Source organism: Rissa tridactyla, chromosome 1 (assembly GCF_028500815.1).
Source record: "Rissa tridactyla isolate bRisTri1 chromosome 1, bRisTri1.patW.cur.20221130, whole genome shotgun sequence".
NCBI classification, from domain to species: domain Eukaryota; kingdom Metazoa; phylum Chordata; class Aves; order Charadriiformes; family Laridae; genus Rissa; species Rissa tridactyla.
The window spans coordinates 71,057,062-71,186,403 of NC_071466.1; the positions used below are offsets into that span (position 1 = coordinate 71,057,062).

At 41.8% G+C, this 129,342-nt stretch overlaps 3 protein-coding genes across 8 annotated transcripts; 2 read left to right on the forward strand and 1 right to left on the reverse strand.

Moving 5' to 3' along the window:
* The first annotated feature begins 4,132 nt into the window (after positions 1–4,132).
* Positions 4,133–47,414, forward strand: FHL2 (four and a half LIM domains 2). Of its 2 annotated transcripts, none has more exons than XM_054200484.1 (6): positions 4,133–4,335; positions 32,183–32,362; positions 40,715–40,889; positions 43,795–43,964; positions 45,157–45,343; positions 46,850–47,414. In XM_054200484.1, the coding sequence occupies exons 2-6, from the start codon at positions 32,207–32,209 to the stop codon at positions 46,999–47,001; spliced, it is 840 nt and encodes a 279-aa protein (XP_054056459.1). In that variant the 5' UTR covers positions 4,133–4,335; positions 32,183–32,206; the 3' UTR covers positions 47,002–47,414. The 2 variants fall into 2 exon arrangements, with proteins under 2 accessions (XP_054056459.1, XP_054056469.1); XM_054200494.1 differs by lacking the exon at positions 4,133–4,335 and adding an exon at positions 20,704–20,854.
* On the reverse strand, positions 40,096–62,987 carry C1H2orf49 (chromosome 1 C2orf49 homolog). Of its 2 annotated transcripts, none has more exons than XR_008466268.1 (5): positions 62,702–62,983; positions 60,689–60,855; positions 54,641–55,013; positions 40,567–50,933; positions 40,096–40,206 (listed from the first exon to the last, which is right to left on the reverse strand). XR_008466268.1 is itself a non-coding variant. In XM_054200511.1 (5 exons), exons 1-4 carry the CDS (start codon positions 62,840–62,842, stop codon positions 50,877–50,879), a joined length of 738 nt encoding a protein of 245 aa, XP_054056486.1. In that variant the 5' UTR covers positions 62,843–62,987; the 3' UTR covers positions 47,593–50,533; positions 50,866–50,876. The 2 variants fall into 2 exon arrangements, 1 of the variants encoding a protein (XP_054056486.1); XM_054200511.1 differs by lacking the exon at positions 40,096–40,206 and having other exon boundaries at positions 47,593–50,533; positions 50,866–50,933; positions 62,702–62,987.
* A 1,619-nt stretch (positions 62,988–64,606) lies between these two features.
* On the forward strand, positions 64,607–107,706 carry TGFBRAP1 (transforming growth factor beta receptor associated protein 1). 4 transcript variants are annotated; one of them, XR_008465220.1, is made up of 13 exons: positions 64,608–64,765; positions 67,695–68,396; positions 76,987–77,181; positions 78,197–78,351; positions 84,007–84,089; positions 90,240–90,581; positions 91,550–91,607; positions 92,961–93,104; positions 94,140–94,286; positions 95,845–96,004; positions 97,085–97,518; positions 98,380–98,652; positions 101,221–107,706. XR_008465220.1 is itself a non-coding variant. In XM_054193923.1 (12 exons), the coding sequence occupies exons 2-12, from the start codon at positions 67,712–67,714 to the stop codon at positions 98,566–98,568; spliced, it is 2,592 nt and encodes an 863-aa protein (XP_054049898.1). In that variant the 5' UTR covers positions 64,607–64,749; positions 67,695–67,711; the 3' UTR covers positions 98,569–107,706. The 4 variants fall into 4 exon arrangements, 3 of the variants coding, with proteins under 3 accessions (XP_054049898.1, XP_054049893.1, XP_054049908.1); XM_054193923.1 differs by having other exon boundaries at positions 64,607–64,749; positions 98,380–107,706; XM_054193918.1 differs by having other exon boundaries at positions 98,380–107,706.
* The last annotated feature ends 21,636 nt before the right edge of the window (positions 107,707–129,342 follow it).

Genomic DNA, 129,342 nt, shown 5'->3' on the forward strand with positions numbered 1-129,342 from the left:
ACCAAAACCTGTGGGAATTCAGGAAATTGTTCCAGGGAATATATGAACTACTGGCCATCTCTGGGGGCAAGAAAATGGACTAAGCTAACCTATATCTGGCCCAAGACAGGCATTTTTGCCGCATGCTACACACAGCAAGGGCATCTCAGCTCAGTGAGGCACATTTCCCATAACTTCAGTCAGCAGAAGTTGGCTGTCTGGGGTGAGTCATCTCCTCTCCCCCTGCAGTCCGCAGCGGGAGATAGGCACCACCACTCACTAAAGAAAGCACGCCGATAACCGGCTTACACTAGATGCCAGCTTTCGATGGCAAAAAGTAGGTGAGGTGAACTGCTGATGACAGTGCCTGTGGAAAACAGAGAGGTCACAGAGCTCCGAGCGTTTCAGCCTGCCCTCAAGCCTGCACCTAGCTTTGCAGCGATGACATCTTCTTGGAACCTCGGCTCAAAACACAGGGCAGGAGGGGAAGACGAGCAGAAATGAAGCCCTTGGAAATCACGCATGCTTTGCTGCTTCATATGAAGCAGCCTCCACCTCATTGGTGCTCCAGAGCCTGGGCACGGTGGTGGCAGCGAGGACAGCTGCCCACCAGGAGGGAGCTGGGGTTGGGGTCCTCCAGGTGCTTCATCCCCAGGGACCTGAATGTCACTGGTGTCCCTAAGGCCACCGCAGATGGAGCCCAAACACTGCCTTCCACAAGCATTTTCACAGGCGTGGGAAGGCCTTAAGATGTGCACTGCTCCTGTGCCTCCTGGCAAAAGGCTGTGGGCCCCTGGCTTTGAATGGGGGTCAGCGTTTGTGCATGCTCTTCCTCCAAGTGTCGGGTAGATAGGTTTGGGGTTTTATGTGCAAATGTCTAATTTGGGACGTACTGGTGTGATCTATGGCTGTGAAGGGTGAGAAGAAGCCGGCAGGATGATGGCTTGCTGGCACTGCCGAATCCCGGGTTCATAGCAGCAAATGCTAATCCCATCTTCTTCACCGCGAGGGCCTGAGTGTAAAGTGTTTGCAAAATATTGACTACCAGCAAAATCTCCACAGGCTCCCTCTTACCCCCTGGCTCTGCTGCTAAGTCTCTGACAGTCAATATCATATGTACAGAACCTGCCTCTAAATCCCCCAAATTAGATTAAAGGCTCAACAATATCATAACGCTGTTTTAATCCCTATGCTACCTACCGTGAACACAAATGTCAGGACAGCAAGGTCAGATTCCCGTGAATATCTGTCGGTAGAGCTCTTCCTTTAGAAAAGGCAGTACCGTTGCAAGCTGGTGAGATTTTGTTTGTTAAAGCTAACCTTCTTGGATGCCCACACCCTGGAATCTTCTGTGACTTGCAGACACCAGTGGGGAGAATCCTGATTGTGGGGGATCAATGGTAAAACTTCTAACCTCAGTGTAACAAATGGGTACAAGGACCTTGGTATGGTTTCCACAGGGGGCTGTGCTTTAAAGCTTGCAGCATTTCCTTTGCTTTTCAAAAGCACAGTTGGACTCAATGATCTTAAAGGCCTTTTCCAACCTAAATGATTCTATGACTCTAACACAACTCTTCTAGCACACGCGCCTCCCATCAGCTTGGAGTAGAGAATTGGCTGAAATTCTTGCTTTGCTTCCTCTCTGTGCCTTAGTCGTGGGAACAGCAGGGCTGGCTCTGGTGCCGCAGACCCATGGACATGGCAAAGGGCCCCACCATGCCACTGCTGCTTTGAGCCACAGAGCTTCAGCCCCTGACCCACTTTTTAAAGGGCTAAATTCCAATGCCACTATAAAGCTGAGAAGCCTGGACATGTCTCTGCTCCCAGACAACATCCACAGGAGTACCTCTCCTCCATCATTAGCCTGCCACCCTTCTGTATCTCAGAAGTGCTGGTACCCTGAGCACGAGGACTTTTCCCTGCCTGTCTCAGGGGAGCAGCTCAGATCGTACCTGCTGCAGGGAGGTCAGGATCAGGCCCAGCAGCTTGACTTGTCAGGGATGCTGTAGCCTTCTGACAGGGTCCTTTTTCAAGAAGGCATCCTTTCCCCAGTGAGCCTCATCAAAGAGTAAAGCAATACCCAAAACGAGAGCAGGACAGTTTAGTTAAAGAGGTAGTGTGGGGCAGCTAGCCTTACATTTGCTTTTTTCAGAGAGAAAAGCAGTAATGTTTGTTTTAACCGATCTGTAATCCACCTTCTCAAGTAGTTAGATGAAGTGTGTCGGGAGGCCACATTTACCCCAAGCTGGTTCCCAGTTGTTCGATGTTTACACCCGATCCAAACGTGCTCCATAATCAGGCTGACACCTGGGGATTAAACATGTTATCGGCACCCAGTATAGCCTGGAGTGAGGGTGGGGATGGCCATCTTTTATCAAGGTTGTTTCTACAACATCACCGGGACCTTTGAGTCATGCAAACAAAAACATTGGCTAACATGAAAAGGTTGAGGCTTTCCAGAGCTGTCCAAATATATGTCCTAACTACCACATTTTTGCTGCTTATACAGGTTTTCATAACTGTTTATTGTTCTGGGAAATGAGAAAGGGCTGTTTACATGGTAGCTGAAGGAACATGTGGCAAAAGGCCTCTAACTTTAGGATGAAAAATATTTTCATCAGGAATCTGCGGGACATTTCTTTTATCTCCCTAATCTAAGTCTCCAGGCCATGTTCCTCCTGCACAGCACTTGGAAGTTGGGCATTTCTGCACGGACAAAGGAGAGATGTGTGAAAGCCATTTGTTCTAAGAGACTTGACTCTGGCTTTCAAATCCTGTTGCTTGGCAGGGACTGAGGACATGCTGTTATGAGCTTTCTTTGTGTTAGGATGAACCCTTCAGATGCTAACTTCTCATTGGATTGGAGTTAAAACCATAAAACCTGACTGGGCTCCATGTCAAACCATAAATCGGTTTGTCATGTCAGAAAGCCTGGCACATGATTTGTGTTAGTATCCAGTCTCCACAGCTTGACCCATGCTTGCTATCCAAACGGACTACCCAGAGACAAGCTGGGAGGTGACACTATCTCCTAAAGACTACTCCTTGACCAGCACTCCAAAGAGAAGAGAAAGAAGAGGGAGATGAAGGGAATGGGGGGTTTCTTCACGACTGTGGAAGTAATAAATCCAGCAAAGAAATTGAATCCCTCAGCAAATTCTCCTGCTTCAGCCAGGAAGAAGAAACAACAGGCGATCTCCGTGCAACAGCACAGTACTTCTTCAGAGAAGTATGCTGCTGTGTAAAGGAGAGAAGTCTGCCTCTCATGGAGGCTACCCGATGCTATTTCTTCACCTCCCTGTCTTAAAGAGAAGTTTTCCTTTTCTCCCCTTGAAAAACACCCACCTTAAAATAGTTCCAACTTCATATCAGGGGCCACATCTCTGCTGCAACTTTCTCTGCAGAAGTACACTGAAATGCAGGGCTGGACGCAGCATTGGCAAGGAGGTAGGGAGGTTGTGACCCCACCTCTGCACTGAACCTTGCTCGGACAGGTTTTCCTCTGGAGCCAGCAAGACGCTGCCCACGGGAGCTGCTGGAAGAGGTTCTTTTCACCTCTAATCTCTCACCCCTTCTATGTACGAGTGTCCTCCTCACCCAGCATCAAACCTGCGAGGCAGCGGGAAGGGAGCCCTGAGCAGAAAGCTTGCTCCTGACCTATGGCCTGACAGCCCACATGGATTTATTTCATGACCTCAGGCTAGTCTCTGTCTTTTTTGCTGTGAAACGGTAGCACTGGCACTACCTCCCCCCCCCACGAGGCGGTGCAGGGGTAAAACAAGGCAGGGCACGAGGCACAGACTCCCCTGCAACAAGGCTTCACCCCTGGGATGGACGGACAGACAGACAGACAGACAGACGGAGTGTATTACATCCACAGAGCAGTCGGCATTCCCTGGGGTGTTTCTGTCAGTCCCGGAGCCCTGACAGATAATCTGATTGAGAAATTCGACTTGCTTCTAGCTCGGCCAAAATGTCACACCCTGAAACAACGCCGGCTCCTTGGGGTCCCCCGCAGGACCTCCCTGCAGCAGGCGAGTGTGTTTTAAGACCAGGCACTGCCAAACGGAGCAGAGCGAAGGGCCGGGGCTGCTCGGGAACGTGGCACCCCTTTCCATCGTGCCGCTCTAGCTATGATGCCTTAAAAGGCTGGTGGCACAGAGGTGCTGCGGTCCTTATCTCCTGACGATGGCTGGTACTTTGGCGATATTATATTTATAGCTCATCTGAAGCACGAATGCCTAGCTGTCTAATTACTAAACACACAGTTCGGGCAATCCAATAAAGCAGCGAGTCTGTCCCTGTCCTCTCTCGTTCGCAGACTCACAAGCAGAGGCAGCACCGAGCTGCAGCAAGGTAAGACCGTGACTTATTTTGGTTTTCACTGTCCTTTTGGGCCCTTTTCTCCTTTTCACCTTCCCTTTGCAAAGGGCTCCGGCAATTTCTCAGGGCTCTGTGCAGACATCCTGAAGGGAGCGCTTGTTTCTCAGGGGAAGAGCGGATTTTAACATGTTTGTTCCCTTCTTGCTGCCAGGGCACATGCAGAGCGCCCCTTTTTGTATTTCCAGTCTGCCGTTGGGAACCAGGTGCTAACTAACAGCTGCTCTTTAGTTTCTGCGCTAATAATACGCTGTCATGTTTTCGTGTTCTCAAGGAACACAACCATGTCTAACTATAGACACTTTCCTGGTTTGAATAGCAAACTGAATGACTTCAGGCAGAAAGATTTTGATTAGGTTGTGGTTTTTTTCCCCTCTATCAGCATTTTCTTCTTTATGATGAATATTTGGAAAATGAATAGATAGTGAAAAAAAAAAGAGGACAGAAGGAACATTTTACTTTTTTTCTTCTCTTTCAGACCATTTCCTAATGGCCATGAAAGAAAGAAAGGCAAATTACAAGCGATGCTTGCTGATTTAATGTTTAAACAATTACTTGTTATGGATTACAGCAGCTGTGGGGAAAACGAAAAGAAAGTAAAGCACTGAAACATAACTGGGTGTCAAAGCAGGAATTCGTCAGAACCAGCCTGTAAAATAGCATAAGCAATAACTGCCAAATGCCAATTATCAGGCTATTGTTACATTAAATTACTTTTAACCTCGTCTCATGAGAGCGTTAATTTTCAAATGAATCCAATAAAAGAAGACCTATTTGGAAAAATAAGATTGTTTGTGCATATGTGTACATTTGTTTGGATGCATTTACACATGCATTTTTAATATAAATATAACGAAAGGCTTTTGAATCCGAGGATCACAAAGTATGACACAAAGGTAAGGAATATTAATGTCCTTATAGCCTGAGACCAAAAGATATCACATTTTGCACCAGAGTTTGTTTACTATTCCATTATTTAGGAAATTAAATGAAAGAAGACTTATTTTCAAAATGCTGAGAAAACATTGCTCCATGGGCTTTGGCAGGATCCTGGGTCCCTGGAACCCTTGGGGAGCAGGACTCCTTAGACCTGACCAAACCCAAGGCTTGTAGGAATGGTCATCCCACTTCAAAGTGGTTGGGACTGGGCTCAGTCCCTAAGTGAGGATTTCAAAGGCAAAAGGGTAGGTCCTCAGTTGCTCCAAAGCTGCTGGAGATCCACTGACCTTACCTGAGAGGTGGTTGTTTACTTCAGGTGCTGATCGGGCTGGTGGACGTGGAGAAGTTGGGTCTGGTCCCAGGGTGGTCTCTCCAGCTCTATCATGGCAATACATGCAATACACTCAGCAATTAGCAGGAGATGTGGCCCTGGGGGCTATGCCTGGGCCATTATACACTCCTGGCCTCTGAAACCAAGTGGCCACATCCAAAACATGTCCTAGGGACAGGATTTGCTCCCAAGCCATGCCCAGGCGGGATAGCCCTAGCCAGCATCTGTACAACCAACCAGGGTGGTTAACTGAGTCTCAGCACCTGGGGGCATCCTGTAGTTCTGCTCAATATATGAGCACAGACGCAGGCTCGGCTGGTGCCCTGACATGTTCAACCTCACCTGGGATGGGGACCCACTCCTGTGGTGGATGTCCTCAGTTAACATGTCTCATCCAGCTGAGCTCCCCAGGCTTAAGCTGGCAGGAGCCCACAACTGTCAGTGCAGATGGCGTCGAGACAGTGCGCTAAGGAACAAGCTTGCTCCACCTTTTATGTGAAGACCAGCACATAACGTAAGTGGAAGAAAATAGGAATGTAAAATACCAAACCGTCTGCACACATGCATATCTTATCTCCAGGCTTAGTATCCCTCCACGGATGCCTTGGAAGGCTTAACTGCAGCTGGTGTCTCTGCACATCTCTCTGTTCTCCAGCAGTAATGGTTCACCGCTAGACCGTGGTCTGCCCTGTTCACATCTGCACAGAGCTCTGATGTTCTGCTCCCCAGCACTGGCAAGATGAGTTTTGTAAGGTGGCTGGAGCCCAAAGGTAGTGCGCCCCACCGGAGCGTGCAGCATTGACCCTTAACAGGCCACCAGCGGGAGCTGGCAGCTGCTTTAGCTGGACGCGCTGCTCCACTTGGTCTGATTTTTCCGAGATCTTGCTATTAATCTAAACTGATGTGCCTCTGCAGTGAGTTGTGCAATAAAGAAATCATGTTCAAAACTATTATGTTTTTATAGAGTAGTCTCACTTTTCCCATACTAGAAATTTTCTCATGTCCTCAAATTCTTTGTCTGTCATCCAAGCCTCAAGATAAAACAGTAAAAAATAACAAAATCGTTCTCGTTGGGCACTTAGCATTAAAGTATCGCCACTGGTGTATTGACAGTATTCCCTCTTAAAAACAAGAAGCAGAAGCAGCATTCCAATCACATGCAACAAAACATTAGTTTGGTTTTTTTAAAAAAATATGTTGGCCAAAGATCTTTAGCTTGAAAAAATGCAGGAACGTACATACTAATGCAGTGATTTTTCACTGGATTTTAATTTAAAAGTGAAATAAAACAAAAAGACCCAAAGCCTGTTCCCAAAGTGAGCCCATTCTAAAGGCAGCCTTTCCAACAATAATACTTTATTCTTACCTAGCATTTGAAAATATGATTAATGGATGAATAACTTTACTTTTTCCCTTCCAAACAGCAAGCCATCAGAACAAGGCAGACCTTTGATTGCAGCTGGCAAGAGGCTGGGAGGGGGCAGACTCATTCAAACACTTCTTTAATACAGAAAATGTAAAAGGCCATTTTACAAGGAAGAAAATCAGGGAAGGAAAGGAATGCAAAGACTGGCTTGGGGGTGAAATCCGGGCCCCACTGAAATCAATGGGAGTTTTCTCAGAAACATCCACTGATTTTAGTAAAACCCAGATCTCCTTCTTTTCCTTTTAATTTTGATAGTGACAAACTTGTGCAGATTTGCACCACCAAAGCACATTTTCACATTTTTCCTTACCAGTTTTCCTTTTTTGCAGCTGTGTATTGTCTAACCAGAGCACAGGCACTCTGACACTGTTGTTTTTCAGTGAGATGAATTATTACCGGCTGCAATATTTTATCTTTGGCGTTATATCACGGCGAGTACAGTTTCATGCTGATAAATCTCAGGCTGTTTCAACACTGTTCATCATCTAACACTGATTAGCTTTGAGAAGCGTAGGTCATATTACACAGTTTTTCTGAAAGCAGTTGGAGCAATTCTGCCTGGTTTTGCTCAGCTCGCTCTGACACAAACATGGAAGGAGCACTACCATACACATTTTAAAGGGATCCATCAACTTCATAAAACCCCAAGTATTTCTGCAGCAGGTTGATTTACTGGCTACCGTTACACGTGCCACCAAGAAGTAATGAAACTGAAGGAGCTAGAAGAAAAAATATTTTCCCCCAATTTCATTTTATATTTTCAGTAACATTTTGTGTGAAGCCAGTTGTACAGGTTCTCTTTTATAATATTTTTTTCCTGCTGTCTCTGTGAAACTTCCGTATCACAATGAATGAGAGGAAAACTCTCCTTAAAAAAAAAGAAAATAAGTACATTTTCAAACCACATTCTCTTGGGAGTAGAATGGGCATAGACGTGAGGACAGAAATTATTTCACACGCTTCATACACAAAGCCAGTGGGCTTTCAGCTCAGCATATTCCCTGTCACGCTTCACAGATTTCCACCAAAGTCTCACTAGAAATTTGCATGCTGGAGGGAAGTAGGTAACATTGACTAGTGCTCCTTTTTGGTAGTCTGCAGCAAAGCCCTGTATGCCTAGAGATTACCATACGAAAACAGGAATACCTGCAGTCCAGAGATGCCAGCACACAGAAGCCCATTATTCTATTATTTATCCCATTTTTTAGATGCTGAGAATCTTAATTTCCTATGCAGGAAGGCCATTGACTGCAACATGCCCCACAGCCTCCAGTGTTGGGTGCAGAAGGCAACAGGACTCTCAAGGGGTTAGGACACCACTTATAATGCAAGAAAGGCGTGCTAACACCGTATATAGCATGGCATTCCTGATACAGAACAATAAAACAGAGGAAGCTATCAGAATAAACTCTATTTGTGGTAGCTTTCAACTTCTGGGTGTAAGCCCCAGCTCAGGAATTCACATGAGGACAGGTCAAACACATTGTGTGTTACATACTCATACGGCCCGTATTTCATATCGTTGAGTATTTCTTCTCTCAACATCCTTTTAGGGGAGAAAAGTAGCACTTTTTCCTAATTCAGAAAGGAGAGTAAGGGCCAGATCTGAGGGCAGACTCAAGTGCCGAAGTGCAGCAAGGATTGGCAGAGGCTGTGAGACCCATCTCAGGGCCGCAGTGACCCAGAGATCCAAGAACTAAGTCTTGGAGAGAGACCTTCCCCTCTCTTCCTTTCATCTGCCTTAAAAATCCTCCAGCCAACACGTGGGACGTTGTGCCCAGCTCTGCTCAATTAAGCAGGGGGGAATATAGCGTCTGAATTCAGGTGTGTGAATTCTGACAGGACGTATCTGCCCCATTTTAGCTACCCAAGGTCAGGTGTCTGTCTGAACTAGACAGCTGGATTTCCTCTAGATGCAATGTGGAGAGAAAAACGCATCTATAGGGAAGTTCATTTCACTCAATAGGTGTGTAACGAATCACCCCTCCCAAATGCCTCTCTTTCTCCACCCACTAGAGTGGGATCATGGATGGCTTGTTTGGGTCAGCTAACATTTTGTCAGTTAAAATGAGGTGAGATGGATGCCACTAGAGTTTTTTTGCCCCAATTACACAAAGCATTTTGTTGATTGAGAACACGGTGTTACCACAAGTCCTACCTGCAAACTCTCCTTTCTACTGTTATGAACCAGGGTGTTTTAGTAGTGTAGACTCTCTGTAGTAAGAACGGGGTTGTGCTTACTTCTCATCTTTCTCCTTGGTAATTTTGACGTCTTGTATTGGTTTTCCTGTATATCGATGCATTCTGGGGCGTTCTCTGGAGATTCGTGTGGTGAACCAAGGCTATTCTGGTGCTGTAGGAACGCTTGAAAGTCTGCTTCCAGGTGCAAAGTGGGACCAAAGTGGGACCCAGAGCACAGAAGGAGCATGTCAGATGAACGGGAAGCGCTTCTGGCGGAAACAAGAATCTGTGTAGGAAGCGGAAATATTTTGTTAGGAATTTTTCCTCGCTTGATGGGGCTGTAACAGAGAGCAATAGTCTGCAGGAATGGTGTTGACTCTCAAAACAAAAGGGTGTGAAAGAGTTTATTCGGGAATGAAGGGTTATGAAAGAGCATAGAGATTTAGGAGGAGAGACTGAACAGTGATTATTTTCTAAACCATCCATTCTCATCTGCAGGGAGAAAATGACACAAACCTATTTGAAAATTTGTAATGGCAACAGTCTTTGCAGCCAACATTGCCTAAAAAAGTTTCAATCCAATGCACCTTTTGGTGTCTGAAAAATTGGAGATTGCAATGGAAACATTAACAGTCCTTTGTAGAAAACTTGAATGGAAAGAAGACGTTTTGCGTGAGATTGGTACTTTCCTGATCTGATGCTATGAGTTAGACTTGTATTCCTAATTATCTTTACTGAACTACTTCCAAAAAACATCGGTGTGACTGTGGTAACGATGACAATCAGACAGCTAGGACACTGGTGTCATTCATTTTACATGGACTATTTAAAATAAGAAAAAGAACAGAGCTTTTCCTAATAGTGGAAGGTGCTTATGTAAGTTTGTTAGTTAGGCAACCAATGGGAAAATATTCAATCATTATAAATAACCTATTATAAAAGACAATTGTAACTACTTATCAAAACTGATACCAAGGTCATTCATTTGTAAATTGTTTCGCCCTCCATCTCATCAAATGCAGTAAGAGTTTTATTTTGAGGTCTCCAAGACTGGCTGCAGAAACATTTCTGAGCTTCGTGGTAATAATATTCCCATTTCTTTGTAGACCACAACCTTAAATAAAGCCATGGTGATAAAGCCATCTTACTTAAATTTTACATTTCAATAACTTGCAGATTCATAACCTAAGGAGGATATGGATTTATTAGCGCAACTAGTGTCTTAGGATACAATTATTGGTTGCTGTGGAATACTGGTGGCTAAGCAGAGGGTATAATTATATGGATACTCGGTTTGATTACACAGAGTATATGATGTGCACAGTAAGAAGACATATTGTGCTCCTTAAGAAGATCTTTAGCAGACAGAAGTGAGGAAGACACTGTCTGCAGATGTTGGCACTTCAGCACACAATTGAAAAGCAACCAGCAAAGCTGTCTGCTTCAAGGGTCTTACATCCACACTCCACCAGGTCTGAAGACCAAGGGACCACAGAACTGTAAGCAGCAAAGGATTCAAGAAAGAGGAACTAGAGAAGGCCAAAAAGGCTTTCTCCTGACCCTGAGGAACAAATGGTGCATGAGATAGAGGAACAGACAACATCAATCAAACCATAGAAATCTCAGGAATGGGTTTTCTAAGGATATCCTTGTCGAAAATTGGGAAAATTGGTAGATTTGATTTACTGTCATGTCAACTAGCATGGCACAGCTGGTGTCCATACAGTTATACTGTCTTACCAGGCAAAAAGAGACAGACACATCCACCCTCCTCTTTGAAGCAGTCCTTTGAGCAGGCCAGCCCTTGGGCCATGCCAGAGACCCCTTGGGAGAGTGATGGAGGCTTTGGCTCAGCCAGGCCAGGGGCCGCACTCACAGTTGAGCAGCGTGGACCATTCTCTGCTGTGTTTGGGCCAACACAAGCTACGGGTATAGACGCAGACAGGGAAGGCAGTGAGGCCAGAGGAATGAGTGACGTGGTCACCCTGAAAAGGTCTTCCTGTAATTGGCACAGGGAGGTTGCAGTATGTGAGGGCAGTTTGTTTGTCCATCCTTTTCTCCTCATCAGCCCTCGCTTTGATTCCAGTGGCAAAATGCACGCACAGGGGTGGAATGGCTGGGCCACCCTCGCCCACCATCGCAAGCAGGAGCACCCAGCTGGCATGCTGGGGATCATCTGGGTCCATGCATGGTCTTCTCCATTCCTCCCCCTGTTATCATTGCTTCCTACTGGAGTCTGACACTCTCCTGGTTGACTGGTTTTGGTAATGGTTTCCTCATTTGTTGAATGAGGTGGCTGGGTTAGCAGAAACTTGAAGGGCACGGGCACTTCCATCTCATCGTGCCTGGGAATGGGTTAGGGTTCATTTACGCAGGTGGTTGTGCTGGCTGCTGGGAGAGGATTTGTGACCAGACTCTCAGCCTGGATTCCTGCCCAAGTACCTACAGCCATGCCTCCTTTCTACCTTTTCCCCTTGTGCTTACAAATGCAAATGCAGGGTGGATATGCAGCTTACTAAAGGAAATAGCAAACAGTTCTGGGTCCAAGGCATGCTCTCATTGAAAGACCACAGGAGAAACAGTGTGGGCATGGCTGTAGAAAAGCTGTGAGTGCCCAAGCAGAGCAGCCTGCCTTCCTACCACGTCTTCCTCTGCCCTCTCCTGCAAGTGAAGTTTCTGCTGCCTGCCAGTGTTGTGTCTGCCGCCAGACAAGCCAGCCTCTTCCCCGCATGTTTTTCTGGATATCCCAACATTAGGGACTCTTCCTTGCAAATGAGGAGTTTGGATTCCTGGAAATCCTTATGGATATAAGGATGAGTCATCATCCCTGTGGACCGTCTCTTTGGGGAGCAGCTAAGGCATTGGTATTGTAGCAACCCAGCAAGGACGCGCTAGACTTTATGGTTAGCCATTAGGGATATACGCAAGGACTAGCACTACTTCATAATGGGTTTTCTGAGTCTTCTCTAATGATTAAAAAAAATTACTTATCTTCCAGCATGAGACACATTATCTTCAAGACAAGCTATTGTTACAAGTCTTTATTTAATTTTACTCACAACATTTGAATTTCATTCACATTAAGACAGCAACTCCACTAGACAGCCATGTGAATATAAACTTGGCAAAGGCAAACACAACCCATATGTCTATCAGGCTGACAATGGATGGTATATTTTTTCAGGTCTATGTGAAGTGTTAGACGTGAAGTTCACATCAGCAACTAAATGATTACTTTAATCCCATTATTTAAAGGGCCTGAGCACTTACAGAGTTCAAAGCAAGCACAGGCCTAAGAGGATCAGCAGCAAGGTCTCTACTTCAAAGTGCACAATCTAAGCTCATATTTTCAATCATAATATACGTCGGAGCCTACATCTCTGACCCTCTCAGTTTATCTGTAGTATATAGAAACAGTAGTTGAGCAGAAAAATAACTGTTGCCATACAGAAGGATCTTTCGGCAAAACAGGATGTGCCCAATCATATTCAGATCACAGACGGTGACTGTTTCTACTTACATCAAAATATCAGGAGTCTGAAGTAATCTGGGAAGTGATTTACAACTTTATGCTTCTTTTGAATACTAGGCAAGTTGAACGGTTTGGGGAACGGTAGGGCCAATAGGGTACAAAAAGAGTCCTCAGGGAAGAGACGGCTGTAACAGAAAAAGCTACATGAATTTTTTTTTGCTGCTGTGTTCACTGTGAGGAACTTGGAGAGCTTCCCACAGCAGAACACTTCCTTATGGGGATCATCAGAGGATCTATTTCAAGACGAAGTGTCTGTAGAAGAGGTATGGAACAAATAAACAAAATGAATAGGAAGAAAATGTTAGAACCAGATGGTGTTCACCCAAGAGATCTAAAGGGATTCAAGGATGAATTAGCTGAAATAATAATAGTGCACGGCCTCTTATTTAAAACAGGCTTAGAACTGAGCACCTGAAAGTAGCTCATACGCTGCCAACCTTTTTAAATGGTTCCAAGAGAAACTGGGAGAATTACATCCTGGTAAGTTTGATAAATTTAGTAGAAATTACTAAGCAGGGTAGAGAAAATGGATAAATATGATACACTGGGAGAAATTCAATACAGCTTTGTAAAGAGAAATCATGCCTTACAAATACATTGGGTTCCTGCAAGATGATAAGAAGCGTGCAGATACAGGAGATCTTTGGTTGGCAGCATCTGCTTATTTGTACTTTTCCACATGTTCAACATCAAACACCCTTAAAAACACATAAGCAGCCACAGGATAAGAGGGAAGATCTTTGCATGTATTGCATAAAATCGGTTGAAAGATAAACAAGCAGTCCTTACAGTGAAGGGAGATTAATAGGAGATTATTAGCGGAAATTCTACTAAGACTGAGAAACAGAAGGATTTTAGTCAACAGGATGAGTGGGCCCTGGAACAGCATCTTAAACTGGGTGTAGATAAGCACAAAGCAGTGCACATGAGGGAAAATGTAACTTTGGCTTTGAAGTAATGGTTCTGAGCTAACCAGCTGGATGTGAAATTTGGGGGTTATATAGGTCTACAAAAAAACCCAAACTGCTCAGTGGTCAAAAAAAGCCAAAAAGCAAATTGAATGTTAAAGTTCTGGCCACTTCTGATGAAAAAATAAACTGTCATATTGGAAAAAGTTTGGGAAAGGATGACAAAACATGGGGAGTAGCTTTCGTACAGAGTGGCTAAGTAGGCTGAGACTCTCCAGCCTGGGAGAGAGATGATAAAGATTGAAAAAGACATGAAAAGCCTGTAGCATATGAATAAAGATCAGTTGCTCATTATCTCTCCAAACGTAAGACCTCGGAGGCATCAGATGAAGCTAGTGGGTAATATGTTCAAAATTAACACAAGGAGATGGTTCTTCAACAACACAGAGTAGAGCTACCCGTTACAGGAAACTGTGAATTTCCTTTCAAGGGATCAGGAGGGAACTGTGCAAGTTCACGGAAGTGATATTCAGTATACATACTGCCTCCAGGTTGAGAAATCCCTGAGCCAAAAGTTGTTGGAGGCTGGGAGAGTATTATGAGGAGATATCATTACAGGTTATTCACACTTTCTTCCCAAGACACTTCTTAGCCCCCAAGAACAGGATCACAAGTTGGAGGAACCCTTCTGCTCAAGGATTCTCATACTACTGTGGCACGATCCGAATACCTGCAAATTACAGGTTCTGCCTGACACTAGTCATCCTTTACAGGCATGAATGTTAGACTGAAAACTCTAGTCCAAATGTCTTTTTCCTTCTTTCTGCCTTTTTAAGTGTGTGTTGGACTGACAAAACTTATGCTCATTTGACTTTGGAGGTTGTGGAGTCCTAACATTAATTTTTAAGGGCAAATTAGACAAAGATCTGCCAGGAATGAGTTAGATATTGTCATTCCTGTCTTGGGAATGACTTAGATAAGTTCCTGAGGTGTCTGCCAACTGCTCAGTTTTACAAATCTCTCTTTGCTCAGAAGCTCCCAGGGCCTCTGGCTGGCTGATAAGGCAAAATGGCAGTTACAAATGTTGCTGTTGGCTATTTCTAGAGGGTCATAAGAGATGTCAGGGATGCAGGCAGACAAAGCGTTAAAGGGAGCAGAAGGAAATTATTCACACAGAAGTAACATTTTGGAGAAGAAGCCATGAACAGCGGGGCAGTGGCAGGGGGAGGAATCTGGAAAGGGGACTTTGCCTAAAAACAGTGGAGCATGCTGGGAACACTGTGGGGAATACTAGGTATGTGAGCTATTTTGTACAGAATTGCACGTCTCGTGTGCTATCAGAAACACACAGTGATTAGTTTTTTGGAACAATCACAGTGTGCTTGTTTCATGTGTCTGAAACAGGGAACAATAAATCATGATTATACTAAAATGAATAAATCCTAAATTAAGGGGTAGTATTTGCCAATTCAGAAGACCAGCAATTACTGCAAACTCTGTAGTAATTTGACATCCCAGGTTCCACCCGCAGGGGTAGGAAACCCAAAAGCCTCTTCCCATCTGTCATACTCAGGGCCCCACACAGGAATCAAGCTGAATCCGCAGGAAAGAAAAGAAGCAACAGCTCTTCCATATAGGTCTCTGCACTATCATCGTTTAGAGTCAGCGTTTCTAAAGACAACTCACCTCTTGTCAGAGGTTACCTCTGGATCCCAAAGCATGTCCCAAGACGTGTCACCAGGCTCCCTATCTTTGTTTACAGATGAACAGACTATGGAGCCGAGGGGTTTAGGGAATGCTTGGAGCCCAAAGAGGTGTGAGAATGGCAAAGATCAAAATGTGTCACTCTGGTTTCTCTAAAAGTAGAGGCACCATCTGTTCCTTAGTGAGGGGAAAGAAGCAGAAAGAATGGTAGGGAAAGCGAGGAAGGAGAAGACCATATTCAACAAGAATTGTTGCTTTCTACTCACTTCATTACAACTCTTCTCCACTTGGTTAGCATCCTGGTAAGGGCTCTCCAGGGTAGTTGGCCCACACGGCCCAGATACCTGCAGCTTGGGGTACTGTTTGGTGAGCTTCCTTTATCTGCAATGGTTTTTATAGTTTCTTTTAATCCATGAGGACCTGTGATGGCTCTTCTGACGATGCTGCTTGTACAGTGAAAGACTTGTTAGTCCTGTAACATGGTGTCGCAGCTTTCCAAAATGTTGAAAATTCAACTCAAGAGGGCTTTTCCTTAGCAGATAACAGTTCCTTAAAACCCTGGCTTGCTCCTTGAAGCTTGCTCTCATGTGCTGTCTGCTCCTTCCTCGAGCACCACTACCCTTCTCCCCTGTGATCCCTTCAATTCATGCTCCACTGCTCATCAGTGTCAGGAGCTGTTTGTCTGCTCAGCTGAGATAGAGGAAAGCAGCAACAGAAGGGACATAGCTGTCTTTCTGTCTGGGTCATCCATTGAAAACTGTCTCTACATCTCAATTGTCCATGGAGAAAGGGGCATAGGAGCAATTACATAGAGAGTGGCAAACCATATGTTGACCAGTTGACCACTGCCACGTTCACTTTGAGATCTCTTTTTCAGGAGACACATTTCTCTGAATGAAACTGGGGCTAACAGGATAGTAAAGGATGTCCTGGCTAACTTTAAAAACTGAATGAAATCTTTAACCAAACTGACCATAATGGTCTAAACTGCTTTTAACTCCATCCCAGACCGTGCTATCACGGAAACAGCCTTCAACTTGAGTCAGTATCGTCTATCCTATCAAATAGAAATATATCATCCTTCTGAAGATAACTTTTCTTATACAAAACCAGAAGTTCTTCAGTGCTACTGATCCATGGCACTTTTCTCTAAATTCTCTGAAGAAAATTGTTTAAGACTGTATGTGAAAACTATCCAAACACATTAAGAAAGCAAACAAGGAGACATTTTTTTCCCGGATTAGATTGGAGTTTCTAAAACACCAGCTTTTCACACTAACTTAGGCTAAACACCTTCCCCAAAATCGAAGAAGTCTTGCATCAGCCCAAACCAGATAGAATTTCACATCATGTTAAGTTCCCCATCTGCCTTGGCTGCAGTGGTTTTAATGGATAGTCCAAAGGTATCTGTGATTCCTTCATCAGGATCTGTGAAAATCTGGTATTTCTTACTTGCTGAGTATTTCTACCTGAGGATCGAGTCACCTAGGGGAAGAAAGGGAGATCAGAATTTTGCAAAAAGCCTTGTGACCGGAAGACAGAATGGGGAGAGAAGACACACATTAAAAAATATCTATTTACACTTTGCATATTCCTCATATGCTTGGGGAAAGCTACATAATAGAGACCATCTTATGAGAATGAAATTTCAGGAAGATTTAATATTGCCTGGCTGTTATTTTAGGTTTAATGAACTAAAGTGCAACGTCTGCATGAGTCTATACTACTTCCAAAAGAGTAACACCAAAAACATCAGTTGTCCTAAATGCACCCTCTCGTATTTGATGGAAGTTTGCATTAAACAGGTTCCAGCATCGGAAAGGGATTTGTTGAATTCTGATAACGTAACTTAACAGTTTCCAGGATAAAATAGCGGTGGAAGGAATCAGTCATTAGATTAGCCATTTTCAAACCAAAAAGTGTAGCTTTCCACCTCCCCTGACCTCTCAGAGACATTAAATTTCTCTGTAACTCAAACTAGGGGAAATAGAAGTATTCCACTTCCAGCTGTCTCTTTCTACTGTTTTTCTTTGTTCATTCTTTTCATCCAGCAAAGGAGGTAAGTGCTGAAATGGTAGTTATTCCGGCATCAACCCAGTAGCTGAAGTGAGATTTCTGAAGGATTAGTTAAATCATTGAGAAGTCCTGCTATGAAAATGATACTTTTTCCATCTTATTTCCCATACGTGAGGTATGGCCTTCTCCACATAGAATCAAACCCATTAAAGCACACAGACCACTGAAGAACAAGCAATATATGCTACGTAAATGATACATATATGAGGAATACATAAACCATAGGGTATGTTTCTAAATCACAGGAAGGCACTGAATGGTACTTGTATTTTCAACCTTAAATTTAGGCACCCGATTAGAAACGTCGCCCCCTGTTTTCATTGCATTGTCTCCTCTGGAGCCTTGAAGATGGCTGATCTATACTGGGCTAATCTGAGAACCAATGAAGTAAAAATAAAATAAAATAATGCAAAGTGAGTCACTTAAACATCACATTTGCCAGTGAAAAAAGCCCCTGCTTTTTCCTCTCCATCTCCCTTTCCTTAATTACCATTAAGGAAAATTGGTTTTCTTCCCCTCGGTGGATTTGATGGTGGTGGGAAAGAGGGTGTGGGGGTTTTTGCCAATTACTTGATTGATGAATATTTATTCATCAGACAAAAAGTTGAAGTGAGCAGGGGTGGGCCAACTGAAGGAGGATAAGAGGTCAGAGGATCCCCCTGCCATGCCTTACAGCGTTTGATGGAGTGCATGCACCACATCCTGGCATGAGGGAAGGAGCTGCCCCTTAACGCTCCCTCATCCCTTTCGCAGCTCCGTGCAGTCTTGATGAGGCTGCTGAGCATCAAGTCCCACAGTGAGCCCACAGATCGTCGGGCTTTAAATTGGCAGAGGCTCTTCTGCCTTCAAGGAGCCAGAGATGTTAGATTAAATCGGTCAAAAATGAACTTATCTTCCTAAAGTCAGCCCATGACCTGCAACAGTTAAACTGAACCATTTCAGCTGGAGCCAGTATATAGTTCAATTTGAAATTGTGGAAAACACTTGTATTCCAGCAGGTCACATCAAAAAATCTCTGGCAGAGTTGCTGTAGTGGCTGTCAATGGACAGATAGGGGAATGAAAATCTCATGGAAATTAAAAAAAAAAAAAAAAAGATCGAATAACGTGTTTGGAATATTTAATTTGTTTTAGAAAGGTTTAGAAATAAACTGACTCAAATAGCCCAAATCTAATCACCTTCAGGGCCCATTTTTCTTCTTTACATGTACTTCTAAATCAGAGCTGAGGCAAGAACTGTAACTAAGATGGAAATTAATGATTATCGTTGCACTGTGCGATAGTTTAATATAAAAGAAAGAAACATCATTATTGTTGTTATTATTGTTGTTGTTTTTATTATTATGATTATTATGATTATGCGCTAACTATCCCTTTGTATATTTGCTAACAACTCACACAAGTGTTTGGCTGTCCTGAGCTCTATATTTACAGACACTGAAACTAAAGAACAGAAAGATGCCATGTCTTGTCCAAGGGCAACAAGCAAGCCAGCGATGGGGCTGGAAACCCAACCAGCAGCTCTTCCAAGACATTGGTGCAGCTCCATGGTAGCTAAAGGGGTCACTGAAAATTGCTCACTGTCTGGTTAACTCATCTTCCAGTGCCAGTGAAAATGCAAGGGAGGAGCCAGGGACGTGTGGCTGGGGAGTGCAGCAGCTTTGATTTAAATAAGATTCAATTGCCATAGAATCAAACTCCTTAATCCCACACGTACATGTTTGGTCCTCCGGGGCACAATGCCTGTGTTTTCAGAAAACACAACTGCAAAGGCTGCAGCATCAGACAGATCAATCCACAAGCATTGCTAGTCATCAAAATAACTCACATCTGTCAAGGAGGTTTTGCTCCTTGTAGAAGAACTAGGAATGGCCCTTTCCCACCACTTTATCCTGTCTGTGCTTTTGTAGATTTTGAGTAGCACTGAGACCAACTAACACATTTCATCCCCATTCCAAATGAATGAATGATTAACATTTGAGTGCACAAGGGGACAGTAAGTACAGGTCAGGGCTCTGGCACACATTTGTTTTGCAGGAGAAACTCTTAGCCAACCCATACGCACACCTGCACCATTGCCCAAATACCACCACCCCGTGTCCAACGCAGAAGGACGTTGGACTACCTTGCATCGTCTGGATGCTAAACAAGACCAACACTGCCTCGCGCTAATGGGCTTTACATTTTTTATCCTACTGGTTCCTCTTAAGACTGAAAGCATTCAAATTAAAGCACCTCCCTTTGGCAAGCGCCAGTCATTACTGAAGCATCACCCTGAATTGCCTCCCCACCCTACCCCTCAAATGGCAGTGAGCAGACATCTCCCATGTGCTTCTGGTCCAAATTCTTCCTTCTGGGAAGTTTCCCAAGACCCTCACTGTTTTGATTAGCAGAATGTGTTTCTGTTAGAACGGGTGATAGATGAAATTGGATTTTGTAGCAGAAAAATTAGTTCCTGGTTAGAGGAGGATTAATGGTTCCCCCTGTCTTTAACATGTGCCCACTGGCAGGGCTCTCCGTTGGGTCCCGAGCGTGTGCTAAGACAACCTGTTCCTTTAGGTTTCTCTTGCACAAGGGGATTTTTTTGTTTGTTTCATTGATTTCCCCTGCTTTTCTTCTTTTTCCTCCTCACTATGGGGGGAACTTGGAAAGAAAGAAGGGTGGGTGGAGAGAAACAAGAATGGGCTCTGAACACTTGTGAAGAAATGCCTGCACACTTGCTCCTCAGAAAAACGTGTGCACCTCTCCACGAAGGAGTAGAGACAGACAGCTTGTGTCACTCTTCTCTGGGCAGGGCAGTAAGCAGGCAAAACAGCCAAAGCGAATAAAGCCTCCTACCAATTTTAATCAAACACTTTATTCTCTCAGACAGGTGAAGAGCCTTTACAAACGTTTGGGTTTGAGTTGCTGTACAACCTTTCCCTCTGTAAAGCGCGATCCCTCGGGTTTAGCAAAGCTACGTTATTAATAAGCATCAGGGGCTTAGAGAAACAAAGGCTGGAGGAGGGAGGGGCGGGGGGGGCTCCTTTTAGGAAGGGGGCCAAGAAAGACAAGATGTTTAGGAGGGGGAAGTATCGACACCCTTGGACTAGAGAAAGTGTCGAATGCCAGCTGCAGAGCGCCTAAAAGAATGAGTGTCTCCGATGCTTTTGTCTCCTTATATGGTAAAATGATAGAGAGGGGTTTCACTAGGCTGGGGAAGGCAGCAGCCTCTTTCCACACAACACCGACTGCGGAGCTGAAATGGGAAGAGCCGCTCTTCGCAGGCGGTAGAAAGCCCCCAGCCGGCTGTACAGCTCTCCTCTGCAAGCAGGCCGGTGTGCTCCTTACACATTTGTTAATGGATGTGACCCCCTGTCCCTGGCCCAGGAGGTGACATTAACTGCCCGCCACTGCTCTGTAAGTAAATATCCCTTTTTTTCCCCCTCCCCACTACCCACGGAATATATATCTTTGAAGGTGTCGCTTGAGACAAAGGGTGCAGAGAGGAGGAGAGGGTTGTTTAATGCCCCAGTGGGTTGTTGGGTAAGGATGCGAGGAGAGAGGTTGCCGGTCCCCCCTTTCTCCTGAGAACACAGCGAGGGGCGTGAAGAGGAGAAAAAGACAAATTTCTGATCAGAGCAATTACTGCTGCATGTCCGTCCATAAAGTGACACATCAGCGAGCTGATGAGGCGCTGGGTCATTTCATGTGTAACTATTTTTAATGACTGTATTGTGCTGCGTGTGTAATCCACTGGGGAGGCGATAAAAAGTAGAAGCTGAGGTCTGAGATTCCTTACACCTCCGTGCACACTCCTGCTGCCGAGCTCAACAAAGGAGGATTTTTGCATTGTAGCGAGAGCAGATGCACATGAAACAAAGGTAGCCTTTCCTCTTTGTGGGCAAACACTGTGGACAGATTGTGTACGGGAAAAACAGGGAGCCATCAGCATCCTATTTCTTCTTTATATGTGGAGAGAATAAATTAGAACACAAATCACAATTAATAGCTCTGAATCCCTTCCTTCCCTGCTTCTCTCTGTGTGCATGTGTGTGAAGCCACAATAACCCAGGTCCTTAATGTATGCCATCTAACATGGATTTCTCTGTGTACACAATAAAGGAAATACTAACTTTCATTGTCTGCATTAACGGCTGTTCTAAACTTTCTACTTCCCTAAAGGGATATGGCTTTTATTTAGTTCACCAGATACCTGCATATTTCAGCTTTGCTGTGTAGAGAGACACACATAGTCACAAGAAACCAAACGTTATAAAATCTACGTACCAGCGGCAGTCAGTCTGTTATTGTTACTCCTGTGACTCCTATCTAGAGGCGCATTAACTGAGACTGCTGATTGACACTGAGATTGCCACGGTCAGTAGCTATAACACTTATTGTTGGCTATACATATTTGTATGCTGTCTTAAATAGGAATTGTCCTAGAAGGGACCAACAGAAGGGCGTGTGTTATTACATACCCACGTGCATCTGAATGTGAAGGAATGTTATAACTAAGGTTGCCATTTGGTTCCTGTTATGAACCCTATTTTCATCAGTTCATACATTTATGGGACTCCCCGCTTCCTGGCTGTAATCTTCTGTGCCTTTTATCAGCCAGATGGTAAACTTGCCAGGTGGCATTTACATTTGGAAGGCAGAAAAATAGTCTCTCTTTTTTATTTTTTAATTTTGGAAAAATTTCTCTTTGTTTCTGCCCCTGTACATGTAACTGGGAAAGGATGCACTCTAAAGGTTGCTGTCTACAGAGCCTGTGTATATTCTTGACTACATTTGGAGAAAATTAAAAGAAAGGATATGAGGTACTATGTTTATTGAAAATTCGGTTCCAAACACTGTTATAGTGGCACTACTGTAACCACAGTCTGACCGGAACACCAATAAAACTACCTTTTACCCTAGCCATAATGGAGATAATGATCTTTGCCTTCCGAGCCAGCACGTGGTTGAAGTGAGGGGGCAGCTGAAAGGACACAAATGGCTACTGCTGAGAAATCGTATTTGTGAAAGTCACCTGGGGTTCCCACCTCAGATCTCCACCTGGCTAGCGGGCCTGAGGCTGGGGCATGGACCAGTTCTTGAGGCCTTTTGAGAAAGCTTAAAAGATCCCAAGATGGCAGAAGTGCTGGGGTAGAATATACTTATTTTCAGTTCTCACCATTCTGCCTAATATGCCCCCATGGGAATCAGCAGTGCTACGGATGCAAATACCAAGTAGTCACTTCCAGGTGGCTGGGATTTATAGCAAAATATTACTAATTTTTGTGAGATCACTGTTATCACATAGCAGCAGCTATACTGTGTCAGATATTGTTTGTATATGCAAAACTCCTGCCATGAAGAGCACGTAATGGTGATTCCTAACTAAAGTACTTGGATACAGATAAGGCTCTGTTTCCTATCTACGATTATATGGTTTCTTAAGGAGGTCTAGGGAAGCTCGTTCCCTGAAATCACTTCTTTCCTGTCCATACAGACATCAGCACTCCTAGCTGGCACACTTTGCATTAGAAAAAAATAAGACAACTCTTCAACCACACACAATACAGTCCTCCGGGATCTCATCACGCTTTAAGCATCAGGAGCCAAAAAACCCCCAAAAGTTGGTGACAAAGTGCAACTCATGCAATTGTAAGGGCAGGTGATATTTTCTGCATTGCACTTCAAATTACAGCTTTCATCCAAAAAAGAAAGGGCTGAGGAGGGCTGTAAAGACCTATATTCACATGAGCGACTCTTGGCTCAGTTCTCCAGGGCATTGAGCCCTGAGCCCGAGAGCCGAGTCCTACCTGCTGTTGTCCTCACCTCCTTGACTCGCCTCACAGGGGTCAGGGACACTCAGAATTAAGGGAGGGTCAGGTAAATTTTGACACAGTCAGCCAGAAGAAATGGTTTCTTCTCCATGAAAATCAGGCTGAAAACTGAAGTAGTGGCCATTGCTGCTGGCCAGCATGCTGCCGATCTCTCAAGGTCCCCACAGACTGGTTACATGCAGGTCTGAGGCTCATTCATGTTTCTCTGATGGATAAATCAGTCCTCAGCATCTTCAGAGAAACTCTGGATGGTGTAGCGTTGTAGGCAGTCACCTTCCCTCGCTTGGGTACTGCTTCAGAGATTGGGGATCTCATAATTTGCATTTTTAGACTGATTAATTCTAATTGTGTAATTTTAATGTTTCATTTACATATGCACAGTTATTTGTGATGCAGATTGACCCCAAGTGAGGGTGTGAAATGGCAGGGTAATGACAGGTTTCATGGAAATAAATCTTGGATACTCTGACAGCCACTGAAACATTAACATTTCAACAATACTAATTAGCTATATATAGAGAAAGTGTTTGATTAAAAACCACTAGAGGCTTCTTTTAAGGCTGAGCATCAAAACACTCATGCCAGGTGAAAAAGTTATGGTCCTAATTATCCTTTTCACATACCCTTCTATATTATGTTGAATAATATTAACTACAATGCTAAATGGCTACTGTACTTATAGCATATGCTGTAAGAGGAATGTAGGTGAGCATAACACTGATGTAAGAATATTCATCTCTCCCTTTCACAGCAAACTTTCAACTTTAAAGTTGCAAATATAACCACCACAGCAGAGCCAGGCCTAAGGTTGCACTTTTGGTGGTGGGAGGTAGTTCTAGACCCTTGGCAAGCACAGGCACAAGAGCTCAAAACCTACCACCCTTTACTTCATATTGCGTAATAAAAGTAGCGAGTTGCATAAAACCGTAGAATACCTGTAAGCATTTACCTAGCTCTATTTTGTCATTGCTCTGAAGGAGTCTTGAGATTTCGACCAAAATTATCTTCAGAGACCAGAATCCCACCTCTGATGAATCCCCCTCTCCATGCTATGCTGCGCATCCCTGTGCATGCTGGACCCAACACCTTCCTTCTTCAGTCAGAAAGGATCTCACCCACAAAAAGATTGCCTGTGTCCATGTTCCCAGGCTCTCTGTGTCTTTCTGTGCTTGCTCCTGCATCTCTCATGCACCGCAGGTCCTTGGACTCAACATTAATAGCTGATCTCTTTGCTCTCTGTGCCCAGTCTCCATTCCGAAACCCCAGCAAACAAGTTGGACCAAACTGGTTTCACCCAGGTGTAATCGATCTATTTTGCTAAGATGGGCCCAGCTGAACTGGTACCTCTAAGGTTTAAGCAGCCACCTCTGCCACATTTTGGAAAGCCAATGGCACAGCAGCTGAGCGGAGAAGTACGGAGGCCCCACAGCCCTGAGGCATTTGCTGCTACAGTAGTTTTATATGGTAGCTGAAAGACGTACATTAACTGATCCTCCAAATCACCACGCATGCCAATTATCTTAGACAGAAAGGGGCTTTGTGGTCTTGCCTCTGTAAACCAGACGGAGGGACCCAGAGCTGTTCTGCGAGAGGCCAGGACAAATAACAAAGTATTTTTCCTCCATGGGGTCCTCCCAGTTTTGCTTCTGTACTTTCTAGAAAGAAGGAAACATAGAATATTTGGGACATTGTTCTTGTTTTGTGCCCTGGATTATATTACGCAGGATTTCAAAAATATAGGAGAATTCAGAAATGTCATTGCATGGTAGCACGTGGCATTTTCTAGGTATTTTTATCTTCGGATCTAATTTCTCTAGGATTAAACTCCATTGGAGTTTAGTGTCTGCAGTCATTTAGCTTTTACATTATTTCTGTAGGGTAGGGCTAGAGATAACAATCGGTTTTATTAACCTTATATTATTTTTCTCCTCTGTCATTTTCTGTTATGTGCTTAAATGCTCTTATTAGACGTACAAATTCCTATGCTTAAGTGATACCAAGTATTTGAACTTTCTCTTTGAGTAAGCCTTTGCTTATTTTGCAAGAGAAAGAACGAAAACAGCAGTTTCAAGAGGCTTTAAAATAGAAAATAAGAGCAAGCCTTTCCGCTTGAACTGTGCTCTTCCTTGCTATGGTAGATTTAAGAGTCATGCTCTGTGCTATTTCAATAGGCGCCTTTTGTAATTGAAATGTATGCAGGAATGTTGGTGAGACCATACATCCTCCAGTCATTTCAATATCAGCCTCAGAAAATCATAGTGTAAATCGTGTGGGGGACACTTTCAAAGTGTCAGTGCTCAGTTCTTCTGTGGCCTCTGAAGTCACTACCACCGGTGCTTGCTCTACCACTGTTGGAGTGGCTCTAAACTGGAGCGGGTCCTTATTGACTGCCAAACACAACAAACCACGCAGAAACCACAACTGGAGCGTTCCTTCTCCACTACTGTAACTGGGATTACTTTAGCCAGGCGCATGAGGAGCCTTACCACATGAGAAACATTTTCAGTTGTTATTAATATTATGTTAAGGAAAACAATCTTAAATAGCAGACTATCCACTTCCCAATTCATGATAGGCTGACTGTGCAATCCAGACAGGAACCAGGTATGCTTTGGTTATCTACACATGTTAATGCAGTCCGTCTGCTTAGAAAATTGCTCTGAAGTACTTAAAAAAGAGACATTGGAATGTTATACCATAGGCAAAGTAAGTCAGCCATGCACAAGGAAGCTGAGTAGCTGGAAAAACCTCACTGTGATTTTGAAGAACGTTTTAAGGTAACTTTAAAAAGTCCAATAAAGATTTTTATAAATCGTTTTTAATATTTAGCATGTATACAGAAGGGCCTGAGTGGGATACTTAGGAAGAGGTTTCTTTATTGGGGTTTGATTTTTATTGTTTTTCATTTTTACTATTACTTTCAAACATCAAACCAGGTTTTCCTGGCTTTTGCTGGGGAGCTTCTAGGAGATCTATGAATATCTAGTCTGAGTCTAAAACCTTCAGAAGCAGCAATGAACACCTCTGTAATTAGATATTTCCAATATCCTAACCTTAATGTGGACACTGATAAAGCAGTCTGGGCTTGTTAACAGGGCTGCTCTGAGAGAGCAATGACATATTATGTTATAAGGCCTTGATTTCTTGAAGACAAAGTGCCAAATTCTTTTGAATCGTTCTTCCGCAGCAGCAGCAAGAGAAAAAGGCTGTCACTTTCTTCTCAATTTTAAAAAAATTAAAAAGCACAGCCGCATCTGTCTAAGCATCCTTGTTTTATTTACAAGCTTAGTATAAACCCCACATCACAGGATACAGGGATACCCAACAACTTGTTCCTTAAAGTAATCATGACTCTCCTTTTTAAGGACCTGTGCAAAGATGATGGTATGAACAAGTCATAGTAATAAGGTTCAGTGTCTCAATAACCTTGCAAAAGTATTTTCCATTTCTTCTCTTTAATTGAGAAATGCACCTTCATGCAGCAGTAACCCAGTAGCCACTGGCTGGGACAGAGGTCCTGTGGAAGGGAAGAGCGGCTGGCTGGGCTTCCCGCAGGATGAGCTGGGCACCACTTGCCTCTCAGCACCTGGTTAGCTTTTGCATTGGCCATCTTTAAGCATAAGGAAGCAAACATCTTCCTGTGGCCCATGGAGGGAGACCTGGCTGTTCTGCATCCATCCCATGGCCAGGAGCCTGCTGCTGGGGGGTCAGGGATCCAAGTAACACCTGCCCTATGGCCAGCTAGACCTCCAAGTATTCACGTTCCCTTTGCTCTCCCTCTGCTCTGTCACGGTATCTGCGGGCACTCATGCCATGAAGAAAAGCATAAGCTATACCTGCCCAGACAAAGAAAGAGCGCTACTGCCTCTTAATGTGTTTTATAAAACTAAACACACAGGCTGTATGCTTTGGGTGTTTCTGGTGTTCATCTACTCTAGCTAACTCCTCAAGTTCAGGTGGACTCTGACTGTATGTTACTTCATTTTTCTTCTTGTTAGTGTTACTGGCAAATGGTCATTTCTTCTTTTCCTAAAGTAAATTAAAAAGAAATAAAATTAGCTTTCCCCTCTCTCTGCTTGCATGGCACTATGGCCTGGTCTGCAAAAATGATTAGTTGCTGAAACAAGATGATAGATAACAAATGTGGCAATAGCTGCTAAGTTACAGGAAAATAACCGCCTCTTGCCAGAAAGACCAGCATAGTTTGAACTGCTAGTTCATAGTTGCAAAGGATATCATAAATCTTTGCATTTTAGCCTTTGGAACATCAGCATAAATTGTTTCCAAATGCTCTAGACCTGCATGGCTTATGTCACTGGAGTTGCCAGACACAAATCTTCCTTTCTCGGAGGAAGGAAAATAAATAGAGAGAAAATTCTCCATGTGCACAGTTCTTCTGGAAAAAAGTCAGGTGAGAGAAATGTGTGTACATCTTGGAGGAAGATGGGTTTCGCTGAAGACCTTTTATTTCCTGTGCAGGTGACCAACAGAACATCCTGCTGCAGGGGCACACAGGTAGACCCCCCCCAGTCCTAATGACCTAACTGAGGTCAGTAGCATGTCCCCCTTTGGCCTCTACAGGGGCTTAAATCTGTGTCTCCGGATACTGTTACAAGAGATGAGAGCTTCACTTCACTGAGTAAACTAAACAACTCCTACATTTTTTAGACAGTTTCCCTTGGCTTCTTTCTCTCTCTTGTGCTCAGTGTTCAACACCGCCTAAGAGGGGTTGAAAGAAAAGATGCGCAGAACATCTGAGACTTGCAGACGGAGTTGAAAAAGCAGGCAAGGTCTGTGGCAGCTAGTCCTCTTTCCAGTAGCCAACACTGTCACGGGATGGGGCAACACCAGATGATTTCATAATGACATTATGAGCCCTAATAATATAACTTTAACAATTAGTATGATAACTTTAAGATAACTTTTAACTTTATGATAACAAGTAATATGATAACTTTAACAATTACTGCTAGTAAAATGAGACTGTGTGAGCAAACAGGAGAAGAAGTGGAAAGAAGCATAGTTTTTAAGTCAGCCTACTAACTTTTTGGTAATTTTCACACCAATTCTTACTTTCTGGAAGACACAACGTGGGTAGTGCTAACATTTGGCATAAGCTGTAACTTCTTTTTTGGGCATGCAATGGAAAGCTCTTTTCCCTTTGGAGATGTACTTGTTATATCTAATGTTGTAGGAGGGAGACTGTATGGCAGAAAAATCAATTTCTCCTTCATGATAATATTGAGCGCAATCTGAAAAAGCATAAGTATAAAACGACCACTGCAATAAAATCTAAAGACCTTGTGGTACCGCAAAGAGGTATAATAAAAACGAGCTGCTGGCTGACAAAGCTTTACAGTCAACAAGCATCAAACACAAGAGGAAGAAATAGATCAATGGCAAGGAGGTTGAGTTGCAATTTGTGTCCATCCACAACTGTAAGAGTCTTTTGTTGCTGTTTTTTTCTTAAAGCCCAAAGCAGTGCATAAAATCTGCACTGAAGCTAAGCAGGATTTTTGCATATGACAGGAACCAACAAACTGGCAATGTAGAGGACCACGTGGCACCAAGTGACAGGCAAAAACATTCCTCAGTATGATTTCAGATTTCTTGTTTGTAAGACAAAAGTGAAACGATTTGTTTGACATTCCTGCTAATTCTTCAGTAGATAGGTCCCATGATTACTTTATATGTAATTTCTTCTCTCCAGAGAAGGAAAGAAAAAAGTTAAATACCCTCAAAATATCACATAGCAGATTGTGAGATCCAATCCAAGGCCCAAATCTAAGCAGCCTGGAATTTGGGATGCTTCACCCTGAATTCCAGCTTTCTGAATGAAACCACATGAACCCGAATTCCTAACTTTAAGAGATATTGGATCTGAAATTTGTGCCAGATGCAATAAAAGATTCACACGACTTTAAAACCAAAATGCAGATCTTGGAAACTTGCCTTTCTTGTCCTTTAATTTCTCAGATCTCTGTAGCTGTGCCTCGAACCCCATCCAGAGCTGCCCCTTCAGTGCCTTCACAGAGTAGAGTTCACCCCTAAATCTGTTTGGGACACAGAAATCAGGTCTGCTTCTCCCTGCTCAGGGAGACAATCTTCAAGCACATTTAACAAAATTAGATCCCTTTCAGGAAAGGGAAGAAAATGCCCAGTTATTTTCTAAAACGGTGTCAGTGGCTGTTCCATTAAATAGTGCTTGCCTCTGCTCCTGTGAAAAGCACCCAGAAAATAATACAGCACTCAAGAAGAAATCTCCTGTGACCAAGAGACTAGAACATCCACCTCTGAGTCTTTCTTCCAGTCACAAACCACTTCTATATTTTAAATTTAACAGCTTTGGATGAAGGATAGAAATAGTATAAACCTGTAAAGGAATCACACTTTTATGTTGTTTTGCTTTTACACATCTTGATGGCAGAGAAATTTTTCACTTTTCAGTATTGCACATCTACTTCTAATTCACAGCTAGAAAGAACTAATTCTGAAGAAAGTTGCAAAATGCAAGTTCATATATGGTCCCTGCTCACACTTTAACTTAGTAATAATGCAAATCAACTGTGCAACCAGTTCCTGTCATTTGGAAAAAAATATCTAATAAAGTCTGGTAAAAAATACAGATTTCACAACACAAACTGTTTGGACAAAGCTATCACTCCTCTCAGACTCAGACATACACACATACACGTACCAGTTTATACTGCTCTGACTCCATTCATTTTGCTGAAATTAGTCCTTGAAGGAAATTAAGTCCTCTCTAGTTCTTTCATAGGAAGTACAAATGCATTATGTAGGCTGGGGGTGTAAACAGGCTCAAAATGGAGGGGAAAATAAATCCATCATCACCTTTTAAACATGTTGGTAAAGATTGCACCTCTGCTTCAAGAGGAGACTAACTTGCTGGAAGCAGTTATTAAGGAAAGGTCGCTCTGTACCGGCCCTGTTCTCCTCCCTTGCACTTTCATTGCTAGCCACTGCTCTTGGAGACAGGCTGGAGGGGAACTTTGCGTTGTCATTGAGCTTCTCTCTCCAGCCTTCTTACTTTCCTTCTTTTTGCTATCAGTCCCTATGATCCTCTTTACTCCTTAAGGACCAAAAGCATCTAACATACTCTTAGCTCCTCTTTGGGATAAGGAAGTTAATTAGTTCCTAGAGCATCTGTAGGGTCAAAACAGCTGGACTGCTACTCCTTCTGGGCTGTCCATAGCACAGACGACCAGCAGTCAGAATTTTTCCTCCAAGCACGTTTTGGGGGTTCGGTAGTTTGTCTCTCTTTCTTCTTTAGTAGTTAGTTGGAGTTCAAAAGACTTACCAGCAGCTGAGCCATCACTTACCTACTTCACACACATAGAAAAGCACTCACCCCTTAGTCTGTGCTAGCCACAGCACAGTTCAGCAGCTGACTGAGCATCGAAAAAAAAAAAAAAAGGAAAAAATCTTTCTAGCCATCAAAACAAACTTTGTCTATTTTGCCCATTCAGACTACCATAAAACCTTAATCAAACCCCAGCTATGGGGAATAAAAAATAATAATAAAAACTGAAATCCTGGAGAACTCAGGATTTCAATATGCCCTAAGGGTGAATCCTACCGCCAGGAGGAGAGGACAAACTCCAGAATCGAGCAACCTCTGCCAAGAACATTAAGCGAGTAACGATTTTTTGTTTAAAACTGAGAGCTGAAGTTGGCAAAAGGACTGCCGCTGCTGTAAACGTCACTTGTGTGTGAATGACAGAGGTAGTCACTTAAGCCATTAGTACCCAAAACATTTAAGGCTTTATAGTTCAAATGTGGCTTAAAGAGGAGATCAGGCCTGGCAGGCAGTGAAGATCATGCAGTCCAGGTGGAATGTGCTTTCCTCCTGGGAAATTCCCCTTCCTAAGCAGGCAGCTATGCCCTGCTCCAGCTGTAACCTCCAAACAGATTTCAGGTGCAACACACACTGCAAGCTTCACGTTAAGAGAGAAGCTGATGACTCCAATGAAACCCAAAATAAATTGTCCCAGGCAATAACGAGCATTCATTCAAGTAATCAAAGTCATTTGTGTCATCATTGCTTGTGTGTGCATCCAAAAAATGCTGAAGACGTAACAAGACCTGAGGAGCAAATAGCAGTTGTCCCTAATTCAGATAAGGTGATATATCATTTGCAGTTCCTCCTACTTGCTTCTCCCCACCTGTAATCATTGTTTGACTTTTGCCTGAACCAGGGTAGCTAGCTCTCATTTGTGTCCCCATACGCCACAGCCATTGGATAACTCATTCAGCTGTATCAGAGAAGAATCAGATGTACAATCACCACCCCCACATCTCCGGCTGTTAACAGTGCCCATAGTCCCATGCATGAGCGGAGACGGAGGGTTGGTGTCTCACTGAAGGGCAATGATTGCCAGGCATTGTCTCATTGGGAATGTAGAGAAGGAAGGAGCAGAAGCTGGTGCCCAATAGCCTATGCCTGACCAAAGTCTACCAGCAATGCAAACCTTTGTATTGCCTTCTGGAGAAGATGTTGCTCCTTCTGAAGATTAGCTGGCTCATCCTCTTAATGTACTTGGCTCCCTCCATCCCCTACAGAGACAGCTTCTTGCTTTGGACCTATCGGTCAAAACACATTCACAAATTCCTTGTGAATTCTTCAAACTCGGGAATTATTCCTCTGTCTTGTCTCTAACACTAGCTCTGGTCAAAGATGGATCAGTGGGTGGCTAAAGTAGAGGTGCTACTGTCATTATCCAGCGCTGCAAAATTTATAGTCCAGTTTCTTCCTATTGTGTTCCTTAATCTGGCTGAAAGTTGAATTAAAATTGAGGTACAACGTGATAAACAAGAATTGGCAAACCTGTCTTGGGGGACCGGGTCAAGAGTAGCTCAGTCTGACAGGCACCTCTTTCTGTCTTCCTAACAGGATAGCTGGACTCCAGACACCAACATGACTGAACGCTTTGACTGCCACTACTGCAAAGAGTCCCTGTTTGGTAAGAAGTACATCCTGAGGGAGGACAGCCCCTACTGCGTGAAATGCTACGAAAACCTTTATTCCAACACCTGCGAGGAATGCAAAAAACCTATTGGTGCTGACTGCAAGGTATGCAAGATTTGTGTCTTGTTACAGAAATCTTGAAAGAGTAGCCTGGATACATAGGTCTCAGACACGGTCTTATCACCTGGAAGGGTACATTAGTCCAGCTTAACAGCTACCTAGGGGGTTCTTTTGGTGGGAAAGCATGCTTTCTGGATCCCTGTATCTGTTCTTCACCACTTCATTTGGCAAACCCTTCTTTACCAAGCACGTTAATAGAAATGGAAGAACACCCCTCTCTTCCCATAAGGCATAGGATGATCTGATGATCTGACGCTAGGAAGAACCTCTAACCCATTAGGATAGCCCAACTGCCTCTGGGGCCATCTGGGATCTGGAAAGCTGGCAGAAGCTGATTTTGCCTACCTTTGGGTCAGAGGGAAGTAAGCCACTGCTGGCTTTGCAGTGACCAAAACTCAGTTGTCATCAAGAGACAAGACATGCTCAAGAAAAGCTGCCATATCAGGGACCACAAAAATTTGGCTACCGCTGACCCAAGTAATAAGTCAGTTAGAAGACAGAATAATTAGCCTTTTAAATACAGAATGATGATAGTGGAGTCTAACTAAAGGTTGCAAAGAAAAGAGCACAGAGACCTTGCTTGAGCTATGCACTGCTGCACCACATGGAAACACCTACCTGACATAAATAAGGTGTGACCACCTGCGTTTCTTTTAAATTAACCAAAACAACTGGAGTTCATGCCAGATTTACTCTGAATGAATGAAGACAGATGATATTTGAGCCATCCAGTGAAGTGTCTGTTGGACTACTACAGAGAGACTTCATCCTATATACATCCTCCTTGCCCAAAAGTGACCTGTTCAAAGTGGGACAAAAGTTTCACTGGCAGAGTGAGTTTGCACTAGAACAGCAACTCTCATTGCATGGCCACAGGATTTTTTACTGGTATGAGGAGGTCTGAGGTTTGATTTCCTACATTGCTGGTCCATACCTCTAGAAGTACCAATTACTGATATTACTGTTACTGATACTACCGCTCTATCACTAGGTCAGAGATATAAAAATCTATATTTACTCAGATTGGGAGAAATAAATGTCTCATATCTTCCAAAGCGATCTATCTCACTCTGCTGGCAAATCAGTAGGAAAGCCCCTTTCAGAAGCCTTAAAAAGGTGAGAATGTTTCATCATCATGACAGGGAACTGGCAATAATCTGTACAAGGGTATAAAACTGCCAGCTTTCCTACAGCTTATAAATATTCAGATTAGAGAAGAGATACAGCTGGCCTGACCTGAAAAAGAATAATATTTCTGCCCCATTCCAGAATGTGCTTTTGTTTTAAGGTCTCTTTCTAATCCCCTGAGAAGATATTTCCATGTGTTGATATTCAAGAATTTAAAAACTTGGACCAGCTTCAACAGATCTCAGACAAAGTATTCAGGAATTAATCAGGCTGAACTTTTCAACCCAGATTTATGGATTAAGGGAGTGTGGGTGTTATCCGATATACTGCTCTTCTGTACTTTTAAGCAAGACACACTCTAATAGCGGATAGAAATAAAAGCCCCTGATTGTCTGCAATATAAGAATATTTTATATATATAAAGAACCAGAACTTTATGTAGAAAACAAAACTAATAAGATAGTAAACAAAGATTTCTTTAAGAGCTATAAAGTGTACCGGAAACAAATTTGTCCTTTTTTGTTTCTGTGACTGCTGTTTGTGCCTGTCCATGCTTTATGCTGCAGCTTTTTGATGCGTTGACCAATTTTAAGCAAATTCCGACAGATGGATAAAAGTTGCAAACTTAAATTCCTACAAGTTTTCTGAAAAAAACATGTGGCTGGGTAGAAAAAGAGATCTTATTAATGTTCCCATTGAGAGCAAAAACCAGAGTAGTTCTTCAAAGACAGTAATAGACATACATTTGAACACAATTGAGAATACTTTTGAGAGCGCCCTTGTAAGTGGTCAGCCACAAAATAAGTTTCAGTTGAAGCTTGTGCACTGTATGAATGAGCATAATTCAGTCATGAAACACAAAGTCATGAAAAATCATGCTTCTGCTCCTCATTAAACTGTATATATACATGGGTATATAAACACATAAGAAATATACACATATACACAGACATACACGTATGTATTTTTTGATATATATCTTTTTACATATTGCATTTGCATTTTCCCCTGAGCAAAGAAGATAAGATGTACTATATTTGGAAATAAAACCAGTATGTTTACTGGATGTAGAAAAATGGACTCCCTATTTATTTGTATGTTCCAGCATAGCCTTTATACAGCTGTAAAATTTGGGACCTAATGCAGCAACAGTGTTATCAGAAAGGGTCACATCCAGATCTCTGCATCTGTCAGGGACACCCATCCTCACATCAGCATTACAACCTAAAAAGGTCCATGCAGCTCTCGCCTCAGATCCTCCTTTTCAGGTCCCTTCTTGGCCACTGCTGTTTCTCTGCACCGAGAAGAGATGAACTGAGAATCCACCTGCAGCTGAGATGCTCTTAATTTCCCTCCTACCAGCCCTCCCAATTAAAAGCAACCCTCCTGTAGCCGAAAGGGTTACCCCAAAGTAAAAGAGGTGTTGATGAGGGGACAGCCAGCTCTCTGTCATCTCTGACACTACTGTAGTGTATCAGCGCTGCTGTGCAGCATCAACTCGCCCGAGTTGAACTTAAGCCTGCTCGGACACTGGTAATTCTCCAACTTTGACAGCACTGGGCTCTGAGAGGATCAAACTGGTGCCAGATTTTCACCTTGTGTTTTAGCTACGGCACAGAGAGCCCACAAGACAACTATCCTGAAGACAAGCTTTCTTTGAATTCAAATCAGGGGAGAATTTGCTTCATATGGTAATTTATGGGTAACTGTGAACGTAACTGAGTAATAATTAACTTGTTCTTTATTTTAAATGCCCCCCTTTTTTTTTTTCTCCACTAAAATACCCTGCATGACAACATGTGTCTGAATGACACCTTTGGAATTAGGCCATTTCATTAACTCTAAACAATTCTAGCTGATGTTTATGAAACTTTCACAGACAGATTAAAAGCTTCATATACTGAGTGGTAGGAGGCACTGGCAGGCAGCAGAAAAACACAATGCCGTTTCTCTCACAGCTATTACGCATTATCCATATGCCAACAGGTTTCAATCAAAACTTATTCTTTCTAAAAAGAATTGGCATTCATCGCCTACGTCCCTGGTGAATGCTCACCACACCTACAGTTCAACGCTTCTTTCTGGAAATCCATCCATTATGTTCTCATTTTCTTGACTGATGAAGCGTGACTTTTGGTTGATTTTGGCTTTTTTAATAGTTTCCTTGCAGGCCCTATGGCACAGAAACAGTCACAAATACGGGAAATACCTACAGTAATCCCATGTTTAATGCAGTCCACAAGCTGTCCTTGGCAAGCAGGAGCGGGTGAAAACTGTCTGCAAAATGTGAATCATAGGATCGCCTAGGTTGGAAGGGACCTTTCAGATCATCGAGTCCAACCATCAACCTAACACTGATAAAAACCATCACTAAACCATATCTCTAAGAACTGTGTCTACCCGTCTTTTAAAAACCTCCAGGGATGGTGATTCCACCACTTCCCTGAGCAGCCTGTTCCAATGCTTGATAACCCTTTCAGTGTATAAAATTTTCCTAATATCCAGTCTAAACCTCCCCTGGTGCAACTTGAGGCTGTTTCTTCTTGTCCTATCGCCTGTTACTTTGGGAGAAGAGACCAACCCCCACCCGGCTACAGCCTCCTTTCAGGCAGTTGTAGAGAGTGATAAGGTCTCCCCTCTGCCTCCTTTTCTCCAGGCTGAACAACCCCAGCTCCCTCAGCCGCTCCTCATAAGGCTTGTTCTCCAGACCCCTCACCAGCTTCGTTGCCCTTCTCTGGACCCACTCCAGCACATCAATGTCTTTTTTTGTGGTGAGGGGCCCAAAACTGGACACAGTACTCGAGGCGGGGCCTCACCAGTGCCGAAGAATGTGAGAATGAAATTAAAAGCGGATTGTGAGATAAAGCTTCTGTGTCAGCACGCAGGCCAAAAATTAATCAAAAGGGTCAGTCTTACACTCAAACTAAACAAAAAAATAAAGCCTCTAGTAATGTGGATCAAGAAAGGGAGAAAATATTTGCTTTTAATGTTTAAACCTTGTCCTGAATTGCAACACTTTTTCGGTGCTTTACTGAACATCAGAATAGTTGTTGTGAATTGGAATAGTAAAAGAAACAGACACCTTCATCTCTTCCCACGTCACTAAGGTGCTGGCTTCAGCACGAGATTGCTTATTTTTACCTTTTCTAAATGTACTTTTGTTAAGGAAGTAGCAGTCTAATGTATTTAAGCATTTTACTACAGGGTGTGCATGGCTAAAATCTGTACAGCATTTTGTGGTCATACCCCTTTTCCTCTGTTCAACCTTCTGAAAAGAGCATTGTGGCAAGCATATAGTTACCCTGCCGGTAATAATCTCTCTAATCTCTTTCTTCCTGTTGGGTCCCTGTTGAAAGCCAGTTCAGGAGAAAAGGTAATACAAAATGGCTTAAATTCACTTAGACTTATAAAGCCAGAGTAGAAGACAATACAATTGCAGGATATGAGCGGTCTGTCCTTAACCCAGTTACCTGGTAACTCTAGTCTTAGGGCTTTTCTAGTTAAAAAAACAGAAGTCACAAGCAGCCCCATCCTAGAGGCCCAATGAGCCACGCTGGATCAAAAGTATACAGAACTACGGAGGAATTATCAAATGTGATTTTGCCAATGTTGAAAACAGTTATCTTGACAAAGCCTTCTTTGGGGATGACATAATGAAAATAAGTGAAAATACAAAAGCACATAATGGCTTTTCAGAACCATAAGTTCCAAATCCAGTTTGCAAGGGATGACTCTAAATAACTTTGAATACAAATAGGATCTGCATTAAGTTTTGCTTGCACCATATTCTTACAGTCAGTTACTTGAGTGTGTACAAAGGACCTCCACTTGGCCCACTCTCTGCCCCCTGTTTGAGAAACATCCCAGGATTCACTGTTCATCTGATTGTCCCAAAGAATGCTGACCAGAAATTTTCAGCTGAGGTTTATTCTCAGATAAAGCTTAGAAAGGCACCCATTCACATTTGAGTAGCTTCAGGGGCTGCTAATCTGATTATTTTTTATGTTCGAATGAAACCAGATAAGGAAAGGGTTATTTTCCATGTTCAGAAGAAATGCAGCAGAGTGAAGTGTTAAATATTTCTCCCTGTAAATTCTGCTGCAAAATTTATCTCTGCGGAGACAGGCATTGCCCTCCTCCCCTTCTCTTTTCACTTGTAGCACATCTGGAACTGGTCTGGAGCTCTCTGCACTTCAGCTGCAAAACACACATATAGGACAGACCATGTCCATGAGCATCTATGCATGCATCTCTGTATATGTTAATGCTCTCCCACTTCTCAAATGACAATCTACGGTAATTCTTCAGTCTCTTGTCTCTGCTTTATCTAACAAGCCTATTATCAGTGCTTATGTGTGCTTTATCTAACAAGATCACGTGGCTGTCAGTTTTCATACAGACGCACAGATTGATCGCAAAAATTCATTCTCCAGATTTCTTTCAGGCAACATAGGAAGCTGCCTTTAAAACTACAGTTAAAATACGTAGCACCAGGGACTCATTTCCCTCAGGCTGCATAAAGCGTCTGAGAAGTCACACTCATCAGTATTTTAAGGATACATTCCAGCTCAGAGTCCACAATAGTAATTTTCTTTATTAGTTCTTCCTGGAAATCCATGCAATAAACAGCAATTTGTTGTGTATCACTTGTACCTTCTGCTGGAACAAATTTGTTTAGGTTACAAATCAGCTAGTGTAAGCTAGAGCCTCACATGCCTGGAATAAACCTAATGCTCTGTCAGCTTAACTGAGGACCAGCCTAACAGACAAGCTTGAAGTCAGTTTTGCACTTGCAACTTCTCCAGTGTAGAATTTGTTCCAGATCAATACAGCCACAGCCTATGTACAAGCCAAGTTAAATATGCAACACACTGAAGTAAGCCAAACCTGATTTCTGGTGACTGTATTACACTAACCTAAGAACAATTATGATACAGAAACTGTTTCGTTAGTACCTTGGACTTCTTGCTCCAGATGTGACAGATTCAGAGAGACAAAGCAAGAGAGACAAATTTCATCGGTCTGATATTCTGCTGCAGGTATGTCAAAGACAGATATCTTAGACTGCCTTTACACTCAGTGACAATATCTGTTATAATCATCCAAGGTAGCTAAAGATTATGCAAGTCAGTCTGTATTTTGGGTACTTGGGTTGTAGTTGCGCTTCATCTCTTTGCCATGATGAAATATCTCCTACTTTCACCTACCCAGCTAGCCTGTATACAAGCTGCCATCATAACTGACTCAAGGATTAAACCTTTCATCATTGACACCTAATCTTTGTCTTCATCACTCCTCATCTAAAAGGCGTGCACCTTCTCCAGGGTATAACGTTATTGACAGAACAAGACAGAACAAAAGCAGATATCGGCATACGGCTTTTGGAGATAAAAAATAGCTTGCAGAATATTGCAAAAAGAGAAGGGCATCAAGTGGGAAAGAGACGAGAGAAAGAAAAACATATCTGTTGTCATTCTATTTTCTAGCAGGCAAGTTTCACATTTTGGAAAACTCTGTTGGCTGGATGTTGTATTTTTCTGTTGAAAATATTATTCTCCTCTGAGATCAGATTTAGGCTATCCAACTTAATTTAAAGAGGAAAAAAAATGTAAGTAACTTCCAAAGAAGGGTTTTTCTTTTCATTTTGCTATTAGGAAAGACTAACATTTTATAGTTAGAAATTTGGGTTGTTTCAAAAGGAGTTAGCTGAAATGAATAGACAAGCTGAATAAACAACTGTCTGAAAGCTGTAAAGTAGGAGGCTTAGATAATCTATCGCAGAGCGTAACCTCTGAGATGAAAAACACATTGGATACCAATTGTTACTCACAGTGATTTAAGAAATTTAGGTGAGTAGCGAAGTTGTCCAAACAAAAAGTCTTTATTGCATGGTCAAATTCCGATCAAAGTTACTCTAGTTTAACAAGCTATCACACATCAGCTGAGCTAGGCAAAACTATTGCAGTGTTTCCTGTTAGCTACTTAGGAGAACAAGGCTTCTGCAGACATAACGCGTGGTTATTTTAGGTTAACCTAAATACACAGTAGTTTTTGTTTGCTTGGCTAAAATGGCATATTTGGAGTTACCTGTGACTGTACTGACCAACATAGAGTGGTTTAGGCCAGACTATATTTGAAGACTTAGTGATGGTTCCAGTTACACAATTAAAAAATCTGATATTCTACAACTAAATTTTTTCCTTCCAGATTAATTCCTAACCAGATCCTAACCAGATTAAATCCTAACCAGATTAATTCAGTGCTTGTAACTAATACAGTGGATCTTGAGCTAGAACCTGAGAAGTTATTTCTGCTGAATTTTTATACTCCCCATTCATTACAATACTAGCTCCTCACACTCCCACTTCAAACCGAAGCCTATATATTTTGGGGTAAACACCCTTCCTTGTAACGATCTAAGCTGTTTGAAGTCCACAGGCACTGTTCAAGTGTTACATGATTAGGCCACCTTAATTTAAATTTTAAAAGGCACAATCCATCCCTTTAGGTCACAATTTTTAGAAGGACCAGTTTTTTTAAATAATAAAAGTACCACTGGGGAGGGTATTTTAAATACTTAGGTGTCCATACTAATCCCTTGGCCAGAGTGTTCTGGATCACTGGCTGCAGGTTTGATGTGGTCTCTCATCTTTCAGTCTGATTCATGTTTGAAACACAGGTAAACCAAAACACAAGAGCCGCTAAAAATCAGTTGCAGCGGAAAAAAAAAAAAAAAAAGGAACAGAGATCAGACCAATTCCACCCTTGGTGTAAATCTGTTGAACTGAATAAATACCAGAAAGTAATTGGGAAAAGGATTTCTGTCCAGGCTGAACAGCTGTGGAATCAACAATAGCTAAGACAAATAGGGGAAGTCCATTATACCTACAAGGTTAACAAGTTTTAATCTGACTCAAAAACAAGGGTTTATTCTCAAAGGAAATATCTAAATGAAACTAGTTGCTTCTCTGACACATACAAAAAATTAAGATTACTTTAAACTGAAACAGGTCGATAATTGTCATGAGCTGTTCTTGGTTATCATAGCAAAATAAGTTCACCTTCACCAGAACATTTTGTTTTCTTGAGCTGTGCAAATTAGCCTCTACTCCTGGCTGTGATTCAGCTTTAGACGTGTTTGCATTCTCTGAGTTCCAGTTGTTCCAGAACTGTTCATTCTGCTTACTCTGTGGTTTTGGATTTCTACAGGATCTGTCTTACAAGGACCGCCACTGGCATGAAACCTGCTTCCACTGCTTCCAGTGCAAGAATTCATTGGTGGACAAACCTTTTGCTGCAAAAGAGGAACATCTACTTTGTACTGATTGCTACTCCAACGAATACTCTTCCAAATGTAATGAGTGCAAGAAGACTATTATGCCAGGTTAGGATGCTCACTTTTTGGACTGAAAAGATTAGGCCAAATATCAAGCCCAAACTCAGCAACATTTATGACAAATGTTTTTCCTTGACTATTTCTGCTAAGTTATGGTGAACTTTGTAGAATACAGTTGATGGTGCATTATAATTTCCATGACCAGAACACATAATTTTCATAATGGAACATGATAGAACTGTTATTCTCACATGAAGCGGATTACTCTTGAAAATTAGCGTTTATTTCATTTAGCATTTTTATTAATGGGATTTATAATTTTCTATAGCAGTACTCATTAAAAGGCTTCCGATGGCTGGACAACTAAAATTGAATCTTTCTGTCCTATCCCAGCTTTGTACTCTGTCTTGATTGGCTGCCACTTCCTGAAGATCAGAGGCAGCTTGCAAATTTAACAGCTTGCTTAATTCACTGTTTAGATTTTTATGTATTTACTCTAAATTTAGCTTCTCTCATAAAAATGAAAAATTGGTCAAAGTGCCACTAAGGTCTTTCTTGAGCACAAAGATATGAAGAAACAGGAAAGAGCTATTTTCTTTTTCTACATGAAACATGAAGTTATAATATTAGATTGCTAAAATCTCAGCTGCTCATGTTAATACTATAGCATTCTGTGATGATTTGAGGGCTTAAAGTGGAAGGAATATTGGTCCAGAAATAAAATATTAAAAGGCAATTTGAAGAATCCACATACATGCTCCATAACTATTACTAGTTAACTTTTTCTGGTAAAATTTTTCATTGTCTGGTTCTCACTTCGGTCAAAAGCCATTTCTAGTTTTAAAGCTGGAACTACATATATGTATGTCTTTCTAAGATTGTTCATCAAATTCACCCCAAAGATCAGTGAGTGTATTTACTAAATGGATCTCTTTTTGCATACTGTGCCAGCTATGGATTGGTAAGTAGTAACGGAAGCTGGATTCAGCAACGCGGAGAATCCCTTCTTCTCTTATAATCTGAAACAGAAGAAATGCATTTTTACGAAGCTTTACAACCACCAACTGGTCTTTAGCTTCTTACTCAAGATAGCTGTGATGTCACCACGTTCAGAGAGCAGTACACCCAGCACGTATTTTGTACTTGTGCAGCACACCATGTTAGTACAGGAGCTACCCCAGCGCACCATGATCACCAACCGAAGCGTAATTCATTTTGAAAGAACCAGCAAGTGGTTGGATACCCTTTATGGAGACTGTTAATGCTACACTTGCCCTTTGCTTTGCTCCACTAAATGTACAATTTAGATTTAATAAAGCATTATCATGACAAGCCCATTAAATACTAAAGTAATTACAAGCTTGATCTTTCAGTCCTTCTGCAAAGTAAACTCCCACTCACTCCAGTGCAGCAGCTAACAAACAGGGCTCCCCCTGCCTTGAGTTTCAGTGACAAAACAGTCCCAAAGAGAGACAGCTAAAAATGTGAAAATAAAATTCCAGACTATTTAAAAAAAATAAATGTATCCACGTCTCCTTTTCCCAGAATATTATGCCTTCAAGGACTGATTTAGCTGCTCCTTGCTATGATACAGAAAGTTACCAGCACAGAGAGGGCGTAATTCTTAAAATGTGTCCATTAATGAAATGGATCAGAAATATTCAAGCGTGCAAGAATCAGGCAGAAGGATAACTAACAGCTCGCTTACTGCACTGCTGCAAGTCAATTCTTTAAAAAAACCCCAACCTTCTGAAGTATGCCTCTGCACAGAAGTTAATGAGACCAAACAAGAAAAAGAAGAAAAATAAGCAACTAGTAAACAAAGAGAAATTAACACTTGAGAGGGGGAAAATGGTAAAATTTCACCCTGAAGTAATGGGGTCGGGGAGAGTTGCATCAAAGGAGTTAGTGTGGTTCATCATTAGTCAACGTGATCAGCTTGTCGCTCTGCCAAGCACCTGACATCATGTTTGTTGCTACAGGCTTCAAAAGTAATACAGAACTGTAGGAGCATTATTTGTTTGTTTTCCCTTCTGGACAGTATCAAATATTCTGACTGAAACTCGTACTTAGGAAATTATACAGTGTGCAAAGAAATTTCTCCATATAATAGGTCATCTCCAATTTCCTAGAAGGGCTCAGAGTCCACCTGTCATACAGCAGACTGAATCTGCAAACTACAGTATCTGTACCCTAAAACTTCATTCTAGAAAAGTATGTTTAGTTCCTAAGTACCGTACCACTCCTCTGATTTCCAGTAAAGGATTGTTTAAAGATTTCTCTTCCTTTCACACAGCAACTACGGTTTAAACACAACTGAAGACAGAGAGAAAGCTTCTCTCTCACTGAAAGTTTTGAAAGACACAAAAACATTTAGGACAGGTGTTGCAGAGCTGGAAACCATTGCAAAGTTTTAGTGGACTTCAATGAGGACAGGAACAAGGCCACAGAGCAGACACGAAATCATCCTTTTTCTCAGACAGTAATTATACTCTATTGAGAAAAGGAGGCAAGAAGCTTGCCAGGAATTAACCAGATAGCTTGCAGCTGTCTAAAAAAAGAAGGAAAAGGGACTTGGAATGAACAAAGTCCAACTTTAATGAGGAATGGTCTTCCCTTCACTCAGCACTAGCAGCAGCTTATATTGGTGTCTCCCCAATTCCCCAGAATCTTCCTCTTAGAATTCATTAACTCTAATAATACTACAAAAATGTGTCCCAAAGCCTTCATTATAAGCAAGAAATGATTCTCTTCTTTATAGAAGAGCCACTCGGTCTCCAAAAAAATTAAAATGGTACCCAACACCATGCAAAGTTCATGGGAACATGAAATAGCCTCTGTCTCATAGCTGCACTGCTTACTGACTGACAGCCAGCTGTTGGGCAAACAAGACCTACGAATTGCACTAGTCTCTGCCAGAAGTTGTTCAGTTGACGCTCTGGTCTCATTACAGGTACTCGGAAGATGGAATACAAGGGCAACAGCTGGCACGAGACCTGCTTTATCTGCTACCGCTGCCAACAGCCTATTGGGACAAAGAGTTTCATCCCTAAGGACAATCAAAACTTTTGCGTTCCCTGCTACGAAAAGCAGTTTGCCATGCAGTGCGTCCAGTGCAAGAAGGTAGTGCTCTTATTTTACTTACCTAAAGCCTAAGGGATTGAAGTCCATCCCATGTAATGTCCAAGTAGGTAGGATATCTTATTTTTCTACCTGTGTTAAAAGATTCAGAATCAACTGATTTTAAGAGACGATGTAATTTCAGTTCCCATTCTGCACCAGGCACAGCATTTACTACAATGAGAATTCTTACACAGGGCTAAAGATTCCTTTGGACTGAAAGCACACACAGAATACATTTTCAAAAACAAAACAAAACAAAACAAACTCTGTGGTGGAATAACCTCATTCCAATATAACCTATCATAGACCCAAACATTTCAACTGGAAGATGAGCTAATACTGATCATTTTTTAATATTCTAAGGAAGTTCAAGACAGAGAGATAAGTTTTGCACAGAGCAAATGCTGTTCCTGAAATAAACACTAGTAAACTCAATATGCCCGGGAGTACTACTTTCTAGGCTAAGGACCTTTATTTGTGAATTTCCTAAATTCTATACACATACACTTGGGAAAGAGGCAAAGACATAGGTGAAGAATACGCATACTCGGTAGCATGATCACGTACAAGCTTGATTCTCAGGGAATCTCCTTTAGTGAAGAAAGGAAGAAAAATTAAAGTTACCAATTTTACAGCCTTCTTAGGAACACTCAAAGGAGCAAAAAAGTTAAATTTGTCTAACATCAGGGGAGCTGCTTTTGTAGGCGATGACTTGTTATAAGAGAAAAACCCCAGACAAAGTCCAGAGAAGCAGAAAGCAATTTGAAATAAAACAGTCTTTGCCACGGAAAGGAACAGGCAAGTTGAAACACATAAGGTAGTTCCTTCCCCATGAAGAATGGTACAGGTGAAGAAACCAAGATGAGACGAATCCTAGCACACACATATGAAAAGTGACACACAAAGACTAGCTTTAAAAACAAAAAGGACAACTGATAGTGAGATTATACGATATAGGGAGAATAAAGTACTTTTAGTATGGGGCTTCTTTGTATAAATTAAGAAATTATAATAAGTCACTTGCATGCTTTTCTCAAGGTCAACTCCAGCCAAAATGATCATTTTGCTGCTGTTAATCCTTCTTTTCCTCCTCCCACCCACAAAAACCTCATTACCCCTCCTCTCTACCAAATCAAGATACAAACCTGCCACCCTCAAGAAAATTCTTTTCGTCTTACTTTTCATAAAACAGGCTATTACTACAGGAGGTGTTACTTACCGGGAGCAGCCGTGGCATAAGGAGTGCTTCGTTTGCACTGGATGCAAGAAGCAGTTGTCTGGACAACGCTTTACCTCCAGGGATGAGTTTGCGTATTGCCTGAGCTGCTTCTGCAACCTCTATGCCAAGAAGTGTGCTGGATGCACAAACCCAATCAGTGGTAGGTCTCTTTAAACGTTGGGTTTGTTTTTTTTCAATGAACTGCTTCTAAGATTAAAAGCAGTTCAATAATTCATTCTGAATAACTTGAGAGACTCAAGACACTACACAATTCAAGATGTGTGAAATTAAATACTTATGATGCCTTTCAAGTGCCTAACGAAAAGAAACAGAAGAGGTCCTTAAATTGAAGTTTCCTCCTTTTCACCAGATCTTCATGGAACATGTTAGACACCATAACAGAGCTATGCGTGTAGCAGGATATTCATGTTCTGTGCATCATTCCACTTGTGTTCATTAGAGGGATCACTAACCTCAGCAACAACAGTTCTTCTGCCAGCAGAAAGTGTCTAACTGCCTTACACCTCATGCTTTAGCACAAGGCATTTCTTCCCCAACTTTTCAGAACAGGAACTGAGAAATCAAAGGCTTTTAGATACTGCTTTCCAGTACAAATGTATTTAAAGGAGCAACTGCTTAGAGCTTTACTATGAAACATCTAGCTTAAAAATATAACCTCCTCTATGAAGTAATCAGCATTTAACAGCGTGATCCATACAGCTCATGAGCTCAAATCTGAGTTCTGTCTGGACCATTTTCTTTCTTGTTACTGCTCTGCCCTTGCACCTGTCCCTCACTAACATATGATTGATTGCATACCTCCTAGAGAAGTCAATGCATGACACCACAGGTACTGTTTTCTCTTCGCAGGAGAGGCATTTCTCTTTTGAATATTGCAGTCCTTTCTATCATATGCTGTTTTTTTCAAATGCTGCTACTAAATGCAAAACAAAACAAAAATACCTCTCATCAGGTAAGAGGTATGCCCAACTAAATCTTTTCATGAGCTTACAGCTCATCATTCCAAAGCATCATATTCAAATTGCTTGTCATTTCTGGTGTTAAGCAAGAGATAATTACTACCAAGAGAAATTTGTCCATGTTCTCTTTTTTCCTGTACAACTTCAATATCCACTATGATAACCTCCAGAGCCTCAAACTCTTGAATGCTTTTTGCAGTTTGCTAACCTGCTTTCTTGGGGCACTCTTCAAAGCTACGCATCAAGTCATGACAGCACCTGTCAGACTTCTTTTTTAAGATCTAAATGCAGTTTTACAAAACAAAATTAACTTGCTCAGATGCCACAAAACATTCTGTAAAAAGCCATCAGACTTCTGTTTGGGGGCAGTTGCTTTCCTCTCCTTATGCCGTGTTTCACAGTGCCATCCCTTGAAAGTCCATTTCTGCCATTATTACCAGTGGTAACAATCTAGTTCACTAACTCAGCTGAAAGCAACAGAACAATCTGTGGATGAAAATGTTACTTGCTACAGAACAAGGGCGGCAAAATTAGCACAGCAACAAATAGATTTGTCACAACGGCATTTTTTCATTACTGTACGTCGGATATCCATAGCAATCCCTGAGGGGAGTCAGAAATAGCACCACTTGACAGCTGAAGTGCTATTCTTTTCTTCTAACAGAATGCTTTTGGTTTTCAAACAGGACTCGGAGGAACCAAGTACATCTCCTTTGAAGAACGGCAGTGGCATAATGATTGCTTTAACTGTAAGAAGTGCTCTCTCTCGTTAGTGGGTCGCGGCTTCCTCACAGAAAGGGATGACATCCTTTGCCCTGAATGTGGGAAGGATATTTAAAGCTCAAAATAAGAGGTGGGGAGAAGGGAGGAAAGCTGTGCTTGCAATATATAGTCTGAAATACACGGATGTTCAGAACTAGCTTTGCCACTCTGTGTTTTGCTGTACTATTAACATCACTTAACCTCTTTCCTCAAACTCTCCAAATCTGGAGGGAAAACAACTTCAAAATCTCTAGCAGCAGTGTTGGTGTTTAAGATTTCTACAGCTAACCAAAACTAATGCAAAACCTGAGATGTAAAACCATTTGGGTGTTTACTGACATAACATACTCTTTTTTTTGTGTTTTTTTTTTCTTCTGCTAAATATTCCAGTTACAAGCAAGTGATATAGTTCAAGGATTACAATGGCAACACACAATACAACTCATAGATGGATATTCAGGGTGAAACCCTCAGCCCACTGAAATCAATGGCAAACACTATTCTATTTCAATAAGGCTGTGGTCTCGCCTCAGTGTTCTTGAGCTATGTGACTAGTGTGTGCTGTCAAGTGTGTAGAAAGACTGCGAACGTAGAGGGTGTTTCAGTGTACAAGGATTTGTGCCATGCCATAAAGAGATAATGAAAAAAACAGTTGAAGTGGGAGTGCTTCATAACAGGTACATATTTTATTGCATGACTAGCTGATCATTGTGTGAAGTACAAGTTCTGATTGACAGTGTCAGTATTACAGTTAGTCGACATTACACTGCAAATTGTACTTTTCAAAATAAAATCATTTAAAACAAAACTGTGATTGTGTTTTAATTGTATTTACACATTAGATATTTACAAATAAACGGTCTGAAGAAACGAAATGTAAGAGCCATACAAACACAACCCTTTTTGCACCCAGTCATGAAACTGTGGAGTCTAGACAATCCTCATACGGGCCTTGCTGATACAGCAGTCTTCTACTAACTGAAATCAGTGGAAAAATTATCAGCAAAACTGAACAACTTTATGAAAATACTGAACTGACTGCAGCCAATAAAAATGTATTCATAGGCTCTAAACTCAAAACCAAAATATTACTGTTCCCAGCAAGCAAGGAGGTCAAGACAAAATACATTTAATCTTTGTGAAAGTCAGAAGTTTAACTTCTATACTAGAGCATGCTTTAATTTTGTTCTGTATTGTAATACGCAATACCCTTTGCTCTAGCATCATTTCTGCTACGCGTTTGCTGCAAAGGCAACTGTCAGCAACAGCATGCTGGCAGGACAATAAAATCAAGAGGGAAACAATCTAAAGGAAGATAACTTCCCAAAGGAAACTTCAAGAAATATGGCCATATTACGCAATGTATGGTCCTGGTACACCTTCCAGATGCAATTCATTTGTATCCAGCGAAAGGAGGAAAGTATATATGTCACACTTACAACAGGAATCTTCAGATGTGGAAAGAAAAATTAGGAATATACTTAACTCTGTGTGTAACTGGGTAGGGAACGTTTGCTCGTAGTTCTTGCCACCACTCTTGAATTTGTCTCTTTTTGTACCAAGTGTGAATTGCTCTCTCACCAATTTAACACTAATTAGAGGTCATTCCTCTCTCACTAATTTAACAAGCTAAATAGATGCATCAGAGCAGATTTGGTTTACTGTACACCATTTGAAGAACTTAGCTGGCTGACATTTTTGAAGTGCACACCGTGCTAATCTGATCTCACTGAATGACTGAATTCTATCCCTTGGTGACTTCATTCTATAACAAAGGCTGTAGTAAAGAACAAGCCTAAAATTCACTCTTAAATCCACACCTCCCAAAGGAGGGCAAGCACCTCACTCACCTTCTCCTCTGGGGTATGGCAATTCCCCAGCACACTGCAGCTCTGCTCTAGTACTTTGCAGAGAGAAGGGGGTAGTGGAAGGTACTAAGAGCGGCATGGCTTGCACCTTGCCCCCCAAGCGCTACAACAGATGGCAAAATGGTCCCAGCTTCAGGGAAAGGTAGGTAAAACATGACAAGGCTGGAAAGCATACTGGCCTGAAAACAAGACTGTTACCATGCAATAGCAGCATCATGCTATTATTCCAGTACAGTTCTGCATATCACTCCTTAACATATACCAACACGCACATGCTCCTAGCAACGGAAACTGCAGCAAAATATAGCCTAGACTTTAAACCACCGCCAAGAAGCCACCCACAAAACAGAACTCCTACGAGACTGTCACACTTGAAGTGGAAGGACCAGCACTTCACACAATACTAACTGCTGCTAAAACTCCAAAGTAGCTACTGAGCCTTTTACCCTACAAGCTTTTTCTTAAGTTCTAATAACTTCAAGTCCACTGAAATGTAACTATAAAATGAACAAGCTTAATTACATCACAAAAACAAGTCAGCACTACTTTGTTTGCTTTTAATTGAATTTATTTAAATAGGATAAGGCTACTTAAAAGACAACTCTTTACATACAAAATGTACATTACGTTAGAGTTTGCTATACTCAAGTACAAAAACTGCACAAGTGTTTAGTAAAAGGGAAACAGCACACAGTATTTCAAAACATACACATTCTTACCATTTTACAGCATTCGAGAAGTGCCTTTTATGTCACAACAGTGAATGGAGAACAGCTGTCGGTAATGAGTTAAGCTACAGTTTTTGGTTTCAATATTAACCAATGTTAAAAATGTAAACAAGCTTTCAGATCACTACTGACAGCTTCTTTTAGTGAGTTAACTACGTGGATTCAGAAGTTTATTTTGGTTTTGTTTTACTAAATCTGGGAGCATTATTATTTACCATCCACATGTAAAATAGATCTAAATTGGCTTCACCCTTAGCCACTGAGACTTAATAAAAACATTTCCAGCAACTTGACTAGATCTCTGCCTTATAAGGCACTACCAATAATCCAGACCAAACACCAAGTTTCACAGAAAACCAACATCGGTATTAAATTCTCAAAGGAAAGGAAAACAAGTTGGATTCTGGTACGTTTGTTTGGGTTTTTTTGAGAATGGGACTACTTACACTAATGCCCTCAAGATACTTCTTTGTCTTCCTATCCCTGTCCCTCTCCAACTGTTAATAAGTTGAAAAAGCACTAACCTGCATTCTACAGGTTTTCGCCATATTTTATAAGCATGACTGTAACTAGGAAAACAAGCAAATTTGTTACATCAGCACATTTTTACACTTATGCATGTATAAAATATGCCTGTGTATTTAAGCAAACATGGCACTGCACTAATCCATTCACTACTTCCTCTCAAAGATTCATATCAAACAGTCTAATAACATACTTCCATCCGTGCATTTCTTACTTCATATGCCAATAAGAGAAACTTCAATTTGAAGTAATGCTGTTAAATAGTTCATCTCTTATTATCAACCTAACTTGCACTGTAAATTCTACGCTCCTGTTTTGTGCAACAAAAAGGAAAAAAAAAATGTCTCAGACTATCTTATTAGCAGAATGGTCAGTTTTCTTACCTAAATTAATTACCTTTTTAAAGCCAAGAAGACTTCTGGGATCACTCTGAATCTCAATAGCTATTTTAACTATTTAACCAGGAGTGGAACAAAACTGAATCTTACTGAAACAAAACAAAAAAATATTTATATGTGTGAATCATAGGGACATGCAGGAGATGAACTATAATAATCTTGAAAACTAAAAGTGAGGGGGTTAGTATATTGTAACATTACTACCTTTCAAAGAAGTAATGAACTACTTGGTGCACAAGAGTAGACACTCTTAAGGTGACTGGTGATAATGACTCCAGCTTTACAACAGGGAACTTTTAAACTTGTTAAAAACTTCACAGCAATCTAAGTCCCTGTAAGGTTTAAAAAGAGTTGTACTTAAACTGTTTAAATATGACTTATCTGTTTGAAAATACGGAAGTAACATTTATGTTTCAAGCACCATTAGCTACTTCATGGCCACGTAACATGCTGGATTTTCTTCTTTGCTTCTGTAGGCTTTAGGTCATTCTGGAATACAAGAAAATATATGAGTATTCTTAGATACATTGTGCAAGCAGAAGTTAGTAACTAACCTGCCGTGTTCAAATCCAGTACTGACTACTTCTGTACTCAGCTTTATGCTACTACAACGGCTTTCTATTGCCATCTTGTGGAGAAAGTTAAATATCACCGAACTTGTCTAGAGAAGATAAAAATAAATCAAATGAATTTAACCACCTGCAAATCATACGTCTTGCTTCTTCTTAATCCTACAATTAGTTATGCAAATATATCTTTCAATTATGCAGCTTAGAAACAGGTGCATATTGGAGTTTCGAAACATACTTTAAACAAGCAAACCTTATGAAGTTCAACGAGGCCAAGTGAAAGGTCCTACACTTGGGTCGGGTCAACCCTCTTTATCAATACAGGCTGGGGGATGATGTGATAGAGAGCAGCCCTGCGGAAAAGGACTTGGGGGTACTTGTGGATGAAAAGCTGGACATGTGCCAACAATGCACGCTTGCAGCCCAGAAGGCCAATTTCATCCTGGGCTGCATCAAAAGAACAGTGGCCAGCAGATCGAGAGAGGTGATTCTCCCCCTCTACTCTGCTCTTGTGAGACCCCACCTGGAGTACTGTGTCCAGTTCTGGAACATTCAGCACAAGAAGGACATGGACCTGCTGGAGCAGGTCCAGAGGAGGGCCACGAAGATGATCAAAGGGCTGGAGAACCTCTCCTATGAAGACAGGCTGAGAGAGTTGGGGTTGTTCAGCCTGGAGAAGAGAAGGCTCCGGGGGGGACCTTATAGCAGCCTTCCAGTACCTGAAGGGGGCCTATAAGAAAGCCGGGGAGGGGCTGTTTGCAAGGGCATGTAGCAATAGGACGAGGGGCAATGATTTTAAACTAGAGCAGGGCAGGTTTAGATTAAACATTAGGAAAAAGTTTTTACAATGAGGGTGGTGAGACACTGGAAGAGGTTGCCCAGAGAGCTGGTGGAGGCCCCATCCCCGGAGACATTCAAGGCCAGGCTTGATGGGGCTCTGAGCAACCTGATGTAGTTGGAAGATGTCCCTGCTCACTGCAGGGGGGTAGGACTAGGTAACCTTTAAAGGTCCCTTCCAACCTAATAGATTCTATGATTCTACAATTTCAGATTGCCTTCTTACAATACTTGTTGAAATGGGATTGTATAAGAAAAAATAAACATACAACTAGGAATTCAATTTACTTTTGACAAATAGTAAAAATGTTAGAAAAAGAGAAAGAAAAGTAGATCTTCCTTTGTAATGACCTGTATAAAAAAGTGAAACAATTGCCAAAGCCTCAGATGAACTCATCCTTCAAGCCCTACCCCAAGAAACCAGAAAAACACAAGCAAGCCCAAAGTAAAACAATGAGAGATCAAAGTGGTGAAATAATTACCTTCCACCATCTAAAATGAGAAAAAAACCTGAGAAATTAGAGCCTCAACAGTTTACACGGGGTAAAGACAGGTATATGAGTTTTCGAGAACATTCTGCACCACAGTGGTTTGGGGAACACAATCTACAGAGATCTCTCCTCCTTAAGAGTTTAAATACTATTTTATTTACATCAATCCTGTGGATTGCAACCACTGAAAGGTTGAAGGGAATTAGACTCAAAGATCAGAAGGACAGTTCTGTGCTATTCAGCACAAGAACTTCAGCTTTTCTTGAAAAGCCAAAGAACAGTCACTTGCTTGAAATTGTCACTACTGTCATTATACTAAAAATACATCAGGCTTTACAGACATCTGCCAAGTGTACTGATTCTTGCTGGCTACATGACTTACTCAATACCAGGATCTTTAATTTCAGACAGTAAAGTAACATCCATACAATACACTTGCCTAACTTCAAACATGTCTGACCAATGTTAACCAAGGCATGACTGAACTTAACAGGTATTAACTTGAACAACGTAAACTGTGGCTAAGATAGAAAGTCAAGTATTGGAATTCATAGCTTCTGAGTGTCACTTAAAAGTGTTCATCATCTTGTCTACAAAACATTTAAATTAAACATAAAGAAGTTGTGAGGTGTATACTAAACAAGTTTCAAAAGCTAGTTTCAGATCTGACAAATACTTGGGAGAGTTCTAAATACTGAAATAAATTAGTGATACTGTTAGTAGGAAACACGCCTCTCCAGCATGAATTTGATTCAGGGCCTCAGCCATGATTCTTGTAAAAGTTGCTAAAGCTGTCTATTGGAACTGACACATGTTTAAGTGCTCATGTTTAACAAAAGTCTGATAGAACCTACCAATCCATGCAGCAAGGATACTACCTGCGTTCTTTCATGAAAGGATTTTAAGGATTTTTATTTTTTAAAAAAAGAAGATAAATAGAAAGCATTTTGTGACACTATACTGAGAAAACACAAGTTAGATCTGGTGTCCTGGGAAAATTTTAATCTATGTAATTGCTAAAGCTCCCCCTGCAGTTCAACTGAGAACAGGTATTTCTATTTCTTCCTTTGAAAAGCCTGGACTTATTCCAGATATTCCCATATTCCAATGGAAATGTGAAAATTCCTTCATTTGTACCATGAAGGAATATAACACAAATATAAAACTTATCTCTACCTCACGGGATGTTTTAAAGAGGTGATGGCCCATTCCTCCTTGCTCACTGACAAGCTCTTAAAGACTAATCACTGTCAAAATTAACCACTGTTCTCTCTCCCCAACTAGCAGCTACATTCAGCACCATTACCTACACTTTCAAAGATATGTCCTCCTGAATTCATATATCCTGCCTTATCTCTTCTCTCATCACTTCAGCTCATCAGCCTCATTCTGCCCCTATCTGTAGTATAGTTCTGTTCTCTACAGAAAATTTGTTTGCAGCTGAATCTAACTTGCAGAAAGAAAATAACTATTTGTCTTTGTGGTTAACAGATCAGTCACTAGTCCTCCACTTGAGAACAGCACTCTTCTGTTCAAGATCTCAGCAAGTCTTTCTCATCATCTTATAGAAGTCCAGGTACCCGATTAAGATCGCCATGGCTCAAAATGAGCATTTGACCTTTGGCCTCTCGCTTCAACTAGTATGGTTTGTTGTTATGGCTTCTCATTCAGACCCACAATCTAGGCAGCTCTCCAGATTTTCACATCCAGCTTCTTCCTCTAGCTTGACAATTCCTACATGAGATTTAGAACAGATGGCTTTCTTTCTCTACGGATATATTCTACAGCTCTCAGCATCTCACTTCAGTTCTCATAATATCTCTTCCTTCAGTTTGACAAATGAAAGCTTGTCCTACTCAACCAGTCAAGTGTGATTGTTACAAATGTTATCGTTCCATTTTTTTCTTCCCTACTACAGAAAACAGACCACTTGTCCTCCCTTTGAGGCTGTTCATATTTTTCTAATACCTGTTCTCTCTCTCAGACCTACCAGTGGGATTATTTTGTTTGTTTTATTTGACTGCTACCAGCACCACCTTAAGTACCACCTACTTACATGCATGTTTTCTACAAAGCTGCCTCTCTCACACAGGAGTTTCCCATAAACAAGTACAAAGTACTTCTTTTCTTTGCTTCTAATCTTTCCTAAACCAGCTACTCCCTTGTTTCTAAATAAAGGCTCTATTATTAATCCAAAGTAAAATAAACCTAGAAAGTCTTACAATGGTCTAACTTTGGTTCCTGCAAGTTTCAGTTAAAAAAAAAAAAAGCTGCAAAACAAGATATTGAATGTACATACCGGCAAATCAGATTCTTCTTTTGGAACAGCTCTCTTTAGCTTCACAACAGTAGTTCCTGCTACTGGAGACAAAGGGTACACCTTCAGACTAGCCAATACGCTGCTGTTAGTCTTTGAAATATTGTTCTGCTTAGCCTCATTGTTCCTCATTCCTGGCTTAGCGTCCTCTGATAAACTGGAGGCTGAAATGTATGTTGGGGCATTTGAAGGAACTGATAATCTTCTAACAGTGTTGGTGGTGCTTCCAGCTGGAGGAGGTTTTAGGCGATCAGCAGCTCCGTTCTCTGTCTTCTTCACCTTTATGCTTGTACTTGTTGAATTGCCGTCAAATACAATTAACGGCCGTTTCCTTAAACCTTCCACTGTTGTAACGCTGAAAAAAAAATTGCAAAATTCTCAAAAACACAAGCTAAATGATCCAAAAATAGTATATCTAAGACATGAGTAATGAAAATGAATTTAATCTTGCTTAAGTAAAAACGTATCCCAAAATACTAACCTTAAACTCTTAGCTGCACCGAACTTACACAATAGAAATTGCTTCCAAAATATACAGGGGGAAAGGGGCCAGGGGTTGTGTGAGAAACAGTGCTCCTCAGCAAAGAGGGTTGTGTGAGGAGCTTTCTAGGCAGAGAATTACAGTTGTACAACCAAAGACTGCATGCTTATACCACTGCAACTATTCCAGGGTAATTAAATAGATAACAGCTAAGTATTTCAAAAGGTGAATACTGGAGAAAGTGTCTGCCACCTCACCTACAAAACCAGCATCTAATATTCTGATGCTTCTCAATCTCCCTGTTTCCACTCTTATTCAAAATCATAATATTAAGATAGTCCAAAGGACTGTTAGACAAGGAATTAAAACATTAAGCAGGAAAAACATACCTGTTTTTGAAATAAGACATCCTTGAATAGGAACCCTAAGCTGATTTAATCACTTTTTTTTTTATAGTTTGTGCCTTTAAGCCTACGAGTAGTCAGAGCTGCCCAATTTACTATCAACTGATTTATGCAAAAGAATGCTATCAAGCTAATATCAAAACAGTAGTATCAGAAAACATCCTGACTGACAAAAAATAAAGCACAAAGTTATCATAGCTCACTCTACATGAGTTTAGAGTTTTAAAAAAAGCATTGCTCCAGAATGGCAAAGAGAAAGCGTAGGTTAAACAAATAAAACAACCAAACCACCATCAAGTTATATAATATTCCTGTTTAGACACTTCAGTTTTCAGTACATGCTTACGATTTAATCAGGAATAAAAGCTGAATTATAGTGTTTTCAACAAGTAAAAATATTCATTAATTTGTAATGAATTAATTTGACAATACTGATGTTAGGTACCTCAACAGACTTTAAAATAAGACACTAGCAGAGACTCCATTCTTTTGACTTGGAACAACATTAGATCAGCAGTTGCTGAAAAACCTCACATAATAAGAAATTATACATCACCTGCACAATTTCTGTCAAGACCACGGGGTTCTTTAAAAAAAAACAAACAAAAAAACCCAAAAAAAACCCCAAAAAAACCTGAAGGAGTCACGATTTAAGAGCCCACAGAGCAAGAGAAAGTTCATCTCTTATTCAGATTTGCTTCGACATTACTATCTGTGCACAACATGTGTCACATAATCCTCCTCTTTTTCTATTCATCGGGTTCCCGGAACTGATAGAGACAAACTTGTTTGCCAAGAGACCAGACACAACTCTTTGGCTTCTATCTACAGTAGATGCAGTTTCTAGGAGAGCTTATGCAGAATGACATTAGCGTCCAAGCTCAGGAGCGTTCAGCCAGGTTATGTTGTTTCAGCTAAATATTACTGAAAAAACAGTAGTATTTAACACATCCATTAAATTAAGGAGTATAACTTCACTTGAAAAGCCTAAAAAGCTGGCACACACTTAAAAAATAAAACACAATACTTTTTGCTCAGTTTGGTTCTGTCAAAGAATTTATTCAACGTTCCTGACAAGGAACACATTCCCCAGCAGCCTTTTTGGAAAGTCAGTTTACAAGCTATGTGAAAGAAAAAAAAGATACGTTTTTTCAACCACCTTCCTTAACATCAGAAGTCTGCTTTTCCTATGGAGATTTTTTTTTTTTTAATTTAGCTTGATGAGGACTGGTAAATCAGGAAATCACTGCAATTCTAGGAGGATTGTTGTCTATTCTAAACTAAATTTTAGAACTGTAACACTTGAATAAATGACGACATGCCACAATACAGATAACATTTCCAAAGAAACACTTTGGGAAAGTTACAAAAGAAATTTGGACGCTGTGCTGTTAAGAACTGTCACATCTAACTGCTAGATATGTGGCTCACAGAACACCACAGAACCTTGGGTGTGACGTTCACTTTCTTTATATACAGTACAGGCAGCTTAAAAGCTTCAGAGCAAGACTCGTTAGCCAGCATTCTTTTGAGGGAGGACACTGACACTAGCTAACAGATGAAAAGAACCATTTGGGGATCATGTCCCCTCCTGCAGGACACTCTCTGTGAAAACTAGATTTCAATGTGCATTTCCTACATCCTAGAGAAATGTCCTAGCCACGCTTTCAGCCCGGCTGGATGGAGAGGATGCTCTAATCCTGCTGTTTACTTTGTAGCGCATGGTAAAAGATACAAGATTTCCTAGAGGAAGCAAAAGCTTCTCTACACGAGCAATCTGGGTTTCCTCTGTTTCACGTAATTACTCATGTAGTCAGGATGGCCTCCGAGCAACTCACCATTATAAGGACAATTTAATGAAAAATGCTCCTAGTCATATGTAGCTTACCTTGGTACTTAAGATAGCACCCTAAATCCAGGGAGAAGTATAGGTTTTAGTTCCCACCCCCTGATTATCCTAGTCACCTGTTACTAAAACAGGCAGGTGATCACCTCTCTGTGAATATCTGAAACTGGTCAGAATTACCATGTTTTACACTGAACTCAGTATTATCAGTACATTAGCAGTTCTCAGAGGATGCCAATGCCACCTCTCAGGTGATTAAAGAGAAATGATGAGCTCTACCAAGGCCACAGCTCTGAACATGCACAGCCACAGTGCTCCTGGAGGCAGAGAATTCGCAGGTGAGAGTATTCAGACTCAATGGCACTTCAAAAACTACACGTATATTTTGAGATTCATACCATCCTCTTTCTTCCAGCAGGCAAAATGATCTTCTAGATCTACAAAACTAACTATCTCTGAGCACAAATACTTTCTGAAATGTTTGAAGTTGGATAGACTGCATTTGGTTTTATTTGGTATGATCATCTGCAAGCTCAAATATTCAGTAATAAGATATATAAACCATCATCTGTGACCTCACATATTTCATTGTATTATTGAGGTTATGGCACATTATGGCAACTCAGATGATATACAGCAAGTCTTTTAGGACATACCATCAACCACCAGCAGTAAAACTAAACATGATACTCAACACTGACTTTTAAATTTCAGTATGTTTTTGCTTCCTATTTGCAACTACCAGAGGCATGCGAACACACACTGAGCTGTGCTAATCAAGTCTCCAAGCCTCATATTAATTCCAGCACACGTTGTAAAGCTGTTATTTTCACAGAGGAACTCATCAGAAAGCTCCTGTTTTTCATACAATCGATCAGTTCATCTGATTTCTAAGCCGAACTAACAGCACACTTAGTTCCCATCTCTGACTTGCACGTAACGTACAGCCTCACAATACCTAGGAATTTTGTTTTGTTTTTAAAAGAGAAACACCAAGTTCTACTTCCTCCTCTGCACAATGGCATCGTGCCAGTTCTACTTAAACACTACGTGCAACCATGAGAAAAAGTGTAATATTTTAACATCCAAAAAGATGATTGAACTTCCTTGATTACTCCCATTAATATACTAAAACTGAAGTTCTCCCTGTGCAATTTTTACTTACTGAAGGTACTGAAAGCCTATTTCCCCCATTTCTCTGGGGTTAGTAATACTATCAGTAAAAGATTAACTTTTTTAGGCAGTATTTTTCCAGCAGATTTTTTAAGTGTGAAAGACGTAACACAATCAAAAACAGTAACTGCTGGAAAATCTTAAAACTGTCTTAACAACAGCACAAAAGACTAAGCCTAGTATGCTAGATGTTAAGTGCTAAGGGCAGCTGATAAAGAAAATCAGACTGGTAGGTTAAATGCATCCCCTTTTACTTATTATTTTCCCAGCAAATGCTAAATAGGTTTAACCATTACTGAATTTGTACCAAAATAAGGGCACCTAAACTTATTCTATGTATAAACTCTGGATGAACACATTCTCTCATCTAAAAATTAATATTGCCTCCTCCTCTCAAAAACATCCAGCCTGCTATCTTTATTTTTTTTGGTAAAAAATTCTTTTGCACCCATTTCAGCACACCAACAGTTTCTTATTTTTCAAACACTAACCTCGTGCCTTCATCCTCAAGTTGCAAGTTGTAAACAAACCGAGTTTTATGCACGTGGAAAAAAACCCCGGACATAACAGGATAACTCAGTGTCCTAGACACTAACAATTCAAAAAAAAAAAAAAAACAAAGAAACAACCAAACAAAAACTGCTTGACAGAATTTCTTTAGCTCTTCCCAGTTAGAAATCTCAATAAAGTTAGAACAGGCTCATGAAATCAACAAGCTGTAACATTACAAAACAATAATGAGCATTTCCATTCACCTTTCCTTCAGCATTTACTGCCGAGGCTAAATCAGAGTGCCGCCCATGCCCATCACACATCAAAGTCTTGGGCAGGGGGAAGGTCAGGAGGAGAAGAGACTCAGTAAAGTAAACTTTTGAGGATGATTTTGCAAACAGCAAGATTTTAAAAACAATGCAGTATGTTTCTTTCAGAAAGTAGATGTTAGTTTTGAACTGGACACACAAAACTGCTGCAGCATATACCCCTAACTCTGAAGTAGGCCAACCCTGTCCAGGGAGCAAGCGTAATTATACATGCTTTTGGTACTTTTCTAAAACACTGTAAATATGATTATTATATAACAATTATAAGGTAAAAAAAAAATTTACTTTTTCTTCATTATTAAGTATCTCAAAATGTACCAATAACCCGGTATCTGTACAGGCTGGGGGATGAAAGGGACGGAGAGCAGTCCTGCCAAGAAACACTTTGGGGTACTGGTGGATGAGAAGCTGGATATAAGCTAACAATGTGCACTCACAGCCCAGTGGGCAAACTGTATTCTGGGCTGCATCAAAAGAAGTGTGACCAACAGGTCGAGAGAGGTGATTCTGTCCCTCTCCTTTGCTCTGGTGAGACCCCACCTGGAGTACTGTGTTCAGCTATCGGGTCCTCAATACAAGAAAGACACGGACCTGCTGGAGCGAGTCCAGAGGAGGGCCACAAAAATGGCCAGAGGGATGGAGCACCTCTCCTACGAGGACAGGCTGAGAGAATTGGGGTTGTTCAGCCTGGAGAAGAGAAGGCTCTGGGGAGGCCTTATTGAGGGCTTTCAGTAATTAAAGGGGGCTTATAAGAAAGATGGGGACAAACTTTTTAGTAGGCCCTGTAGCAAAAGAATAAGTGGTAATGGTTTTCAACTGAAGGAGGGTAGATTCAGACTAGATATAATGAAGAAATTGTTTTACAATAAGTGGTGAAACACCGGCACAGGTTGCCCAGAGAGGTGGCAGATGCCCCATCCCTGGAAACACTCACGGTCAGGTTGGACAGGGCTCTGAGCAACCTGATCTAGTCAAAGATGTCCCTGCTCACTGCAGGGAATAGATGGCCTTTAAAGATCCGTTACAATCCAAACCATTTTATGATTCCATGAAAAGAAGCACTATAAACAGATACCATTAATAACATTCGGATGACAAAAAAAAAAATTGTATTTTCTTCCCCTTTTTCCTATTATTGCAGTAGTAGAATCTAACACTTCTGATACAGGAGATCTGACATGCCATTCTCTGTAAATTGTAACAATGTCCAAAAGCTGTACAAGTTTCATTAATCACGCAAACAAAGATTAAACTAAATGCATTGCCCTAAATTTTCCAAGTCTAGCCCAATAAAAGCTAAATTACCTTTTATTCTCACTTTTTGACTCATTTTGCTGTCTTTTCTTTTCCATCATTTTCCCCCATCTACTTTTTGGTAAGTCACGCTGAGGCAGGGGAATGGCATGTTGAATATAGAGATCAGTGAGACCATCTTTGTCCATCTTTACATCATTTTCGACTAGTATATTCTTCTGTGGGGAACAGAAAAAAAAAAATTGTTATTACTATAACAAAGTCAAAGCACAAGCATCTTAGTGGCATAATTTCTTTTTTTCAAAAGCCACTTTAAGATAGTGTACAGGGCATGAACGCCAGGGTTTCAGAAGTGAGGGGGCTGCAAGGGTAACCAGTGTGGAGAGGCCACGAACTGCTCTGTGCCAATGACAGCCTGATCTCCTGCCTTCCTACCGTCAACTTCCCTTGTTTCCCATTCCCTCCTTTCAGTGAGGCAACGGGAAACACAGGATATTGGGTCACTGCACAGAAGTTTCTTTTTCCACTACCTGTAAGCACGTCTCTTCACATATCTCCTCATGTGCCTCTTTCTGTGCGTCCTTTTGTGTCTCCTGCCCCTGGTGGCTGACGCTTTGGTTCAGCATGTTTGACCACAAGTGCCATGAGCTCCACTGCTTGAAATTTTGGTGTGTGATGGGTTGTTTTCATCACCGTCAGTGACAGCCAGATCCAGCTGCGACCAGTACCAGGCAGTTCATCACCTTTGCCCACACAGGTCAACCCTGCAGCCCCTCCCTATCCAAAACCCCACAATTTTTCCCAATAAAAATAGTAGCAAGACATAAAAGGAAAAAGTTACGATAGACAAGCTGGTGATGACTGACATTTTCTTGAACTCTTAAACAGATTTCCCTGAATCCAACTACAATACCAGAGCTCTTCTTCACAGTTCTTAAAAAAAGGCAACTAGAACATAACACAGTTCAAACTTATAGATGTAGAGCTGTGCTCCCTTGCCCAGTTCCCAAAGAATAAGTTGCAAAGGGAGGTTTCTAGTAACTGTCAGTTATAACAGAACAAGTTTTCTTTCTAAACATGAATAGAGTGTTGAAAACAAAAGTTTTTGGTACCTCTTGCCAAATTTATGAAAAGCGAAAAAACCCCACTAACTTCTTATAAACTAGACGTCACTGAAAGCAGCTCAAGTCTTTGTCACTACTGGTTCCAGCAACGCTTTGTGACTTCTGATGTGGGCCTAAAACCTGTACGTTTTTGACCACATAAACTACACAGACAAGAGCATACAAAAATTTAGCGAGCTCATACAAACACCTAAAACTTTGACTGCTGTTGTTTCATGCACCTAAAATTTTCAGGCAAGGCAGTAACAAGTATTCCAAATCACATCAGCTGAAGCTTCATACAGTCCAAAACTGTTTAGCACTCACTTTTGAACTCAGTTCTTTTCAATTATGCACACTTAAGCATTAGCCAGACTGATTACGTAGAATGCATTTCCTTAATTCACTGGGTATGACCGTGGCAACTTTAACAGAGTAAATATCATCTTCCCACAGATAATTCTGCTGTAGGCAAATGTTGTCTCAGAGACAAGCTGATGTGGGTAAATCATTCTTTAGCAGCGGCAGTGTTCAAACACAGCCCCTTCGCAAACACGGAGGCATCTATCACCCTACAGGCCCCCTCTAAGCAAGTATCCAGCCTACAGAGCACAGACATGAGGTTTGGTTGTTGGCTTTTTTTTCCCCTAAACGCCTCTTGCGCGCCCGTTAAGGGCGGTACAAAGACTGGGAACGGCAGGAAAACTGTGAGAAAACTTCCCGTGTAGGTGATGGAGGGGTAGAAGTTTCCCTGCAGAATAAAGCATAGAAACAAACAGGGTGGGTCTAACGCGGAAGGGGGACACGACCACAAGCAGGGCCGCAGACCCAGGCCTCCCGGCCTCCACCTCCCTTCCCGCCAGGCTGGGCAGGCGCCAGGCCCTCCCCACCCCCGCCCCGCCTGAGGGGCCGGCTGGGTGCGGGGCCGGCGGCTGGGCCCCCCGGCGGCGCCCGGACGCACCTGCTCCAGCGTGAGCAGCAGGAACTCCTCCGAGAGCAGCTCCGGGTGCAGCAGCAGCTCCGGCGCCGGGCGGCCCGGCCCACACCGCTCCTTCTCCTCACCGACACCGCAGCCGGCCCGACCCTTTCCCCGCGCCGCCATCTTCTTCCTCCGGCCTCCCACAATGCCGCGCAGGAAGTGACGCAAGACGCCTGACGTCAGGGCGGCGCAGGGTCAGGGATTTTTTTCCCCATTTTTCCTCTTTTTCCCATCGGTGCTTGCGTGTGGCGTAGGCCCGGCCAGGCCTGAGCGGAGGGGCTGGGAAGGGGTTTCCGGAGCAGCTCCCCCAGCGCCGCGCGCGGCTTTCGCGTCACGTCCTGGCGCGGGCAGGCGGTGTGTGACGTGAGCAGCCTGGGAGGAGCTGCGTCGTCTGGAAGGGCAGTTTCCCCAGGCATTAGGGGAGACCTTACTGAAAAGTAAAATTACTGAAAGAGAAGTTAGCCCTGTGTCGCACGAACCGGGACATAACATATGTTTTGCTACAGTTCTGTCACCGTGTGAAAGCACAAGCCGTTGACGCGGCGACACGCGGGACCTTCGCCGCCAAACGAAACGGGATCCAGAGTTTTGCCCGTACAAGTGGTAGCTGCTGGTTAGCGCTTCTAGATCTGCAGTAACAGATGCTGCTTCCTCATTCCAAAGGAAAACAACTTGGCAACCCGCTTATGTGTTTAAAAGTAGAATAGGGAATTACAAGTGATTGTTAACAGATCAACTATGTTGTCGTTACAACGTAAAATAGCACTGCGATTTGAAGTATTTGATGTATTTTGCAGGACTCAGAGGCACAGGCAGCATGTAACGTCACGCGACTAACGTAAGAAAAATGCATGCACATGGAACAAGCGGCGTATGTGCGGCTATGTAACATCATTGCTAAATATATGCAGCACCTCTAAGAATAGGAATTCAAAATTTTTGAATATTTAAAAATTGTCTTGAGTGCCCGCTCTGGTGAGCTCCGCCCCACCTAGAGCACTGCATCCAGCTTTGGAGTTCTCAGCACGAGAAGGACATGGACCTGTTGGAGCGAGTCCAGACGAGGGCCACGAAGGTGCTGGAGCACCTCTTCTGTGAGGACAGGCTGAGAGAATTAGGGCTGTTCAGCCTGGAGAAGAGAAGGCTCCGAGGAGACCTTATAGAGGCCTTCCGGTACCTAAAGGGGGCCTACAGGAAGGATGGAGAGGGACTCTTTATCAGGGAGTGTAGTGATAGGATGAGGGGTGACGGTTTTAAACTGAAAGAGGGGAGATTTTGATTAGATATCAGGAATAAATTTTTCACTATGATGGTGATAAGGCACTGGAACAGGTTGCCCAGGGAAGCTGTGGATGCCCCATCCCTGGAAGTGTTCGAGGCCAGGCTGGATGGGGCTTTAAGCAGCCTGGTCTAGTGGGAGGTGTCCCTGCCCATGGCAGGGGGCTGGAACTAGATGGTCTTTAAGGTCCCTTCCAACCTGAACCGTTCTGTGATTCTGTGGTCCTGTGTATTCGTGTTATTTCAGATGACGCCCTCAATCAAACCCATTTGTTTCCCGCTACTCCCCCACTTCCCCTCCTCCCCAGCCGGCCGCTGCTCCTCGGGCCGTCCCGGAAGAGTCGCTTTTCCCGCCTACTCTCATCTCCCGTACGTCACGCCTGGAGCCGGTCCCTAACTAACTATAACATACCTACGACCTCTCAGGACCCGCCCAGCTCACGAGTGACGTCTGCCGTCCGCGCCGTCGGGTTTGCACACGGCCCCAGCCACGCCTCCCTCGGTGGGCGGGGTCCGGAGAGGCTCCACCCCCTGACGCCGTCAGCGCCGGGAAGCGGTGACGCTCGGGGCGGGGCGGGGCCTGCGCCACACCGGAAGCGGCGCGTCCCCGTCCGTCCCCCATTCCCCTCCCCGCCCGCTGGCGGAGCCCCGCGCGCCGCGAGGCCTGGGCGCTGACAGCGCGGCCTGAGGCGGCGCCCGGCCCGGCTCCGGCTGCCCACACCGAGGCCTGGAAGCGGCGGGCACGGCTCCCGGTGCGGCGACTGGCAGGTGGCTGGGAGAGGGCGAGCAGGGGGAGAGGCTCTATCGCCTGCCGGGGCGGAGGCGGGTGGACAGGGGGCCGCGGGGGGCCGGTCGCTGCCTGGTTTGCCTCATGAATCCCTCACACCCCAGGCAGGGTGCGGGCTGAAGCGCGGCCCCGTCCTCCCGTGGGGCGGGGGAGCTGGTGGCAGCACTTCGGGTCTGCGGAGTCGTATGCAGAGGTTAATTAGGGCTCGTGCGCAGTTAATTGGGTGGGGTGTACGTAGGGGTATGTCTGGGTGAGTGGGTGGATGGGGTGCTGGTTTGCAGGGCAGCAGCCGACAAAACGTAAAGGCAAAGCGAGATACCACTGAACAAAAGCGGGGCAGAGCGGGTTGCCACTTGTTACCGGAAATGAGTGCGTGCAGGGTTATTAGTGCGACCACGAAAACAAAATCTAGTCGGTTGAGAATTTGCCTGTCTGTCGGTGGTTTTTTTTTTTCTTTTTAATGTTTTCTTTTGGACAGCAGACATCCCCATTATCTTGTTTTTCCGGAGTTCTAAACATCTACAGTACGTTTCTGGCATACTGACTTCTGTTTGTAACTCTGGGGCGGCCTCTTGCACTTTAAAGGGAGAGCGCGTTCTGCACAGCCTGTTCCTTTGCAGTGCGTGTAGGCCCCTGAGCTCTTATAAATGAGAACAAAATAAATGTTGAAAAAAAATAATCGTACGCAGATGATGTGCGTTGACATTGGTTGTTCTTAATAGCTTTTTTACAGCTTTTGTCTGGCGTGAGTGTTTTAATCTCTTTGCTACTAGGCTAATGTAGCACTACGTTCTATTTTTTTGTTCTTTCTGCTCAGGGATTTATGTCTATGGGATTTTTTTCCTTCAGTGCCTTAGGCATATTGTGTATCTATTTTGATTTCTTTTGTACATTTACTTTTTATGTATTTTCATTTTGGAAGTTTTTTTGGTGAAGAACAAAATTCAGTAGTTCTCCCAATGGCATGCATTAACATTTTTACCTTGAGCTACAGGAATGTTAAGTTGTTGACAACTTCAGGTGTGAAAGCTGCCTAGTCTCTCCGATAACTTATCAGTTCAGGCTACACACAGGCTCCTAAAAGTGATTGGGGTTTTTTTGGCAGTCAACCTTTGGGCAGCCCTCTTTAACTTTAATGTGCTGTGTTTCCTTTGATAAAGTTGGAGGATAGCATGGCTGTGTTGCCGGAGACTTGCATTATCATTTTACCTTAGGCTATTTCTTTAGTACTTTCTGGGTTTGGGGTTTTTTTGTTGAAGGTCAGAACAAAGGTCAGAATTGCATTCACATCCCAGGTGAGGATGCAATTTGAAAATGTCATGGAAGCCCAAACTAAAATCTGTTTAGCTTCTGGGAAAAAAAAAAAGGCAGTTCTTGGCGTAAAAGACCACTACAATATCTTTGTAGCATTGTTTGCTTCTGGCTATATTCTTAGTTTGATATGGTTTTATTTAGTGTTTACTTGTGAGTTGCATACCTTACTTTTTCTCACTCAGTTTTGGAAATTTTTGCCATGGTTTTCAGTGTTCTCTTGCAAAAGCAAAGGGGTTTTTTAGATGTAATAATTTGAAACTAAATTCCTTTTGACTATGTTTAGTTTCAGGTTTGTTCACAGGAGCATTTTGTTGATATTGGTCTCTCTGGTCCATACAAATTTCATTTGGTGTTTTATATCTCCACTGTACACGTGGACTAGAAGTAATCATATGTTATTTCTCAAATCTGTTCAAGACGTGTAGTGTTGCATCTTCAGCCTGTGTTGGCTAAGTGGTCATTACAGACCAGTCATGACAAACTAAAAGGTGATTAAACAAAGTCAGCAGTTTCTCATCTGCCCTTCTTTGGAGTGTTGAGGGCAGTTGTCCGCTGGCTTCTTATAAAAATAACACAAGTCTGGACTACAGTAAAATTACATGGATAGTTTTGAAAACACTGTTAACTGCTTTGTAAATTGCATCTGTCCCTTGACAGTGCTTGATTGTAAAAGGGTAGGTATAGTTTGCAGAATACGAAGATCAGAAGTGCTGCTTAGCGCTTGAAGGCAGTCTTTTGGAATGTTTGGGATGTTAATGAACAGAAACTCTTAAGTTCAATGACATTCCATCTTGAGCTTAATGAATGCTTTATGGACCATGCTTCCAAATTGTCTGTGTGAATGTGTCTTATAATTGCTGGTGCATAAAGTCCAATACAGAGAATGTGTAAGTAGCACTGAATAAACAAATAATATTTAAAAAAACCCACCCCCAAAAAAAACCCCCACCCCACCAAAACCAGACCACACCTACAGCTTTTATTATGAGCTATATGATACCTTGCGTAACTGATTATTTAAGTGGCTTGGAAGCTACATATTTCTGATTGCTGGAGAGTAAGGAATGCAGAGTATGTGTTAAAATGGAATATGCCTATGATATTTCGCTAGGAGACTATCTACTAATAGACCTAGATTGAGTGTAAAGCACCATGTTAACTTGTAGCTCTAAATGCCTTATGGCTTCTTCAGAAATCTGAGAGCTGAAGCGTGTATATTTTCATGTACAGGTGACAGAAACTTTTATGTGACAGGTTTATAAATCACTAAGTACTAGTAGGAACCACTTGTAGTACCAGAGTGTCTGAGAGAGCCAGCAATATGCTGGTTGCTTGTGAAGAAAGCATCACTTCAAAATAGCTGAGTGCTGTTGTGAATCTGCTTCAGAATAGACTTGAAGTGGAAGTATACAATTTGATTCATTTCTGTGGTTATTAATGTGCTCATTCTGGCTTGTGTAATCAGGTTGGCAATAGAGCACAGACTATTAAAAAATGCAACAGTGAAGTTCTTGTATTGGTGAATGTTAAATTGCTACTTCTGATATTTGATTATGTGTGTGGAGGTAAATAGTGGTTCTTTTTCTCTTTAATCAGATCACCTAGAAGACACAATGAGTGTTAAAGCTTTCAAGCTCGTTTCTGCTGTGGAGCGGGAGATGTTAATGGGAGACAAAAATTACATCAACATCGAATGCATTGAGTGCTGTGGAAAGAACCTTTATGTTGGAACCAACGACTGCTTTATCTATCACTTTCTGTTGGACGAAAAGATATCAACAGCGGGAAAAATAACTTTTGCTGCCACTAAGCAACTACATAAATACCTGGGCTTGAAGAAGCCTGTGAGTGAGTTAAAAGCAGCCTCTGCCCTCACCAGGCTTCTTGTGCTTTGCGACAACACAATAACACTAGTTAACATGATGAACTTGGAACCTGTCCCCACTGGTGCTAAAATCAAAGGAGCTGTGACATTTGCAGTAAATGAAAACCCTGTGAGCGGGGATCCTTTCTGCGTTGAAGTCTGCATTATCTCGGTCAAGCGGCGGACCATTCAAATGTTCATGGTGTTTGAAGACAGAGTCCAGATAGTGAAGGAAGTGTTTACTCCAGAGCAACCCTGTGCTGTGGCTGTAGATGGTTATTACTTATGTCTTGCACTTACTACGCAGTATATCATTTTAAATTACAATACTGGCGTCTCCCAGGATCTATTTCCTTATTGCAGTGATGAGAAACGACCAATTGTGAAAAGGATAGGCAGACAAGAGTTTCTGTTGGCTGGCCCCGGAGGCCTAGGTGAGATGAAGGACTGTAATTTTTTTTGCAATTTTTTTTAACTTTTCCCTCTTGATTTCTCTCAATTTGGGAAGCAAAGCTTAAATAATTAAGTGTTGTGAACAATAATGATATTTTCTTCACAGGGCTATACTGGAACATTGAGATAAAAAGGTAGATGGTAAATTTTTGTCACTAAGTATTACTGTAACTCTCCTACTTTTTGAATGCATAAAAATCTCGTTCTTTGTATTTTAATCCTGTCTGTAGAAAGCTTCGTTTCTGTATAGACAGCTAACAGTAGCAGTATCTTGGACCCCAGAGTAACAAAAAACTTGTTTGGTACCAAGTGAAACTTCAGAGGCTGATAGCCTCTCTGTAGTGACTAGCCAGACTGGGTTTGAGGAGCCCCATGTTGCTATAAAATTGTTAAATTAGTGTAGATGAGTTAATTTTTTTCCTCACATGCTGTTAAGAGTTCATACGAAGTCCATTTTATAGATTGTAACAGATTCAAGTAGGTATGTTGTACTACAGTGCTAGTAAGAAATGTCAGTGGAAGTAAAATGTGTCCTAGCTCCTGTAGAAGTGAACTCTGTCCTAACTGTAGATGTTGTCAGACATGACCCAGTTTTTATGCTTCCATTTGCATAATTTTTAATAGTATTTTTCAGCTCCGTGTTACAGAAAATGATAGTTTAAGTATTGCAAAACCAAAGTTATATCAGGTGAAATAATCCTCTTGTCTAATAGACAAATGACTGTATGGACTACTGCTGCTGTAGTCTGTCTAAATCAACAATATGCTGTGAGGTTAGTAGTCTTGAGCTTTTCTTGGAAAGCTGCAATATGCCAGAGCTGACAGACCACAGGCACAGTGCTTTCATGCTGTTTGACATATGACTCTCCATTAAGGAAATGCAGTTTATGTATCTTCCCTGACATATTAGGAACAGCATGGCACGAGTGTCACAAATATCTAGGCCCTTAATTCAGGGATCTGTATGGGGTTTGGGTTTTTAATATAAATTCCAAAGAAAAGCAAGAGTACAATCAGTTGTTTGTATTGAAGTTTTGTCATGTGACTAGAATGTGAGGTGTACATCCACTCAATAGTTTTTCTTGAAAGAAGTAGAAACTCATTAGAATATCAGTTTATGCAGCTTACAGAAATTCCAAAATGAACTTGTTTTTTCAGACACAGGGCTTTTCTAAATCATCTTGGCTGCCCACTTCTTATTCAAACTGTTAGTTGCTTTAAATGTGGATGTGTATTTGTGGATATTAATCATTTTAGTAGTGCTGTGAAAGTTAAAATATGTGCATTGACTGTCTGAAAGTATTGCCTTTTGACATGTTCCTAAGGAGGTCTCATTCATAATTTAATCTTTATTTATCTTTTTAGGAATGTCAAACCAGATTCTGTTCAACTGTTTCATCTCTTTTTTGGTTTAAGAAGAATAGGTACACTTTCAAAAGCATGATTGTATTTAGTCAGAAAGCAGAATTTTATTTAGTCTGACTTTTGCTTTTATCTGGTGTCCTAGAAGAGAGCTATACAATAAGACCTTTACTTGTAAAATCCATCATCCTTGTGTACGTAATTGTCCTACGGTTAAAATATCAGATATATGATATCTTAAGCAAATGCACTTCTGCAGCTCTAAACATGCTACAAACTTCTCTTTTTTCCCCATAATACAGGCAAAGTCTACCTTGTACTAGCTCAGACACTTTACAAAGACTGCTTGCTATGAAATGTATTGGTTTTCCTTCCCTAATTCAGCTTGTGGGTGTTTTTTTAATCATCTGTTCTCTATTCCCTCCCCACTGTTGTTTTGATTAGTATTATCCATCTTACTGTTCTTCCTTGGTAAAATTCTTAGTGTCTTTAACACTTGTCTTTGAAATTGTGAAGTTGTTGAGCACCTTTCTAACATCTAAGCATTGTGTATCTTGGCATTTGAGGTAGGCCTCTGCTGTAAAAGGCTTGATGTAAATCTTCACTTCTAATTTTGGTTTGCTTTTGTACATCTTATTGGTTAAGACATGTTTGTTTGGCACTTGGTAGAGCATCTATGCTAATTAAGCCTGTTTTCTGAGGTAGATGTATTTTGCATTAATGTATTTGGCTTTATAGTGTTTAAAGTGACATTTATCTAGATTAATTTGCTTTCGGGTTAAAACTGTAATTTAGAATGGCAGAAAGCAACTGCTTGAAATGGTGATCATAAAGTAAAACATCTGGAGTTTCTTGAGTATGTAACCTTTATTGTTACCTGGACTCTTTGCATTTAAAATTGATTGTTAGAATTGTTCATAGTTGGTCCATAGGCTTAGCCATTCGGTACTTTGTTGTCTCTACTTGCAATTAGTTAGCTCATTCTTTCAAAGGGAGGAGGAACTTAATTTTTGATGCACGTTCATTCTGTCCAGTAATTAGTTCATTCAGAATTGAAAATCAATTATTTCTGATTATGTATGAAACTAAGCTTACCAAAATTCATTTTTTCATTTCTTGAAGCTCTTGTTGCATGTTTCTAACCATATTTCCTGTTGTACAGAAGCTTTAGGTTTTTAAAATTTCAGTGAACAGTTGTTGCATATTGGCACAGGGCACGCTTTCTACCACCAGCTGGAGCAACTTTCCCAAAACATCAGAGGCCTCAACTCAGACCGAGCTTCCAAGGCACGGTGCAGTTCTTCAGGTCTTGAGCTGAAAGGAGCGCCTGGTGCCTCTTCCTGAGACTGGGGCAGGGAGAAGTTTTGCCTGCAGGAGATGATTGCCTGGTTGAGGATTTGTGTTGCCAAGTAAAGGAGATGCAGGAGGTGGTCAGTGGAGTGCACAGCATCAGAGATGACAAAAAGGAAATTGAATCTTCTCCAGAACCCAGGCATGAGCCTGAACCCCGAGCTGTACTGAGGGGAAGGCAGGCTGAATCTTTGCCATCACAGAACAAGCAAAGGCTGGAAGCTTGTGACTTCTTGTAAAAGGAAGAACCCTTCTTCTCTGCCTGCAGATCTGCGTCTGTAGAATATGTTCAGTGTTCTGGTAGCAGATGAGGAGCTGGAAGCTCTGTCCAACAAATCATCTGAGCCTGTACAATCCAGTAGCAGCAGGAAGAATTAGTGAGTAATACTAGTGGGAGGCTCCCTCATATTGGAGATGGAGGTTTTCTCATCAATCCGTCTAGTGAGGAAGAACAGCTTGAGGAGGAGTGAGTAGATCGTGCAGGTCACCAACTGGTTGCACAGCTTGTGGTGACAAGGGATTTGGCTTTTATGACTATGGATCCCTATTTAATGAAGAGATGGGATCCACTAAGCCGGGTGAGGCAAAAGTGGTTTTGCCAACAGGCTGACCAGCCTGGTGAGGAGGATTTAAAGTAGGAATGGTGGTTGTAGGCTTAGTTGGCCAGCTCAGGTTGATGTTTTAGTGATGGTTTTTGTCAGAGTTAGGTTGATGGTTGGACTAGATGATCTGAAAGGTCCCTTCCAACCTAGGCAATTCTATGCTTCTATGATGTGGACGAAAGAGTTAATAAACAAACAGGGATGAAGAGGTCCTACTTTATGCACACAAAGAAGTGTGTACAAAAACAACATGACAGTGAAAGCTCTCACTTTTTCTGGGAAATCAGCACAGCTATGTGTTAACAGTTGAGGTAGGGGTTACCCATTACATGAGAGCACGAGGAAGGTGTGATGTTGTGCCTTGGGACGAAGGAGGCGGCAGCTGAGAGTTTATGGATTAGGGTTAGAGGGCAGACTAACACGGGTGACGTTGTGGTGAGTGTCTGCTACAGACCACCTTATCAGGAAGAAAACATAAGTGAGGCCTTCTTCAGAGAACAGGAAGAAACATGTATTTGCCTGGTTCTTATGGGGCACTTGAACCACTCCGTTACCTGCTAGACTGGCAGTGCAGCGGTGCACAAGCAGTCTGGGAGATTTCTGGAGTGTATTGGTGTTTGTTTCTTGACACAGGTGACTGAGGAGCTGATGAGAGGATATGTTCTGTTGAACCTGGTTAGGGATGTGAACAACAGGGGAGCAGCCTTGCTGCAGTGTCCATGAGATGGTGAAGTTCAGGATCTTGAGAGAAAGGAACAAGGCAAAAAGATCACAGCCTGGACAGCAGACTTTGGTTTGTTCGGGATCCTGCTTAAAAGAATCCCACAGGATATGGTCCTGGAGAGAAGGACTACCTCCTCCAAGTTCAAGAGTGGTCCATCCCAATGAGCAGGAAAACAAGCAAAGGTGGCAGGAGGTCTGCATTAATGAACAAGCAGCTCTTGATTAAACTCAAATAAAAAAAGGAAGCAAATGAGGTTATAGCAGGGCCAGATGACCTGGGAGGGATATAGAGACACTGTCCAAGCATGTGGGGACAGGGCTAAGGAGGCCAAAGTCCATCTGGCATTGACTCTGCTGAGCACCATTAAGGGCAATAAAAAGAGCTTCAACAAGCATTATCATTAGCAAAGGAAGGCTAATGAATGCCCACTGATTAATGGGATGGGGGACTTGATGGCAAAGGACTTGGAAAAGGCTGAGGTGCTTAATGCCTTCTTTACCTCAGTTGTTACTGGTATGACCTTCCTTCAGGAATCCTCAGCCCCTAGGACCAGTGGGAAAATGAGGAGCAACAAAAACCTACCTTCAGCAGAGAAGGATCGGGCTGCGGAACATTTAAATAAACTGGACAGACAAATCCATGGGACCTAACAGGGACGCACCTATGAATGCTTGAGAGTGGTGATCAATGTCATTGCAAGGCCACTCTTGATTATCTTTGAAAGGTCATGATGATGATTGGGGAATGTTCCTCAGGACTGGAAGAAAACAAGTGCCTTCGGTCCTGTCATAGATGAGCAAGAGAAGGGATCCAGGGAGCTACAGGCTGGCCAGCTTTACTTTGATCTGCAGAAAGATGATGAAGAAAATCCTGGAAGCTGTTTCAAAATATATGAAGGACAAGAATATGATTTGGAGCAATCAACATGGATTTAAAAAAGGGAAGTTTCCTGACCAGCTTGATAGTCTTCTGTGATTAGATGCCTAGCTTGATGGATGAGGGGAGAGCAGCGACATTGTGAATTTCAACAAGACTTTTGATGCTATCTCCCATAACTTCCTTGTAGACAAACAGATGAAGAATGAACTACAGAAACAGGTGCATTAAAAGCCTGGCTCAAAGGTTTGTAGTTAGCAGCACCAAGTCTAGCTGGAGGCCAGTCGCTAGTCATGTCCCCCAGGGTGTCGATTAATGAGGCTCATACTAACATCTTCATTAATAACATGGATGGTGGGGCAGAGTGCACCCTCAGCAAGTTTGCGGATGATACAAAAGTGGGAGGAGTGGCTGATACATTAGGGGGTTGTGTTGTCATTCAGAGGAACAATGATAGGCTGGAGAAATGAACTGACAGGAACCTCATGAAGTTCAACAAAGGGAAACATCGAGTCCTGCACCTGGGGAGGGACAGCCCCAGGTAGCAGTACAGACTGGGGGCTGACTGGCTTTGCAGGGAGGGACCTGGGGGCTCAAGTGGGCAAAGTGACCATGAGCATACAATGTGCCCTTGTGGCAAAGAAGTCCAAAAGCCTACTAGGCCACATTTCATGGTGGACTTGGCAGTGTTAGGTTAACAGTTGGACTCAATGGTCTTAAGGGTCTTTTCCAACCTAAATGATTCTATTAGGAAAAGTGCTGCCAGCAGGTTGAGAAAGGCAATTTTTCCCCTCAGTCGTAGTGAGACTGCATTTGGAGTGTTGGGTGCAGTTCTGGGCTCCCCAGAATACCATGGACATGCTGGAGTAAATCCACTGAAGGACCAGAAAGACAGCTGAGTGATTGGAGCACTTCATATGTGGAGAGGCTGAGAACACTGTGACTGTTCAATCTGAAAAAGAAAATGCTTGCAGAGATCTTATCAACGGGTATGGGGAGGGTAAAGAAGACAGATGACTGCTCAGTGGTATTGTATCCAGTGAAAGGATGAGAGGCAGTCAGTACAAACTGAAATACAGGAAGTTCTACGTAAACATGAGAAAACAAATTCCTCATTGTGATGATGGTCAAACCAGGAAATGGGTCTTGGAAAGGATGTGGAGTCTCTGTTCTTAAAGATACTCAAAACCTGACTGGGTGAGGTCTTGAGCAACATGTTCTCATTGACCCTGCTTAGAGCAGGGAAGTTGGACTAGACGAAGTCTCCAGAGATCCAAAAAATAGGAATTTTAAATACCTAATTTTAGTTTATTCCTTTTGCTTTTCCAGAAAAAGCTCATTTCAGTGGTGCTTGGTTTGAACAGTTGTACAGTGATTGAGTAGACTACAAATGGAGTTGGATAACTGAGCTTTATAAATTTATAACAAGCACGCAGGTGCTAAGCAGAACGATTCATAGAAGATTTTGCAGTGCCTTTTCCTCATAGCTGATGACACTGAATAAATCAGGGTGGTCAACAGTAATCAGCATGTTCCGTTGTTGTTTTCACCCACAAAGTCCTGAGTAACATGATCTAAGTTGGTCCCACTTTGAGGTGGGGAGGCTGGACTGGATGTCCTTCAGAAACCCTTTCTGACTTAAATTATTCTATGATTCTATACATTTCTAGATCTTTTGGTGCTGAAAACAGTGTAGCTGTGTTTTGGGGAACTCTTGTAACCTTTGGATAGCGTATGCATTTTTAATATGGAATTGATTACTGGCCTCATCTCAATTTTGTCAAACGCTTTCCAGTACTATAAAAAGGCCATGGTGTCTGATTGTAGCTGTCATGTTTATTGTTATCCTTAGGTGAGAGCTAGATGAAGACAGAAGACGCATCATTCTACCACAGAAGCTCTAGCTATTGAGGGTAGACAGATGTAGAGATAAATTGACTTGGAAAAGTACTGTGCATTGCTCTTCATACCCTTTCACTTCCATAAAGAATTTTTTTAAATTACCTAAAAAAGTGGTCTTTAGTTTAAAAAATAAGTTTTTAAAATCAGGTTTTTGTAATATTTTTAAAGAGTGTCAGAGAAATAGAAAATTCTAAGAATGACTATTTCAAATATAATTAGCCCTGAGTTTACTACTGGTTAGTATGTATTTAACTGAAGTTTTCTCCCACTTTTTGAAATTGGATTATAGCACAGAGTAATAACTCAAAGGCACTAAAAATGTATAGTGCAGTCTCCCTGGCATAAAATTCCACTTCTGATACATAAGAACATCAAGATCTATAGAGGAAATGGCGAATTACATATTACGCCAAAAAAAGTATTTTCTGTAACGCGCTCTGATTGAAAACCCGATCATTGTAGTGAAAAAGGAAATAGCATTACTTGCTAATAGTCAGATATGGAAGTTTTATTTTGTGTTGCACCCTTAGTCAAGCAAAAGGGCTGATCATTTCAAAGCTGCTACAAAGGATCCAGAAGCTTAGTCTCTACACTGTAGTATTGTAAAAATGTACAACCTTCTGTTTTTCTTTTTTTTTGTTGTTTTTTTTTTTCCCTACCCAGCTACCCTTACCTCATTATCCCCTGTTTGGAAGAGATTTTTGTAAATTGAACAACATAATCTTTTAATCTCCTCTGTCCTTTAGAGCTCAGACTTATTCTACCAGCTGTCAAGTGGCTCATTCCTGCCGAAGAACAATTTTCATGTGCTTGTCTTTCTAATGGCATGAGAATACTGGTTTTAAGGGGTATGAATTCATGTTTAGAACAGAAGTTTACATAGTGCTTCAGTAGGGCTCAGCTGGCCAAGGGTTACTGAACTAGGTTTGAAAACTTTTGACTGGAGTATTTTCTTCAATTAATGTCTCAGAAGAATTAGGGAATACCAAGTAGCATAAATAGAATCAGTGGTGTGTGATCCAAAAGGAAGTCAAACTTCTATTAAACTAGAAGAAGGAAGGAGGACAGAATAGACAGAAGGAAAGATAGTGGCAAAGAAAAACACAAATTAGCTGAAGATTTAATATGTTTATTTTGAAGACGGCATTTTTTCAAATGATTGCAAGCACAGGTGCCTCACAGGAAGTGACTTGTCCCAAGGAGCCAGACCCTCCATCTGTAAAAATTTTGCTGTAGCAAAAGTGAAGAAGTATAAGTAAGGTATTGTCTGTTGACTAAAATGCTCTTTAGACATTTGACACTACAAGGAAAAAATATGCCTATATTACCAGATAGGTTGGGCAGCGCAAGTCTGCAGCTCCTACTAAGGCAGTATTATTTGAATGCTAGGTCTCACTAAATATTAGAGTTTTGAAATTAATTCAAACTACTTGGCATAATTCTTATTTAAAAAAATCTGAAACTTACTAAACTTGAATAATTCTTTCTAGTTTCTTCTGGTATTCCTCTCTTTTCAGTTTTTGGTGCTGTCTGTTTCTGTGGTGAAGGAGAAAGAAGAAAAAAAAATGTTTTTGAACTGAACTAATCAACAGGTCTATAAAATCCATGAATGCGTGATGTGCTGTTGTGGTGCCATCTGATACTGCATCTGTTCTTCTGAGACTATTTCTGTACCTTGGTACTCGTGCTTTGTATTGGGAAAACAATAGTCTTCGACTAGCATGAGCCTCAGGCTTTGTTTTTCCCTTTTTGTAGGCATGTTTGCAACTGTAGACGGCATTTCTCAGCGTGCCCCTGTGCACTGGTCAGAGAACGTGATTGGAGCAGCTTTGTGCTTTCCTTACGTGGTTGCTCTCGATGATGAGTTCATTACAGTGCACAGCATGCTGGACCAGCAGCAAAAGCAAACGTTGCCTTTTAAAGAAGGTCACATTCTACAGGACTTTGAAGGTATTAAAAAGGATGCTTTTTTGCATCAGTAATTCTGGAACAACTACCACTGTGGGTACAGTCACTTTAATTTGGTGTTTTTTTAAAGAAAATATCTAGCAAGCATGTTAATTGTTGAAACTTCTATTGCAAAATGCTTTCCTGATTAGATTCTTCCAGGCTATGATAGGAAAACTTCGGTCATCCAAAATTCCACGCTTCTAACAAAACATATGCTCATTAAATGTGCTTTAATTGTCAAATTAATTGTTGGGTAGGAGTCTGTGGGGTTAGAGCTTTTTCTTGTAACTTAATTATTTCTTTCAAAGGAGCAATGTTATTTAATGCTGCAGGTCAATAATTGTGAGCTACAGGTCAATAATTGTGAGCCACAGGTATTTGTCCATTGGCTATCCTGACAAAGTTCTAACATCTTAAAAATTGTTCTTTCTTATTCCTTTCTAAAATACCTCTGTAAGAGGTATTTAAAAGGGGATATTTCATAAAAAAATAGTTAAACCGAAAATACAAAAAATTCTTTTCATCTATTCTTCCATTAAGAACTCTTAAGTGTGCAATATATTGTGTTGCTATTTTTTTCCAGGAGAGCTCCAAACTCTAGCACTATGAACTGTATGTTACTTGCTACCTTTAATGTACGACTTACAATTTTGTAATGTAAGCCTGTGGAAATATCTGGCAGTTAAAAGTCCCTGTTCTCTGGAATCTGAGCAATAGTGTCAGTCGTGGCATTTACAGCTTAATTAATCATGAGAGATTGTAGCCAGTTTAATTTACTCATAGTGGAACAAAATCTGCTGTAAAGAAATAAATTTACCATTATCTCTGTATTTCTGAGGTACAATTTACAGGTAAACTGTACTATCTAGTAAATATGTCAATGACAAAGATGAGTTTTAGAACTTTAACACTGTTCAGGTTCTTGTATCTTAAATAGTAAATCTTAAAGCTTATTTTTGAAATGTGTTTTTTCTGTAGAGAGTGTAAACTGAGTATGTCTGTTTCCCCTGTCCAGGAAAGGTGATTGTTGCTACTAATAAGGGTGTGTATATTTTGGTGCCACTACCTTTGGAAAAACAGATTCAAGATCTTCTAGCTAGCCACAGAGTGGAAGAAGCCCTTATTCTAGCAAAAGGAGCTCGAAGGAATATTCCAAAAGAGAAATTTCAGGTCTGTCCTTCCTTTAATTTTCATGAAAATGCAAATTTCACAGTGGGGCCAGGTGTGCCAATGGTCAAGTGACTAGAGAGGGTGTGGGAGGAATTTACATTGAAGACAAAACTGATACCTTTTATGGTTTCAGCTTGAGGAAATAGAAGTGCTGCTGAATTGGCATATGTTTGTAAAGGCTGTGTTCTGCTGGGGTTTTGGTGTTGGTTTTTTTTTTTCAAGTGTGTAACTTGAAAAAATTGAAATCAAAAAAAACCCTGAAAAACTAGTGATAGAGAATACACTGCAATGCTTCCTTCTTACTAGGTTCAGCTATTAGTGTCTTTAAAAGTATGAATTTCAAATCAGAATTTTTAAGTTTTAGTTTTTTTATCAGAGATTCTTACCATATCCTAAACTCCACAGTAGTACAACTTTGAAGTTAAGTTATGGGAAATCTAAAGCAAGTGCATCCTACTTCCAAACTCGTACAAGTAGTACTTGTACTGGTGTGTAACAATATTTAAGATTTTTGTGTGGCAAAGTATCTTAGTAACTCTTTGGTTACAGTGTTGATTACAGATTTGTACTCATTTCCTTCTACCTCTGCTTTATATTACAATACATATTCTAATTCCTATTTGTCATTTAGAGACTGAAACTTGGAAAAAGTAGCTTGAAATCTCTACTCACCAAATAGGTGAATGAATATTTGATTTCGTTTCTTTCCCTTTTTAAAAGCAAAATTTGATCTGTAACATGTATAAAACCTGGTTTGTTTTTTTAAACATACTTTGGAACATTTTGTTGCTATTAAAATAGTAACTGTTACATTATTTTGGTTTGTTTAAGAAGATAGAAAGTTTGGAATGTGATTGTGGAAATTACAGAATTGCAGTCTGTCCAGATTTTTTTTTTTTTAATTTCAAGAAGCTTCTAATTCCTTGGCATTTAGATTGTGGTCAAGGCCCTTGAAAAGCAGTCATTAAAGTAAATTAAATTTGTATCAGCTTTCATTTTTATCCTTAACTCCTCCATTGAATGAACAGCTTGGAGGCTGCTGGAAGTGAAAAGCTTGGCTAGGAAAGTATTTCCGTCCTTTTGCTAAGGTACAACTATCTGGAAGTACTTGAAGCTGAAAAGTATTTAGGTGACCTCTAATTCTCCAGTTATTTTGTTCCAGTTTATGTAGATTTAGTGTGGGAGATGTCTTTCTGTGTGTTTCCCCCCAAGATGAACTGCAATTCATTATCAAAATATGTGATGTAGAACCTCCTAAGTTTTCTTGCATTTAGGAGTTTTCTATCCTTAGGATAAGTTAGTTTCTGTTCACATGTGTGCACAATGTCTGTCTTCCTGAAATTACTGTTTCCGAGATTATTTTAAGTTCTTTCTAACTTAATGTGCTTTTAAGGGTGTTCAATTACAGTTCATGCTACAGCTGAAAAACAGAAAACATATTGCTTGCAAGCGAAATAGCCTCTTCTAGTTCTGGGCTGTATATACGAACTGATAGTAACTAGCTTAAATTGATGGAGTCTCCCACTGACTCATATTAAAATGACTCAACTTGGCTTAGGTGTTGAGACTCTAGTCCAATTTTTCAGAGTTTATCTGTAGTTGAAAATGTAACATGTTCAGCTTGCTTTCTGATGTGCCTCTGATACTTAATGCTGTCATGACAGGTTTGTTACAAGCACATCAGGCTTTCTTTTTCTGTAGTATAGCATAATATAAATTGGATGGGTTCAACCAAATTACATGCCTTACATATGTCTTTTCCAACATTTCTTTGGCATGCTTTAACAGATCACATAGTCACTCCTTTCTAACTCTTGTTTAAGAGAGATCTTCAGATAATAGATATTAAATAGATAGATGGATAATAGGTATCTTCTAAGATAGATAATAGGTATCTTCTGATAGATATATTCAGATATCTATTTTGCAAGCTTTACTGATTCTTGAGTAGCCAACATTTTCAAGGCCTTATTTTGCCATTTTATATGAGCAGGGGCAGAAATGCGTAGGTTTGGCGTTAAGGCACTTGATCCAGCAACTGTAATTTATCCATGCAGAAGAGTGATAGTAATTGTCTGATATATGTAGTATAGTGCCCCATTTTCCACATGCTGCTTTTATTTCTGCAGTTTGCAATGGGTGTTGCCATCTCACATGTGACGTGAACTCAGTCATGGCATTATAGGACAGATCTTGACGACATGGGGTTTTTTCCTGCAGTTCAATACTGCATTGTCATTGCATGCATACACAGGTGCACGCTTTCTCTTTTTTATGTCAGCAGTATTATATCAGCATAAATATATATATATATATTTATATATATATGTATGCTGGTAATACAGAATGATAGTGGGATTGACACAGTAAAGTCCTGTACTCATAATTATTAGTACAGACAATATTTAGTTATTGGAAAGAAGCACATCATGCGTTAGATGCTCTATGCTCTAACCTGTTACTTAATCCATGGTCACTGCAGACTGCAAATTTATTTCTGCCATATTAGATGAAAACTCCTTTGCGCATCAAGAGTTAGTGCTAGGTAAGAAAAGCTAAGCAAAGGTGTTGCAAGGAGATGGCTTTGCTGGATGTAGTTTTTGGTAGAAGAATACAAAGGCCTTTCTACCATGCTACCATGAAATGACTGAATACTACTTATTAATTTTTCAGGACAGCTGAAGTTTGCAGAAATCATGGTTGATGGTAGTGAAGACCTTGGTTAGATTGACACACATCTTGCATAGGTATCTCTCTTTTTTTCTTTTTTTTTTCTTTTTCCCCTCCCTCATTTCTTTTTAGTTTCAAAAAACATTAACTGCACCCAAACCTGATCAAGAGCTGAAGTGACTTTCTAGAAAAAGTCTTTTTGGCAATCTAGTTGGTAATTCTGACCATTTTAGAAAGACTTTTTACTAGCAGTTGAGAGAATTAAGGCTTCAGTATAGCTATCGCAGCTTCAACAGTCATCTTTCTGTCTTCTAACACTTTTGCAGATGCAAATTAATACAAATCATATTTCATGTTTTTGTAGCTAGTTTTTTAGCATGAATTTAGTCAACAATATAGAATTTGCCTAAAGCACTTCAAGTTCTATTGTGGTTCTTCAAAAATGATAGGGGAATACACAGTGCGTTGAGTTTTGACTGGGTGTAACTTAGTACCTTTTAAAAAGAAGTCTGTTGTGCTATTCTGGCAAATGGGTCTGGAAAAGCTCAAGATGTTTTTTCTATCATAAACAAAATTTAACTGTATGTGGTGGGCATATAGGTCTAGCCCATTTTTAAAACCCGGTGAGAAAGAGGAAATACTGAATTTTCCACAGACAGTCTGGTCTGTTGCTTCCATAATCTTTACCATAGGATGTCTTAATGTCTAGTGTTTATCTTGTCAGCTAAAAGTCAACCTGGATGCCCCCTATCCCATCACTGCATCTTTAAAATTTGGGAAAGCATCTGCCTGTAGACATTCTACAGCTTTTTTTGTTGTGTGGCTTTAAGGGACAAGTGAAGATATGGCAACGTTTAAATGAGAAAGTGAATACCACGTAATTAGTTTAAATTTAAAACTGATTCCTTGCATCTATACTTACTTACACTATCGACGAGCTCTTTTCAACTTCTAGTTGAAAAGATTGCTGTACAGACTAAGCTGTACAATTAAAGCAGTATTTTCAGTGTCTTAGATCAACTCAAACATAATTCCAATATCCTAATTCACTAAATATGTAAATATTAGTGGTCACTCCATTGTAAAGATTGAAAACAAACTTTTTAAAAAAAAAAAAAAAAACAACCAACAAATAGACAACTTATTTTGATACTAGTTAGCAGGGTGAGAAATTTTATTATTTCAACCCTCCCTGGGAAGTCTGAGGCCAGATTTTTAAGTTTTTCTGGTGCCACAAGATGCAGAGAGTTGCAGATGGAAATCTTTTACCAACATCCTTAAGAACACCTTAAGACAGGTGTTCATCAGTTCATAGATTAGCATTTATTGATGTAATAATACAATCACAAATCCAAAATATTTTGGATATTTTGGGACTTAATCACTTGAGGTAGTTTTACTTTATTACTGCAATTAAATTCCCTTTTAGCTTTACTTAAGTGTATTTTGAATTAGTACACTTGGATGTAAAGCATAGTAACATTAATATAAAGATGTCATGAAGTATTGTTTGTCTATTTTTATATTGTTATGTTTGTCTGAAAAGGTATGCCAGGTAGCATTTCCCTCTGTTTCTCCTCTCCCCTACACTGAGGAGGCAAGAGAAGTCCCACAACCTTACAAATCAATACGTTTTAATGGCTCGCTAATGATCAAGATTAAGTATTTCCTTAAGATGAACCATTAGTAAAGCATGCACAGACTGAATGGACTTAAGCCAAGCTTTTCTCTTGGTAAATCCACGATCTTTAATCAAGGTGAAAAATCACCAATTAGAATATCAGTCTATCCTACTTGAATTGCTAATGAGTGTCAGGCCTCCTGCCTGGAGTATGTTTCTAATGTATTGCAGATTGTCTGGGTATTTTCATTGAAAAGGGGAGTCTGTTACTAGTAACAACATTCATGTACACTGTTAAACATTAGAGTGCTGTATATTCATGAGAAAGTTGAAGGGAAAAACTGAGGGCATGTGGATGTAGCTAAGTGTATTTGCAAAATACCAGTGTTTTCACAAACGGTGGATGCTTTGCAGAGCACAGGTTAGGTTCCTTGCTTTTAGTAATTCTCTTTTGCCATTGGAAATATTCTGGGCACAAGGGTTTCGTTTAATCTTGTGGTAACTACTTGACCATTCAGATTAAATAAATACCCAACATTTAAAGTAGTTTTGTGTTCTTTTTCTAGTGAACTTCTTGTAAGCTTTTTTCTGTCTAGGCATGACCTTAACAGTAAAACTTCATAACACATATCTTCTCATATGGTTTACTTGTGCTCCTCTTTTTATCTATATTTTTACGTACATTCCATAATGTACTGGATGTTGGAGAAGTTGAACTGCTTTGGAAGTATTTTTGTTAAAAAAAAAAACAAAACCAAAAACACAACAAACAAAAAAGCCAACAAAACAAACCCCAAACTGGCAGTCAGAAATATAGTCATCAGCTAGGGATGAGACTATGAGAATCGACAGCAAGGTCGGCGCAGAAGTGAGGTGAGACGGGGAGAAAGTTGGTTGTGTGTGATCAAGTGGGACCACCCTTGAGTTAAATCATTATTATTTTTTTTTTTTTGTGCCTGGTGAATCATGGGGCACTTCAAAGATGGCCATTGGCTTTCACGCTTGCAAATACCGTGAGCAAAAACTTGAGGCAAGTCAGACTGATCTCAGATAAGTCATTATTTGAATAAGAAAACTTAAACTTGCTATTTGTTGACTTTGCTTTTAGTAAGTCCTTGTGAACAGTGTTGCTTTCACACACTTTTGTGTAAGATACTGAGTCTGGGCAACAGATTCAGTATATTCAGGTACATACAATTTAAAATGTAGAGGATCAAGGCTTTATTTTGCATGTAACTTGACAAGGCTGGTTGAATATCGTATGTTCAGTGTTTTGGGTAGGTAGTTATTGCAGTAGTGACTAGCACTACATAAATAACTCCTTACAAATATAATAAACCTTTTTCCTCCCTTCTCTTTCATAGGTAATGTACAAACGAATCCTGCAGCAAGCAGGTTTTATACAGTTTGCACAGCTTCAGTTCCTTGAAGCAAAAGAACTTTTCAGGTAATTGTGTGACAAGAACTTTATTAATTTATCTTCTTTAAATAAGGAGCTAGTGTTCTTCGTTTTAAAAACTTAGTTGTTTGAGTGTGTTTTGATACAGATGTTAGTTCACTGTGATAAAATGGTTTTGTTGGGGGGTAAAAACAGTAACATTGAAACAACTTTATAACTGCAGAGTTAATGCCACTGCTTTTTTTTGGTATGCTAATATACAGTAGCATTAAGGCTGTAATCCTGTAATCTGAGTGTTGTATATGTGGAGATTTTTTAACTTTATGCCCATGAAGGTCAAAGCTTTATTACTGAGCCTGTGCTGTGATTTCCAGCATGAAAATTGCCTGGTTCTTTTTTCTTTTTTTAAGAAAAAAAGAAAAACTTTTAGCAAAAGTTACAATTTAAAAGTTAGTTTCAATTTAAATATTATTGACACAATTGCACTATTTTTTTGGAGGATGCTGTTAGTGAATTTGTTTTAATACTTGCTCTGCTAGGTCTTTTCCAGAAGACAGATTATTTGTCCTTGAAGTCTGCACTAACCTTCCCGATTTAGCTGTTTCAGCAGTCACTTGTTTACAAATTGACCTTGGTATTCCACATCCATTCAAAAAATGCTGCTTGTTATCTTTACTTTACCTGATAATTTCATTTCTGCTAGCCATGCCTCATTCTGTGATGGGGCACTGTCTAGAGTTAGTGTAATCCATGCTGACCACGTAAAATAACTCTCCATGTTATCTGCTGAAATTCACTTTAAATCAGTTTAGAGTCTATGGAATAGGATTAAGGTTAGACAATTTTCTATATATTTTATGTGTGTACAGTATAGGAAAGAAGTTGTCCTTGGGTTTATGGAAATGTATCAAGGGAAGTAAAGCTTTGGGAATGTTACTACTGATGAGGGACACTGCCATTTTGCCTCCTGCTCACCAGGATAATGGGAGACACTGGGCTTGAATGGGCAGTGTACGCTGAGTGAAGATTAGGGTATGACAGGAACAGCCTAAACAGCATTTAGGGGCAATTTGTTTTGACCACAACCACTGTCTGTATCACCTTGTAATTTTTGGCAAGTGAGCAATTTGCAATCATCTTCCTTCCTGTAATCTTCCAAACACTAGACTGAATTGCTGCTGTGTTGTTTATCTGAAGTAGAAGCACCAGCTGTACAGAGTTAAGAATCCTTTACAACAATTCCACAAAGCCCTTCCATGTGGCTTTCCAATGGACCCTTTTTTCAGTTTTTCCAGTGTGGCCAGCTTTGGTAAAATAGCTTGTTGAGATTATACTGGCTACGAAGTGTCTTCATTGTCTAGGTGTGGTTAGGTGGCCAGACTTGTATAGCTCTGCAGCTGTCTTGACTATGGCTGACACTTCAACTTCTTTCAGCTTTATTCCACCCTGCCTGTCAATAATTCTTTGTGGGGGCTAATGTGGGGGCCCTGCTTTGCTGGTAGTGGCCTGGGGATCTTTTAAAAGCAGTGAAATGGGGAAAATATATCCTGTGGGGAGCTCCAGCACCTTGTGGAAGGAGCCAAGATCAGTTATGCAGCCTCTGTCCAACTAGCAGTCCGTCTGACAAATGAGCTGTAACAAACAGAATTCTGGGAGCTCCTCTGCAGAAAGAAACATGCTTCATGAGAAAACGTGCTGCCCAGGCATGAATTTTGGAGCTGAGTAAGCATCCCGAGGTGTTCCCTCCCTCTAAAAGATGCAGCTCCAGAGTAGAACAACTGTTCATGAAGTCTGTTGGGGGGAGAAAGCAAAGATAAGCTTTCTGTGCTTTTCTTCTGGCCAGCCATACATAAGCTATTCAGAGTATTTTGGTGACTCCAGGGGAAAAAAAAAAAAACTCTCCATGGAATCTAGATTCTCTGATTTTCAGCCCTAGTAAACACACCCAGTTTGAGTAATATCTGTTTGCGTCCCAATATACACTCAAACAGTCTTGGTCATTTTAGACTTACTGATGCTCATAGGAAAAATGGGAAAGGTAACAGCAGTCTATGGAAACACTTCCTCCCATCCCCATGTGTTGCTCTGCAGGGTTTCAAGCTAGTGTTAGTCAGAAATAACTTCATTCCCTTCATGCCAAGGGAAGACTTGGTACCTGTCTGAGAAAAGATGGATTTAGAGTGATACACAGAGTGGTAGCCGTACCTCCAAGAACTTGGTGTGATGTGGGCATACTTCTGGCCAAGTACGAAGTGAGATTGTTTCACCCTCAGAAAATATCTCTTAGTTACAGGCTAGTAGGGAAAATCATTATATTGGACTAAAGGTGTTGTTTTCTTGCATCAGTAATCCTTCTTGGATAACCTTGTCATGATACAGTTATATCTTGTGCTTAACTTGATATTTCTTAAATACTGAAACTTTTAAGAGGAATACTTTCCTGCTAAGTTCCTCTTGATTATACTGATACTTCTGAATACTGAAGAAGGCTGACAAAAGGGAAGGAAGTGGTAGATTTATTGACAACTTTCTTCAGCTGGATCTGTTCATCTTAAACTGAGTGAGCTGTCACAGTGAGGCTTCTTTGGTCTGACACATTCTGTTGTAAGCACGAGCAGAGTTGTGATTGTATTATATAGTTGTGATTTATGTATTACATTTTTGCTATTTCATATTGCTATCATTGGAGGCTTGCATGCAGTTAAACCAAATAGTGGCATTTGGCAGGCCGTTTGCTGAATTCTGAATGTCCTGCCGAGATGTTGGTAGCTGTCACAGTGAAACCATTTCTCTCCAGTGTGTTGGATTATGTCCTTTCACTGGTTAGGTGTTGCTTCCAGTCTGACACACCAGATACTGGAACTTTTCTAAACTTTGCTCTTTTTAACAAATCAAAATGTTAACTCTTTTCACAATGTTGTCTCACCTGGAAAAGGCTATAGAGAGACTTAAAGCTAAAGTCTCTCCTACACTGGAAAGGTTAAAAAATTGCTCATACTTATACTTGGAGACATAAGAAGTAGGACTCTGTGTGAGATTTGCCTCTTAAATGTGTTTCAAGAATATAAGCTTCTATTGCAGCCAGTGGGATCTAGGCAAAACAGCTAAATCATGTCGGCTTCTTTGACGTCTCTGCTATCTGTAAATTCAGGGGTGTGAATTTAGACCTAAGTTTTTTGAAAACTTGTAGATTCTCCCTGTTGTGTTGTTTGTATATATGAAGCCCAAAAAAATCTAATGCAGAATTACTCAAAGGGAAGTTGCCTCTTATCATTGACAAGCTTGACTTAAGAGCCTGTTTTCTACTTCGGGGTAAATTGCTAGCTATATTTTGCTAAACCCAAGGTACTAGAAGCTGAAGACTCAAATGTGTTTTTCAAGGGAGATGAGGTCCTTTGTAACTGCTCCTAAACTGTTTCCTCCAAATGCGATGAAAAAAGCCAAAGCCAAAAGGCATCCACAGATCCCAGGAGCCATAAGCCTTGAGGTAAACATTAACCACTCGTGCAGGTGGGGTCATTGTTTAGTATTTGGTATTCTTCTGAAGTTTGTTCTGGATGATACTGTGCTTTTAAAGGAGGCTGCTTGATTGCTGACTACCATTGCAGTGGGGAGAGCAAAACTGTACAACATGAGTTTGAGTCAGACCTGAGAGAACCACTGGTGATTCACAGCCCAGGGTTTGGGCTAGCCTGAGTTGGAAGCTGGTTTTGCTTCTTCTTTTGGAAACAGATGGTCATTAAGGCCAAACTCCATGAAGTTCAGATGTGAAGTAGCTGACTACTTCCTTATCTAGGAAAAGTTGGATGGTAAGATGAAAAGACGCAGAAACTACTGTAGAAGTTGGAAGTTGTTTTAAAACTTATTAAAAGTGGCATGTTAAATATAGCATTTTTAACTTCTTATCCATCTCCATAGTCATAGTCTACATCTCAGCTTAGGCCATCTCCAAATAGTTGACAGCATAGCCAGCAAGGGAACCAATGTTTATACTTGAATTTCTGCAGATTTATCAACTCTTTGCTTCTGCACTAATTTTGAGTGTACTGTTCGTGTTGTTTAAGTTATAGGTTAGCTTTTGTTCTAAAACAAATAAGTGAAGAACCTTGGAGGGGGAAAAAAATTCTTTCTTTAAATAGGGTTAATTTTCTAGTGTAATACATCTCACATAATATATTTTATCTCATGCTCCTCAAGTCTTAAACTTTCACGAGTAGTTGGGCTAGCTGAAGCTGCAGTTAGATTACTGTAATGAGTTTGTATTGAAACCCCCAATGCTCTTCAAACTGTCAGGTCGCACCACTTGCTGCTACTTGTTTATTCTGCATCTTAAAAAAAAAAAAAAAAAAATCATCTGCTTGTGAGTTCCATCATAATGTAGGTTTAAGAATTTCAAAACCAAATATCAAGTCATAAAAGAGGGATTAAAAGGAAATCTCAACTGCAGAAATCTAAAAGTAAGCATGAACACTTTACTCTTGGTTAGAGGCTGGCCTTTGTAGCGTAGAGGTGTTTCTTAGGCAGTAGGAGCACTGCGTACAAATCAGAAAATCTTGCTATTCAAACCTCTTCTTATGCGAAGGCTTCCCATGTTCAGATTTTTCTTTGTTGTGGCTCCTCTATTTTTTGTGTTGCTCTTCCCATGCTTTGCCGAAACTAGGTTCTGGAACAGGATACTTGCTGCTTTTAAATTTGCTGTTGCTGCTGTCTCCCAGAACTTAATTCTTCTGGTATAGATTGTTGTAGCCAAAGGACAGTATTTACTTTTTTTAAAAGTTCTGAATAGGTGTTGCCACAGTGATGCTTCCTACTAGTTCATATTTCCTAGATGGTTTTGGAACTGTGTCTCTGGCAAGAAGTGAACAATTCAAGGCATGTCCCACTGCTTTACTTCACAACAGTAGGGAAGGGGTGAGCCTACTTGTAAGCATCTTTCACAATTTATTGCCTGCAGAAATCTGCTTTGTCTACTTCCATGGCTATAACTTGTTTCTTCTTGGAATTCTTTCCAGTCAGGGTTGTGAAGGAAAAGTCTTTTTGAGATTGCTGATCACTGGATATATAAGAACTATTTTTTAAAAATTTTATTTGCAACAAAATAGTAACTAAACAGGGTTTCTTTTAGAGAACTGTCAGTTCATTTTGATTTTTTTCAGCAACAACATCTCCTGCATTTCAGGAATGCTTGTCTTTAAAGATGAATTTTGAATAATGACTTTGATAGTGAAATAAAATATAAATCCTGATTTCTTGCTGTTCTTCCAAAGCAAGGCCTGGGAGGAGGAGTGATTCTAGCTGTGAAAACTGGGGAGTTGTTCGCCGTATGTGAAAAAACTTCTCATTTTATTCTTCTGTCACAATACACATTCTTCAAATGCTTGAAAAATTTCTTCAATCTAAGCTGAAAGAAAAAATGTCTTGTGTAATGTATTGATCTTACAACTTGCTCCTGGATAAAGTATAGATGCTCTTCACATATGAAGTGGAAGAACCGTCCATAGTATCCAACATAGATGTACACCCAAGACCTATGTCTGTACAATAGACTACTACTTATTGTTTAGATGGACACATATTCAGTATACACAGTTTGTTTTCAGAACCTCCTTAAGAAATGAGCCAAAGGAGGTATTTGGTGCATTTCAGGGTTGGGGAAAAACGTTTTCATCATCCAAATAAGTGTTCTGAAAGCTTTAGCGTTCTACAGGAAGTTGCTGTTTTCTACAGTATTAGACTGGCACAGTCTTAATGGCTTGCCTGAAAGGGTTCACTCGCTCCATTTTTTTACCTCCATCAGAAGAGTAGCTCCCATAATGCATGGATGAAGTCTAGGACAGTCCTAGGAACTGCAGTGAGGCTATTCAGCTGATTTTTGTATAAGCCACAGAACAAGCTGTGGGATGTCAAAAGCAAAAGGCTGGCCAGTCTCCAAGTTCTCAGAGCTTTCAATGTCTATAGGAGGAAAAAGAATGATAAACAAGTTTGGATAGAAATAGCAAAAAAAAAAAAATAATCCAGATTTGTTCTGAATATATTTTCTCCAGCATGGAACTAGGCAATAACTTCCAGAAACTGACAACCCGTTAGTTTCCTGACTCTAAGCATATGTGAGCACACATTCCCAGTATGTTATTTTTTTGTGCCTATGTATACTTTTTCTTTCTTTTTGCTTCATCTAGTTTGACACTGTAATTGCAGAAGCGGCCAGCTTGATGTCCGGGAGCTGATCTCTCTCTACCCCTTCCTGTTGCCTACTTCCTCTTCATTTATACGGTCTCATCCCCCTCTGCATGAGTACGCGGACTTAAACCAGCTGACCCAAGGGGACCAGGAGAAGATGACAAAGTGCAAACGATTCCTCATGAGTTACTTGAATGAAGTCCGCAGCACTGAGGTCGCGAATGGCTACAAGGAAGATATTGACACGGCTTTACTCAAGCTCTATGCCGAGGCAAATCATGAAAGTCTGCTGGATCTGCTGGTTTCAGAGAACTTTTGTCTTTTAACAGATAGCGCCGCCTGGCTGGAAAAACACAAAAAGTGAGTGGATTTTTTGAGTATTGCACCTTTGAGACCAGAGGGAAAATTGTCTTAAATACACTTGGCTTCTAGAGCAGTGTGTTCAAATCCTTGTAGTTTCTGTGCTTTCAGGTCCAAAAGACAACTTGGCCTGACTTGTAACTTAAAAATGTTGTTGAAAAGGTATTAATTGACAGTCTGAGGTAAAGGAAATGCATTCTGTCTTATGCTGGTAAATACAGAGTTCTTCCTGAAAGTTTCTGTGTCCAACACAAAAAATAAAGTATTGGTACAGATTTTTGGGGGGGGGGAAAAAAGACCATGATTTATTTGCCCTTGTGACAATGTGAGAGTTGAATGGACACCGTAGTGGTATTCAGACAGAATGAAAAGATGCCTTAAAGCATGTACTATCTTAGGTAGAAGCTATTAACTTCAGAGCCACTTAAGTGGCTTTAAAATTGTAGTTGCTTATTTAGGCTGTATTTTTATTACAGTACACAAAAACCCCTCTGTAATGGCATTGTACAGAACTCTTCCTTGCCTGACTTGATTTCATGCTGCAGTAAAGAAAGAAATGTTTTTGACAGTAAAACAGAGTTTTAAGTAGAATCATCATAAAAATTTGATTTAATGATACCTGATTAACTATTGGAGGAATATTTCTTATTTTAAGCTGTGTGTTAAGTCTGTATATAAAATTCAACGAGTGGCATGGGATTCATCTCTAATGTGACACGTACTTTGTTTAAGTTGGATCTAGTAACTAGAAACTGCCTTAGAGACAGGAAAGACACAGATATGTTTCTAGGACAGAACTTCTCTCCTATGATTCTGAAAAAGAGCCTACAGACATTTGTTCTAGTGTAGATATGGCTGTCTACATGTTACTATAAGCAATTATTTGTTGTATTCTGTGCTAATCAAACCATAATGAAATTGATAGGAAAGATCTAGCGATTTTAATATTATTTTCTCTTTCTATACAGGTATTTTGCTCTTGGTCTCCTGTATCACTACAATGGTCAGGATGCTGCAGCACTTCAGGTTAGAATAAAGCTTTTAATATCACCTGCAAACGATTCCAAAATACCAGTTTACCTCTGAGATAAATATCTGAGGTGCAAATTTATCTGTTTGAAAAGTGGTGATGTGTATATATAGGAAAAACTTGTGCTAAGACTTCTTTGAATAAATTAACATGCTGGATGTGAAAAACCTGAAGAGCTTAGTGAAGATGAGCTATTTAGATGCTTGTATGCTATTTTTTAATCAAAACTGTGCGTAACAGAACGTATGTTTGTACTTTTAAAAGATGGACAGGAGTGCTAAAATGATCAGGAGATCACTTTAAAAGTTCGAGAGACTTCAGGAACAGATCTTGTGCTAATTAGTCTGTATACACACAGCAAAGCAGTATTGTAATCTCATGGCAGACACTGACAGCAACCGAGAGTTTATTTCCTTATCTGATGGTGGACAGTGAACACATTCTGCAAGATCTGTGGGTTTCAGTTGGGTTAGTTAATCCCTTTGGGGACCCCCCGCTTCTGATGTCACCAAGACTAGCAGTGGTCTGTAGACTGCAGACTATATGATTATATTATTCCTGTCCGCAAAGCTTCATGTAGAAAAATTAGCATGTTCTTAATCACTAAATAGCATGTAAGTCTCAGACCATATCCAATACCTGAAGTAGTTTGCTGTACTGTGTGCCTTTTTGAGTACGTTAATCACAGTAACACTGTTGAATGCATTCAGGTCAGTTACGTAAAAAGTAATTTCCCAAGCAGAAAACCAGTGAGGACAACAAAAGCAGTATGTACCTTTGTCATGTGCAAGATATTTTTCTTTGTTTCAAGGAACAAGGTTTATTGCTAAACTGGTCTGCCAGATATGGCACCTTTTAATCCCAATTACAATTTATATAAAAATAATTTCACATGGTACTCTTAAGTTCTTCAGGCAAAATGAAAGAGCTGCAAAAAAATCAGGTTTTCTTCTAACTTGTTTATATCATTTGCTTTTAATCTTGCATGCACAGAACACATGAAAACTATACCATGCACTGCAAAAAAAGGACTTTCATCAACAGCATTCTTTGTGATTAGCGTACCTCCTCCTGAAGTATTTGGCCAGTCGCTCTCAGAGTGCGAGAACCCACATGATACAGAGTCTGAATTAGTTGAATATGGCAGGTGCAAGAAAAGCCTATGATGGAGAGGAAGCATGAATTTAGTGACCAGTGAGATCCCTTGCAATTGCAGGTCCTGAGAGCTCTTTCTAATTCTGCAAGTATCAATGACTAATACTAAGTGTTGTAGTAGCTCATGTAAATTTTGAGTTGGAAGAGCATGAACGTGTTTTAAGCACTTTAATCTTTGTGTGGTTTTGTTGCAGTTATGGGTGAAAATAGTTGATGGAGACATTCAAGATTCTACACGTTCAGATCTCTATGAATATATAGTAGACTTCCTTATATTCTGCTCAGACCAAGATCTAGTGTGGAAATACTCTGAATGGGTTTTACAGAAAAATGAAGAGGTTTGTGATCGGTGTACTTTTCCAAGAACATCATAAATATAAAGTATTTCCCTGCAGTGGTGTTTGGTTGTTCATTAATGTTGTTCCATTTTGATTAACTAAGTGGACCGTTTTTGCAGAATATTTTAATGCCAGTTAACTAGTGATCAACCGAAGAAAACTTCCAGGTTTTTCAGTTCTTTAAAGTCCCTCTGTTAAAAAGTGCTAGTGAAAAAGTGCTTCTGAAAACAAAGTTTAGGTCATTCTGTACAATGAAAGATACAACATGTGTTTTGGTTTTCTTCATACTAAGCAAGATAATGTTCAGATCTTAAAAAAAGCTTACTGTTGCTACTATTTCTTTTTTAAAAGGATTCCAGGGTTGGGTGATATCTGTATGCTAGGATGTGGAATAAATAGCCTTCGTTCAAGACAAAACTTCATCGCTAGAATTAACTTAATCCACAAGAATTAAAAAAAAAAAAAAAAAAAAAAAAAAAAAAAAAAATTTTGTAGCAACCATTAATGTGGTGTGCCGTGAAATGGGATGCTTTACACTGTATCAGACGGTCTGTGCTATTGGAGTTTGTCACTGCCTAATTTGTATTAATTTAAAGCTTGGTTATTACATGCAATGACAGATTTCTAAGTTTTTGTTTTGGTCGTTATAGAAGTCTCTTAAATGAGATGATATACAGAGCGATAAGGCTGTAAACATTCTGATCTCTAACTTACACTTTCTTGCTGCAAAGGGCTGAAGTATCTTGTTCTGCTGTCATGCAGATCTTTTTGTGGAGGTTGTGGCTCCACAAGAACACAAGGTTTGTAGGCTGGACAATGTATAAACTACAAATTGGGGTGATGGAGATAGGAATGAGTGAGATCACGGTAAGCACTGAGTAGTGTAATCTTAGTGGTGTTGAGCAGTGTTTTGTGGTGTTTATCTTCCTGAATACTGTACTAACTAATCTGATAGTGCTACTAAATAAGTATTTAAAATAAAAATGTAATAAAATGGTTGCCACTGAGTTCCTAAATGCAATTAACTCTTTCTAGGTTGGCGTACAGATATTCACCAAAAGGCCTTTGGAAGAACAGGAGAAAAATAACATTAATCCAGATGATATCATCAGTTGCCTTAACAAATATCCTAAAGCACGTGTTAAATACCTAGAACATCTAGTGTTGGAAAGAAAAATAGAGGTGAGTCCTACAAGAATACTAAAAATAGGCCTAGGATTCAGAATGTGGACTATGATGAACAACTCTGAAAAAAGCCAAGGTCTAGAACATAACTTAAAGGCTTTCAGATGTACTCAGAGTAGTGAAGGGGTGGTTTTAAGATTAAAGCAGAAGATGAGGAGCAGATATCTGCATTATTTTAAACTTTTCAACTCTTGTGATAGCAAGACAGTTGCTTACTCCCCTCAGAGTTTTGTGGGGTTTCTTTTACATCTGATTATTGCATGCTTTTCTGTTTCACTGGTGAGGCTTAAATCTGTCTGGTAAGATTATAGAAAACTGGTTAAGCAAGTGCTAATCCTGTTGCACTGTGGCAGCTACTAAAATTGCTAATTCAGTGTTTTACAAGTAGGTATGTTTTATTCTGTCCTTCTGGAGAGATTTGAGCAATTAATGATAGAATTAAATTATATACCTCTTGCTGTAGAATTCCAAACCACTCTAGATGTTCACAAGTCATAAATGACAGTGTATTCTACCCTTGCGTTTTCAAGCATAATACAGAAGCAGCCAAACATTATCATACTTGGATATGAGTTATTTTAAGCACAGGAGAAGTTACTTTAACCTGCAAATAAATGAATATTGAAAGAACTCAGTAGATCTGCTGACCAGTTCACTAATTTACGTTCTTCGAATACACATGCTAGATCAATGGTTTCTCTCTGTCGTTATTGCAAATACATCAAGGTGTGTGACACCATAACAGAATACTATTCTAGTTTCTGATCTCATTAACATTTTCAAACCAACTTTTTGAGTTAAGCATAGTGCCTTGTAGAATACTTGTAACAAAAATAATGTATAATTAAATCTGCCCTACCTGCTAGTAAAAGCTGGATTATAAATTGATTTGCTCTTTAGAAACTACTAGATTATTGTAAATGCTTTAGTGAGAGTGTTTCAAACAGTCAAATCATCAACTTGTTTTGATGAATATTGGATAGTGGATAACAGAAAAAGCACTTGCCTTCAGAGTGCCTGTCGGCCTTTGGTGGCTTTCTCAAATTTTATTGCAGAAATAGGAAAGGTCAAAGAACATACCTGAATATGAAGTAGAATGAATTAGATAAAAATTACTCATTTTACAAGGGAAATGAAAGGAGAGGACACAGTGGGGATCATACTTGTATTCAAAGGAGAGAGATCTGCTTTACTGCATTGACTTTCATTAGGTGAACTTTCAAAAGGAAATGATTTTTGCACAAGAAAAAATATTTCTAGTTCTTGCTTATTTAAGGTAAAGAGGGGTTCAGAAATAAGATGTTTCATATTTACATTTTGGAAATATCTGTATTAATGAAATAGAGAATACCATATGATAGGTATAGTATATCTTGTGAAGTTGGTCTGAATAAGTTGTCTATCTGCATGAACAAAAGACTTTCTAATTAATTTGAATTAGATAAATGAATTTAAACACATTTCTATGTAATTATGTAAATATTCATCACTGTTCTTGCTGGGGAGAAGGGGTTATCTTTGTAAACTGATCTAACGTTGTTCTTTTCCTCTGTAGAAAGAAAAGTACCATACTCATCTAGCTGTCTTGTACTTGGAGGCAATACTTCAGCTAAAATCTGTGACCGCGGATAAGTGTACGGAAACAACTGAACTGCTGTTGAAACTACGCAATCTTCTTCAGAAATCTGATCTTTACAGAATTCACTTTATTTTGGGTAAGATGCATGTTGTCTATTACAAATGCTGTATGCCATTTCCAGCAGGAAACAACCAAAAAAAGGCTTCATAAGGATAGAAAACTAAAAGATCTGAGGTTTCTAGGTGTATTTGGTTGATAAGCTTACCATCTGTATTTCTAACACACGCAAGTCAATTTAAAAAGCGTATTTGTTAGTGTTGTCTTCGCTCATGAGGTACAGTGGTATGTTTGCCACTGCAGCAAAGACAGAATACTGTAATTAGCTAGAAAAAATATCTTCATACAATTGTCTCCTTAATTTATAGTCAGTTTCAATTTAATGATGAGCATTTAACTTGTGACAGTCGTTTGCAAAGGGAAGAGTTACAAGTTTATTTGTTAAGCAGTCTGTTTTCTCAGTGAACTGAAGTGAAGCTTTGAGGAATCTGAGTACCAAGGACTTGTTTGTTGTCCGTAACACACTCTCACCCCGAAAGCTGGGGTTCATGCTAAGCAAAAATATGAGCATTGGGCCTATGCCCGATCTTTATCACCTTTATAATCAGTAGAGGATTTTCTACTTTATCTTGAAATACCAAATGAACTTGCCATTCCTTCTGCCTGTTGCCGACACTTTAAACTTACAGACTGGGTTAAGGGTTTGTAGTGCCCTTTTCTTAAAGGGAAATACTGTTTGATCTTTAGTGTCTTCTACGGGCTTCAAACTATTCTGTAATTTTCTGTAATACTGGGAGAAGCAGAGGTTAAAAATATTGCAGCTTCATCTTACAGTTTATCATACATGGTAGCAGTGTGCGCAGAAACATGCAAGACTGACATGCTAGAATTTAAGATTGTCAGTGATGCTGGTTTTATCACCTGTTATTCAGTAATCTCTTTTTTCTTTTTTTTTTTTTTGTGGTGCATTTTTGTTGGAGATGTGTTTCCATACATCTAGGCATTCTTGTACTTAAAAATATCTGTCCTCTTTATAGCTGCCAGCACCCCTGCAAAAGTAGCAGGAGTTGAATTCTTTGGGCTTGTTTGCATTGATGCTGTGAGAGCAAGTAGTTGTCTTCTCCACTAAGCAAATATTGCATTATTTCTCATTTAACAGACAAAATCCAGGGCACAGACCTTCATATGGAAAGTGCAATTTTATATGGAAAACTAGAAGAACATGAGAAGGCTTTGCATATCCTTGTCCATGAGTTAAAGGACTTCCATGCTGCTGAAGAATACTGTATATGGAACTCTGAGAACAGAGACATGCAGTACAGACGGAGGCTTTTCCATATGCTGCTGTCAGTGTATCTAAATCCAGGCGCTCCGGATTGTGCACTAGTCATGGCTGCTGTGGATCTCTTGAATAACCATGCTGCTGAGTTTGATGCGGCTGTAGTTTTGCAGCTAGTGCCTGACAGCTGGTCAGTGCAGCTCCTCTCCCCGTTCCTGGCTGGAGCAGTGAGGCAAAGCATTCATACAAAAAGAATGACGCAGGTTGCACTTGGGTTAGCACAAGCTGAAAACTTAATCTACAAATACGAGAAGGTAGGTTGGTTGGTTGTTGATTGTTTTTTATTTTAAATAGAGGCAATTTGAAGCTTTACAGTTACATCCTTTGATATATTATAATCAAAAGAAATTTGAAGAATTAGGACAAAGTTGTCTTCTATGTCCTTGGCAATTTTACTTGCTGCTTTTATTAAGTTTTTGCCATGGTTGCTAGATTCAAACTTCCCTTTTCCTGTAAAACAAAAGGGAAGGTGGGGGCCTCGAAACAGGAACAACTTTGGTGAATGCCTGGGCTGACTGAAAGTGAATCTGGGATTTACAGATTAATGAAGTTCTTGCAGAAACTTTAACAAATGTGACTTAGCATTTTTTCACTATGATTGAGATCTGTCAGAATTTGCAAAAAAGTTTACCCAGCACTTAGTATTAATTGAAGCTTGTTAGTAGCTTTTGTCAGTGGTAAATTCACTTGTGAAGCTTTCTTCTATTCCTAGATAGACCTCTGTTGCTTAAAGGTCCCAGCAGATTCTTAAATCTGTTTAGTTCTAACAACAGTATATCCAGCAGAACCCATCTGAAATAAAAATGCATCAGTGCTCAGTTTGCTGTGGAGTTGTCCTGTGACCTTGTTTAGGAAGTTGCATCGGATTTTTAGCATTAAATGTGTAAGTGCTTTTCTTTATTAAACAAAGGAGAGGAAAAAAAAAAAGGCAGTACTTAAGAAGCAGCATGAATATGAATGTGGAAATTGAATTCAAGTTAAATAGTTCAGGCTATTCCTACTACCTCTGTCATTGACCAGGTTTGTCCGTTTTATATGGTTGAAATTGTATGCCTCATAATTTCCCTTCCTTTCTTCCTAGATTCATATTTGGATTTTTTTTCCCCTCTCTTTAGGTTAAGCAAAAAGGAACCCCAATTCTTCTTTCGGACAAAATGGTCTGTCAGGTGTGCCAGAATCCTTTCTGCGAGCCTGTATTTGTAAGATACCCAAATGGGGGTATGGTCCACACACACTGTGCTGCAAACAGACATCTGAATTCAAACACAACTCATCACTCCTCCAGCTCCAGCAATCAGACTTGAAGTATGTTCCGGTCCCACAGGTTCCCATGGCCTATACCCCGTGGAAAGTGGGCTGGAAAAAAGAACAAAGTGCAGCTACTCTAGGTATAAATCAAGATGAACAGCTAGTCTTTGGGTTAATGGGAAGACTTCCAGTAAATATGAAATACCGCCACTTATCTTTTTCATTTCTAATGAATGTATATAGAGAAGAAAAATCACTACCAGAAATGGAGAGGTGCAAATATAGGCTCTTCTGTATATAGTAATAATAAACAGTTAAAGAAAATGAGCCTTTTCTTCACAGTAAGAATGAATGTTATGGAGACAAGGCAAACAATTACTTTAAGAAATGTCACTTTGCACTGAATGTGGTGTTGATAAATTTGTAGAGGTTGGACATGGCATCTATTGGAGTTGGAATTCTTGGAACACTACGTGACAAGACTGGCATCATGCAGCTTACTATCAAGACAAAAATGTGTGTTGGTTATAATGTTTGCTGCAGCATTGTCCTCTTTTGAGCTGGATTCTCTTCCCCAGGATCACATTATGAACTTGGTTTTTGCTCTACAAATTGTTGGCTTTTGATGCACTTTTTAGTATTTCCTCCCCCCCGCTATATAGAATTTAAATGTAAGCACTGGTCCGTTAGGTTTCTACTCCTACAATTACTGTAATAAACCGAGTGGAAACTAATAGTCACACAGCTGTGCTTGGAAGAAAAAAAAGTCGATTGTCTGGTCAGTCCGTAGTCACTTTTATATGGAGGAAGAGACCTTAACTTTAATATTGATTTATTTATTAATATGCAAATATAGCTGTACATACAATTGAATAAATTGATCTTATATCATTCTAGAGTTTCTTGGGAGGATAAAGATGTAGCTGATGTATAAGTGTACAGGTTATGTACTAAATGTTTGCTATAACATAACTTAGGCAGATTGGAACTCCACAAAAACAGGTTTTAGTACTTGTGGATGACTTTGTACAGTCAAAATCATGGAAAGAAGGTATAATTGGGTAGAAATCTGCAAAGGTGCACTACAGGGCTACTGGTTTTGTTATATTCTACAAAATGTTCTGTAAACTAAGGTTTTTCAAATAACAATAAAACCCCTTTATTTAACTGCCCTGATAAATACTCACATGGCTATTTAACCATTTTCAAGCAAATTAGTTCAAAAGCAGCAGCTTCCCACAGTAGATGTTCAAAAATGATGACTTTTTAAATAAAAGTTAAGTATTTCAAAGTCAAAGCATTTCTTTTAATTCCGTAAAGCTGTAATAAATGACAGGCTTACTGACCAGCGTGCAATTGAGTTAGTACGACTGCTCAGTCTTTTAGCATTCCAAATCAGACTGGAGACTTTCAGCAAAAGTGGGATACCTGCGTGGTATCTTCTAGATGCTGTCTCAGAAGAGGTCTTCTGTTACAGAAAGGCTGGCTTATGAAACAGCCTTGTAAGCGTAGTGCTGCCTCCAGGAAGGGGCAACCAGACTACATCTGGGGGTGAAAAAAATAGCCATTTCTTTGTCTTTGAAGCAGAAGACCTTTGGATCTTTTTCTGTTTCCTGAGTTCGAAAGTAGAAAAGTACAGCTGTTGTGTTGGGTTTTGAAAAATAAATCCAAGTAAGGAATTTTGTAGCACTTTCTACTAAGACATGTAAGCCACATTTCGTGAAAGGCACCTTCAAAAAAGACAAATGTGAGTGTTTACGCCTTAATTCTGGCATGAGGGATTCTCCTGTGTTGGCGCTGGTATGAGCAGATTCTTCTGTATCTTGCATTCACGGTTTTCAAACATTATGTATACAACTGGCAATGGTAACAGACGACTTTGTAGTTCCCTGTTCTCAAAATACTTGCTGATAGAGAGGAAGTGAGTTTACCAGGATCTAATAAGCCTTTTGTGCACAGTAGCATGTGATTCATAAGAAATACTTTCTTTTGCTGCAAGCATCCTCAGTATACTTTTGTTCCTATCTAATAAGGAGGTACTAAAACAAATATCAGTAGCCACTAGGTAGTGATGAACTTAGTCTTGTCAGCTAGTGTTGCAATGGAACAGAGGATCATTTCATTCCAGACCGCAAGACAGTTCTTAATCGTTATTGCATGAAAAGGTATGGCTATAAAAGATTAAACAATTCTTTATTAATACTTCATATGTTTCAGATTTGTACTTTGGCTAAAATGCAGCAGTAACAGTAATTGTACGTACAGGACAAATACAGGAATCGGAGTAACGCAAGGTGGCATATTTGCAATCATAGATGACCAAAATGGTAATTTAATATTAAAGTTGGGGGATTCACCTCCTGAAACGTGGACTGGAAAAATACTGACATTTGATTCATACATTATTACCTGTTTCTTTGTTAAATTTGATACTAGAACTCATTTGGATGAATTAATATGGAAGTCTCACGATAACAAAAAGAAAAAGCAAAAAAAAAAAAAAAGCCAAACAAAAAAAACCCCCAGTGTGGGGCTGAGGTAGAACAAGAGCTCATCAGGGAGGTGGCAGGTGGAGGATGCTCTTCCAGTGTGCCTACAGCGCTTGAGCAGTCGGGATAACACTCGACCAGAGGAGATGACAGCCTATGTCACAGTGGTGCGTGGTAATTCTGTACCTTATCACCAGGTCTGCATTCATATTCCCTTAGGTAGGACAACTGCAACACCCCTTGGGTAAGAGAACTTCACACTGGAGAACCTGAGTTCGCTCCTTTTCTTTTGGCACTGTCAGTTTGCTCATTCCTCTCTTGTGTACCTGAAGTCCTGGGACAGCATTGCTACTGTGCGAAGTTCTTCTGGTATGGCTGCAGCAGCAAGCAGGGAATGAATGGGGATCTGGTTATTAATGGATATGTGAAGGAGGAAAGGTAGGAAAGTGGAATATTTCTTTGACCATCCTTCTAGTTTGGAAATTAAGTGGGTTTTGGGAGTTTAAGCTTGATGCAATTGTTTTCTCTCCAGTTAGGGAATGTGGTGTCTTAGACCTGCCCTTGGAGAGAGGAGATTCTGTCAGAATAGTTCTTCTTAATTTGGCTCTTGCTAAATTTGTGTTTATAACTCATCTCTCACTCTTCTTTTTTTTTTTTTTTTTAAACTGACAGTGTGTTTGTGATTCAGGACTTAATAAATGAGACTAGCCTCTCACAGATGCTTTTGCAGGTATTGAGGCACGTTTGCCTAACATGTAGCTTCTAATTACAGAAATATTGCAGCTCTGACATGTTTTTAGCCATCCTCTGTTAACAGTCACTGCTTCATACAAAAAGCACTTCCTAAATGCTTTTCTACTCTTTCGTATCTCCGTGCTTCCTCACAAAAATTACCTATGATGTGTCTATTGTCATCATGTGCAGTTTTTCCCCTCTCTAAGTCAAAAAGAGAAGAAAAATACTAATGAGAAAAAATTGCCCAGAATCTGGCACTTTGTTTGAAATAAGTTTTATGGTTGTACATTTATGAGAAAGAATGCGGTTAGATCTTTCTGTGCTTTAAAGGGATAACTTACTACATTGATAATATTACAAGAATGCTGATCTCAAAACCTGGAGAAAATAAGCAATTGGTTTGTTGCACAGAGTGCACCACAGGTACCTGGGAAGTGTGGTCTGCAGGCAGCCCACTCCGCGGTGGCTCAGGCGTGCACGGGAGTCCGGGTTACCATGAGAACTTGCTCCCCCCACTCCCAGTCTCCAAAAACTTTCCAGCCTTTGTTACCTGATTAATATCACTCTCCTATAGCACTCAGTTGACAGGGGTGTAAATCTTGAGTTCTGGGTGGACTCCTGAGCACAGCTGTCTTTGTTCAATAAAATGTCACTTTCTTACATCAACCACGTGAAACCCAAAGAATGTCAATCGTGGAAAGGCGGTGGTAGGGGTGGAGTACGTGTATGTTTTCTGAGACCTTTATTACATGTTTGAACACACAAGCATTATCCAGACTTTGCTGAATCTTTATAACAATGTCTGTTCTTTGCAGGACTCCCATCCTGAATGACATTAAAAAATATTTTATTTTATACAGTTGTATCAAGAAGTAACATTTTATTGCTCTTCCCATTTTGCTGCAGTCTCTGTTTGGCAGAGCTCTAAGTGTTTTATTAACATCCTGCTGTTTGTAACAGGCAGCAACTAATACATTTTCATTGTGAGCTCTCCTATTGCCTGTATTTACTAATTAATTTTTCTCTTGCTGTACAACACTTTGGGGCATATGCCTTGCGAACACTGATAATTAAATGCGCTGCTACTTTTAAAGGGAAAAGAAGAAAAGAAGTTAATGACATTCTGTAATATCTGGTTGATTACAAAACTGAAGTTCCCCTGCAGTAAATTTGTTCAGATGGAGATCTATACTGTTCATGCTTTCTGACTTAATGGTTATGTTGGTGAACATACACAGCAGTATGTGGAATGTACAAATGTATAAATCTGTTGATTTTTAATAAAAAAAAATCTTTTAATTATGTTTCTGCCATTTGTTCCTAGATATATATATATAAACCCTGGGATGTGAATGGCCAAGTGAAGGAGAAAGATTCTTCAGTGGTAAACAGAGGATTCATCTGGGTGACTGACAGAGGTGGTCAGATGAAAAGGCTGAATTAAGCAAGTGCAGGGTGCTAATGAACAGGTGACTTTTACTTTTGGGAAGAAGTTTGCCGTTGTTTTTACCTCTTCCTTGACTGAATCTGGGTTTTTGCAGATTCAGACAAAAGCGGCTACTGCCATTAGAGATTTGAAAGATCTTGCTCTGCCTCTGTGTAGCCAAAGCAATCCCTTCCGTGGTTAAAGCTGGCGTTTACATGGGGGGTCTGGTCAGTTCTGGGTGCGTGGACATCCTGGAGCAATACAAACAGAAGTACTAAAAGGTTTTGAGGGGAGGACCTCGAAACAGGGCCAGTGTTGATCTGGGAGCTGGTGGTTGAGAGCAGTAGAAGTGGATGTTGTTTGCAGAGGCACCTCCGGGACCAGGTAGGAAGTGACTGTAACCTGCAGCTTCCCTACTGGGGCACTCTAGTAAAACCACAAATTTAGGGAAAACAAAGATGTAAGTGCTACCAAGGTTGGATTTATGTGGGTTTTTTTAATTGCTAGGGATCCCTAATTTGACCTTAAGGGGCCACCATCAAATTTACTGCCAGAGCCTGGCCCATGTCCCCAGGAAAAAGGGATTATTATATCCCTGCAATGTAGGAATGTGGCTGGTGTGTCTACGGCACACCCCTACAGCAGGGAGCCTCCTGCCTGCTCAGGAGTAGTGCCCCTGGCTCAGAGCAAGCTTCAGGGCCAAAGGGCCACGTGTCCCCCGCTTCCACCAGAAGCGACCAGGGCCACCACAGTTGGCACTATAGGACCCACTGATGAGGAGATCCCAGGAAAGGAGGGGTGGTAAGGAGGCTGTGGTAAGCCAAGGAAACTGGTGTTGTCTCCAAGGGGGAGCAGTGAGGGAGGAAAGCAAAGGACAAGTACAGAAAAGGGAGGAATCCTTGTTTAGGACATGCAGGTGCGACCTAATTCAACTGGTCTCCAGCCCAACTCTGCACGTGCTTGGGTCTCTTCTCCCTGCATCTTCCCTGCCCGTGATACAGGGGAGATCCTGTGCGTCTCCTAAATGTACTGAGGATGCTGGCTGGGAAGCGTAGGCAAGTAGTGGCCTTTGGGTCATGAGATATAGAGAAACTGGATGAAATGTCTCTCAGCCCTGGAAAACCATCTCCGGAAGGAATTTAAGAGAATGTGGCAGTAACCAGGCAGGGGGAGAAGTGGTCGCTACTAGGTTTATGTATTGGCATCTGGAGGGGGTGGTATGTCCTTTGCCTGCCCCATCCCTCTCTGTCCCTCTCACGTGCAGTTTGTGGATGTGATGGTTGTCCTGGCAAACTATAAAATGGTCGGGTGTCACTGAAACCATGGTTTAACTTTGGTATGAATGAATCTGTCACCTCAATATTTTACTGCTCTTGTGCTAAAAATCATTTGGCTCTTTGCAAAGGCTGTTTAACAGCCAGGACTTGCTGCTTGTTTCAAGTTTGTGCAAACAATATTCTCACAATATTTTGTTGATGCGTTTTTTAGCCAAAAGTAAGTTTATATAAGGAAGTAATATCATAAAGACTGTTAAGCAGTAGCTATGTGCCGTTCAGTCAGCTTGGGTTTAGTTGCAAGCGTGGCTTTGACAGTATTGCACTGCTATGGTTTTATTTGATGTCTCAAAGCCAAATAATAAATGGGAACGCGCTCATTCTCCAGTTTGGTTTGTGCGTTAAGAATTCATGGGATGGTCAGAAAGAAAGATGTAGAGGCAAAATTTGTGGAGTTTGGCTAGTTCTTCCCTGATTTTTCAGCTACTTCTCTGAAACAGCTGCTTAGACGGTTGAGTGGCACTCATCCGAAGCACAGGTTGTATTATTTTCCCTCATTCAGGCACTTTGGGAAGAATCCTGGATGTCTTAACGCCTGAGCTCAGCTCAAACCTCTTGAAGCATCTTGGTGCTCAGGCAGTAGAGGACAGGGCCAGCCCTCAGCCAGGCCATGTAGGCACTGGTGACGCTGCATGCATCTACTGGATGCTGAAAGGCGGGTTGTGCACTGCGCAGCTGGGGAGCCAGCAGGGTAAAGATCCAACAGAGCGTGAACTGTAGTGAAGGGCTCATGTTTTGAAGCTCAGGTCTACGTTCACCTGACAAGGTTTCTACAGCCCTATCAGGACAACTTTGTTCCTTTGGCTGAAGAAAAGGCCGTGGGAGTGTTGGTGGATGCTCTGGATGCCCCTGCAAGAGGGTGTTTGGGATGCACAGGTTGGAGTGCAGCCCGATGCTGAAAGGAATGAAAAATGTTACCGCAACAAGCATCGCTTCGTTAGCTCAGCCAGCAGGAAGCGCACCCTGGAGAGCCCTGATTTGCATTTCCCCAACCATCCCTCCAGTCAGTGGAGAAAAGGCAATGCAGAAAGCATCCAAAAAAAAAAAAAAGCAGTTGTGGCTTTGGCACGGTGGGAGTTCAGCTAGTTTTGCCTCTAGACAGCGGTTTGAAAATTGTCCACGCTAATCATCCAGATGGCAACTCCCTCCAAGACAAATAATCAATAGAGCATAGCTGAGTTTTGGCAGAAATGAGCCCCAAAGGCCCAGTTCACTGCGACAACCGTAGCTGCAGGACAGCACAGGGTCAAAGAGGCCAGGGCTGCCAACAGAAAGTTGATGGCTGCACACACAGCAGGTTTTCAGTAGGTAATGAGGCTGATAATAATAGTGCCTAAAAACCCAATAGCGGTCACGAACGACATTACCATTGCCTATAATTGCCAATAACCCCCTGAAGATACTGCCTTGTCAACACCGTACTTGCGTGGAGTGGGACCTGACCATCTCAGTGTGTGTTAAAATCCTTAGAAAATTTAGACTGGCCAGGTTCCCTGAAGAGAGAAGCCCAACTTGAAACAGGATCAGCCTGTGTCAGGTTGGTTGTGTTGTTCTAGACCGGTGCTGACAAGCTTGAAACCAGACTGGGAAGGGTCCGAATGTCTTCTGGTCAGCTCTTTGCCAGAGGAACGTGTTGCTTAAGCATCCGCAAGACTCTGTGGTGGGTAAGTGGCTAAAAGGTGCGTCTGTCTTGGAGGAATTGTTTGGGGTTTCTTTTTTCAGATATTCCAGAAGGACTGAATAAACAGGGGATTTCTAGAAAATAAGAAGCTACTGATGACAGCCTCAAGAGTGTCTGCTTGGTGCTTCTCTGACCTGGAGAAGTCTATTCAAATAAAATGCAAGTTCTTTATATCTGTTTGAAAGTCACAGACTGCACGCAAAGATGATTCAATCCCTTTAGTCCTTGTGACATACAAAGTTACCCTGCCATGTCATGCCAGAAAGCTGCCAGAGTTTGACAGAGCTGTGGGTTTTTTCCTACTTGAACCACAAGCAGTTGAAGGTGGGGAGGGAGGAGCAGAGGATGGATTTGTATCTGCTTTTTTTTTTTTTAAATGTTATGCACTGGGGATTTATAGTTGCGAAGAGGAGAGGAGGTTTTCAATTCTCTACTCATTTGATCCATCTTTAGGTTTTAACTTGTCGTATCTCATTTCAAAGCATCTCTGTGGCTTGTGGTGACACGCTCATTTGTCAAGCAGAAGGTTTAGTGGTCCTCCCTTGAAACCTTCCTGAAAGCTCTTGTTCTGGATAACAGCCGCTCAGTACATCACCCCCGGATACTCCGGTGACTGTGCCAGGACTAGAAATGTTTCTGGCAGCACTTGCTCATTCTGTAATGCTCAATGGCCATAGGAATATGATGGTCAAAACTAAAAACGACAACCTAAAAGACTCTCGATCCTGGAGGAGGGAGGAATTCTCTTGTTCTCTTGAATTATTGATGCCTCGATATCCTACGCTTTTGGTTTTTGCACCTGCCTGATACCAAGTCACTTACAAGCGTGCATAGTGTTTCGTACAAATAATCCCTCGTGCTGATAACTTACCTGCCTGCGGGAGGAAAAATGGAAAGACTTTCTTGATTGAAGCCATGCCGTCATAGGATTCGAAGGCAGCCAAAAAGATCTGCCAGGGCATTTTTTCAAAGTGAATACCCCCAAAAGCACCAAGAGGGCTCTGAATGCAAAAGCCAGGCTTCGGGCAGTCATGAGCTAGAACAATTTTAAAATGGGAAAAGCTTGGGGAGAGGAGGAAGTTTTAAAGGTTTGCAAACAAATCCCCCACCTTGTGTCTTGTCAGGTGAGGCTTTGACTTTGCGTTAGGCTTCAGAACAGACTTTGGTGGCTTCCTAAATTTCAAAGCCCCCTCCACCCAGCCCCTTCTTGCTCCCTTAGGGATGAGCCCTGCTGCTCCTGCTCTCAGGGGCTGCCGGTCTCTCCTGTGCCCGCTGGCTCCTGTCGGTCCCTGGCCGGCTTGTTCGCTTGTCTCCCTTGCTTGGGTGCACCTTGTACCCCCAGGCGTCCGCCCTGGCTGAAGGGCTGCGTGGCTCTCCGGGTGGTGCAGGCTCTGCCTTGCCCGGGAGGGCTCCCTCCGCCCAGGTTTGACCATTTTCCCTTCCAGACTTGTATCAAAACTCTGCGCAGTGTGATGTTAAGCTTCACTAAAATGCTAGAAAATAAAAATAAACAGAGGTTCCTGACTTTATTAAGCTGTGTCGCATTAAATAAAGAGCAAAGCTGTGCTCTAGCACAAGAATTCAAGGTCTCTTGACCAGGCAGCAATATCTTTTTGTGTTGAAACGTTTTCGTACACCCGCTATTTTAATGAAGTATCTACGGTGAAATGTCAGCTTTAATGGTTTTTCTAAGGAAACAATGGCTATTAAGTCAACTTACTCTTTTAATACCGAAAGAAGTCTGAAGGCATTGGTAAGCAGTCCTGCCACATTCAGCCCAGCTGTATCTGCAGAAGTCTGAGGAAGCCAAGGGGACAGCCCTGCTGCACGCGGGCTTATGGCATGCAATAAATCGCAAGTGCTGATTTCATGCAAAACGAGTGTCACAGACAAGATCATCTGAATCAAAAATTGTGAATCCTGAAGATATCCTTGTCTTCCGAACTGAAGGAAATGGAGTTGAACCTGCTATAAGTTTTGCTTCATTTTACTCTCTAGTAGCAAGATTTGGGCTGAGAGGAGTGGGGTGAGGACTCACAGTGCTTAATTGCTGAACAGTTCTTACAGGAATAATATTTGTGACATACTTTCAGCTTCATTTTCATTCTTCCTCATCTCTGAAACCCCAAACCGATGACCCCTCCACACCAGAGCACGTTGGATATTTGGCAAATGCACAGGGAGCTGGGCTGTTCCTCTTTTCTTATGCCCAAGCTCCTCTGGATCTAGCCTGAGGCCCTGGCAGCGGGGTGACAGAGTAGCGAGTAGTAACATTTGGTAACAGAGGTGACAACTACATCTGAACTTTCTCATTTCTTTCATGCCACCAACACAACATCAAAACTGTCCAGTTTTAAGAAGGACAGGGAACTACTGGGAAGAGTCCAGCAGAGGGCTACAGAGATGATCAAGGGAATGGAGCACCTCTCTTACGAGGAAAGGCTGAGAGATCTGGGTTGGTTTAGCCTGGGGAAGAGAAGACTGAGAGGGGATCTCTGAGGGGGTCATCACACAGGTGAACCTGCTCTGGCGGGGGGGGGGTTGGACTAGATGATCTCCAGAGGTCCCTTCCAACCCCTGTCATTCTGTGATCTTATCAAGGCTTATAAACATCTAAAGGGTGGGTGTCAAGAGGATGGGGCCAGGCTCTTCTCAGTTGTGCCCAGTGACAGGACAAGAGGCAACAGGCACAAGCTGGAACACAGGAAATTCTGTCTCAACATGAGGAGGAACTTCTTTACTTTGAGGGTGGCAGAGCCCTGGCACAGGCTGCCCAGAGAGGTGGTGGAGTCTCCATCTCTGGAGACATTCCAAACCCACCTGGATGCGTTCCTGTGTAACCTGCTCTAGGTGACCCTGCTCTGGCAGGGGGGTTGAACTAGATGATCTCCAGAGGTCCCTGCCAACCCCTACCATCCTGTGATTCTTTGAAAACGCAAAAGCTACTCAGCCTGTTTGGGACGTTCTGTTTTCATTTCATATTTTCCTAAATAAGAGAACCTTTTCTTTTTTCAGCCTAATGTTTTGAGGGTGAAGTTCATGCCCGTTTCAGGCAACAAATTTTGTGGGCTGTGGGTTTCTCAGCCCATTTGGGCTGATGCGTATCTGTGGCAGAGGTTAGCTGAGGGAGGTGGAGGCAAAGTTAAGCACTCTCCATATTTTTCCATCGTGTCATCACATCTTATCTAGATACTTTAGTTCTGGTGTAACATGGCACCTAAGTGTTGTGTGCTCCCTGCAGCATGGGGTCACACCCATCACAGAAAACTTGTAAAATGACTTGTTGAGGTAGTTCCAGCAATGGAAATCATAAAAAAATCCAGCAACTTTGATACGCTCATTTTATGCATCATTACTTGCCGTCGCTTTACACAACTGTCCTCCTGCCATCGGAGCGCTGAGAACGCTCTGGCATACAAAGAGCTTTTTTTTCCTGTTCTTTGTAACATTTGAGGAGAAGAAAACTGTAACCAAGGTAGAAGAGGACCTCATTTATCCTTGAACATCGGCATGCTCTACCAGCGAAGTGATGGTGGGGGTGCTAAAACTGTGCTTGTGCTGACTGTACTTCCCAATAGGTAATGTAACCAGGCTGTAATGAAAGCAGGAGGCACCAGTACAAGCATAAGTCCTCACCAGTATAACTTTGCCAGCTGTGGGTCCACGGTGCTGTGGAGAGAGAGAACCAGCTCTGGCACTGTGGTGGGCACATAAGTTGGAGGCAACCGTGGCCACGTCCTCAGCTGTGCAGCAAAATGTGCTGTTCGCAAGGCTGTCCTTCACTTGGTCTTTTCCAGTGGAGGTTTTCTTTCAGCCAAGTCCCACAGGGAAGCAGGGCAGCCAAGGGGAGACCCATACAACAAATACGCTGCTCTTCTTGAAGCACACGGGCAAAGAGACGCACCAAAGACCGATACGAACTTGAGAGTCCCATGTGCCCCACGGAAGAACAATAGCAATAGTGTATTAAAAAAAAAGATTGACTCACAGCATCCAGCCTACCTGGTGATGCCCACAGCCAGCTCTCTTGCAATTGACTTCTTTGCTCCATCGAATTACCCACCCTGGCCTCAGGAGCAACAGGTTTCTGCTTATTCTGATGGCACCTGTAAAGGTGACTGAGCAAATCCACATAGAGGGAGCTGGGGTTGTTCAGCCTGGAGAAAAGGAGGCTGAGGGGAGACCTTATCGCTCTCTGCAACTACCTGAAAGGAGGCTGTAGACAGGTGGGGGTCGGTCTCTTCTCCCAAGTAACAGGCGATAGGACGGCCTCAGGTTGCGCCAGGGGAGGTTTAGACTGGATATTTGGAAAAATTTTTACACTGAAAGGGTTATTAAGCATTGGAACAGGCTGCCCAGGGAAGGGGTTGAGGCACCATCCCTGGAGGTATTTAAAAGACGGGTGGACACAGTGCTTAGAGATATGGTTTAATGATGGTTTTTGTCAGTGTTAGGTTGATGGTTGGACTCGATGATCTGAAAGGTCCCTTCCAACCTGGGCCATTCTATGATTCTATGAATTCAAAAAAGACTGGCAGCATTATCTTTTGCAGCATAAAGAGGTGCGTAGCACACAGAAGCAACGTTTATCCAGGTCCATGCTTGTCACTCTACGTGCTTTCTTACAAGAAAATTTTCAAACCTGTGTATGTGCCTTCCAAAAGATGGGTATGTTTTTCCTCTAGTGTAATCATGGAGAGTAAATTTTCAGCCTTAGCTAGTGCTGGGAAGAGCACTAACACTGTGGAGTTATGCTATGAAGAAGCTCCTCTTCTTCCTCCCTGCTCCTCACCCTAGTTCACCTTTGAGGCATTTCTATTATGTTTGCCGTCTTCCATTACAGTATTTAAAGTGAGTGGTCTGTATTCATGCAAGCTCCACTCCCACGCACCCGTCACATAAAGCTGATTAATTCACCCTTTCTGAAATTATGCACTCTGCATCAATATGATATCTAGTGTTTCACCCCTTAAATAGTGTTATAAAAAAGGTCACATTACATTCTTCCCTTAATAGTACTTTAGAAACACTGAAAAAACCCTGTGCCCGCAGAAAATGTCAGGGATCTCATCCAAGTGGCCTGAGCTCACAAGCCTGAGTTTAAAAACAAACTTGTTGCTGAATAATTTGAGTGTTTTAAGTATTCATTTTTATTATTTAAGGTTCAGGATGGCTCGGCTCCACTTTTACAGAGCTGATGCAAGAGACCAGCCACAAGAGAGCAGGAGTCCCAGGCGTGTCTGTGCCTGGTCGGTGTGTACAAGCAATCAGAAAGGGAGGGAGAGGGAGAAACACTCCAAAGGAAAACTAAGGAAGGAATCAGCATCGTGTGCCTTAGCAGATAAATTATAGAAATGGCGTAAAAAATCCAGAGATAAGGCTGGAGGGGGCTGGCAGGATGGAGAAAGGAACAACAGCCAAGGTGAAAGAAAAGGAAAGGGAGAGGAAAAATAAGATTATGGAGGTATTCCCCAGCGCCCACTCCGATTTTAGGACTACCTTTCTGGCTGGAGACCCCCACACACGTTCTCGCGGCTTCGGGAATGTTACCCCAAATAGTCAAACAAAATCTCTGTTCTGCTGCCCTCCTCCTTCCCTCGCCTCGGCTCATCCTGCCTGCGAGGCTTATGCCCCACTCTCAAATGCAGGGGTTCTCTTTTCCCCCCGACCTCTCTGTTGCTGGAAAGGGCCAGGGACTGTACCTAACTCGAGACATTTCTTTGTACAACCACAGCAGCGCTAGCTCGGCGATACATCAAAGTTTTACCGGGCGGATTCTTTAGAAAGGTGACTTATTTACAACTTCAAATATATACAAAAAGGACAATAATGAGCCTACTTAATGATCGTGAAACCGACTTAATGCCATTTAATTACTGCACCTGTACCAAAAGGCAGAAAGAAAAATATAATTAAACTCCAGAATTAGAAAGAGGGAGGGGGGGAAAAACACTCTAATAATAGCTACTTCACCAATAAACATAAAGGTTATAAGTGGAATCCCCAGAATTTCAAAGTCAAAATAAATTTGTAAAAGTGAAAAGGTTAGAGGCAGAAAAAATAATAATCAGGCAGCAAAAAGTAAATAATCCATTAATCATGCACATCTGCCAAAGCGACCGAGCGAGCGGGATGCTCTCCTGCCTGCCGAGCAGCGAAGGCGACCCCCGGCAGCATCCGCCCAGGGCGCTGGGTCCCACCTTCGCCTCCAGCCGCCGGCTCCATCGCTACCCGACAAGTCCACCGAAACAGAGTAATGGGAAATAGGCACTGGACACAGCTCCCGTAGGAAATGCTGTGCCCGAAGGGGAGAAGCGTATGGTAACAGACGGAACTCAGCGGGTTACGGCTAGACATATGCCTGTGGAAAATCAAGCACGGCTGCAATGGTGAAAAACTGTAGGCAACGGAGCGTTGGCCAGCCTCGTCACAACTGACACAGCAGCTTCTCTTTTTCACTGACCTTTTCCCGTTTCCTTCTTGAGAAAAAATAATAAAATCGGCAGGGTCCCAACACGCATGAAAAAGAAGGATGTTGTCTTTGCGTTGGGGTTAGCAGTTTAAAGGCAGCTTGCTGCATTTACTTTGGATAAGTTTAGTTTTTAGGTCTGTCCAGACAATAAATGACCAAAATGCTTTTAGTTCTTCAGAACGTGACTGCGCCTTGACCCGCCGCGGGTGTGCAGTTAGCCAGCCAGTGTATCACCCTGACGCCCTGAGAGACGGGGGCTCACCACGTGCAAGCCCCTTGGCTTTGCGAGATGCTGCCAGGCACCTGGTGCTGGCTTTGTTTTAGGGAACGGGGAGGGGACGCTGGTGGATCCTATGAGCTTCTACGCAGGTAAGGACGAGGCTTCTGTATTCACAGCATTGAAAGCTTATGAACCCAACACACAGCAGAGCAGAACAAAACTGGGGCTGCAGTCCTTACACGGCAGTTTTAGTACTTCAAAAAGGAAAGGCACAGGACCCACCATATATAATGGCTGTTGCAGCTCTGCAGTAGTTGAAGCTGAGGAGGAAAACACGAATGGACCTGGAGCTGTAGCACTTTACTGGCGGAAGAGTTGAGGTCACGCAATTTTAGCACTGGACAAGCCAAAATCCATCCCGGACTACCACTGGAGCCTATGTTGATTCCCATAGAAGGTACGCTACCCAGTTTTGTCTTTAGACCACTTTTTCCCCTGATAATAACTCACATTAGGACACTTTCCCCGCTGTTATTGATGGTTACTTATAAGCTGAAGGGTCTCCTGATGAGCTTGTTTTCTCTGTCTTGGAGTAGAGGATACGTAGAATCATAGAATGGCCTAGGTTGGAAGGGACCTTTCAGATCATCTAGTCCAACCATCAACCTGACTCTGACAAGAACCGTCACTAAACCATATCTCTAAGCACTGTGTCTACCCGTCTTTTAAATACCTCCAGGGATGGTACCTCAACCGCTTCCCTGAGCAGCCTGTTCCAATGCTTGATAACCCTTTCAGTGTAAAAAATTTTCCTAATATCCAGTCTCTATCCTGGGCTAAACAAGCTGTGTCTGTCCCAGACGTTCACAACTTCCACACTCTCTGTTTCACACTCTGCTGTCACAATTATTCAGCCAAAGGAGTCCATTTAGTTTATTTTCAAAAGCTAACTGTTGAGTTCAGTAAATCAACTTCTTAGGTGTGGAGACAGCCAAAATTAAAAGAGATTTAGCAACCTTCAGATACACACAAGAATGGCAGAAAACAACGTTACAACAAGACATAAGCAGGGAACTTTCAAACCAGAAGGACTCTGGGAAGGGCATTACATTGATCCAGAGCCCAGAGAGGAAATCCATGATAGTAAGTAACTATACACAGCTCCTCAGCACAACAAAGTTCCCTTTTTTTCAGTGAGCGTAAGGTCAAGGAGTGGATCACATTGCAAGGAGAGAGTCTACTTTCACACAAGGGACTCATTAGTGGCTTCTGAGGTCTCCTTCAACCTTTTGGGCCTTTCATAGTCAAATAGACATGAAAAGGTGAAAAAAAAAAAGCTAATCTTCTGAGGAAATCTGTTTCAGAGGATGAGACACAACACGGAGAAACTTTTTTTCTGCAGGGTAGTGCAGTTAGGCATTGCAAGAACCTGTGGAGACATGAAAGTGTTGGGTTTTGACACAAATTTAGCAACTCCTCCCCTGTCAACTGCTACTGAGAGGTGCCAATGGGCAAACGTTTTCACATCCGTGGAGCAGACAGACTCCAGCGCTGCTTCAGGCTTCAGCGCAGCATCGTCTGGCCCCATGTGGCACAGGGCATGATAAAAGAAGCTGTCTCACATCTGGGAACAGCTACTGCCCTGGTGCAGGCATCAGTGCAGCCCTAAGCGATGACCTCAAAGATGATGAGAGGGCTAGAGCACCTCTCCTATGAGGACAGGCTGAGAGAGTTGGTGTTGTTCAGCCTGGAGAAGAGAAGGCTCCGGGGAGACCTTACAGCGGCCTTCCAGTACCTAAAGGGGGCCTACAGGAGAGATGGGGAGGGACTCTTTATCAGGGAGTGTAGCAATAGGACATGGGGTAATGGTCTCTAACTGAAAGAGGGGAGATTTAGATTAGATGTTAGGAAGAAATTCTTTCCTGTGAGGGTGGTGAGGCACTGGCACAGGTTGCCCACAGAAGCTGTGGATGCCCCATCCCTGGAAGTGTTCAAGGCCAGGCTGGATGGGGCTTTGAGCAGCCTGGTCTAGTGGGAGGTGTCCCTGCCCATGGCAGGGGGTTGGAACTAGATCATCTCTAAGGTCCCTTCCGACCCGAACCATTCTGTGATTCTATGATTTGTCTATTGAGGCAGGCTATCGAAAAGTGTCTGTTGAAATGAGCCATTTTATTTTACGTTGCTCTGAAGCAGAGGAGGTCCGTGCTCCACTGTGGGTGTACCTTTTGCTCACCCCTTCCTTGGTGTCCCTCCTGAAGCAGTCCTGAGGGTGTGAAGGAACGTGTGTTCCCTTGTCGTGTAAAGAGCACGCAGTGGTGACACAGGTGAACATTTAGCGTTGGCCACAGGTGAACATTTAGCGCTACACTCTGCCATAGGCTGATAAAGCCACTACAGTGAATATGGAAAAAAAAAAAAAAAGAAAAAAAGGCTGATTTAATTGCAACAGCCATGTTTTTCCTGCGAGGTTCAAAAGCCAGCTTCACAAACTGATCCCGTGCTGGAAAGCAGCAAAACATGACTGCATGGCTTTGATGTGCACTTGTGTTCCCCTTCTCAACAAACAAATAGAAAAAGATGTGGTGAACTAATTTACTAGAAATCTGCTTTTTACTGAAAAAACTCATTCAAAGAACTGAGAGTTCAGCATAACCAAAGTGACATGGAGGCTTTTTCATCTTAGAAATTTTTTTTTCCATTTTTATGACCACATGTCACAAAGAGTTTATATCACTAACGGTAGCGTAGCAGAAACTTGTTTCCATGGTGCTTTACTAGTACACAGCCACTATAGTTTTATACTGAACAATAATTCTTAAGCCTACTCCTCTACCTGTGTGAACACATAGCAAGTCTCTTCTGGTAACTCTGGTAACCTCTTCTAGCTCTATTAACTTTGCCCGCTTTTCTGTCACTTCCCCCCAAGTCCTTTGCCTCTAATGCAAATAATTCCCAGCGGAAGATGGCCTATGCTCAAAACTGCCTTTTCATCCCTGAACAAGGGTCCATGCAAATTAGATGCTCAGCTGAGTAAAATCCAACTTGCTAAATACCAGTAAAATTATGTCATGGTAACAGACCCCCATAACCTCCCTTTGCTTTTACCCGCCACTTGTCAGACGTGATCACAACAATAGCAAATTAACTTTAGGAAAAAAAAAGAAAAAAAAAAACCCTGACAGGGCAAAGATACTCGGGCAATATTCAAATGAACCACTTAACCTTTTGGTACTAACAGCTTCCTGCAATAATGAAACATTAGTCATTAACTCAATGTGCTTTGTTAAATATTAGACGAGCGCACATTCAATTTAGCACTCACATACACTTAGCGACAAAGAGCCATCTGTGTTGACTACAATCTCCAGGCCGGGAAGTGTGCTGTGAATGGCACTCCAGCCTAGTAAGGCCCTGGTGTACGGGGAAAAACACACAACAGCCAGTACATCATGGGAAAAGGTGAGCCAGAAAGGAGAATAATCCTGCTCATGAGGTTATTTCTTCACTAAAGGGGTTATCAAGCGCTGGAACGGGCTGCCCAGGGAAGAGGTTGAGTCACCATCCCTGGAGCTATTTAAAAAACACGTAGATGTGGCACTTAGGGACATGGACTTAGGCTTAGGGACTTACACTAGATATAAGGAAGACATTTTTTACGATGAGGGTGGTGAAACACTGGAACAGGTTGCCCAGAGGGTTGGTAGATGCCCCATCCCTGGAAACATTCTATGATTCTATGGTTTAATGGTGGACTTGGCAGTTTTATGTTTATGGTTGGACTCGATGTTCTTAAAGGTCTTTTCCAACCTAAATGATTCTGATTCCCCCTCCTCAGTGCTATCCATCCTCGGCAAGCACAGAGGAGAACTGAAGTAAAAGAGCTCCACCTAACTAGTGGGCAGACAAGGAAAACCCTACCCAAAGTAGGGCACTGCTCAAGCTCTCTGTGTGTTTTCATGAACGGGTTGCAGCATCTCGCTCCTTAAATTGACAGTTACAATTCCCTGGCCAGCCCCAGGCTGGTCACCTAGGTCACTGGATGGCACGAGCATTGTAACAGGAGCAGTGCGGGCAGAAGCCCCTGAAGCATTGACTCAGGTGCGCTGGAGAGAAGGAGGTGAAGAGAACTAGGACTTCAAAATATATGCCCAAGCACGTGGACGCAAGTGAATGGCACCTGTATGTGTAGTGCCCTGAGTTCCATCCCGAGTAAAGGGAAAAAAAGAAGATTAGATTTATTGTCTGTCAAAAATTCAATTTTGTCTTCTTGCATCCAATCCAGAAAATGGCTGTGTCCTCCCCTTCCCCACTGGCCTGTGTCAGCCCTTACTGGCTCCCCGTTGTCCTTGACTGAAGGGCAGTTGCTGGTTGGTAGCGAATGTCAGTGGGGCTCCGTTTATTCTCCAACATTTGCTATGAGGGATAAAACATCCTGACAGACCTCTGCGGGTCACCTGACAAGCACAGATGTTAGCCCAGAGCGCGTTAATAGGTCCTCAAACAAAGGTTCTTCAAAATATCTGAGTTTCATTTACTGTATGATAAATAAAAAAAATTCAAGACGAGCTTCTAAGCTGTAAACCACTCCATTTTTTCCTTTTAAACATGCATATTAATATACCCATAAATTCATGTTAAAACAAGAAACACTATTTGGCTGGCGTCACATATATTTCAATTGCCTGAAATTTTTCTTCTCGTTTCCACAAGAATTCAGAAAGTGCTTTCGACAGCTCCAGACCAAGACACAGTACAAGTGTCATCTTGTTTAGCTTTAATGATATTGCTCTGGGCAAGGTCAACTATTTCATATTGTTCTGTCAAGAGAAGAAAACATATAAGCAATAAGATCTGAAAGGCTTCAGGCCTTCTGGGAATCTTCCCTGTAAGGATCACTGCAGCAGAAATCTCAACAGGAACAGCTACGAAAAATGTGGTGAGAGGAACAAGGTTCTACAGCACAAATTTGTATTTTCATCTGTTTCCATGTCCTTTAGACTCAGAGAAGTGCTTTTACAGCTTCCACTGAGCCCTATAGAGGGCTTCTCATCAGCGCTTGAAAACTCAGGGTATTCTTTAGCTTTACAAGTTCCTTATTTATGACATATATCCAAGCCCATAACGAACTAGGTCATATTTGGACAACAACGCAATTAAGTTTCTGGAAGCAAACTAGGTTTTACAAACAAAATCCCTCTACTGTGAGCCATGAATTCTGTATATTTAGGGGTTTTATGTGAGCTAGTTGACCCCTTCTTTCCGAAGACAGAGATGTTCTTTACTAAATCTCGGAAAGTCTATGGAAACGCTGCAGAGGTGAATCATAGGAGTCTTCAGATGGTGTCTTCTGCTGCAAGGCCCCAGACAAAAACACACGCATGCTAAAAACAACTGAAAAACATTAAGAGAAGATTTGCTACAGTTTGTCCTGAATCTCCTACCACAAAATTTTTTTTCAACTACTTCTCTACAATATTTGCTGCTTAAAGTCACCCTTGGCAGCCATAGTGAAGAGCTGAGAATACATTAAATGCCAAAACGTAAAGCTGAACAGCCCTTGTCACAGTACATTTTGATATGATGATAGTGCTTTTCCTGAATTGTTCCATTAGAAAAGCTATTCTTAGGGGAAAAAAACCTGGTTAGCAGTCAAAATATTAGGAAGAATTCTTAGTAAATGCCGCCTTTAAAAGTCTGCCAGAATAGCTATGGAGGTTGCACGTATATGGAATAAAAAAAAAACCCAAACAGTTTTATTCTAATACCTATATTTGGCTGGGTTTAACTGAAAAATTCAACCTACATTAGTAATTTACAGTCCGACAGAGCAAAGGGGGGGAAAAGATACGTTTTTTTTAGAAGTATTCATGGCTTTGGCCAGTAATAACTAGTTGTGTTAAAGGTACCACTGAACAGCCTGAAGAATGAGCAGCTGTGGAAACATCGCTCCTACCTCAGCTGCAGCAGCGCAGTTGCATGGTGCGGAGACAGGACTTCTGACCTCAAACAAATTTTAATCGGAAAGGTTGCAGTGGAGGGCAACCTGGAGGCGAGGAACGAGCAGAGCTGGTTCTAAGAGCTCACACTGCCTCGTGCCTGCAAGTTATTTGGGTTACGGTGACTGGTTTTACAGACGCATGAGTCTCTGCGCTCTGTGACTGTAGCACATGGCGTCGAGTTCAGAATCCCAAATATTGAGGTTCATAGACAATTCAGATCCCAACAGATTTCTCTGCTACCTGCAGATGTCCTCTCCTTTCTGCAAGAAAAAAGGAAAGCAAAGCTGTACTGTCCGAGCCATCACGGGGCAGTTCTTGCGTGCAGAACTGCTGCAGAAATGGATGCCAGAGTGTCTACAGACAGCTTCCCTCTGCATCGCTGATGACGATTTAATCCCTTGGGAAGCTCTCGGGGGGTGCTGCCAGTGTAAAGGTTAAGGTCTGGTCAGGGAGCTTCAGGGGTGCGAAATACTGAGACTTGGAAGCTAAACATGGGACTGTCCTGGCAGAGCGCTGTTACCACCACTGCTGTGGGACGTGGTGGTCAGCAAATGCAGCTGACGTCCTACCGTCAACCCTCTTCAGAAGTATGTTATTTCAAGTGAGGGGAATGGATCAGGATTCTGGTTCATTACTGACGTTCTGGGTATTTTCCCCATTTAACAAATCAACACCCTCCCCACCCCACCCCCAAATCTCGTTGGTTTAATGCAAGACCAAGAAGCAGACCGTAAGTCCGGGGTGCTTCCCTCCGCATTCTGCTTTCCTTACTCTACAGCACCCTCTCCCCAAGTTTCCAAAACCGATTTTTAAGGCTCACTGGCAGCTGCTTACTTGCTTTTCTCATTGAATTGCAGACCACCATTTCTGTTATTAATTCATACTTATGTATAATGAGAGAGGTGAATCTCCCCCTCTACTCTGCTCTCGTGAGACCCCACCTGGAGTACTGTGTCCAGTTCTGGAACATTCAGCACAAGAAGGACATGGACCTGTTGGAGCAGGTCCAGAGGAGGGCCACAGAGATGATGAGAGGGCTGGAGCACCTCTGCTATGAGGACAGGCTGAGAGAGTTGGCGTTGTTCAGCCTGGGGAAGAGAAGGCTCTGGGGGGACCTTATAGCAGCCTGCCAGTACCTGAAGGGGGCCTATAAGAAAGCCGGGGAGGGGCTGTTTGCAAGGGCATGTAGCGATAGGATGAGGGGCAATGGTTTTAAAGTAGAGCAGGGCAGGTTTAGATTAGACATTAGGAAGAAGTTCTTTACAATGAGGGTGGTGAGACACTGGAACAGGTTGCCCAGAGAAGTGGTGGAGGCCCCATCCCTGGAGGCATTCAAGGCCAGGCTTGATGAGGCTCTGAGCAACCTGATGTAGTTGAAGATGTTCCTGCTTACTGCAGGGGGGTTGGACTAGATGACCTTTAAAGGTCCTTCCAACCCAACACATTCTATGATTCTATTCTATTATAATACTTGCAGAAGGGCCTCCCTTTATCTCCTCTTACTTCATCCACATACTTCATCCACAGCTCTGTACTGTTTCCCAGTCCCACTGGACTGGGCATGTGGACTGCACTATGCATCATATTGTTCCTGAGAACCAGTTTGGGCACTGAGCTGAATTTCCACAGGGACTGTCTGTCCAGCGCTTCCCGGCTCCTTTCTGGAGTTACTGGCATTAGATTATGGCAATTGCCTGCAGCCAAACTGCAGGCTGGCATTAGATTATGGCAATTAGTACCAACCGATGCTTTAAATGTTGATGCTACAATTGCATCACCGTTGCAGTGGGGGAATGGCACACGGCAAAGAAACCAGGAGAGCTTAGCTAGAAGGTTGAGGCTGGTTTTTCTCTTCAGAGGTAAAGAATATAAGCTGTGCGTATTCATTATCAGCGAATTTTAGCTCCTGTGGCTCTTCTTTCCTCAGCCTGGTCTGAGTTGGGGACTGACGGGACTGCGGGTGGACCAGGGCACTGCTCCCACCGAATGTGGGTGGGAGAGTGGCCCTAAGCAAGGACAGGTGAAATGTTCTGTCCCAAACAGGGGTCATGCCTGGATACCTGAACTCACTAAAGAGGAGTAAATACCTCAAGAACCTGGTCCAAGATACTGGATTTGAGGTGCTTTAAAGAGGTTGTAGAAGCCTCTCCACATGGTTGGGAGCCTCATCAGCTTTAGAAACCAGGACTGGCATTGCCGGTTGCCTTTCAGGTTAGAGGCAGTGTCGTGGCCAGCACATCACTGCAGCTCGGTGTGCTGGATGCCAGGATCCAAAATTCACTGCAGTAATCTCAAATGGGCCCAGAGGGGGATTTTGAACAAGGTTATTCCATGGCTTTGGTATGAGTTTGTTGCTCATTTCCGAGCTGCTCGGAGGTGGTATCCAGTACCAGATGCCCCGCTGGGGACCCGTCCGTGCCCCTTCCCTGCACCGGTGACTCTGGGACACCTGGCTGGGGACAGACCTGGGGAGCATCGGTGGCCATAGGGTTTGGTGGGTGACTTCCACAACAGTCCGCTGGAGGAAAGCAACCTTGTATATGTACATATGTACATCTACCTGCATGGAGCATTTGGAAAGGATTTCACACCTAACTTGGGACATTCCTGCCAGACTTCAAATCCAAAAAGTCGTTCAACTTTTTAAAAAGGTGGGTTTCAAGTTTGGCTTAAATACGCATTATGGGTTTTATCAATGCATGTTCAACCCATGATATTGTATTTGCGTTTATATATATACACACATATCAACCTATATATAACTATATAATTGTCGTTCTTAATGACTGATTTCTATAGAGCAGTGAAACGGGCATCATGTGTCTCGTATCATTATAACAAAGTTCTTCCAGACTGGGGAGGGGGGAGCGGGGGGAGAGGAGAGGGAAGGAAGAGAGAAACTGCGTATGAACATTTTTGTTTGGGGGGACTGAAGGCATTTAAGGGACCTTTACAAAAATCACGTTTAAGAGACCTCTCGTTCATCTTGCGAACAGTACAACAACAGCTTGCAGGAAATGATAATTATCTCCTACTACCACTTGCTGGTACCCTATAAAATATTCTTTTAAAATATCTAATGCGTTGAGGTGTGTCAAGTAGCTTTTTCACCACATGATGTGTGATAAACAGGATATCTCTCGTAATCAGAAATCTAAAGCATGCAGAATGTAAAGATTAAAAGAGCAGTGTTTTTCTTTAAATGAATGTAATCAATGCGCTTATTAGTTTGCTGCGGCAGAAGGAGGGAGTGGGTGGGTGTTTCAGAGTTGGCACATGTCTATTTGGCAACAGTGAATAGCCTGAGTGTTTATAGAGAGAGCTCTGTGGAATCCCTAGATTCTGCAGATTTCCTTACCAATTTTGTCTCAGATAATTAAGGATTTTAAATAATAAAAGAAAAAGTTAAAGAGGAAGTACAAGCTCCAGCTGGATCAAATAAAAAATAAATAAAAAAAAATAAAAAAGAAGTGTTTTTAAATTCTCAATATTGCCTTAAAACTAAAAATCAGCACTAAAGCACAATTTGGCTTTTAAAAGTAACTGTGGAAAACTGGCACCTGCTTCCTCAACAGATCTACTCCCTGGATGTATCCAGAGATGTATCTTCTTAAACTAGTGATTAAAAAAAAAGTTTCTACAGCTGTTGGACCTGCAAGACACAACCCATAAATGGGACGGGATTGAGCTGGAGACTTTCTGGTCCATACCTGGCCAAACAGCATCACCGCACTGACCTAAGTGCCCAGCCACAGGTTCGGATGATGATGTTGTCAGCCATGGTGACACGCAAACAACAACCCCAAAGTCTTCAAATCCCACCCTCTCCTTCAAGGAAGGCTATGATGTTACAGCAACCTTCTTTGACTAAAATTAAAAATGTAGGTGGGTTTGTGCAAATGCAGCCTAGTCGCTCTTTGGTTGTGCCTTGGGAAATAACTCTGGCGGATCTCCAGTTGGGACAAAGCCTCCCTCTCCCGCCTGGTGAGCAGGACAACGCAGGCTTGGGCACAGCGAGCGCATCACTTGTGGGCGGAAACTTCTCGGTGCAACAAACTGGCCGCAGCGTTGCCGCTTCTTTCATGCACACGAGGCTCCCGGAGAGCCAGAGTGGCTGCCGCTGCTGCCATCAAGGAGGAGGTGAAGCCACAGGGAAAGAACATTGCTCATTTTTGAGGAAGGACTGCTGCCACCCCAAAGCAGCAGGCATTCACGGTACCTCTCCAGCACTGCTAATGACACCAGAAACAAAAAGTCTGACCTGCTTTCCTGCTCCACCTTTTCTCCTTTCCGTGGCCCACCCCAGCCCCTCATCCTAGAAACATAATTCAGTTTCACCTACAATTCCAAAAAACCATTGGCCAGTTTTGACCACCAGCTAAAAGTTGTGTAGAGCCATACTGGGTTCAAAAAGTCCCAAAAGCCTGTATAACTGAGCCCTTGGAGGGCTGGCAGTCAACTCGGAGCAGATAAGGAGGCAACGCTGTTCTCTGAGAGCAGCATCTCCGGCACTATCGGACATGAGGACTTGGCTCAGGACACAACAGGAGCTGCAGGTTGCCTCTGAGGATGGACAGACAAGGTCAGGGTGCCAGACGTTTGCACTCTCTGATTTGACTTCTCTACTGAAAGCTTGGACACTGGCAGGAAGACCAAGAGCTAAACAGACATCCAGTGCCATTCCCATCGTTCAAGTGTTACCAAATTCCTGCAGCTCATGGTCAGGCAGTAAGCAATTTCTCTGTATTCACACACGAGCTCTGGAAAGGAGCAGGAGCTGAACTATTCCCATGTCCAGCACCATAAGAACTTCTCCCTAATTGCAATACTGTCCTGAATTGTTCTAGTCTCTATAGCTACATGACTTCCCTAAGTCGTAACTATAGCATAGTTATTGAATTAGCTCAAGAAATATTTTCTTTTTAACCAGAAAGAATAAACGATCTTCCCTAGTTCTAATACACATAATATATGTGGTAATACCTGGATGCATGTGTGTGTGTGTGTGTGTGTACACATAATGTGCCAAACAAATACTGCTTTATTATTAAGTAGTAATGTCTGTTTGACCAGATTCTGTTTCCTACTTTTACCATGACTAAAAGAGACTGATACTCTTGGGCAATGTATTATTTTGCCAGTTAAGTGGAATTAAAAGCTAAGTAAAACCAGCAGCAATTGAGAATAGGGAAAAATCTGTATACTGTTGAGATGTTATATCTGGTTTTGTCCAGTTAGTGGTTAAAGGACTGAGATAAAATAGCACTCGGGGAAAAAAGGTAAAAATTTTTAAATGCATACCTACTAGGTGCACTTTGCCCTTTTTTTCTTTTGAAAATTTAATTTTCATAAAGTTACACCATGCCACTAAACCGCAGAACACCATGCGCTACATGCAATCATGTCCCGGCTCTTCCAGACCCCCATTAAGGAGGCTCCTTCTTTCCTGTGAAGCCAGCTCCTCCTCGGATACTGGCACCCTCCTCCTACACCCTAAAAAAGAAAGATTATGTGCTTTTATACTCTCTCCAAGAGCCACTTGTGTCCGACCCAATGCCCAACGCCAGTTTAAAGCAATCTTTGCTTTAAGGCCGTTGCACTGAGGCCTATCGCCTCTTAGAGGTGTCGTGTCACCTGTGGAAACATCGGTGGGGCCCCAACAAGGGACATCCAAAAGTCATGGCAAAGTTTTGCAGTGCTCTCAAGGTGTTCAGTATTTAATGCCACGCTCAAAGGGGTAGTCACAGCTCCAGAGGCTTTGCCAGCTTTATTTAGGAGCCTCTCCAGACCTTTCTGGCCACAAACTGAAGAGAGCGGAGGAGCCTCTTGACTCAGGATATTTCTGTCTGGTGGGAGGGAGAAGGGACAAACCTCCACCCCATTTGCTCTCTGATGGACTAGCAAATCTGAAGAAGCCATGGCAGGAGTGCAACCCATAAACCACACTGGCCATAGGCACTGATGGGATTCCACAGAGGATAAAGGTCAGATCTTAAATCATTAAAAACATAAGGGCCTGATGAAAAGGCCCATGGAGTCCACAAGATTTCCATTGAGTTTGGATCAGGTCCCGAGCGTATTGCACAGAGGGATATTATCCTTAGGTGAGACCAGAATAAATGTCATCTGGAAGACCTGGTCTAAGAAAAGAGGCGTTGGCTCGTTCTGAGCTGTGAGGTACAGCCGAAGCCCCATCCTGCATCCTTTCTCAGTACACATAGTATCGGGATAGAACATTTTAAACCGTATCCTTCAAAGCACTTTCCCAATTATTCAGCTTCGGCGGTGACCATTTTCTCATGCGACGTTGATTACCCCTACCATTTCCACGTCCATCTATTATAAATAATGGCGGCGCGCAGCGCTGTGTAGGTGAAGAACATTAACGTTGATACCAGTCTGCGATGGGGGCACATTAAGCTGCTTCTATGGGAAGGTCCCTCCCCCCCCTCCTATTTTGATTTTTCTGCTGCTATACTTGATGACTAGCAATAAAAATGGGTAAACAGAGATCCAAGGGAAATGAAACTACATCTGCGGAACATTCAGAGCCAAAATACACAAGGTGGATAATTTGCATGCTGCATCTAAAAAGTAGTTAGGCAGCTTTCTTCCTACTCTTTACATCTCCATAAAACATAATAATGGATTTCTAATTATACATCCAAATAATAGGCAAGCTGCAAGATGCCGGGAGAAAATTGGAAAGGGGGAAAGAAACTAACCAAAGGTACAGATGTAAGGAGGGTAGTGACATTTCTATAAAGATGCGCTAATGGTTGTTAAGTAGTCATTTTGAAACAGAAATTTTTAAGTGTCCTAATAGGAGTTTTCATTTTCAGACAATTTGCCACGCAGTTAAGTGATGTCAGACTACAAGCTGTAATCTACTACAATGACCAAAGAGGAGCTGTTTTCACGCCCATTAATATACATAATTGATTCCTAAATTGGCTTTCTACAAAAGAAACCAATCAGATCTATGCCAAATTCAGACAGTGGATGAAGTCTTGACTATTGATGCTAAACGTGTGATAAACTTTATGCTAAAGCAAAGCATTATATTTGTAAATGGTAAGCTCCTTAAGGTAAAAACAAATTCACAGGGGACTATGAAACAGAGACAACGTCCCTTTTTATTGGCAAATGACAGAATTTCACAGAATCACAGAATGGTTTGGGTTGGAAGGGACCTTAAAGATCACCTAGTTCCAACCCCCTGCCATGGGCAGGGACACCTCCCACTAGACCAGGCTGCTCAAAGCCCCATCCAGCCTGGCCTTGAACACTTCCAGGGATGGGGCAGCCACAGCTTCTCTGGGCAACCTGTGCCAGTGCCTCACCACCCCCACAGGAAAGAATTTCTTCCTAATATCTAATCTAAATCTATCCTCTCCCAGTTTGACGCCATTACCCCTCATCCTATCACTTGTAAAATGTCCCTCTCCAGCTTTCTTGTAGGCCCCCTTTAGATACTGGAATTTGGATCAGCCGCATTGCCATAGGGAAGAGGCACCTGAATCAGCCGCATTGCCGTAGGGAAGGGGCACCTCCTCTGCCTGTCCAAAGTGCGAAAGCTACAGCCAGCGGTTCCTCCTTCCCTGGCGAAGCCCTTCCCCACCTCTGTCCTGCCTACCCGCGGGCAGCCCAGCTGCCGGCCTCCTACTCACCTGCTGCCAGGGGTGTTGGTGGGGGAGATGGGGGACCCCATCCCTTGTGAACGAAGGGCAACATCCCAAATGGTCGCAGTCCTCGACACCGCCACAGCATCAGCTGGTGCCACAGCTTCCATGCTGAGCAGCAATTAACTGCCTGAGCTGGCTGCTCTCCTAGGACGTCCCCAGCTTTCAGCAGCCGGCAGGGTTGACTTGGTGCTCTAGCAAGTCCAGTTGCCCGTGACTCTCTGCTGCTGCTCTGAGCTGTTCTGCCTCCTGCCTAGCTCTTGTTTTGTACCTTGGGATATCCTTCTGGGGCAGCTGTTTTGCATGTTGCTGGTCTGAGGTATCTTGCGAGTTTTCTAGAGGGTGATGTGCATGCTTTGCACGCTCAGCCCATCAATATCAGCTCCGTCAGCATACCTGATGCAATCTGTTCTCCCCGACGAGTTAAGGCAGAGATTACCCAGTAATCTTGCTGTTATAGAAACAAAGCAGCAAATGTTTTTCTAATGAAATTTTCTAAATATCGTTTTCCTTTCTCATTTTGCCTTAGTCAAATAAAATCATTAAGTGTTCTTTGCAACTTGAGTACAAATGAGTCCTTCAGCCTTGGACGCATGCACTTAGAGGAGAAGATAATCTGCCTGTTTGCTTAACCTCTGAAATTAAACAGAGTTCAGAAGTAATGTTGCGGGGGGGATATTTAGAATAGGTCTCAACGTGACTTTTTCACAGGGAAAGAAACTCTATGAGGGAAGCCGACTGTTAAACCTGTATGTCTCATCAGTCTCCTAGCAGGAACATTAGCTACTGGAGAGCTGTCTCAGGTGAAAGATACGGGAGGGACCCTGTGGCCTTGGCTCAAAAACACCCAAGAGATGTCAGCACTCATGTCAAGGTCTCATTAAAGAATAAGTTTTTAATTCCTAGGAATTTTAACTGCAGCCAAGTGAGGAGAAAAAAAAATTCCTCTCTACTTTGCAGGTGACATAATGCACGGTTGAACTACTAAATAACAGGTTCTGGCTGTCTATTACATCAATATGAGCAGGGGCAGCCCTTGCTTTAGCAGCGCTGGGGTCCATCCCCACCAGAACTTCACAGCCTCAGCGAGATCTTTCCAAGTGTCACTTCCCTCTTGCAGTAAACACAGACAGCAACCCTGGCCCTGCAACGCACCCCACCACAGCAGCTGCTGGTGGGGTCTCCTTAGCTATCCCCAGAGATGCTTACTGAGATGGGGATGTCCAAATCGGGTTGAGCGTCAAAGGTGGCAGGCAGCAGAAAGCTGGAAGATGCCGACAAGCCAGCTGCCCTATGATTTTGTACGTAAGCTGATTTTTGTATGTGAGGATATTGTGCAACTGTGTGCTTGCATTCTCCTTTTGGCGATGAAGTTGAATGAAGCAGATGTTTTGTCTCATGGGGCATGTTCAGCATGCACGTCACAGCCTTCCCGGGCACTGATGCTCCTGCACAAGAGCCCGCAGTGGGGATGTTGCTGTCTAACCTCACATGCTTGCAGAGACAGGGATGTGGTGCTCAGCCCAATTGTGAAAGGTGATATAGAAGATAAAAGTCACAAGGTCCTTTACAAAGCCATGACCTCTTCTTCCTCTGTTATGCAACATATAACAATATTCTTACAATTTTATTGTTGACAAGTATCCATACCACTCTTGCTTTGCACAATATTTTCCTCTAAAACCCCTGTTACATTATATGAACACAAGTTGAAACAAAAGAAAAATCCTGTTGATATCTCCACCAGCTGAAAAGCATTCCAGCTGCCACTGCCTATATGCGATCCAGCACTCGAGGCATAAGGTATATAAGGTCAAAGTTTTAGAGGCACCACCAACCCAAATCCCGCAGGGCTACTCTGGAACTTGGAAATAAGGACCGTACCAAGACACGCTGGAGTTTTTTGAATCATATCTCCCCTCGTACAATCATCTTTATCTTGGCATCATCATGTTTTATGAGAAACAGCAGTTACTAAGGGAAAGCGTAATAAGGCCAGCAGGAAGGTATCGAGGACCAGCCCAAAACAGAGGAGAATTTGCCTTTGTTGATCTCAGAAGCATATAAGCACCTTCAGAAGGAAGTGTTAGTGTACCACCTTGTATCTCCTGCTAATCATCCATTAGTCTGAAATTGCTTTCATGATGTATGAGTCTGCCCAGGACCTGTGGCAAGCACACGCCACTCTGATCACATGGTTCATTATGTCAGTATTGTCAGCATCTGAATATGACATTTATTGAAATGATGCAGAAACGGTCAGCACACATCTTGAATGCCTTAGAGATTTAGTGTGTTGAAATAAAAACTTCCTCTGTGGAACACCCAAAGCTTTTTTCCTTCAAAACAAGCAAGTTCCCAGCTGAGCAGAGGAGCACCAACTACGGCTGACGTGGCTGGTAACTAGGAGAGAAATGGCAGGTGGGATTGGAATTACCCACTGGAAAGACTTCAATATTCAGTTATTTAATACTGAAAACTAAGAGTGAAGGTGATTGCTGACGCAGTGGTTGAGGGTGGATGCTAAGCAATATGAGGACTAAACCCATTATTGCCCATTTGTTTGCGTATTTTATTCTTCTCCCACACTGTTCTGTTTACATGGGCAGGTACACGGGCAGTGATTTGTGTTCACAGGTGTTTGCAGGACATTTAGTAAGCTACTACAACCGATCTCCACCAGGCACTAGCAGAGCATGAATAATACATTTGCTTCCAATTCCAGACCATGAATTCTTACCTATATTAAATATCACAGAATAGTGTGAAAATTAATTTCTACATGCACAAGG

What these genes read in the sequence shown, in the direction of transcription:
- TGFBRAP1 (XM_054193923.1), top strand. Translation starts at nt 67,712, where the DNA reads ATGAGTGTTAAAGCTTTCAAGCTCGTTTCTGCTGTGGAGCGGGAGATG. An exon ending in TTCCAAAAGAGAAATTTCAG is followed by an intron (nt 78,352 to 84,006) that starts GTCTGTCCTTCC and finishes TCTCTTTCATAG; the next exon opens with GTAATGTACAAACGAATCCT. An exon ending in CAGAATTCACTTTATTTTGG is followed by an intron (nt 96,005 to 97,084) that starts GTAAGATGCATG and finishes CTCATTTAACAG; the next exon opens with ACAAAATCCAGGGCACAGAC.
- C1H2orf49 (XM_054200511.1), bottom strand. Translation starts at nt 62,842, where the DNA reads ATGGCGGCGCGGGGAAAGGGTCGGGCCGGCTGCGGTGTCGGTGAGGAG. An exon ending in TGCTGCTCACGCTGGAGCAG is followed by an intron (nt 60,856 to 62,701) that starts GTGCGTCCGGGC and finishes TGTTCCCCACAG; the next exon opens with AAGAATATACTAGTCGAAAA. An exon ending in TCAAAAAGTGAGAATAAAAG is followed by an intron (nt 55,014 to 60,688) that starts GTAATTTAGCTT and finishes TTTTTTTTTCAG; the next exon opens with CGTTACAACAGTGGAAGGTT.
- FHL2 (XM_054200484.1), top strand. Translation starts at nt 32,207, where the DNA reads ATGACTGAACGCTTTGACTGCCACTACTGCAAAGAGTCCCTGTTTGGT. An exon ending in CAAGAAGACTATTATGCCAG is followed by an intron (nt 40,890 to 43,794) that starts GTTAGGATGCTC and finishes GTCTCATTACAG; the next exon opens with GTACTCGGAAGATGGAATAC. An exon ending in ATGCACAAACCCAATCAGTG is followed by an intron (nt 45,344 to 46,849) that starts GTAGGTCTCTTT and finishes GTTTTCAAACAG; the next exon opens with GACTCGGAGGAACCAAGTAC.